Raw genomic sequence first — 144,179 nt, forward strand, 5'->3', positions numbered from 1 at the left:
CCAAAAGAGCTATCGCTAACTGCAGATCATGATCCGATGTCTTACAGAAGTGTTCCGCCCATCAATCACTCCAGATTTTGCCCTCTCACTCTGCATTTTTATGCCTTTCCGACAGCTCGTCTCTTGGTTAATAGCTTTGGGAACTCCTTTCTCCGAGCCCTTTGCTGCTTTGGATTGTGGAGGTCAATGACTATTTCTTAAAACTCTCGATCCCGACAGCTCAACGCTCACCTGCACTTCACAATACAGGCAATGCAGTCAGGTGCTCCCTTTTCCGACTCCTCACTAATTGAAGCATTGTCGGTACAGCTCAGGATGACATTGTTTGAATTGCGCATTTAACATCGGCACTTTGGTGCCAGAGAGAGAGAATCAAAGGGGCAAACTGCCTGTCTGAAGAAGTCACTTTTCACTGGAGTTTAGCAGTCTTGCAGAGGCACATCCATCACAAAAAGAGGCAGACATTTTCATTTCTGCTCTGACAGTAGCCTCAGCAGACCTGACTGCACTGCAGCTGCAAGACATGCTGAGTTTTCTCCCTCCTCCCGACTCAAAACTCTCTTCCTCCTACCAGCGCCGCTCTGCACAGCCTTTCTCTCGAGTTTCTATATATGAAACAGCTGGATGCAACAAGCCGCAGGGGTTTCTTGGGAGTTTTTGAGGTCATTCTGGAAAATGAAACAATCTCGAGTTGACAAGGCAGGGGACAGACCGTACAATGGAAATTCAGTATTTGTTTGTCATATTGCGGAGGAATATTTGCAGTAGAAGGTTTATTAAAGCCCCTCAACTGAACTTTTTTATTGCTTTTCCTTTTGCGTGTTCGTATATGTAGGTTTAATGAGACGCATATATTTGATGCTGCTTTCATCATCATATCAACCTGACTGTGCAGTAACCATACGGAACTTCATTGTCTCTCTGCAGACATTGATGGAGAAATTCACGGCAGATAGCCAAGCACTTTAATGTACTTCCATAAAGACATGCCTATAATTGTTCTATCACATTAGTGGTAACGGCTGCATGGCAGCAACTAAAAAAAAAAAGGCCTGGAATACTTTACTGAGTGCAGAGTAAAGCCATTATTTCCAGTGAAGAGAGGGACTGTCGTCTCTCGGGAATCGGAGTGTGCCATTAGATAATTTGTCCCAAGTCCCTGGAGGTTTTGCTAACAGATTTTTGTCCAAATTGAACTCCGACCTTAGATGTGCTGACCTTCTGCAATACAGGGTGGGTATTTTTTCAGGCAGGTGTGCCTCGCCATATGGTCCGATCTGCTGCTTCGACTTACAGCCACCCACATCCTTGCTGCCACAAAAGTGCTTTCACTGGATCCAAGAAACTTCTTCAACTTTCCACTGTGGCAAAACAAATAGAGCACGATGAACTTCTTCCGGCGGTCAAGATTGCCATTAAGTGCAGCGCTGTTATCTCCATATTCTAAATGATTGTCTGGAATAACCGCAAACATATTTGCCAATCAGTGTCGCTGCCACTGTCTCGCTGTTCTGAGCACAATGCCGGCTTAACTCCGCTGCCGCTCCAATCCCACTTGGACAAAAACAATCTGAAGGAGAGCAGACAATATCAGAGAGGATTAGAATATCAGAATCAGATTTACACTCACTTTATTTGTCATTTCCATGCTACACACGGGTATATACTGGAGAGAGATGATAATTCTCGACAAGTCGGTGGGCTTTGTTCAAAAACACCAATTCAGGTTTCAAATCGAAAAAAATGAATCCAAATTATTCAAACAACAAAAAAGTGCGCAGAACTGCAAAACATATGTCAATTCTTACATTCTTTTTAATTTGAATGTATTTGTAGGTGTGCTTGGAGGTCGGTTCAGTCGTGGCGTACTTGATGCTTGGCGTGGCTCCACTTATGGTCCTTGGGGTCACCGAGGGAGCAGGATGGTGTGCTGGGGTTGGGTGAGGTTTGTTCTTTTCTCTCACCGTGGGGTCTGGCTTCAGTGCTCGGGTGGCGCCCGCTGCTTTCCTTCCGAGCCTTTGAGCTTGCGGCATTCTGTTGACTGAGTCAGCAGCTTTTTGTCCGCTCACTCCCAGGTGGCTGCTTCAGCCTCTTTCCTTTTATGAGCACAATCTCTGATCCTGGTTCGTCTCTCTGCATGTCTTCCCAAAGAATCCCCCCCCCCCCCCCCATGCATTCTTCACACGGTGAAACAGGCACCGTTTACATGACAACAACGTTTCAAGTGGAAACGCTTCGTTTTTACCTTTTCCTTTCAGAAAAGTTTTGCATTTAACAACATTGTCCATTTACACAGAAATGACAGACATGCTAAAAATGATGTTGTTTCATGCCAGGCAATGAGTTGCCACTGTTGGTTCGTTTTTGTAATGAAATCATACGTGCAGAGAACAATATGCTATAAACATGAACAATAGTGAGTACGTGGACATACGGATTGTTATTACGGTGACTTGTCAACAATAAAACGATCAAGTCGCAGTAGAATATGGACTGGGAGTCTTGACAGTCATGACTAAGTTACGTTTCCCCCGTTTCTATGGAGTCAGAACATTTTCGAAAAGTTCCCCCATGGGAGCTGTTTTGAAAAAGTTGAGTTTTCAGTCGCTCCAAGCAACTTTGTCCTTTGAATGGACGTCCAAAACACTCAAAGATGTTGTCATGTAAACGGGGTCATGGTTCCTTTGGTGGCGTTAGATAGGCCTCATTTATCTCGTCAAGCTTTTGGGGATCTGTGATCATTTTACACAGTCTGATTGATTGTACTTTTCATTAATATTGAAACAACTGTTTAGAGAAGTTCCACAAGAACTAATATGATTATTATTCATTCAAATCATTTTAAATGAGATTTTTGAGAGTTACAATCAGAAACTACACCAATTACTAACAGCTGTACTGCATTGGTTCTGAACTGAAGACACTGTAACGAGAAGGGAAATCCGCCATTTTGTTTTCGATGACGACGTCTGATTGGTTGCTTCATTTCAAAAGATGGGTGACACAGGTGACGCAAAAGAATCGGAACGAAGAAACATCATCAATAAACCTTGTCATTGCATCAAGAACGCAACTGCACAGATTTTACACTATTTTCGTAATTTTCCTGGGTAAAAAGATATATTGGCAGGAAGCCCCCCTCTTTTTCCATCAATCAATTAATGAAAGACTTAATTTGTCCCCGGTGGGCAATTAAATGGTAACCTAGAGCAGGTAGTACAAATAAATAAATAAATAAATAAACAGAGGGTAAATACCAGTAATAGCAAGAATCTGCTAATAAAACCGTGAGTCAGATATAAATACAAGGAATGAAGGTCAAAGGTTAAAATATGTATAAACATGGTGCAGGAGGCAGTGATCTGCAGTTTTTTTCATTTTCATGTTGAGACGGTGGGGGGTGGTCGGCAGCTGCTGACAGTAACTAAAAAAGTAACGTGTACTCTAACTTAGTTACTTTTTAAAATAACTAACCCGTGACTAAGTTACTTTTTAAAAGGAGTAACTAGTCATCAGTAATCGGATTACATTTTAACAGTGGGAACACTGGCTATGAATAATTTCACCCTCCAAAGGACTGATTTACTATGTTTTCACTGAAGGATGTCTGGTATTGATTCTACATGAGCAGGCGCCTCCCGGCTCTCCACACAGGGACTGAAGTGCTTCTATATGGACACACGCTGGAGAAAAGACAGACGCTTGAGTTTAACATAGCAAAATGACAAGGCTTTTTAGAAAGTCGGTTAGTAAAAAAAAAAAGACCCGTCTGCCCGAACATCAGACAGCACATTGGAGTTAGCAGAGAAAGTTAAGCGAAGCTGCCTTTGGCTTCCCAGCCTAAACCTTTGAAAAATGAGGGCAAGTCAAAGTTAATAATTATATTAAAAGCCTGCCCCGGTGATGCATTCTCTTTTGACACATCCATTTGTCATTTTGCGTAGTGAAATGTTTCCCTCTGATAAACATTTTCGGGGATCACGCTGGAGCGCTGTGTGACATTATTGTGAGGGACTCATTGATATTTTCCCCACAAGGCAAGAGTCGGCATTTAAGAGCACTATACTAAATAAAAGCATATTGATTCGCCTAAATGAAAGCTTGGCCGATCCTCCGGGATGTCGTGAGTCAGGGATATGTGTCGTGTACATCACTCGGAGATGCTCCAGTAGCTGCTGGGAGGAAAAAAAAGAAGTGTAATTCCTTTGCACACTGTGTCTAAAAAGAGGATGTACTGTACTGTACACGGTGGGATAACAGTGGTCCGGCTCGCCAGCTGAGCCCAGCAAACTTTTTGTTTTATGACTCGCATGCAGCGACGAGCAGGAAGGCTGTCGCTTGGCAGAAAACTCAATAGATTCTCGACCACCATTTTACTTACAAAATTGCTGACTTTGACCCGCACTGGGTGCAGTGTGGGTTTTTATGGGTCTGTGTGGGATCGAGCTTGTAAACAGAAGATGAGACGATAAATTCCGACTCTGTGAAACCGTCAAGTGATTCAGTTGCGGCTGTTGCGATGCTCCTGGATACACAAAACCTGAAATACGACTCGGCGGGGGAAAGGCAAAGAGGACACTGGTCATGCCTCGTGTTTAAAAAAAAAAAACAACAAACAAAAAAAATAAACTTTATCTCTTTAAATCTGCTCGTGGCTTGTATCAACAGCGGCCTTGCAAATCCACAGAGGTCATTCCATCCCGGCTGTCACATCTCCGATCTGAGCTGTCCGGCTTCCGGCTTCCTGTTTTACTACAACGGCCACTTGACAGACAGCAGTGTTTGATACATCGAGGGCCCTGCAGACGGATGCATAATTGATGTTGAGCTGGTGGTGAGATAGTAGCTTTACAGAATAATGTAGTGCAACATCTGCTTCGTTCTGCCCGCTACTTTGTTTTGTCGCACTTGATGAAGGATGCACATGTTCAGCACTGTCAGATGGGACGCCGGGCCTCGTTTGATTTAATACAAGTTCAACAAGCTAAAAAGAAATAAATAAAAAAAGGAAGTTTGTACAATTTGTGGTAACATTTGTTTTTTTTTTCGAAACACTTGTTGACTCAGTGTGTCGTGACCGGCGGTTTCATCTTCAGCTTCTAGAATTCTTTTCTCTGTTAAGCCCTTATGGTTTTTCCTCTTGCTTTACATCACGTGGACATAGAGAATATGGTGTTTTCCCAATGTCTGTGATGTTGACAAATAGCAGAGTCTTCAGTGACTCATCGAATGATAGACTTTGGTTGCTTCTTTCCCTGTTCGAGGGTAGATATCCCTACCCACTACCCGAACTGCAGTTTGAACCCTTCCCCACAATCTGTCTGCCCAATACTTTTCTCCCCTTCTGTCCCCGAACCCCAACCCAAACCGCAGAGAGTCTGGCTCGTTGCATTACCAACAATTGTTGACTGTTCTGTGATAACACAAGGATTACATTTGAGTTGTGGTAGCCTTTGGGTTAGATTACACTTCCTCCCATCAAAATCTTTGATGGCATTATACTTTTGTTTTTTTGTTTTCTATGGGAAAAAAATATATAAATATAGTGAGTGGATATATTTGTGATTAAACTTGTATGTCTGAAGTCAAAACGATGAAAGGTGAAGTTATCTGACCATCCCAGAACAGTTGCCGGCGACGAGTGTTGCCAGCTTAAACCCATCTGCTGACAGCCATTGGTGCACACCGCCGTCACTATCTGTGCAGTCACCCATGGTGCTGCTGTGCATGATCCTCTCTTTTCTCCTGACCGACCGCCTGTCACAAAAGTCATGGTAGCAACACACAAGAGGAGCAAATTAAACTTGAGCCCCAGAGAAATGAGGCGCATCTGCCACATTTGTTTCGGCACTTTTTGGGGGATTGGCGAGGCTGTGTACACTAACTTGCTTCATTATATCTGAAATATGCGTCCGTTGCATGATTAAAAACCATTCATCACTCCGTAGGGATTGTAGATACGTTGCATTTGCACCCTTCCATCATTAGTCACCGTCATTATGGTTCAACCAGACAAGAGCCGTCGTGTTTTCTCACTTCTTCCCTGAGAGGTCGGATGAACCGAGACAGTAGACGAGACAGGAGATGCTGTTGAAATTCTCAGCATGTGCTGTTTAGAATGCATGCCCAATTATCACGATAATTAGGTGATTGTTTTTTTTTTGCAAAACTTGTATTTAATATGATGTATACGATTGTAATATTCAATTTATTATTTTATTTCTTTAAATAGCATGTGACCCAAATGTCTGCTCAGCATGTGGGTAGACGTAATGCTACTGATACAGTCCAAAAATGAAAAATATCTTTTATTATATATATATATATATATATACTGTTTATCAAAGTGCTTTTCCTTAAAACATTAACTGAGTCCAAAAGCACGAAGCTATCACATATGAGGAAGGATTCAAAACGCCAACAGAGCAGATTGAAAACAAGCGCTCTTTTCCATGGAAACACAAGGAATGCAGAAATCACATAATTCCAGAGAGTACGGGGGGAAAAAAAATCACAAAGTGGCAACAAAAGACTGAACTGAAGCCCAACTCATAGTGCAGCCACCAGGTGAAGACAATCACACACTCTGGCAGGTGAAACACATCAGGACGGGCAGCAGCAATCAGACGTGAGGAGGGGAAGTCAAGGCGTCTGAAAGTTTTAAATAAAACAGGAAAAAGACCAAATGTGCTCAGTGACACAAGTGAAACAGAGTGCAAGTTGTGTTTTTCTCTTTGAAATTGTACTCACGGAAAAGTGAAAAAGTATTTTCCTTGAAAACTACGGTCAAAAGTTTAATCCATTCAAGGCATTACTTGTAAATGAGTTCATGTACTGTAGCAAGTTACTACAACGTCGGTCAGTAAGAGGGACAAGACAGGGAATAAATGATGAAGGAACATATCGGATGAAACCGATATAAATGTACATAGAAAGTTCAGTGCTAACATAACATACACTGGAAACTATCGACGGGGCTGTAGGCTTGGCAATAAAACTTTGATAATTCCATTTTGATGTGATGCTTTTTTTACTCTAATAAAACACTTTGAGTCAACAAAATAAAATCATCGAAAATATTTCCTTGAAATGAGAAAAATGTAAATATGTTGATTCATTGGTGCTTTCAACGAATGACAAGGGTTGAGTCCAACATGATTTGTAAAGTCTAATAAAACATATTTACAATGATAAGCTCTAACTTAATTTTATTAGGTCACTTCAACTTGCATGATTAAATCATGTGTTCCTTTATTTATTGTGGTAAATACAAACACAATTTTAACGGTGTTGATGAAACTAATAACATCTTAATAGACTCACGACTTCCACTTCTGGATTGTTATTACGGGGACTGTCAAAATAAAACTACCAAATCCAGGAGAATTTAGACAAGGAGTCGCCACGGAAGAAACATTGATCTGATAGTCCATCTACTGAGCGTGTGCAGAACAACCAAATACTAAGACTAAGACTGTGCGCATGAGAAGTATCAGCATTTTCAAAAACATGTGGTTTTCCTTCTTTACACAGAGTTGGAATATTTACAAAAAGTTGTGTTTTCAGTGGCTTAAGAAAACCGAACGGACGCCAAAAAATCAGCAAAGGTTTTCAGTTTCCACTTGAAAATGATGGAATGTAAAGAGGGGCTTAAACGTGTCCGACCGGCAAACATAAATTTATTTAAAAGACCCAATTTCTCATAATTATGTTGATGATGTGGAGATAAGAAGTTTCATTCTTTACTCCGTGAATTGAATGGTTGGATTCCCAGAAAGCCTTGAGATGATTTGTGTGATGTGTTTCATGTTGAATTGGATCCCTGAACATGGGGGTGGTGGGGTGGGGGTGGGGGGGCTCTTACGTCTCGAGCCGGCCCTCATGTCGACGGTAGTGGGATCCTCTATACGACGCAAAGACAGAAGCCTGTGAACACACTGATCCTGTTATCTACAGCAGGTGTTATGACACATGCAAAATGAATGAGAAGAGTCACAGTGGCGCCTCTGATAATTCAGAAGATCAGAAAAACAGCACAGTTGCCCATTTGCATGCGGCCCATGAAGTGTTGGAAGCGTCTCGGCGCTTTGTGTTACTGTGGCGATGCAGAGGTGTTATGGCTGCTCTCACACCTCCCTGACAGCCATCCTCCACACATACGCTGTCGCATGTTACAGCATGTGTTTCTTTTTTTATTTCTGTCACGGCCAGGCTCTCTCTCTCTCTCTCTCTCTCTCTCTCTCTCTCTCTCTCTCTCTCTCTCTCTCTCTCTCTCTCTCTCTCTCTTTCTCCCTCTCTCTCTCTCTCTCTCTCTCTCTCGCGCTCACACTCCTCCAGTTTTTATAGTCTCTTCTATTTTTCTGAACCAGATATATCTCCCTGGCAGAGCCATTAAAAGATACTGTGCTCTTTTGAAGACTTTTTATGAAGATATGACACATTATCATAGATAGGAGCCTTTTGTTACCGTTTGAATGCGATGGCTCTTGTAGTCACTTTTTGTAGCCACATGGCCGAAGTTCAAAAAGGCGGCAATGTCAGTGCGCCGGTCAGTCAGGCCAGCGCTGGTTGCCAGACCAATTTAGTACCGGGGAAATGTTCGTGTGCTCATTTTCCGCTTCCACTGGTTCGATGCGAAGAACTTTCATATAAGCGTTCATTTTTGGTGGTTTACTCTCCCACCATCATATTTGTGGATCGTTGCATTAAGCAGTGGGGAACAATGTGTGTTGTGGCAGTGGCGGCTCGGAGGTGAGCTTGGAATCGTGAGTTTGCAGGTTCAATAAAAACAGCCACACTCGTGAAATCCTTGCCTGAAGCATTAAATCATTTAGTTTGCTATAAGGTACTGGTTTTATATTTTGGTATGTTGGCTCGTGTAATCATGTGCGTTCCAGTGGTGGAGTTTGTCCTCCGCGGGCAATATCCAATGAATTCAACGCAATGCTGATCAGACATTGCGGCACCGTGACCTAGAGGCAAGACGGAATGAGAGATGAGGCAAAAAACTAATGTATATATGTTTATTGACTTTACAAAACCAAGCATAAAAGTAAATATCATCATGTTGTTCATGTTTATTTTTATTTTTTTTTAAAGTTGAAACCTTAAAAAAACAAAACAAGCTTTACTTGTGTGACATAAACTGAGAGGGCAGTGGTGGCCTGGAGGTGGGGCAAACTGTAGCTAGGTATAGCGTGTTCGATTCCCACCCCTGACAGGTCATCGCTGTTGCTCCTTGAGCAAGACCTTTGACCCCCCAACCAGCTTCCTAGAGCGCCGCAATGTGGCGGCAGCCCACCACATCCTAGAAATAGGAGGAGTCGATGTAAATATAAAAAGGAATTTTCCCAAGGTGATGACCAAAGTTTAAGTAGTTAAGTAGTTAAAGAAAATCACAAAATACCAGCGATTTTATAATATATGGATAATGTTAAATATTGAAGTGAGTTTACAGGATTTCAGGTTGAGTTTTCACCTCACATTGCATTTAAAAAAAATAAAAAGACAATTTATCACTGCATACCCAATAATGAGTGAAAAGTCAACAGTACACAGACAAGAAGAGAAAAACAAAATCGTAGATGCGGAGATGTTGTCGTGATCGAGCCCAGATCATTAAAGGTGAACTGAGGTGAAGCAGAAAAATGACCGATATGCATGAACTCCGCTTTATCTGTTGTCAACGCTGTAAATCAGGCTGAAAGAGAGAAACAGCCTCCAGTTTGTTATCAGCATAGTGCAAATGCATTGTATATCTGATGGTAAGAGGGCGCATTACTGTACAAAAGTATGTGTGAAGGCTCCATTCATCCTTGAGGCAAACATAAGGATTTTACCCCCCCAAAGTTCCCAGATGGGCCTTTTTCATAAAAGTGTCATACAAATGTGATTTCTCAACGTGTCCCATGACGTAGAGATCTGCGTTAGCGTCCCCTTGTGTTCAGTGACGCTCCGAGCGCATAGCTAGAGGCTGTTGGAGGTGGTTCAAGGCAACACATAGCCTACACGTACTGTTTGTCTATATTAGGCTTAACCCCGCCCACTTACCAGGCAAGGTATCGGCTTGTTTTGCAGTGCTTTGTCATCTCAGAATCCCACTAAACTAATATTTTTAAACTCCCTCTGTGCTGTTTCTGTGCCTTCGGAAACTCTTCGGCTCCCGTCAAATGTCCCCAATTTCTAGTTCATTTCCTTCCACGTCGAAAGGACTACCATATAAGGTGAGTATTCCGCGAGTCTCCGTTGATTTGCTTGGCATTACGCTTCCCTTATTGAAAGAAACTGAACTCTCGTCGGCGGAAAAGGCGGCGCGGTAGTCAGAGGGCAGACAATTTGCCAGACAGTCATCTGAGGGCAGCACAGTAACGATGACGATGACAACAAATAGAACGAGAAACCCAGATCCACCAGATTATCTTGCAGATGAGTCAATCAGGGACTGACGAAAGCAGAAACACCGCAGTGTATAGCACGGTAAGAAATAGCAATTTATAAAAGACAGCCAAATCTCTTTCCGACCATACAGCAGTGTGTATGTCGTTTACTGTGAAACTGTGACTAATTCTGGAATTTCGCTTCAAAGAGGTATATTTTATCTGAATTGATGAGAAATAAAAGCAGCAGTTCAACATGAATAGCAGGTGCGTACCTTCCAATCGTGGCCTCTGATGTTGCAGCTCTGTCTCTGTAGAATTCAGTTTCCTCATGAGGAGCCTGTAAATTCTTTCATATCCGACAGTACAGTCAGAATGAGGAGGATCCTGACAGAATTCATTGTCTTTGGATTCGGGTTTATGGGGACAGCTTATCTCCAGCAATGAATGAGTCAGCTCAAATAAATGTCAATATTTTTTTCCAATGTGCACCACGTTGGTAAAAGCCCACCTCTGCCTTCGCGTTTGTGAATCACACTTGTATCAAAGCATGAATACAACAACTGACCTGCTTTGTCATGCACAATATCATGAAGGGGTCACGGCATTTTATGACCAACCACAACCAAACAATATTAAACCAATAATAATAAAACTCTTAGCAAAAATATAGAAATGTCCTGGACCTGGAAATCTCATTGTGAAACACTGTGATTTAATTAAAATAGGATTTTTATGAAATGTGCATCCTGTGGTAGTTTGTAGATTCTGCTGTTGCCCCAGTTTTCATTCACTCTTTAAGCTTGTTTGTTTTTTTTTCCATCACTTTCGGTTCCTTTCTTCCCGATGTGTTGGTCACGTCTCCTCTGCTCCATACAACATGTCTTTTATTTCCCCGAGACTCGACAGTCAATGGATCGCTGTTTTTGCTTTTCAATGACCTGTGGACTTGTTTACATGAGGAAACAGCTGATCGCTCTCAGGCCTGCAGCCATACAACTTTGTAAATAGTTTTTAAGGTCAAGCAATTCTCCATGTAGATATTTATTTCACCATTTGGCTCGTAAACATTAATATTGCCCTGTAATTATCAATCTTATATTCTTAGTTATTTATCATTTTAATATTATATCCTATTAATGGAAAAAAAAAACATTTCTGTGTGGAAAAAAGGGACATTTTTCACAAAGTATTTTCTCTCTTTGAGTAAAGAATGCCGATATTAGATCTGAAACAAAACCCACTAGCTAATGAAAAATTAAATAGTGACTCATCGACTCTGTTATGTTTATATATTTAGAAATCTGACTTTGACAGATTCTGTGCCTCACCAGCCATGAACCTCCTCACTGCAAGTCACAGCTCACGTGGTAACGCTCTCCAATATGTTTGTCATTACTACTACGGCCACTAGGGGCCACCACTAACCATACAGCGTTGGTGTGGTTAGTTGATGTGTGACCCTGTCCCGGCTGAAAACGCAGAGATTCAAAACCCCAGATCTAATAAAACCACAGTCCAACAGCTGAGCCTGCAATGAATATCATTTACAATGAGGCTGTGAGTCTAAAGCACTAAAGCTACTAAGTGGATCATTGTATTAGGTTCTTATCGCCACATAGTGTAACCAAAGGTCAAGAATAAACCCTCATGCTCTGAAGAATGCACTGTCTCGCAGCCATGTCTGTGAACAGGCTCTCTTTACTACAAGATACTGGTATAAATGACGTCCTTGTTCAGCAGTGGTGACGGATGGCGATGGATAGTGTTGTGCTGCCACTGTCACATATAAACATGTCATTATGTCCAGGACAAAGCATGAAAATTCAGGACCAAAAATGTGAAATTAGTCTGTTTCTATTCAAAACGAAGGAAGACATATTAAAATCATGAATTAAAAGTAAAAGAGTGACTTAGGCCAGAGAAGCCCGACTGTTAAAGACATTTCTGAACGTATTCTGTGCACATAGGAAGTGTCTCATCTTAATAAAAGCACAGTCTGAGTCTCAGTTCGCTCCTGTGGCTGGCGGAGCTCAAAGCTGCGCCGCGGCGTTTCAGGCATCCACTGGGTGTACAGGGACGCTTTCTGATTCAGGACTGTTAAAGCTGCTGTACAATGAAAGAGCATTTGGGTGAAAAAAAAAAAAAGTATAACATTTGGCGTCTGCAAAATTAATAGAGTGATTCATTTTCTGAAGAGCGGCTTCAGATTTAAATGCTAATGAAATGTTAGCCTCAAGGCATGGCTCTGTGGTTTCTGGCTTTGAAAAAAAAAAAAAAAAAGTATTTTAATGCAGTGAACTGTTGCAGACAATGGAGAGAGTGTTGAGTGATGGCGTGTACCGCAGATTGCTGTACTTTGTTTGGGTAAACAGAAGTATAACGGCTGGGGATGAACAGATACTTTTTTAAAGAGCGAGTACAAGTACAAACCTTTTGCGACTTTCCGATATCAAGTACTGATAGCAGTTTTTAAATTCCATCAAGCCTAATGTATACTCATTACGCAAATGATACGCAGGGCTATGAGTTGTCGCGCAGCCGCTGCCTCGACGCTACATCTTCTCCGACAGCCTTAGGCCCCGCCCACACAAGCCACGATGATCATTTTTCTCCCCGACGTTCTTAAAAAGTTTCCCGTCCACATGGAAAACATTTGCGTTGATGCAACACCAGGAGAACTACTCAAAATGATGTTGGCCAGGCCCATAGGGGGCACTGTGAAGCTGCCACAGAAATGAACTAAAAATGGAGACGAAAACACAGAGCATGAAAAAAAAATGGAGAAATCGACAAATCTAACATCTGAGCTTATAAAACCAAATAGCGCCGGCAGCTTCTGAAGCTCCACCTGGAGCAGGTTGTCCGCCATTTTTGTTGTTGTTAAATGACGTCACAGAGAGGGTCGAGGGGACAGCAAGCATGCCCATCCACACGTCAAAGTTTTCCAAATTCTCCACTCTGGAACCCATTAAAAACAAAACAAAAAACAAAAACCAGTTTCCAGGCTCCTAAAATGCTGCACTGTGTGGATGATCGGACAAAAATAAAGCAGTTACATGAAACGGCGTTTTCGTGTGGACGGGGCCTATTTACTGGAGTTGTACAAACTGTCTTTCACCTTACGTTGACATGCTATCAGTTTACAGTCCGTCTTACTTTTTTTCATTCTCATTCATTTGAGAGAATCTTCAAGCCGTGGACATCGTTCGTGCTCTCTTGCACAACAACAGGCGACGTTTGCTGACAAATAACGTAATTTGGTACTCGCTGGGTTGTATTCAGGATCTTTTATGAGCATGCCGTGCAGTATAGGCGCAGATCCCAACGAGTGGCTCCATTTTTTAGGTACTAACAAGGATTATTTGCAACTGTATTCTGTACTATCTGTATTTGTTCATTGGGAAAACAGCTTAAAAAATAAAATGTTCATAAAAACAAGTCATTAATAACTGATTTCTGATGCCATTTAATGACATATATATACACCCATGGTAACACAGCTCGAAGCGACTCGGTGTGCTCAACCGAGAATGACTCAGAATCCCGTCTATTGGCGAAGAATATAGAAACGTACAAGCAGTATGAGTCCAAGGACATCTTTCTGAAAGATAACTATAAAAGGCATAGGGCTAAAAGCAAGGCCACCGGAGAAAGGTAATCATACAGAGAATGCAAATGGTGTGACAGCGGGGGTTCCTATATGAATATATATTGAAGCGAACAACATATGAGGCCAAACAGAGGTGGTATAAATATGGTATGTGTCCTGTGATGGATGGTAAATGATGATGATACTCCCATGGGCTCTGATTACTACGTCACCACCACCACCACCACCACCTGCACAAGCTGCGCTCCATTGAAGCCTGGGCTGCGCAGACGTTTGAAGGTGTGCCGTGTCATCCGGCTCCAAGACGCTATCTGCAGATGCTTGAAGTCCTGGAAGTTGTGAGGCGACGCTTCCATGGATCTGATTTGTTTGTCCAAGGATATGCTGCAGACGCTCGATTAGATTGAAATCTTGGGAATTCAGAGCTTTTTAAATGGCTGACCTGTTACGAAACCTATTTTTGCAGTGACAAGGTGCAAATGACATTGAAAATCGCAAAAGAAAAGAAGGTACAAGTCGTCTTTTTTTCAATCAATGTGATACTCGTCTGATCGCGACAGAAGAATCTGAGTGGAAAAGGTATCAAGTTTAGTACTCTGGCTCTGACACCGGAGATTTATGCAGTAGGTCCACACTAAATCACACTGGTGAACTATTGATGGTCAGTATTTACTCTTGGCCGGCTATGACTCTTGTCCAATAGATTCTTTGTCAAGGACCTCTTTTTAAAAAAAAAAAAACAACAACAAAAAACAAACACTGACCACTACAGACCCGTAAACACAATTTTGTTTTTTAATTCCCCGCTGTGTTTTATTTTTTTAATAACATTTTTTTAATGCTCTGATGGATGGCGCGGTTAATCTTGTTACCGTTTTATTGTGTTTTAAGCAGCGGCGCCAGGCTGCAAGCGACTAGCAGGAGGCCTCATTAGGGAGAAAGCCAACATGTCGTTGGAGGGAGGTTTTTATGTCGTTGTTATTGATGGTATGGACCAAATTTCTGCCAACTCCGAGACGCGTCTTTCAAAGAGAACAAAAAAGGCGGTGGGGGTTCCCTTAAGGGGGCCTTCCGACATATTGTCATTGTTAAAATAAAGTAATACCATATCGTCAGCCAATTTCCATACGTTGCCTACCAGATTGAATAAATGTAACATTGATTAAAGTGAATGAAGTATGACAGCAAAGAAAAAAAAAAGAAAAAATCACACCAAAAAATGCAATTATTATGGTGGCAAACCATGTGCAAGTAAGAATGATTGAGAATTACGAAAAAATGGAGAACTACTGAAAACTTTTGTCTTGACCCACCCCTCTAAAAATGATGGTGCTTTCTAATTTGTTACGGTTTGTTTTAAAATGAGAGGTCAGGTGACCTTAGAGGAGTTTTGTTATAGCTTCATCCATCCATGTTTATTATATCTTCGGGTAATTAGGCTTTTTTTTCAGCGTACATTTTTTACGTGTTTCGACCTGATCCTTTTCATCAAAAACACTGTCTGGTGGTGGTTGACGTGTGGGACAGAATGTAGGCTTTACCATTACTGCATCCTTCTATGTGCCACTTGGGTGAGTCGTCAGTGGTTGCGGTTGTTGGCCCATTTGTTCAGAAAAGCAGCAGCAAAACCCCCTAAAAAAGAAGCTTTGTTGTCCATTTCGAGACAGAAAAAGCTCACGTGAGACGCCACAGTGCGTGTGTTCATCGGGTTTTGGAGCCGCGGGTTTGAAAACTACTAGGAGCTGCAGCTTTGCCTCATTGCGCCGTCTCCCCACAGTCTGCGCCACGGGCCCAGGAGAGCCCAGTGTCTGACTGTCAGTGGAAGATGGAGCAGACGGCGATAAGAATCCGAAAGCCGCAGGAGACTGAGCCGAGCGATCGGCATCCTTTACGGGGTAGCCTCGGTCATGTAGTGTCTGTCGTCATCCCCACTGGGACACTTAATGTGCTGTCTGTGTTTAAGTCTGGGAAAGACCCAGCTCATGTTCACTTCACAACAAAAAAATCTTGTCTTTTAAAAAAGGGGCCACGAAATGTCTTAGTATTAATTTCCAATCCCGTTCTTTCCCTCGCCCCTGCTATAGGGCCACACATATAAGCAGAAACAACTGAACCTGAACAGAGCAATGTAATTCTTTTAATTGCACTTCTTAATGTTTATCTCCCTTGATTCCAGCTAGTTAAAAAACAATCTTGATGGAAATGCCTTGATTCAGCAGTTTTTTGTTGCATCCCCAGAAACCCCTAAATTGGCTAATTTGCTCATTAAACCTCACGACTGCGTCTGAAACCTCCCAGATTATCCTAATTTCATATCGGCCAGCCTTTCCACATTTCCACAGCTGGTTCATTTTCAGCTCAGCCGTGCAGTTAGTGTTTGCCTCGTCACGCCAAGCTGGATCAGGGGCATCGAATCCCAATTCTGACGGGCTGCAGTCCTGCATGTTTTACGCATTCATTGCTTCAACACACCTGGTGATAATGATCAGCTCGCTATCAGGCTTTCTGCAAATCACCAGGAGTCGACACCCTTGTTGGAGACTGCATGAGCAACCAGAAAAAGGGAGAGATCCGACATTCTGAGTGAAAAAAAATAGATCCCTCCATCCATTCATCCATCCATCCATCCAATGAAGATTGCTGGCTATAAAAAAAAATGGCTGCGTTTCTGTACATGTCAGTGTGTTCATTTGGATATGAAAAGGCCCCGGCAAGGACTGAAATGCATGAAGCAGAGAGTATATAACAGAAACACAGGTGTAGAATATATTCCGATACTCAAAGATGGCGACGCTATGAGACAGGATACTTTGACGAGACTTTGAAAGCTGTGAGAAAACCGCCGGCAACAAGACACACCGAGCACGCCACTGATATACAGACAGAATGCAGGGGAGTAGAACGGACGCAGGCAGGTTGTAATCAGCAAAGGAAAATGTGACGGGGGAAGTGACACCAGGCCTGAAATGAAAACAGTATAGGTAAGGCACAAGGAGGGAACCGTGTGACTGTAGATCGATGCTGCCAGACAAGCCCGTGACAGACTGAAACCAAGAATAGATCAGGATTTTCAACCCGACTCAGTGGAAATCTAAAAGTACACTCTGATGATATGACCAAACAGGAAGTTGACACGACGAACATCAAACTGATTAAAACAGAGGACACAAATATAATTCTTAAAAAAAACAAAAACTGAACCAGAACAGGACAATTACAGATTTGTCCTGAGGAGGCTCCCCTCATCTTGCGTTTTGCTCTTGTCAGCTGTGAGTGAGGATATTTGGCAGGTTGCCGTGGGCGTACCCAGCATCGGAGACCTTCTTAAACCTCCTGGAAGCCGCATCAATTCTTCAATTTTCGTAGCCCAAACTTGTGATATCCGTGCTGTAATTTGGAAGTTGAATAATAATACGCAGACGAGTGTGTTAGTGACGCCACCCTTCTTGTTTGTTTGCCCCCCCCGATCAGTTTGCTTATCATTTGTCAATAAATGTCAATTTTTTTTCTTAGCTCTATTATGTTAGCGTAACACAGAGCTCTGCCTTCTTTTTGTGTTTTGGTTAATTTTACAGCTGTTTTTCATTATGTACTTTCCTTCAGCTTTGTTTTCTGATGTATACATGATATATTCTTTTTTTATTTTTTGGCAGATTTCGTGTGATTCAATCAGTTGACTTGTCCTAACAACTCCCCCAACCCCTACTTTTCTGTGATCCCAGCTTCTTGCTACGAGTTATTGCCTAATTACATTTAAAATGAGGTGAAAGTCATTCCTGTGTTTTTAAAATGTGCAGGATTCAATTATCTGTGGCATTCTACCACACAATACTGAGTTTTCCTATTTTCACTCAGGCCTTGGGTTTGTGCATATTTTTCTGGGTTTTTGACATGTGAAATATCCCTTTATGGTCAAAGATAAATGGAAACCTCACCTAAGTATGTTAATTATGCATTAATAATTATAACAATTATGAAATTAAATTGAAAGGCCCACCAGCCAGTGAAGCTGGTGCACAAACATTGTAATTTACTAGTGATGATCATCCGGTACATTAAGATTCAGAGCGAGTGCAGCGGAAAGATAAAAATCTTGCAAAAACACTGAAATAATCATTGTTAGTGCTTTCTCCTTATGAACCAAATAAATAAAGGAAATACTGAGACTTTTAACTGTGACAACAGGATGGAAAGAACAGCAATCTTGGCACAGGCACACTGAAAATTTGCATAACAGCTGGATTCCCACCGAAATGAACAAAAAAGTGTATATTAGAAGCCAAAGTGAGCACAGACGAGCAGACGTATCCAAACATAATTCTTTCCTTTCATTTCTGCTGATGGATAATAAAAAGGCCCAGAGCTGGAATATATGGCTGTATACATGGCTCATTTTTTACAACAAGACATGTGAGGTTCAATCAGAGGGGAGCCAATTATAGTATCCACGGAGGCCTTTATCGAAGTACAGATTGCTTTATTTAAGGGTGAAAGCACAGAGGAGATTAGAGCGAGATAAAGCCATGGGAGAGGAAAGTCTCCTGGTTGGAGGTGGCTGTGTGGGTGAGATGGCAAACGGACAAAAATGGTTTCACCAGGGACTCGTGCTATTATGTTACATCGGCGAGGCCATCTCTATCTGAAAGTAAGACATCTGGACTTTTTCTTTTTTTTTTCCCAAAATCAATGAGAGATTTAAAGTGTGTGGGTGGGAATCTGTAAAATACAAAATAAGCTTCTCTGAACCTGCACTTTATACTATTCCCCAGTTCCTCGTGTGTCCCAGAGGCGAGTGTCCGGGGTCTCAATTCTGCTTAATTTTGCACACAACTTTGAGCTAATCGCATTAATCTGGTGTCATTCAGGAGAAAACTAATAATTAAGATAAAGAACTACATGTTAGATCTTTAATAACTATCCAATCTTGGGTTGCTGGGAGCTGGAAGCCGTCCCGGGTAAGATTAGATGAGATCCTGGACAGGTCACCAATCATAATGGATAAAACCACTCTGTTTATCCTTTATTTTGATGCTGTTAGATAAAAAAAAAATTGTATCTATCGCCAAATACGACGCAGTTGATTCAAGACACGTTATACAGAGAAAAACTTTCAATTAAATGCAAGCAAACACAGGAGACAGTGGAAAAGAAAAACTCCCTTTTTAATGTTGAGAAAGCTGCTGAACCAGCCACAAATGGAGACTTTCTACAGAACCAGAGGTGGAGACTACAAAATGGTCCAGGGTGGCCTGAACCAGCTCTAATTATAAGCTCTATTATATAGAAAAGTCTTAAGCCTAACCTTCATTGCAGAGAAACCTTCATTGTAGAGACTGTGTCGGCCTTCATAATCGAAGTGGAAGCTGGTTCCACATGAGAGGAGCCTAAAAGCTGAAAGCTCTGCTTCCCATTCTACTTCGAAAACACTTAGATATAACACTTTCCCTCTTCTAATTCATCATGAATATTATTATTATTATTATTATTATTAATTGTGGTTTACATCAGCAAAACACAGCATGGGTTGTGTTATAATGAGAAGTGTGAAGATATTTAAAGCTGGAAAGTTAATGCAGGCTGCTACAGTCTCTAATAACAGGAAAGGAAGTGCATTTTCATACAGTAGCCGATGCATGAGCATCAAACCGGGCTAAAAATAGCACGTGTGCTATTTGAACATGTTTGCACGCACACTCATGTGCAAACCTGCTTTACATGATGATAGGATGGCATTTAACCTATGTCCTCCGGCACATCAAACTCACGTCGCACGTCTGAGGATGAGCTGACTATAATGGACCCGTGGGTATTCTGTTCTGTAATGGCATCGATTTGTGCCTCCGTGTGCGTGCGAACACGCACACACACGCTCTCACAAATATGCTCTCCCCGTGACTCCATCCATCAGTCTAATTACACATCAATCCTGTTAATTCTTCATTATCATTAACCTTGGCAGTCTCCCTCTAAGAACACAGCCATCTGGTAATTCTTTCAAAACTTGCCATTTCAGTATGCTACGTACACATGTACGCAATCGCACATCGCCGGGTGCATAACGAATCGCACGCACTCTCTGCTGGCATCCCTGCACCACAACGCAAGGACTAATGTGCCTCTCAGTTGAGACTCGAGCGGAGATAAGAGTCGGGGCTGCACACGTCTACCTCAGTTAATGAACCCCTGCTGCTGGATTCCTGTTAATGGATTAGTCCATTATGATTACTCCATGATAGCCGCAGTGCCCCTCCCCAGCCCGACATTTGTCATTTTACATGCGGTGCCAGGCTTTCCTCATTACTTCACATTAATCAATCGATCAAAAGACGCGGCTTAATTGGACGCTGATTGATTGATCAAGTCGGAGACATATTTCTCTTATCGCCTCAATCCAGCAGTTATATGTACTCAAATCATCGACAGGTAAGCAGAGTTGTAAACTTTATGTTTATTACAGATGTATGGCGGGAAAGAGGAGGGAGAACAGATCGTTTTATCAGTCTGCACTGTGGCCAGTGAATTATCCTAATGTACAAATTCCTCAACGTCTGATAGATGTATGACATTCAATAGTTTAAGCTTCTTCATGTGAAGGTAAAGGGTAAAGAGTTTGGTCATGATGAGAATACTAATGAGACTTGATATGTACTCCTGAAATATTACGAGCAAAAAGGGCGGAACTGATGAAGACATCCAGGCACTCATTGGGAAAGCGAGGGAGGCATGAACGCTGAAACCAATATGGCGGTATGGCGGTCTACGGTCACTCACAACCAGGACCAGGACGACAATCTTTGGAGCAAATATGAAATCTCCCGACAGAAAATGGTAAATTTGTTTTGATTCTGATGTAAATAAATGTGTCCTGCAGGCTGTGAGAGCTATGACACTTCATTGGCAGATTATCGACCCACTCTCATTGAAAATGTGGACAAGGACACTATTAATTAGCATCAGACTTTATGACTGATGTACAAGAGCAAACGAAATGACTTTTTTAATAAATTTTTTTTAACTTTGGGAACCAAACATGAACTCCATTTCAGATGGGTTAAAAAAATAAAAAAAAAGACAATAAATACATAGTGGAGGGGGAAAAAAAGAGCCCAGTGTCTTCTTTTGAGGAACACGAGTAACCCTAGAACATGACAGAACAAGCCGTCTTTAGTTTAGACCCCTTTTAAATGACAATGCTCAAGTAAAAATGCATCATTGTTTCAAAAACGGTTACACGTTTACACTGCAACATTCTCAAAATGAGGATGATGATGATGAAACTGTTCATACAAGCAGACGACCACGTTGGATTGTTATTACGGTGGCTATAAACTACAAAACTACCAAGTCCATGGAGAATATGGACTGGGAGTCATGACACTCTGGAGGAGACATTCTTCTGAATGTCCAGCTTTACCATGTGCAGTAGCAGTGCTTCTGCGTCATGTCAGAATGTTTCCAGAAAGGGTAATTTTCCACAACAAAAGAGTCGGAGCATTTTTGAAAAGTTCCACCTTGGGAGCTGCTTTCAAAAATGTGCGTTTTCAGTGGCTCAGTGGTGAAAACAGACCCCCTTAATGCAACAGAAGTATTGTATTTTCACTTGAAATCATGTAGCGTAAACAGGCCCTCAGAAACCATGAGAGAACAACAATAGAGAGTCGGAGAAACCAAAGTACACAGATCATCTCCCAAACATATACATCCCGGTGTTCCAACACTGTGTAAAGTAGCCTTCAAGGAATCATATTATGCAGTTTTTTAACACTTTATCGTGGGTTTCATTGATCCAAAAACATTGTAGTCAAAGTTTATTACCCAAAATCTATCTTTTCCCTGATTTTCCTCCATTTGACAATTGGATCATAGGAGCTGCATTCAGAATCTGCTGTGTCTGTGTGAGCTGGACTGGCTCCGCCCACACATGCCCATCTTGGGAAGAGGAGGAAGTACTTCCTCTCGTGGTGCCATGTGCCAGAGCAGAGCTGCCTAATTGTGCGATGAGTCAAAGGGAGGGACTACCTTGATTGGGATTGGCTAAACCCCTGATGACACTATATATGGATTGATTTCTGATTGGCTGGTTGGAGCAACACACTTTTTAAAAACTGAAACAAGCCAGGGAGAGAGAGGACAGACTGTCTTCACTCCTGGGGCGTCAGTCCCAGGTATGAGGACGATTATTACTGCTGGAAAACCAATAGAAAGTGAATTTTGCATAATATGAGCCCTTTAAATTAGTACGCTGAGGTCCTTATGAGCCTGAAGTCCACCAATTTATGCAGTGGACAGTTTGATTTAAGATTCTGCAAAAACAATGACAATAGTTGATGTATTTCAGCTCCATGTGTCCTGTGAAACTAAAGCATTAGAATCTCCAGTAAATCAATAGACTGCTCGGAAACGATTATATATCCCATGGATCACCACCATTACCGAGCAGCAGCGTCTAATACAGTTGGATTAGATGAAGTTGTCCACATGCTTCTTGTCAAAGTGTGACAAACAGCCGTGTTGCAGCCTATTACTCAGTAACCTCATTAAGAGGCTGACAGCTAGCCTTTATTCATATTTATACACCTTTGTCTTCAGCTTCACCAGTGGAGCTTTGGCCATCTGGCGGCTGGACAGAAATCCCTCATGTTATCTGGCCTAATAATGGACAGAACATTTTTGCACCAATAATAAATATATGCTGTTTTCATATTTGAGCAGTTGTAACGGGCAGTTCAGATTAGTGAATATGTGGCGTCACTGTGGCAAAATTGACCCAAAATAGGGTCAACAGGCCATGAAATTGCCACAGAAACAGTCCGAGTGAGGCAATTTTACAGAAGGCGAGAGTCCTCAAATGAGCTGCAAAATGGGGCTGCTTTGTCTTGAGGATCCTGCCGAGCAGGAGAGTCTAAAAAAGAATGAGGTGAAATATTCATGGCCTTTTGCACCAGGCGTCAGGCATTCAAAGAGAAGGCTGGAAACTCAACAAAGTGTCGGCGCATACACAAAGACTGGTGTTGTCTGCAGCGCGCAGCAGAGCAAACTAATATGTGATGATGTGCTGGTCAGCTGCGGGAGAAACGGTGCGATTTCTGCAACATCTTTGGTCTTGGCTCTAAATCTCTGGTCCTAATGAACGAATGAATGGCGCACACTTTATTACAAATTATTCTTGCGCATTCACGTCGACTCACATCATCGAAGGCTGCGATTCAGCTGGTTTTCATTGTGCAATCTGCACACAGCAAACTTCATGCCATGGCAAGTTATTAGGTTCATGTAGTACGGTGTGGCTGGCTATGAACATATAAGAGAGTGTTAAAATCACAGTTTGTCGCTGGCCTACTACCACTAAAGTGCACCACAAAGCCACAGGCGACAACAACACTCCATAACGCCTCCTTGTGAATAGTGTTTGTTTTATTTTCCTGTTAATTTAATTCTCCTGTGCTTATACCATGTTACACTTTATGAAATCATTTTTTTAACATGCCTTATTTAACTTCAATCTGCCGAGTTGACATTTTAACTTCCGTGCTATTTATTCGATTCAATTCAATTCAACTTTATTTATATTGCACCAAATACAACACAGTCATTTCTAGGTGCTTTTAACAGAGAAAGAGAAAAGCCCAACAAATCCACATGAGCAAGCAGATTTTTTTGCGACTGTGGAAAGGAAAAAGTCCCTCGAACAGGAAGAAACCTTTGCACCTTTTTATTTATTCTGTGTTCTTTTCTGTGTGGAGCGCTGCTAAAAGAATTTTCCCAATAGGTTCTAGGTTCTTTTTTTACCGACCGTGTAGTAACGGATGTCTTTTACCTTGTTTACATGTTTCGACTGCTGCTGTAAAAGAAACAACCACATGATCGACCGGGACAAGGGAAGGGTCGTAACTTGAGAGGTCAACAAACACAAACGGTGGATCGAGGAAGCCATCGAAATCAGAACGCGGACGACCATGAACCGGGACGAGGGGGCCTACACCCTCTCACACACCTGGGACTCCATTCTCTGGGGGCCATCGGACATCGGGGGGTGTGGCCACCGGTCACCTGATAAAGGTAAAACGTTACTGCATTGTCAGTAAAAAAAAAACCCCAAACAAAACAAAACAAGAACGGAATGTTAAAGCGACAAAACTAACATAACTCTGCTAATTTTCCAATTGGATTAATAAATGATTTCTAGCTCTATCTTTTTCAGATTATATCAAAGCAACAACCATCAGATCAGAGTTCATGACTGATCATAACCTCATCCAGTGTCAGAGCATCAACCTTTCCAACACTGTGTGAAAGTCAAAATACTCCATATCAGTAGAGTGTTGATTATATTGTCACTGCGTCCCAGACAAATCTACACAAAGTGTCTAATCTCAGTGATTTCGGGTGCTTCTTCCAGATGCCCACAAGCCGCCTCAATACCTTAGAGTTCTTACATAATTGACTGACATCTCGTGCAAGGATCTGCTGTGCAATTATTCTTTTCAAGGAAAAAGGGGCATCAAGCGCCATTGCCACGGACTGCCATTTGCGTTTTTTGAGTCTTTTCAAAGCACTCGCTTCGCTTGGAAGCGGGCGTCAGGATCATTGACAGGCCTCCATCCATCTGAGGGCTCGTTATCACTGATGACTTCTCCAGTATTCATCACGGAGTGCACTCCTGGCATATTAATGACTTCTAAATGCTCAGATAAATGCATTCACATAACAGCGTCACAGTCATGGAGACATATTAAGAGAGCGCATATGTGCCTGTCATTAGATTGGGAGAATCAGCTTCACAGATTCCTCTACAGAGACCGTCTTTGGATCCACTCAAGGAGTGACACCCGTGCAAAAATACTAATGATCGGTTCCATCGACTGATCCTCGAGCCATGAACTTAAAGTGTAAAGTGTTGCTTTTCATTCACCCTCTTGCTTAGTGTCCTGGCTCTTTTCATTGCCTTGAGAAAAGTAGGAAGAACAGTTTTACGATCAACAAGGTTTTGAAATGTTTGGCTTCATGTAGATACATGATCATGAGGCAATGTCAAATAATCACAGGAAGAACACAGGCTCTATTCTCATTTGATATTTGGGGAACAATATCCGATGTTGACTGATGACGCAAATCTGGAAGGAGAACGAAAACATTTCAAAGAACGATTCCAAAATGCGAGGAAAAGTCATTTTTACACATAATTTCAAAACTGGAATGTCTGTCTGATGGTTGTGTCCCTTTTGAAAGAGCAATTTTGCATTTAAGAATTCATGAGCGTGATAAAAAGGTACTGTTGATAAGCTGCTGTTCCATAACTGAACCGGTTCCTCAGCTTGGACCAGGCTTTTCCTCGTCACGGTAACAGATTCTCTGCTTTTCAGCACTACGATCACTCTTTCTCTAATTAGTAGTTCAAATTTGGCTGTGAAAGTTTTGGCAGTATTTTGCTCGCACTGCGAAGTAAACATGGCAGCGATGGGTTTTACTGTTGGACTGTAGCAGCCCTCCGTTGTCATACAGTGACATCTAGTGGTCCCAGATGGTACATACCGTTATTATTTAACATTTATGTCGCTTCTGGATAAAACTCTCACGAAGTGCCACGACATCATTGAAAAGATTTAAAAGGTAAAAAGAGCTTGAATAAGGTTTCGGTGTCACATTCAAAGCCAAAAGCAGGAATTGGTATTATTATTATTATTATTATTATTATTATTATTATTATTATTATTATTATTATTATTATTATTATTATTATTATTATTATTATTTCAGACAAACACAAGTACACAAAGAGCGAGAGAGCTTGGAAAAAGATCACTTGATAATAGTGACTCCCATCAAGGTAATAAAAAGTCATCATCGCAGTGTGAGTTTGGTGGTTGAGTAATCAGAGCTTTGGACTCTCACATGTCCTTGAGAAAGAGAATTCATTTTTGGAAGCTGCTTCGTACGTTCCGGATGAAGGAAAATATGTTGAGGGGCCTCTTAGCCAACGGTGAGTACCTCGTCTACCATTTGGGAAAGGAAATTGGATTCCTGGAAGTAAGTGGAACATTACCACTATCACAGAAAAACACTATGGTGAGAAAATGTTAACAAAGGAGACACCTGGAAATATCTGGTAGTGAAAAAAAAAAAAAATGCAACCTGGAAGCAGTGATCACAAAGCAAATGAGTCCTCCGGGAGAGATAGTGTCAATTCCAAAGGTCTTTGGGGTTTGAACCAGCACAGTCAAATACTTACAACATCCTCCACTCAGTTTCTGCAACTTCTGCGAGGCACGAAATTAATATAACACAGTCTCCACAGCAGGTGGGAGATTTCTTATTACAACAGGTGCTGCTGGTCAAAACCCATTTGGACAGCAACGATTTCTCGTGCTGCTACTGTGCAATCGCACCATTGTAGTGGTAAAGATTTATTCTGCACATGTGCGAGTACATGGATAATAACAACAATGGCGGCCTTCAGAGTGTCATGACTCCCAGTTCATATTCTCCTGGGACTTGGTGGTTTTATTTTGACAGTTACCAGAATAACAATCGAAATCGCAATGTCCTTGTACTGCCATTGTTAATGTTTATAGAGTGTTGTTCCCTGTGCACATTCATTACCGTTGCCAAGTAAACGGGGAAACTTTTCTGAAACAAAAACGCAAAAACAAACCATTTTCACGTAAACAGGCCCAGAATCAGTAGATCGGCCCAATGGGTAAACCAACCTTTCCCCTTCAATCTCTTCAGAAAAAAAACAACCTGAGTGAACCTGAGTGAACCTGAGTGAGCGCGGTCTCACTGTGTCTGTGCAAGGCTGTGGCGAGGGATATTTCTCAAGCTTTGCATCACATCATACCGTGACGGATCCTAACCCTCCGCACTGCTGACACTTTGAAAACAGCTCAGACCCACTGAAACTCAAGTCAGCTCGGACACCCCCAATTAACAGACTAACAGCGCTTTAATGAAACGATTAGGAAAATGATCTATATACATGTGGAAGATAATAGTAATAATTAGGATAAATGGCCAGAAGCCTTATTATTCCCACCGCAGGGTTTCCAACTAGTGGTATGCATGCTACTAATGGAGGAAAATAAGAGAGGGCCATTCCGGAGTGTTATTTACAGGCTTCATGGGGGAGATTGCCCAAGGTGCTGCAAATATCAGCGTCACCTGCACATGAACCACCCCCCCCCCCACACACACACACCCCCATCCCCCCCGCTGAGACCATTTCCACAGCTAGATAGAGTGCTTTTATTGCTCCGGGCTTTCGACTGTATATTACCATCCAAACGACGCGGGTGGGTTGTGGTCACATATCAAGCGGTAGCTGCTGATTATGAGGAATATCTGATGCAAAGCAGATTTATCATTTCAATCTCTTAAAAGCTAGTGATGAGATAGTCCTACTTGTTTTTTTTTTCGGGTTTTTTTCAAGATAGGTTAGATTCTCCAAAAATCGACAAATCATGACTTGTGTCTTTGCCGGTGACAACCTTTTACCGGGAGGTCTGGACTTCATTCTTCCTCTCATTTATTTTTTCCCACCCCTTCTCCTCAATTGTAAAGCCAAATGGATTCAGTCCACAAATGTTTTGCACATTTCACATTCGAGCAAGCAACAATCAGCAAGTCTGGTGGATGAAATGTATCGCACGCTGCGATTGAATGGCTGGATTTGCTGAATTCACCTTGAATAAAAGCAGCAGCATTAACCTTCCAGTTAAAGGTTAACATGTACCAAATAATAACATATCTAGCTAGAGATTTAACACTTCGATCACATATCTTGGACGAACATGAATAATAAAGCCCTAATATATACATACACTGTACTATACTCACATTTATTTATTGATTTCATGAGGATTAAAACATCTTTTAAATGTATTTTATTGTGATGCAGCTTATTTGATCTGAGATATAATGTAAATACAACAAAGACTGATTCAAATTAGAAGACTGTTCGTTCAAAAACAGTCCAAATCACATAAACCCTCATTTCAAAAGTGTAACGTTGCTCATGGTTTTCTTCTTAGTAAATACAAGCATAACATTTGCAATGAAAATGCGATTTAGCATGCTTTTTTTTTTTGCATCTTAGTAAATCAGGCATTTAAGGTAAAAAAACGTCTAACTGGCTCACTTCCAATAATGCTTTTTATTCCATTTGGAATTTAATAGCTACTGTTTAAAACTGGCCCAGTCTAAAGACATGGTCATTAGGGTCAATCTGCCTCAGTGTGTGTGTGTGTGTGTGTGTGTGTGTGTGTGTGTGTGTGTGTGTGTGTGTGTGTGTGTGTGTGTATGTTTGATTGTCCTGTGATGAACTTTCCCCCATTCAGCCTCCGTAACCAGAAAGGCAGCATGGTGCTGCAGTGGTCAGTTTTATACCCACACAGTGAGAGGGTTTGTTATTGGAACCCAGGTGGAGGTTGGTTTCTTTTCCACAGAGTGTTTGAGGTTCATGCGAAATACAACAGTTATAGGAAACGTTTCTATAGACATTTCACTGCATTTTGCACCAGATGGTTTCATTAAAATTGGTTTTGTGTCGAGATTGTGGTCATTTTCTGGACTAATTGTGTGGTTATGCAAAAATATCAACATTTCCATCCAGTATACGCTGCGCCACAACAAAGAAAAACCTAAACATTAAAATTTAAAGGTTGTTAATGCCATTATTTCACACATCCAACCAACTCAAGATGAAATTAAGCTGCATGTGGGCCCTGACCTGAAGCCAGTTTTACTCCCACAATTTATTCAGATTGTTCTTTTATCTAATATTGACATTCTACTAGAATTTCTTCCTTTTTCTTTACAATGGCAGTCCTATGCCCGGTCCACTCCATATATACACTATTAAGGGTCAGTATGCTGATATAATTATCACATTTTCACAGGATACCACCCTCAATTCAAAGTAAAAATAAAAAAGATAATTTTCCTTTTTGACATAGATGTATGTACATATTTAGAGCATAAATAATTTGAGAAGAATGCTTGATGAATACATTTTCCCTCTATCTGCTCATATTCAAGATGTGTATTCATGAATTTATAGATTTTTTTTTTTTTACAGTTTCCCATCTGTGGACTTCTATTTTCAAGAGCTCCAAGGGTAATTTTACTTTTTCTTCTCTGCTTCCATCCCTGTCAGCGTGAAGATTGCACTGCAGAATAATGAATCTGACTTGAGTTGTGTAAGCCAGGTCTGAAAAGCATTGATTTTCCCATCGATTTTCATACTGCATTAGCTCATTGTGATAGATCGCACAACCCAGGGAACTTTCAAGTGTTTGCTAATTGACTTACGTACTGCGGAGAATTGATGGGGGAACTGATGGCTGCCTGTGAAGTGCAGAAAACATTCAAACCATATAAAATGTGCAGGAATAAGGACTGAATAAAGACATAAAGAGCTTTTCGGTTTTTGAATTTGCAGCCCACCAGTTGCAGGTAAATTGGCCTTCAGCTAAGATCTGCACACACAACGCTACTCCCGCACAGGTGGTGGGACACATTCTGGCTGATTGGACTTCACCCCCGTCAACTCCCAGCATATCAAACCTCCTTACGTTGTAAATCTGCTTCATTTGGCCGTCATAGAAGGGTGCCATTCTAAACGTGGAGACACCTGGCAGCGCAGCCTTCGACTCTGCTCCGAGTGCGCCGTGCCATTGTTGATTGGGAGCGACGCGTCGTCCCGGTCACCTACGGAACCGGAGACCAGATGTGGAGTTTTATGAATCAGATGTGCCATCTATTAGCCAGCAGCTTGGAAAATAAACACATGAACTGAATCAAAGGAGCTGTAAATGGACACGGAAGCTCGTGTTAGTTTTTTTTTTTTTTTTTTTTTAAGGCAGTCCTTCAAGATACGTTCACATTCAACAGATATACAGGCAGACATCAGAAAGCATGTCGTGTGCTCCCACGGTTAATGTTTATAGCATATCATTGTGTGTGTGTGTGTGCGAAGTTTCATTACAAAAACAAACAACAGCATTCACTAGTGGCCTGGCGTGCTCACTAAATCTTTTTCAATGTCTCGGCCATACCCGTGTAAATGGACATCGTTGGTAAAACTTAGGTCGTTTGTCCCGGCGGCCATACACCTGTACAATAAACCATTGTAATGTGCATTTTGTATGACTATTGATAGTAGCTTTTTAAATGTTTTATTTTTTATTTTTTCACTGATGTCTGTATTGTTTTGAGAGTGCTTGGTTAAGGATGGCACACACTGTTTGCTGCTCGACATCCGAATTTCCCCAATTGGGGATGAATGAAGTATTTATCTATCTAAACACTTCCCTGGTAGACACAACTTTTTATCTGAAACGAAAACACACAAACTGTGCGTTTCCACTTGAAAAGTTTTCGTGTAAACAAGGCCTTCAGTAAGTCAACACTCACGGGATGATTACCTCCCTAATAGGATAGTGCTCATTAAACGGCAGAGGCCAAACAAAGAATGACCCCACTCCTCCCCAAGGGTTGAGGTTTGGTGAAAGACTAATAAGTTTCTTTCAGAAAAAGTCAGTATTTTGGGCTATTTTTCTTTTAAACCGTTTTGCACGAGAAATCTGACATGTTGCCGATTCATCCACCACAAAGCAAACAGAAAAATAACAGGCGATCCAATTTCCTTAAAGGGGACATATCATGCTAAATCCACTTTTTTAGCCCTTAAATGCATGTTGTTGTATATTTAGAGTGTTTAGAAGTACAGAAAAGTTCAAAGTAGTCTCTTCAGGTGTTCCATTGATATCTTTATATTCTGTTTTGGTCATATTTTGCGATCCGTTTCGATTTTTCTATTCTCTATTACGTTTTTTGAACTATTACGTCACAGTATTCCCGGCGGAACTGCCAAATTAGGACATCGACACTTCGAGCAATCCGCCATTTTTGTTTCTCGCTGCGATTTTGTAGTCCAACCTAAGGGTGCCGAAGTTACGAGAGGATAAGTCGAAATGTTCGGTTGTTGGATGTAGTAACCCACAAGCTTCGTTACACCGTCTCCCAGCATCAGAACCTTTTCGAAGTGCCTGGTTGAGTTTTATTTTTCACAGAAATGTACCCACACCTGTGGGTAAGGTCATTTTTGTGTGCGCGAATCACTTTAAGGACGACTGCTTCAGCAACCTCCGCCAGTATAAAGAAGGATTTGCCGAAAGACTTGGTCTGATTGAGCGGTCAGTTCCTTCTATCTATGGAGACGACGAACAGAGCACTTCGGTAAGCTGTATATAACGCTAAAAAGTGTGATGATAAGACGTCCCTGTCATTGTTTTGTTAGCATTAGCAGTTGCACCGTCTTCATATGTTAGCGCTGTGTGCTCGTTTTAGATTATAATGTAACTTCTGTGTTAAATAGTCGTTGTAATACAGGCAGTATTGTAGTAGTGGGCATGGATGGAGAAGTTAGTGTAAATATAGTAACACACCATTGCGTTACATCCATATGAAGACGTTGTTCTGTAGGTGCATCATCGTCATTTTCATCTCGCTCCGCCGGGTCCGACTCTGGCTCCAACATGTATGGCTGGATGGACAAATCTTCCGTTGTTGACATTTTGTAAATAATGTGTGAATATAAAGTTTCTGCACCGCTAGATAATTGTATCTGTTCTATCAAACTACAAAGATGGCCGAACAGGGTGGCGTTGAACCGAGTGTCACCTCTGCAACCTGGAGAGGAGGCGGGGTATGAAGAGACCGCCCCAAAACGAGTTGCTCTCAGAAGTACATCAGAAAAGGGGTAGAAAAGGGGCCTGTGGAGCTCTAATAATGAGGAATTCAGACCCAAGCATTGCAGTTCCGCTTTATACAGGCCACAACTGTATGATTTATATGTAAAAAGGAAGGATTTAAAAGCATGATATGTCTCCTTTAAAAGAAAATGTGTTCTTCTCTCAAACCCTTGAAATATTTTTATCCTGAAAAGCACGAGTAAACTTCGCATCATTTCCTGTCTCAGCAGGTGCCGGATGCTGGTCACAGACCGACAGACGGACAGATGATGTTAAGTCGCTTAGAAGCGGGTGAGAATCGTCTGTGCTCGTTCGCCATTACTCCAGGGAGCGATCCAGTGGCGGGCGGACCTTTCCCACTTGGTATAAGGATGGTGGAAAAAGGGAAACTGCTGACAGGAGTGACAGGAGTGTTGTTTACTGAGCCCTGTGATGCTGCAGCGAGCGTGGCCCCTGACAAAGCAGCAGAGAACTACTACAAAAATCTCCCCTGCAGGGAGAGCTGACAGCGGAGCCGCTGCAGCCTGACAATGATGACAGCTGAAAGTCACTTAAAAGCAACTTTCATTCAGCTCCCGCTGATGGATGATGGGTGGAATTCATCGACACTTTTATAATATCAACTGTTTCCTCTTTAGGATAGAGCGACGAATGAATGGAAAAATAATGTCTCGCATAACGGACACTTTTCGCCATCGTTATATGGAAATCGAAAAGAAAAAAAACGAAATTCTAATACGACTTGAACTTTCATTTTCGTCGTGACTCTTCTCTGTCAGTAAGTTACATTTACCAAATTACCAATTGTGTTGTATTTTGTGAAAATCTGTGTCCATTTTTCCAGATGACAAAACAGACCGACTCAGTTATGCATACCGAAAATGGATTAATCTGTAATCACAAGATGAAATGACACACAAACATGATGAGCAATGGCTGTTTTGACTTTAGTGACTTTCTCCTTCTTTTGTCTGTCTGCAGCTAAGACCCTCTGAACCTTAGAAATATCTCGGTGCGACATAATAATATATCCAATTTTGCTGCCAAAACAACCCTGGTCCCTCGAGGCATGTACTCCTCTAGATATCTGAAGAAACGTTGTGGTGTCTGGCACCAAATTTTTTAGAAATTTATTAGGTGGAGCCTTCAGAAATCCAAATTTTGTCCAACTCATCCGAATCCTTTGATTGTAGCGGCGTCAGGGAAATGCAGATGCAAAGTCATTCCTGAACAATCTTTGTTTTGGGGCAGGTTGCATTCCTCTGCTGAAGGAGTTCACCGTTATTAAAGAATACACTTTTGAATAAAGGGTGCGGGGGGTGCCACAACCGTGCTTATGTCGGTAGTACGTGTAAAAGTCACATCCATATTGATGTCATGACCCAAAGTTTCCCAGCAGAGTCATACACAGAGCCTCCACTTCCCCCTAGAAGGTGCACTGGCATCAGGATATCTCAGTTCCTGCTCCTTGGGTGACTTGTTGGGGATTTCCGCGGTGGGAAAGGCTCAGTGATAACACCCCGACATCCCTGAGGCCCAATTCACTTGACAACCTTACAAGTGAAAACACATTCATTTTTGCACTTTTTGTTTCAGAAAACAAACACAGCAGCATTTTGATAAAACCCTGTTTACCTGGAAATGGCAGAAAAACTGAAAACAATGTTGTTTTCATGTTGGGCCACTAGTTGGTGCTGTTGATTGTTTTTGGAATGAAACCACACACACACATACGCAGAGAGAACAACACGATATAAACATTATAGGCCCCTGCATACTCCCTTTTGAACCCAAAAGAACAAGAAGAAAATTCGGCAGTGACGTCAGCCAGCAGCAGAAAAAAAAGCTTATTCGGCAGGACTGTTCATACTCCGATAAGAAGCTGCCGAACTCGCAGGCCACGCCCCCTCGCAGCAGGCACAAGTCTGTGAAGCGCCGTTTAAACTTTTCAACTGCACAGTTTATTTCTGGCCTCCAGTGCTTTCAGAAATACATTTCTCTGAACTTTTTCAGTTATAAAAACGTTTTTGTCCGAGCGCGATGTTAGTCCAGTTTTAACTACAGGAGCTGACAGCTGTTCGTGATGCGTTCAGGTGCATCACGTCAGCCTACACTCCGACATTTTAACGAGCTGCGGCACTCGAACAGTAGCGCTGTTACAAGCTAAATATGATTAAAATATTATCGATAGTCATGAGCGAACTAGAACACGCATGTGCAGCACACGGCAGTGCAGAAGATTCGGCAGTGCAGCTCCTACATAGTTCGGCCAGGGTGGTTGGCACAGCCGAAACAAATTTGTTCGGCCAGAAGGAGCTGGCCGAATGAAATTACGTCATTTTGTTCGACAGGACCCCGCACTGCCGAACTTTCGTCTTGTTCTTATGGAGTATGAAGAGGCCTTAACAACGGAAGACGTGGACATTCTAGTGGACAGACGACCAAGTTGGATTGTTATGACGGTGACTGTCAAAACAAAAGCATCAAGTCCAAGGAGAATATGGACTGGGACTCATGACACCACTGAGGAAATTTTGTTCTGATTGTCTCTACTGAGCATGTGCAGAAGAGCTGTTTACTACGGCCGTGGCGTTAATGCGCAGTAGCAGTGGCATATTTAGTGCAATGAAAGGTTTTCAGTGTTCACTTGAAAATGTTGTGTAAACGGGGCCTCATACAACAAACAGTGATCCACTATGTATTGCCACACCTTCATGTCAGATCCAGCTTTAACTTTTCATCCTAGTTGTATCGCCGTCAATCTCATTGATATCTGCATTTGATTTTCCTTACATCATTTTTCTACTTCCAACATATCTTTGAACATACCGCTCTCATGATTAATATAAATATTCAACAGGTTCCATCACACAAAGAAAATCACTTCACCTCTTAGTGTTCATAATGTTATGGCTGAACCAGCCATTGGGTAGGAACAGGAATAGCCACTTTACCCCAGGTGGTCCAGGTCAGTTAATTTGTGGCATTTTGATTGCAAGCCACTCACCACACAAAGCAATATCCACGATGTGAGCATAGCAAGAAAGGAAATAATACTGCTGAGATTAACTGTGAGGACATCGCAGTCCGGTGGAGAAAGGGCCGGCATCATTTCATTTACATCAGTGGTGAAAATCTTCATATAAATTTGAACGAAATTAAACAACATGCCCTCCAGAAGCCACCACGGAAAATTACATTCATATATTACTGCATTGTTTTCCCAATAACGCTCACTTGACAATGCAATTTCTGGCTGGATTATGTTCACTGCAAACTTTTCTTTGTAAATAACAAAGCACCACGTTCACGGACTGCAGTACCATTGTGTTTGTGAGCCAGTGTAGAAAATGCACACAGTGATGTGTAACGTTTGTGTGTGGAGTATGAACTCGACTTGATCGCATTTAATAAGTCCACATAATGGTACTCGATGTCAGGTAGTGGCTAAAGTTAGTACTCGTCCTTTATAAAAGTGATAAAGTTGCATCTCTAGTATAAATTCATAACAAGACCTTTGTTTCTTGACCTGTGTTGGCTTCTTTGGGTACTCTGGATTTATGACTCGTGCTTGTTAGGTTAACTGGTCACATCACTACCAACATGGATTGGTTGTGGTAACAAATCAAGCAGGTGCTTATAGCAAGGAAGATTTACCATTTCAATCCCGTAAAAGCTTTTGAAGAGACGTTTCAACCATTTTTTTCTTTTTTTTTTCTCACGGTGAGGTTGTGAGATGAGTTAGAGCCTCAGTCACCAAAAACCAACAAATCAGTATTTCTGTTAGCAGTGACGGCGGTGGGGGTGGACGTCTGGAAGAGCCTCGTCTATAACACACTGACCTTGTTTCAACTGTAAATTCAAATGATTTTTAACAGCTCAAATATATATATATATATTTTTTTTTTTACATTTCTGATACAATCAAGCAGCTCAACACAAATGTCACTCTTTATAGGTTATTTTCCTTAACCATTTTCACATCATTAGTAATCACCCAGTTTATTTTAAACTCATCAAAATGCTCTACAGATGACCGGCGAGTGGATAAATTGACAACCAATAATAGGTAACCTACTTTATGATAGCTTTAATTGATGTTGAATTAGATTAAACAAACAAACAAACAAACAGCGAAAAGGTGTTGGAACAAACATTTAAATTCGATGAGCGGGATAAAACGTTTCTGCTGGTGCTGATATTGAAATATATATTGGTATCTTAAAATGAAATAAACAACATAATCCCTGTTATGTCAGTAAAATAAGGCAGCAATCAACAATTCAATAGACAAAGAAAAAAAAAAAAAAACACAAATGTAAGTGGACCAAGGCACCGTCCATGGGGTACACCACAAACAATATCACAGCTCTCACATTGAAAAAAAAAAAAACTTGACCACTGTCAGATAAATGCATTGATGAGATTAAAATGAATTGTTCTTGTTTGCTAGAAGGTGGACTGAAGATGCCAGACACTGCTGCTGGTGGAACAAAGAGCTCATTTTTAACTGGGGAAAAAAAAAGAAGAAAGAAATCCAATGGATGCAATTTCTGGAAACACAATCTCCTGGAGATCACAGAAAATAATGTTGAGACACTAGAAAGCAACCCACACAGAATGAACAAACGACCAAAACAAACAGAAGATGCCCATTATAAACCACAGTCACCAGGTGAAGACAATCTCACACTCAGACACAGGTGAAACTCTTGTGCCTTGCATGAAATTTCCAGAACAGTACCAACACTTTTGACTATTACGCAGTCCCTTCAACTTTCAGGTCGGAAATCTATAGTTAAAATATAGAATAGAAACTCCCTGGTCTCAAGCAAAAATATTATTTTAACCTTTGCAGAGGCATGCCTCAAGTTCACTTGATGAAATAGCCAATGAGTGTGAACACAGGGAATGTCTCTGTCCAGCTGGGTAATCAAACAGCATAGATATGTGTGAAGATACTGCCCTTTTGAGGCAGATGGAAATGTAAAATGATAGAGTTGCGAAAGCCAGGTGGTGCTTTTTCTTGTTGGGACAGGATGAGTAGGCAGAATAAGAGAGAACGCTCTCCTCGAGACATTTTTACATTTTGAAATGTAAGCCGGCAGTGGTTAGCACTCTTACAGCGCGAATTGTCTGGGTGCAAACATCGGCTGGACCGCTTTTCTCTGAGGAGCTTGCATTTTGTTCCTGTGCATGTGGCTTTCCTCCTTGTTCTCCAGTTTACTCAGAAAAACATGGATGGCTGGATGGATGGATGGATGGATGGACGGACGGATGGAATCTCAGTAGTTTGTCTTCCAGCCATAAGTGCAGTGGCGTGATCTCACCCTCTCCTTGACACAGTTACTCCAAATGCTGTGAGAGCATTGGCATGGCAGAAAATGCCACTAAGGAGTGAATGTATGTGTGAATTGGAGTAACTTAATGTGTGATGTAATACGTGTTCAGAGTGCTGAAACTTTAAAAAAAAAGCAAGAAAAAAAAAAAAAGCCATGTTATATTATATCGACTGTTGAAAGTCTCACTATTTGTCTCTGTGGTAGTGAATGGCTGCCTTTTGGGATCTTTGCGGTTCTGCGGCTCTCTCCTTTTAATTTCCTGTAGTTCACTGATTGTGATTTATCAATTTTATCAGATAACGTCCACATGCAGCTCGCGTTGAGGCAAATTATGTATTCTCATCGCGTCGGTGCTTTGAGAAAAAAAGGTAGCGTGTGTGTGCTCTCATATGCAAAGTTCTCCAAACGCATCGCACTGCATCTTTTATAGGATACGCGAGCACAGATCAGGGTCTTCAACCTGTGGCTCTGGAGTCACATTGTGGCTCATGAGCACTCCTGTGGTGGCCCCCTGACATTTTCAGAAAATTATTTGTAAATAAAGATTTTTGCTTAAATTTGTATTTCATTTGCATATATTACTGAGTTTCAAAAATGGTCTAATCTCTTGGCTGAATATAGCAAAACTGTTAAAACGGCCATAATAATAACAACTGTGATTATAATAAAATACAGTAAAAATGGTTGAACTAAAATGATTAAAATTGCAATTTTGGAGTTTAACATAGATAAAGGAAAAAGAAAAAGAATAAAGAAGGGAAGAACTAAAATATACAAAATGCATTAAAAAAGCTGTGTCAAAATCCATGAATAAAATATGAAAAATCCCTAAAAATGGCTTCAGCGGGTAAAAAAAATGGAATATAATATATCAAAATTGTACCTATGACACTGTGAATGCTACTTAAATTTGTGTTTGCGTAGCAATTTCTTAAAGATGTTTTTTTTTTTTGTCTTTTTCTTTTTCTATTTCAGAGAATTTACATGTTTTGCGGTTCCACACAAATTCTATGTTGTGGAAACTTGGGAAAACGGCTCTTTTGGTCATAAAGGTGTCAGACCCCTGCGCTAAACATGACAGCTACCCATTTGTACCGATCTACAATTTTAATACAAATGCTCCTTCAGTGTGCACTGTCACACGCCATGGCCAAATACATCAGGGAAAAGAAACGTATCGTCGAGAAGAAGCCGCGGAGGGAGGGATCCCACTGTAGCGGCGTGTTCAATAAGAGAAAACCAACAACAGCATGCTGTTGATGACAGAGAAGCCACTCAGCGAGATTCCCCGGAGACACAGCACTGTACTTTGCTGCTCCTCTGATTACAGCCTTTGCTCGAAAGATGCCGAGGAGCAGAGGGAGACGATGCACATGGCATCGCCAATCAGCAGCCTCGGTTAATAAGGGAGTGACGTTCGTCATGAAGACATTCTACATGGCGGGGAGACACCTCTGGGGGTAGTGTTTGTTTTCTCCGGTGGGTTTGTGGATGCTGTGGAAGCAGCTTTGTGAGACTCACTGATCAACTCGAGACAAAGAAGAAAGGGAGGGCCTTGCCTTCCTGCACGGCACCGGGAAAGGGTTCAATGTGTTCACCAGTTGTTCAGCTCCGGATTCACTGGAGCGCAGTGGAACTGATCTCAAACATAAGTGAAGGCGGGGCTATTTGATGTTTCTTTCTTGTTGTCTTCTTCTGCATTTGTCCTGACTAAAACTGTCTTTTAAAGTTGCTCCTCTGCAACTTCAAAAAAGGCAGTTGTGCACAAAGCTGATCCAGTCTGTCTCTCTTTTGGGGAAAGACACTGCAGCTGGATACCGAAAATTCCACACGCCTGTACTGCTTAAAAGGTAGCTGAGATGCCAACGATTCTATGTGCAGAAATTTGCATTTCTTGAATAAATTTCAGCTTGATACTGCTTCACAAACACGCTGTATCAGTGCATGACGGAATGTAAGCCAGAGGAGCTGATTCTTGTCTTTCATTGCATCCCACTGGAATAAGCTGCAGAGGTCCTCAACATGAACTCTGCAATGAAAAAGTTTTTTTTTTTTTTTTAATCATATGCCTGCAAATTAACAGAGAGATGTTAAATAAGAAAGTATAAAGCTTCACAATATGTGAAGGAACAGTGATGTACAGTGGAATTTTGCAGCTTTAAAATGTGTTTATGAAACCAAAACATAGCGTTAGACATAGACTGTTCCTGCATTTTATATATTAAAAAAAAAAAAAAAACAGTCATGATTAACACATTTATATCACAGCCATGACTTCTTGGAGTCAAAGACATAAAAACATGAATGACATTCTCTTTCTTTTCTCTGATCCTGAGACCCACTGATTCTATGTAGTCTTACCATTACTAAGCAAATAATATTCAATTTAAGTTTAATTGTACAGCACTGAATACAGCACAAACATTTCAAGGCACTTCTACGCACACAAAAACCCCCCCCAAAAAACAAAAATTCCACATGAGAAAGTAGAGGTAAAGAAAAAACTGCAGTACCAGACGTTCTGCTGTTCTGTTTGGGTTTCATGAGCAGAAAGACAGAAAATAATTGGATGAAGAGAGAGATTATTGGTAGGGATTCAAACCCTGGTTCTGGCGAAGGGTATCAGACATAATGAAAATAGATTCAACGCAGACTAAAAGAAGAAGTGGATGTGCTGAACGTTTGTTCTTTAAGCAGTAGCCTTCAGCATTCTCAGAGATGACTTGACTGTTTATTTCATGGATATAATTACTTCTGCATCCAACACAAACATTGTGAGGTATAATAAACCTTCCCCACCTCTGGGTCAATTAAATATTTAGTGAGTTTTTGAGAAGAATTAAGAAACTAAAGCCATTCCAGACAACAGAGACTAAAGTTGAGCAAGTAATTGGAAAAGTTTGCCCCCCTCATACAAAGTCATTACTTAGCCACTCCTGCGTTGGCAGCTGGAGACAGTCGGACACTCTGTCACCGGCGAACTGCCTTTATTATATCTCGTTGATTTAAGAATTTTCTCCCCACCTCAAGATCTTCAGTTCTGCTAAGAATCTTTAATTATCCACACTAAATGCATTATTTAATGAGGGTTTTGCTTCACTCTTTATATAGCCAATTGAAGTTGGGTAAAACGGAAAACAAAACAATTATGCTTCCTCAGAAACAATTCATCTTTCACACAAATGAATGTTTTAGGCACAAATTAATGTTGTTGTTTTTTTTGCAGAAACATTAACACGGGAAAAACACAAACCCCAAATTCAGCAGAAATACATTTGCCTTTATTAGTACATGCCGATGTATGGCTTCAGGGCTCAACTCCCACATGGAACGGTGGGCTCACACTAATGACATCATCAGGCTCACACTAATGACATCATCACCAGAGGACATCTTTGGGTATTTGTTACTAAGGACTGTCACTCGGTGGCACCAAACGGAACATACAATATTAAATGCAATGAACTCAATGAATTTCACTGATAACCGAACACACTGTTTTGTGTGGGGATTGTAAAATATATTTTTTTTGGCACTTTACATATTCTTTATTCCAAATTATGTCTATCCATGAGTCTCTTGCAGCCTGGTCGCCGTCAATTCCATCCACACTCGAGAAGGTTTAGTTCAGTGGTCAACTAGCACACGCCTCGGACCAGGAAACCGTCCATCCCTCTGTGGAAACAGGACTCTCTCAGCTGTGTGCCGGAGCGCGATCATTTACCAGTTTATTTCTGCAGTTTTCAAAAGAGTTTTCTCCACCACCAGAGTGCTCATGTCTTTGTCAGACATGTGAGTTGGAGGGTTCAGATTAGGACTTGCTGCACTGGAGGCGGCATCGTTCATATGCTCAGGTGCAACAGTCAGTTTGACTCCACAGTGTGACAAAAAAACATCCTGTACATCATCTACATTCATCAGGAAATGACCTAACGAAGCTATTATTGTTCTCTTCGCGTTTATTTATGGGAAAAAGTTCAGGATTGAAATAGATTTACAACAAACATTATCTGATTAATTTTTCGTTTACATTTTACTGAAGAAGTGCTGTTAAAGTGAACGGGCACATATCACATTCACTATTTGGGTGAATTCTTCTTGTGCATGGCCAGAACTATGATCCGCGTGTGCAGTAGCAGCCCTTTCGAAGAGTTCCACCTTGGAACCTCAAAAAGTTGTGTAAATGGACTCTCAAAATTTAAATACCATTTTTAATTTTCAATTGCTCAGATGTAAAACAGTTACCTCTTGTGACGCTTCTGTTGATTCTCACACAGTCCTGAGTGCTGCTGCCAGTCTCGATATGCTATTAATGGACCAAACCATCAGGAGGGAGATGAGGGGTGAGAAAGTAATCTTGGCCACATTTCTATTTTTTCTATTTGCCATGTGGGCTGAATTACATCGCTTCCTTCATTTTCCCTGACCAAGTTGGTTCCATATGCCATGTCTGCTACACACTTTGTTAAAAAGCAACCCTGATGCATCGTCCGCTCCTGTACTTTTATTATTTACACATGTCAAATTGACACACAGGGTTAATTGGTTTGCCTATTTGACAATGGCTCCATCATTAGTCCCTGATGTGTCACTGCAGCCTTGTTAATGACTGCGGTGTGAACAGCGCAGATGTTTGCTGATCTCCGTGTATAATAGCCGGGTGGCCATCCCATCAAGACACATGCAGGCCGCATTACATCCAGCCAATCGTCACATGTCATTTCCTCGCCGCTATTTCACGCTGGCGGCTGAGACGAACCCCCGTAAGCCGCTTTTGTTCTCGGACGGGCCAGCCGAAATGCCGCCCGCCATGGAATACGGAGCAGAGGAGGCTCCCCTCTGCATGGAAGAGATAGCACTAAAGCGCCATGGCCGACCACAATCACCCCCCACCTGTCCACGGCATAATCATCAAGTGCACGGGGGGGTGGGACGGAGGGGGGGGGGGGTATTTATTTACAGGTGTAATCGGCTTGTCAGGAATGAATGGGCTGGCACGCTCGGATGGGCCTAAATGGTTCGGAACAGCTTGAATGACGTTGAGATTAACCCTGCGAGCTGACACGTCTCTATCACTCCGTGTCATCTGGAGGGAGGCGGGTGGAGCTCGGCGCTTCGCCCCGTATCCATCACGCCACGCCGGCGACAATAATCAATCTGACACGCCATCTGCCTGAGCTTCATAACCATCTGCATTCGCAATCACTCCCAACCACGCTCATTTTCTTGTTTCTTCTCCCCTTTCTCTTGCTCTTTTCCGCCCCTCCCCTGTACTACCTCTGAATCGCCCTCCCCTCCTCTCCATCATCTTTTCATCCCTCCAGACTCCCCTCCTTCCCGCCACTCCTCGACGCTGCGTTTCTAATATCAACTGTGGCACTAATTAATGGAATTGTACAGAGAGAATAGAAAGCAGATGGTTTCATTACACAAACAAATACAATCGCTTCCAAAATAGTGGCACATTCTGCCATGATCCCGGCATAATCAGGCAGCCTGCTAAACATAGTATACCATTATAGATACTACTAATAAGGGAGAAAACATGGCTCCCTCATCAGTGTGAAAAACTCCTTCCAGGAAACTGATTTTCAGTCTATTAATCTGATTGAAAAGTACTCCATGCTCTGTTGGTTAAGGGGAGTCTTCAAACAACAAATAACAGAGGAGGGCAGATGTTTTTAACATCTGTTGCCCAATTACAGTATTATTGTTCCACTCCATTGTCGCCACATTCTTTATTTGCATAAAAGTCGCATTCTGAGAGGAAGAGGCCCCCAAAAATTGACTTGCAAAAGAACTCTGCAGTGCAATGTGGGCATGAGTTGCTTCAGTCAAGAGTGCAGGGATTTGATTTTGCTCGCTGAGAAATTTATGTTAATCAAGTTGTGGCACAAACAAGCCCTCAGAAGGAGAGTGCGCAGCATAAGCAGAGAGCACTTCCTCCGTCTCCGGCTGCAGCAGCAGCAGCAGCAGCAGCTCGCGTGATCGGAGCAGGAAGACTTCTTCAGCCAAAGCTGGCAGACGTGTGCCCGAAAGCCTCTTCGTAATTGGAGTGTTCTATGATCTAATCTGAGATCCGGTGATAGAAACGCCCTCACACTCTTATCGTTCGGTGGGTAGGAGATTTTCTTTTTCCCCCTTTATCTTTGAGCAATGAGCACAAACACATAAATATTCAAAGCAGTGACAGGTAATATAGTATTTTTCACATCATATTACTTCACTACATCTTTCTGATATGTGACTCTTGGTTAAACCAGGGAACATCATGGACCTTCAAACATCTAAGATATGCGTTCAATTTCTCATTATCCTTGTACTTCCTTCATGTGTGTCTGCAAGTGTATATACTCTAGTGTTGTAGTCAAGACCAATTAACTTTGAACAGGTCCAGACCAAGACCAGAGTATCCCAAAATCAAGACAAGACCAAGTCTTTAAGGGGCCAAGGCCAAGACTAGACGATTCCAAGACCGAGACTTTAAGGGGCCAAGACCAAGACTAGACGATTGCAAGATCGAAACTTTAAGGGCCCAAGAGTCAGACTAGACGATTCCAAGACCAAGACTTTAAGAAGCCAAGAAAGAGTGAGTAGCATCTATCTTCCCACTGCCCCATGCGACATGTAGACAAGAGACCGATAGACCTAGCTTGCTGCATCACACACTCCAGCTCACTGGTAATGAGCATATCAGTCCTACTTTAATCATGTTTAGCATGTACCCTCACCAATCTGTGAGCCGCGAAACTCTTTAGCATGTAGCACGGCTCGGAATGTTTTCCTCCTGATCCACTGAGCAGTTAAACTAATGAGCGACATCAGGCTAAATCTGCGGGTCCAAATGTCTCTGGTGATGAAGTTGCTGGAGCATGACGTCACGTAATATTCACCGGATTGTATCAGGGATCTTTTACGAGTACTCTGTACAGTGTCAGACCAGATACTGTTATCGGCAAATCCCTCCCTTCTACCATAACATTTTTTTTATTCTCTGGATTATTATTGTCCACATATGCTTTGATTAGATTGGACCAATCAATCAGCCCCTTCCACAAACGTTTTAAGTGTTCAGTGCAGGAGCCTTGATGAACATGTTATGATCTATTTAGGAGGGAATGTGGAACAGAAGCTGAAATGGTTCACGACTGCCTTTCTCAGCCCACTTTGAGTTGTAATATATGGCTGGAACCGTCCATTGGAAAGCCGGCGCGAGGCTTCCTATCAGTCTTTCTGCATCATTACACACACTGCCTGTCTGCTGTCTCTATGCCTCCATTAATGTGTATCTTTTTATCCAGACACACACACACACACACACACACACACACACACACACACACACACACACACACACACACACACGCACACACACACACACACACACACACAAATCTCATCTTCCTACATTGTAATCATGCTTCAGTTTAGTGGCTTGTTAAAGTTATTGTGCAGGTTATAATCTGTTTTATCATGCCAATAGCCGAGTCAACCATTCTGCTTGTGTGTGTGTTTTTTTTAAATTATATATATATATATATATTCTTTTCTTTCCACGATTGCTTTTTGTATTAACATGAAATCTACTATTCAGGTTATATGATACAGCCTACAACCAAGATGTCACAAGGAAAACCTGCCCAATTATATATTGCCCAGCCAAAAAATAAGGATCACTGAAAGGTGAAGTGACTAAATGATATATTAGACAGGAAGTGAACATTTTGTTCCAAACGTTGATGTGTTCCAACCATTTAGATTCCCAGGTAATCCAACAAGCGCCAAACGGGTGATGACTAGATGACTGAGCGTCGTGCGGTTTTCTTCATCTGCTGCAAACATTTCGGTGCCAGACACCACAGCAAACATTCAGAGGTCCATGGATCAGTGAGTCGGTACTGTTCTGGTAGCAAAGGGAGAATCTACACAATATAGGTTATGTTATAGTTGATTGGACTATATTACAATATTCACTATCACTGTCCAGACATTAGAGCTCATAATAAATGTATTGTTCTTTACCATATATTTTGTCAATACTACACTTCAAAAGAAAGTTTATCCTTGACCTACACATTCTCAAGCCTACAAGACTAATTAGATATTGATTTTTATCCAGTCTGATGTGCCTCTTGCATACTTGTGCAATCATGCAAGTGGAATCCTGTGTGAATGTCTGCATGCTGCATCTGAGAACCATGTCTGCACTGTTCTCTGCTCGGTTTATCAGGCAGAGGTCAATTGTTGACTTGACCCGATAGGCGATAAGCTTGAAATTGCCTTTAAGGTGCAAAGAAAGTCTAAACAAAGGAACTAAAGTCTGTGTTTTCCAACCAACTTCCCCGGGATAGGCATCGGATACGCAAGACCAAGATGAACCTGACGGTGCAAGGTGTGTGGAGGTCTCCCCATGAATGTTGCAACTGCAGAGCCATTTGGAAGGTTTGTTGAATAGCCCTGCTGTCCTTCCTATTGAGGAAGTAGCATGGTACCTTATCTGAACTGAACAATTTTGTCTTGTACTTTCATTCATTCCTGATGGATGGATGGATGGATGGACTTCATCAACCTCAATTCTTTTTAAATATTGAAATCTCTGTTCAGGCCAGTCAGTCTGTTTCTGACCCCAGCTGGCTCCTGATGCCATATACTGTATATATATATTTTTTTACAATATCATCCAACGACCCATTTAATCTTATTCAACCAATTATTCTGTGTCCACAGCTGGTATGCATTTTACCTACAATGCGACTTAACTTGCTGAGGCTTCAGTTCGAGTCTTATGTTAGAGTTGCCTCTCTAATTGTTGCTGACTCAACCGAGTTCATTTAAAGACATTTATCAGACTTCACACAGCTCCCTCTGAAGAAACCACCAGGGCTTTATACCACATTAGCACATTTCAAATTGCTAATAGCCCTCAACACCTGAAAACACACTTGTTATTTCAAGTCGGTGCAGTCATTTAATAGTTTGTACTTTTTGACAAAGACTGTCAGGGATAGTTTAACTTTCTTTTCTCGGTAGTTTTAGCTGAACTGGTGATTAAAAAATCAGTGCCCCAACATATTTAACTTCATATACATAATAAAGTCTTTAACTCCTCCGTTCCATGTACTATATGGCTGAGAGATTTCTTCTGAAGATTTAAATATTTATCATCGATGCAACGATACAATATCACTTTTGTAAAGGACAAGTATGAATCTTGAGCTACTTGCTGATACCGAGTACCAATACGAGTAATCATTTAATACTTAAAAGCCCAATTCATACTGCACACGCAAACGGTAGACAAAGGCTATAAGTTGCCATGACCCACCTCCGCACAACCTGTGTCGAGTACAAGTACTCCGGGCAGTTTCGGACCTGATACTGGTATCATTGCATCCCTATTTAAAATGAATCAGCTTCTCCCATCATTAACAACTAGCACCAAAACATGATTCTTATAGCAGTGTCAGCGTGGTCAGACGTTTTGGAGTATGTGTAAATTAGTTTTTTTCCCTTGCCATGTGTGCATTACTTAAGTCGATGTGGAAAGGAGCAGGCTTTGATTGAAAGGTCAGGGTCTCGAATCCCAATGCCGTTCATCGTCATCACCTTAGGAGCTGTTTTCAAGTTTCACGTTTTGAGCACCGTTGTCGTGTAAATGGACAACAGAGGTTTTCCCATTTCACTTGGAGACAATGCCATGTAAATGGGGCAAACATGTTACACAAACAATAGGAAATAGTACATTTGTGTGGACTTCAGTCTATATTTTATCCATTAACGGAATCAAGGATATGTATATCTATTTTTTGTTTCAATATGATTGGGGCTAAAGATAATTAACAGAACTGCATGTAGGATTTGCTGATCCTTATATAGAATACAGTCTGTTCTTTGATGGTCATGTCATTATCATAATAACACACGCTTTTTTTTTTCATTTAGAATCCTCATAATTCCAATTTGCCGGTATATATCATTAAACAGACTGGAGGGATGACATGCTACCCATATCCATCTACTTTGTCAGGAATCAAACCGTGAGCTCACTGCTGAGAGCATCTGCGCCCATGTGGCACGCAAGCTCACCACACAGCTATTGGTACGCTCATCCTGTGCAATCTCCTGACCCACATTGGGGAGCCTTTAGCCCGTGTGAGCTTCCACTTATCTCCACGTGATTGCTTCATTTGTCTAATGACCAGTCGTCACTTCTGAATCAAGGCCAGGAAGCAAATAAACCTGTGTGTGTGTGTGTGTGTGTGTGTGTGTGTGTGTGTGTGTGTGTCTGCATGCATGTGCATGTGCGTGTGCGTGTGTGTTTGGGGATGGGTGCACAATTAAAAGCAGGTCCTCTTGTAATCTGGAACTGCTTCAGTGTTGCTCATACGTTCATGACATTCTGTACTGCTTATTAGCACAAATCAGTGTGATGTTCAAGGCATTCTCCTGCATAATTCATGCTGTGTATAATGCACTCTGTTGGCATATGTGTCTTACATAAATGGGTTAAGTAAACAGAAGAAAAAACAACGTCAGTCAGGCACTATACAGCCTCATGGTGCCGGCTGTTTAATACAACCTTGCTCCTTTGGCTCCACATTCAAGTCCATCACTCTTTTGCCCTTGATTGCAAAAAAACTGCATTTTATGCCTCATTGGGTTTTAGCAATCAGTATTAGTAATAGGTTTTAATCTAGGAATGTAATGACTTTGCAGATGGGTGTCACAGTGCAATGCTGTGCCTCCCTGACCACTTGTCTTCTTGACTGGTCTGTGGAACTGGCACATCGGAGGACTTTACTCTCTTCGGGAACAGAGAATCCTGGGGAAGCCAAGCAGGAGCGTGATGTCCGTTTGTAAAAAGAAAAGATGAGTTTCAAGTCAACCCCAAAAAAATGATTTCACAAAAAATAATCAGATTTAAGTGAAAACGCTTTGTTTGTACTGCAATTTGGAAGATGTCCGTTTCGACGGAAATGACAGAAATGTTGAAAATAATGTAGTTAACACGTTGTTTGTTTTTCTAATGTAACCACACACAGAAACAGCAGAGAACAATACACTGTAAACATTAACAATGGGAGAACACGGACATTCTAGTGGACAGACGACCTAGTTGGATGGTTATTACGGTGACAGTATGTCGCTGGTCTGAATCATATTCAAATGGTGTTTTTATTATTGTGACACCGTACATTTCTGGGATTTGAAAATGTATATCAATTTGACAAACATGGTCTGAATTACTAAGATCCTGCATAAAGCATGTTGAATACTGTTCACACAAATAGATCGCTCTTTTATTTTTCACGAGTTTTGTAGTTGAGTTATTATGAATAACGCCATGAGTGACGTGACATGCAAACGGTATATAATATTCAAATAAGGGATAGATCCTGTTCACTAGAACAATGCTTCTGTGTTGGACTTGAAGGTGTTCATGGAGGAAGTTATCAAACACATCAGAGCATTTACATTTACTACATCTGAAACATGGTGTAAGCATTTCGTCAAAGTGTCATCCTTGTTTTTTCCTCCAACACTTATGAGGAATATTGTTGCACTGGCTTGAACACACACACATTATGCTAAACGTGGCAATATTCAGAGCGCATTCACAGAGCACGTGATAGTAAATGGATTTTTACCTATGCATTGTGCATCTGAGCGCCTCGGTGCTCTCAGCCCACTTCACGCTATCGGTCAAGTTCACCCATTTTCTCACACAATCCCGCACTCCAACTGTAATGGCCTCTGTGCACACACAACCCTGGGAAGGGTTGTGTGTGTGTATCCCGAGGACACTCTGACTGAAGCCTCGTGCACAAGACAATGTTTTCAGGTGGAGAAAGAAAACTTACCTTACATTTTGGATGTCTGTTGGCATGACAACGGTGCTCGTTGTCATTTGCAAACATGTGAACGGTGTCCTGAATTGCTTTTGGCTTTAAATGTGTCGTGATGAGTTATACCAAGATGTCAACCCTGTGGTGTTACATCTATTGTATAGATATATTCTTCCCTTGACAACAGCGAAAGTTCAGTTTTAATAAAATAATTTCACCAACAAAACTTTTCCTCTTTCAGCTACTGAGCGGTAAAGGAGGTTTTGCAGTGAGCGTACGACTCAACTTTTCAGTCCTGTGTGTTGTGTTGCTGAGGATGTACACTCGAGGCAACGTGGTAATTTTAGCTCCGAACAAAGAGCAGTCCCCTGATAAGCCACCATTATTACAAAAGCCCCGAAGACACGAGACTTCGGATTAACCCTCTTTACGGAGCTGTCGGAGCACTAAAATATGTCTGGATGCCTTGGCTCTACTGAGGTTTCTTAGCGTTATCTGAAGAGAGCATCGTTTGTAAGACCCCTTCTGGGAATTCCTCTAACAATCAAGCCTAAAGGGCAGCTCAGGCTTTAGTATGTGAATACATGTTTGCCCTCTGGGCATGGTCGACTTATAGTTTATCTGCTCTCGGCTGTACAGACCTCATATCACCTTGATGAACGAAAAGATCCAGCGTCAGTAGTGGGAATGCACTGATAAGCACAAACCACAGCCCCTGGCGGGATTGTTACAATATACAATATGCTCAATAAATCCCTTCAAAGGTCAAATCAATGTGTGCATCAATATTGTGTTGTACTTTTTTCTTGATCACAGTAAAGCTCTGGAAAAAAAAAAAAAAAAGCTCTGACTTTAGACATTAAATAATAAAAAAAATAAAATAAATTGTCTTTCTTATGACTACATACAAAACAAAAGGAGAAGGGTAAACTGAATTATTGCTCCATTTACAACATTTCAAGTAAAAAATAAATGTTTTTGCATTTTCTTTTCCGAAAAGTTTTGCGCTTACGCGGCAACTTTTCGGATATTTCCAAGGAAATGCTGAAAATGATGTAGTTACCTTATTGGGTCACTAGTGGGCGGGGTTTGTGTCTGCAATGAATCCACACATGTGTGCAGACGACATTACGCTATGAACGTTAACAATGATGAGTACGTGGATATTTGCATGGACAAATGACGGTATTGGACTGCTATTCTGGGTGACTGTCAACTATTAAAAACTAGAACTACGCTCGGTAGAGCGCAGACCTTTGCCAATGCCACATTTGTTTGTGGAACCAAGTTAGCATTGTCAGCATCTTAGCTGTTAGCTCATATCGATGCTAACTAGCCTGTCAAGTAGCAACATCACTGTGTGAAACACTGAGTAGGGAGCGTCTCCATGGCGACAGATGCTGATCTCTTTTGATCTCCTCTATGAGGAGACTCTCATCCGCTTGGTATGGGAGATTTTTTTCGCAGTTTTTTGGGGACTTATTCGGAAACGTTTAGCTGCGAACGTCCCAAAATCTAACCGATTGGTCCTTGGACGATGACAAATCATCCCTGAAGAGTTCCTGCAATTTGCGTTAAAAGTTTTTCTTGAAAAGTTAGTAAAATACATAGATACAATGTCGTGTAAACAGGCCTAAATTGAAAAAATAAATAAATAAATAAATTGCCAAAGGGTAACCAAGCCTTTTTTTATTCAGTAGAAATGTCTCACCTGAGGATTTAAAGCTGAACGCATGGCCGTAAGCATCAGTATATGTGAAATGCAGAAGTCATTTACTTCTTTGAGATCCGAACTTTAGCAATGTGAAGAGGTACGTCAGGCTGTAAACCAACTTTTATTACTCGATGTGGGACAGCATGTGTGGAGAGAGAGTTTAGTTAACATGGAGAATGTATATCAGACGAGAGGATACCTCCTCTCGTCTTCTGGCATTGTGCAAATAACAAACGCATCATTGGCCATTCTCTCAGATACAGCAGTAATATTCCACTTGTAGTTCCAGCAGCAGCATTGTGCAGCGTTTATATTCCTGTACATTTGAAAAAACAACAGATATATCTTTTGACAAAACCTGCAGATTGTTTTCTAGTTCTGTTTCAAACAAATAAACAAACTGAGCCCTGTATTAAAACCATGCTGGCTGCACATTCCATCATCCATCTTAATTTCTCTTGGCACACTCACTAGATATATTTTGACCATTGTGCCAGTGGCTTTTTTTCTTCTTCTTTTTTTTTTTTCTACCCCCACAAAATCTGATTTATGAAAGATACAGAAACTAATTTCGTACCATCGGTGGCCTCAGGAATGTCTCGCTGTTTCTGCTAATGCTGCTCCAGCTGCAGCGGCATCCTGTTACTGTGATGTAACCCAAACTTTTCAAGCAATTCAATCAGGTCAACTGGACTCCTTATCCAAGTGGCTTCATGGGTTCATGTTGTCTGCTCGTCTAGTGTGTCTCTTTAAGGGAAGATTCAATCGTTTTGAAATGCCTCTTACCTGGAGAAAAACAAATTTAAACTTGGAAGACCTTCTTTTTTAAAAGAGGCATTTAACTCTCTTTAAGGACTCTTTAAATTTGTCATTTTTGGTGTTTGTTTTGTTTAATTTTTACTGTTTGCTTGTAGCACTTTGACATTTTGTAATGAAAAGTGCTTTGCAAATAGAATGTATTATTATAGGAACTTCACACGACAGTAACAGTACGAAGGATTATGTTAAACTTTTGATCATTTCCCAAGTAGCCCTATAAAAAGCTCAGTCAGTGAGCATGCAACTTTTCTGAAATACTGCAACTGCCCATACGCACCATGGCCGTAGTAAACACTTCTGCACATGCTCAGTAGAGACAATCAGAACAATGTTTCCTCCACGGTGTCGTGACTCCCAGTCCATATTCTCCTGGGACGTGGTCATTTTATTTTGACAGTCACCATAATAACGATCCAACTTAGTCATCTGTCCATACGAATTTCTGTGTACTCCTATCGTTAATGTTTATAGTATGTTGTTCTCTGGGCACATAAAACATTGTGTAAACGGGGCCTCATCCAAACTAATAACTTGATGCCATCTAATTTTCTTAGTTATTTTTATCCAAATTACTTACTTACTACTTCATGTTATTCAAGGTAATGAGGTATTTAAATATTAAAGTATCAGACTTTGACAACTTGCCCAACCATGAGTATTTAACCAATTTAAAAAAAAAAAAAAATCCTATATACTGTATGTTTCGTACAGTATTTTTGCCAATGAAGTAATTTATTTAAAAAATCTGAGGGTTCACTTGAGAGCCAATACAGCCAGTTCTTTATTGAGCGGGGCCATAAAGAGACCAACATTAGCATTTGTCATGTCATTCTGAAGAGTATCCCTTCAAGTTTTTTATAAAACGTTGCACATGTATGTGATCTCGTTTTGCTTTATAGGATCGTTGTTCTCATGTTTTCAGAAAATCTTAATATACCACTTTGACAACAGTGAATATTCTGAACTCATGTCCTCAGTAGTGGGAAATATGTCGTCCTGCCTGATAATTTGCCAAATCACACCTAATACTCTTTGTCTCTAATTACCCTGCAGACCAAAAAAAAGAAAAAAAGAAAATGTTGTCTTTTGTCCTGCTTGACATTTTGACCCAAGATTACTGTGAACAGCAGGGAGATGAGTACTTAATGGGGGAATTAATAAATGACATGTGGTGTAATACAGCTCTCGGTCATCGACCGCCTGATGTGTACGACGGAGGGCTGAATATCAGTAACTCACAGAAATGCTATCAAACATTAAAATAAGCTGCTCCCGCTTTATCGAGACTCTCAAAAAGATTATGTTGGAAAATGAAACGATGACAAAGATTTTTTTTAAATTAAAGTAGAACCTGAAAAAGATGAACATTTGTAGCTGATGAAAATTACGAGACGCTTCTCTTGTTTTTTTTAAACCGTCTCAATTGAACTGTCTTATTAATTATGTGCTGAGTTGTGCTATTGCAGTAGTGGGAGGAAGACGCTCGTTAATTTGGGTTTTTCGGCTCTTGAAATAAACAGACGTATGAAATATTGAAAATCAGAAGAAGGAGAAACAACTGTTCGAATGGGCAGCTAACCTTTATTAAGTGCAAAACAAAAAGACGCGTTATCACTTGAAATGTCGTCGAAACGATCTTCTTGTGTGTTACAAGTAACACAATACTTTATCACGGGTGGTTCTTCTGTTTACATAAAGCTTATGAAAATAACAATCCACTTCAATCAAAAGGGATTTCAATTTTTGGGGTCTTTTGCAGCATGTTTTCAGATGACTATTTGCAAAACTGTTGTGAGCGTTGTGTAACTTTTCCTCGGAGAATCATTTTGGACTCTCCACAAGCTTTTTCTCTCACACAACCCGTTAATGGGTTATCTGATTTTGCTATTATTGTCTAATTGCCAGATGTGTACTTGTATTGTTTACTTTAATTAGCCATGGTAGTCAGAGGCCATTAGCGAGGATTTTCCAGTCTCGGTTTGTTTTTGTTTTTCCGCGACAAGAATCCGACGAGAAAATAGCCAATATTTGCCATCTGTACTCCGTTAACAGGTGAAAATGAAAAGGCGGAACATCGCGGCTGCTGCTTCACAGTAACAAAACTATGTTCCTTGCTGATTAAAAAGAATATTTGCCAAGACTGTTGTTCTGATCTCGGGAGGACTGCAGAATTTTTATTTTTTTTCTGGAAATTCATCCAACTCTGACGAAGTCTTTTGTTCGGTTTGTGAGATTTTGGACGGTGTGGTTTGGCAAAACACGCGGCGGAGGCTCGGCTGTGAGCGAGCCAGGAGCAGCAGTGAAAAATGGCTTTTAGTCTGCGGTTGGGCCGGCGCAGCGGGCTAAAATAGAGACAAAATCAAAGGGCCTTAAAATACATTGAGGAGAGAGATTTGCTTGATAGAGTCGGAGTAAGATGTATTACCTCTGACTGGGGAAAGGAGAGGTTTGGCCTTCAGGAGATAGATCTTGGAGTCCGAGAACTGAAGTCTGCGGAATAGTAGCGACAAATTTAAGGGCACAGTTTTCTAATCCTCAGAAGGAGATGGAGTTTTGTGGAAATGAGATATCAGCTACGACTATATACAGTATTTAATATGTGAAGCCTGGAGAGATAAGGCTCAAGTGCAAGACGGTGCATTAAAAATGAAGGATGAATATTATTTTGCAGGGTTTTTTTTTGGGTTTTTTTTTACTTTCTCAGAGCAATCAATCCAACTGCTGATGTATTTCTTTAAACCCAGAAACACAAACCTGCTAAGCATTATTGCAAATGCATTCTATTTTTAAAGAAGCTTATAGAAAACCGTAATCGTAAGCTTGATGAGGATTGTAGGCCATAGATGAGTGGCCCAATGTGACATATAAGCACATCATTTCTTTTTCGTTAATGGATGGTGCGTGCTTATGACGTTTTGTTCTTGCAGATTCACATCGACTCGCGTACGTCACAGGCTGCGATTCAGCTGTACGGTGTGGCTAGCTGTGAACTTGTAAGATTAAAATCGCACAATTTGCAGATGGCTTAAAGGGATCATAAATCACCTTTTAATGGTTTTCCAATCATAATAATCGTCTCCATATCTTGACTGACGCCCCAGAAGTGAAGAAAGTCTGTCCTCTCTCTCCCTGGCTTGTTTCAGTTTTTAAAAAGTGTGTTGCTCCAACCAGCCAATCAGAAATCAAACCCTATATAGTGTCATCGGGGGTTTAGCCAATCACAATCAAGTTAGTCCCTCCCTTTGACTCCTCCCACAATTAGGCAGCTCTGCTCTGGCACATGGCACCACCAGAGGAAGTACTTCCTCCTCTTCCCAAGATGGGCATGTGTGGGCGGAGCCAGTCCAGCTCACACAGACACAGCAGATTCTGAATGCAGCTCCTATGATCCAATATTCAAATGGAGGAAAATCAAGGAGACGCTGGATTTGGGGCAATAAACTTTGAATACAACATTTTTGGACCAACGAGACCATGTGAACGTGTTGAAAAGCTGGATGATATGACCCCTTTAACACACTTTAGGTGTTCCTCAATGGGGAGCTTAGCCACATTAGCGTGTAAGATATCATCGTGTGCTCAAGAGCCGATAAAAGCTGCTCAGCGGTAACAGAAGCTCTTTTCTCCACCACCCAGTCACCTTGGATCAGTTTGGAAAGTGGAATGTGTTTGATGTTATTTGCAGCCTACTTTTGAAAACTCACTTGGGTGGAAGAATTGCTCCCCTTTTGGGCCTCCAGCCACAGCCTCAAAACAAGCGTGGATAATTTTTCTCCTTCCAGCATTATCGCGGCTGAAATCGGTCCAATTATTTAGTGTTTTTATCTGCCAAGGCCGATGCATCTGTAAAGACGTAATGGTTTGAATTGGTGTTATTAGATGTATCACAGATCTGTGACATAATTTGGAGCTGTTGGGATGAAGGAGAGTGTTTGGACAAGGAGCGGCTCCACGGATGAATGCAGCGCTTCAAGAGAGCCCCGCAAAGCTGAGGGTGTTGAAACATGTAAACAGACTCAATTTATTATAATTTGACAGATGCAAAAAAAGATTTTTGTCTCATTTCATTCAGATGCAGGACTGAAATTAAGTTAAATCGACGACTATGACTGAGATGACACTTTCCCCCAAAGTCGAGACTATCGTGTTTTTTTTTGTTTTGTTTTATGCCGTATATAACGAGTGGAGAGGAGGAGGTGGAGGAGGAGGGCAAGAGACACAGTGTTTGTTCTCCTCTTGAGACAGTTAATGGAGGGTTTAGAGAGCGAGCGTGTTGTCATTTTCCACTCTCTGGTCTGTGTTCATCATTCACAGACACCCCTCTCTCTCTAACCAGCCTTCCTCCTCCTCCTCCTCCTCCTCCTCTTGCCAGACAGCGTTTATGGTCAACATCATCCTGACTGTAGCGCACACTGGAAAAGACAACAGCTGAGTTGCATTAAAATCTCAAAAATCAATTCTTGTTGCACAACACCTGAACATCGCTTCAACTTCACCAACTTGGTTCATTTCAGCACCCCCCCCCCCCCCCCCCCCCCTCCACACACACACACACACACAAAGGTGGAGTGTGTAAAATTTAGAATTTATGGTCCTAAACAGCATTTAGGGGAACAAAAAGTACCTACTTTTATTACTTCTGAATGAGCAGGAAAAGTCACCATGTGTCTGGACGGTGCCACTTTCCAGCACAATGTCTTCATTTTCTTTCAGAGAAGAAATCAGGATTTAAAAAAAAAAAAAGGCGGAGGTGACCTTTCACAAGTGTAATCGAGACGAATTCAAATGATGAAATGAGCTCTTAAAGCCAAAGACTATGTGGGATTTACCCGCTAAAAACATTTAGGTAGCAGCAGTAGAATGCCCTCTTGTTTTGGACCTTTGACTGTATTTTGCACAAGAAGGTTTGATTAAAGTTTTTTGATTAAAGTTTTCTGAAAGTATAGACATTTCCATCAGGTGTACCCTGCAATTCAAAGAATTCAGTTTATTTGAGTTTATTATAGCGCTATTTTATCAGTCCAGCCCACTCAAGATGAAATTGTTGCTCGCAGCCCCTGAACTAAAATGTGACACATTCAAAAGTCAAAGACACAAAGCCTGTAGAATGTGAGGGATGATGTGGGAAACGGGCTCCAAATCAAACTCTGACTCTACTGACGGTTGATGCATCTTTACACAAAGTTTTCAAAAGAAAACACACCTTTTTGAAAATGATTCCCGAGGTGGAACTTTTAAAAAAAAACGCTACGACTCTGTCTCCATGGAAACGGGATGGATGGACCATAGGAGTATGGACTCACGGTCCATATTTTCTTTGGTCTTGGCAGTTTTATTTTGAGAGTCACCGTAATAACAATCCAAATTAGTTCTCCGATTGTTAATGGTATATAGTCTATTGTTCTCTGCATGTATGTGTCTGTGATTTTCATTACGAAAACAAATTCATGGCCTGGCATGCTAACGACATTGTTTTCAAAGTGTCTGTGGAAACAGACATCATTTGCAAAAACATAATAAAATAATAAAATAATGTGTTGTGTCAATGGGGCCTGAGATGACAGTGTGAAGCTTTTACCACTAGAAGGTGTAAATCTCACACACTGCAATGACGATCATCAACCTGCTTCAGTTTTTTTTTTTTTAAGTGCACAGCGACCTTATATCTCTTAAGTTTTGCCTTGGATGCATCGCAGCCAAATGGCCGCATCAATCAGTGGAAGGACGGTGAATGTTAAGAGGCAGTTTATGCGTTTCATCCATTTCGGGGGACTTTGCGGTTGTTGTGAAACGCGTCGGATCGCCTGGATAAAACACGTGGGAGCAGCCCGTCCTCTGCTCGAAGCTTGAGTTGAATATAGACATAAGCGTCGAAGGTATAAGCTTTGAACTTTGCAATAATTACACGTGGGTCACCAGCAGTGTGGAGAGGATCTATTTGTGACCAAAGTGCCGACTCAGGGTGTGTGCTCGAGCGTGAATCTTATTGGATTTATTGGGAAGTGTGTATTGGCAGCCCTCTGGAGTCTTTTGTGAGCTTAACTACCTGAGCTGGTGTAACAGATTGCCAGGTGCTGTACTGCAGCAAATTGAGCAGACAACACTCCGCTGATTCCAACTTCCCGAGACAGAAGTCCAAGATGAGCTTTTTCTTCTTGTTTTGTTTGGACGATTCGATTCCCGTGAGGTTCGGCGGATCCTGCTACAGATGTAGATGCCAAATGAAGTTTACGCGCCGAAGGGATCGCAAATAATCCCTGTTGTTGGGGCATTTAAGGCGTTGATTCGTTTGTCGGATGTGATTAGCGGCTGATTTCTGTAGGTGTGGCAAAAGGCTCCGGAATCAAAGCCAAAACTAAAACTCGTCTCCTGGTCGTTATCGCCTTCATTTTTTCACAGTTTTCCAATGTGACAGTCAACAGTCAGAAGTTATATTGTAGTTTTAGTTATATGTACATGTATATCCATCCAGCCATCCAGCCATCCATCCATCCATCCATCCATCCATCCATCCATCCATTCATCCATACTTCCAGACCATCTTGAGTGACCTTGAGCTTCTTTGTATCAACATGTAAAACCTCTTATCTGAGCCTTGGGTGATCTCCAAATATTAATTATAATAATTAATAAGAACTCTAAGAAAACTCTAGGATTAAAGCCGAAGTATCCTCGGGCAGGACACTGAACCCCAAACTACTCCCATTGGAGTGACAGCACCTTGCATGGCTGCAGCCTACTATGGCGTGTGGATGTGTGTGTGAATGGGTGAATGTGATGCACTATGTAAAGTGCTTTGGGGCTGCTCATGCAGCTGAAAGGTGCTACATAAGTGAAGTCCACGTATTGTGAATCTGCAACATGGTGTGTCACCTTGTGCTGTATCATAGGAATCAGAGCTATTTTCAGTGATTTCTTCACCCCCTGTTCACATTTGATGGTCTGTAGGAAAAAAGACTTTTCAGTGAGCAATTCATGTTGAATCAACTTGAAAGTTGATTATGATTAAGCACAGAAAACCCGTGACAAAACCCTTTAAACGGCAGATGAGTTTGTTCCGTAACATTGTGATTCTTCTTTGTAATTACTTCTAGTAAATAAACTGTAGTTGTCACAATCGACTTTGTGTTGCATAAATGAAAATGCACCTTTTCTACTTTATATTACCATAATTCAACGTCACATAACGGTCACCTTTTTTTTTTCTTCTTCTTCACTATTTTAAATGATGCATTATGCCACAATGTATGAAATACATAGACTTGACCTCCTGAAATGGTCACAACCTACATTTTCAGGGAAGCAGAGAACGTCTGAAGTCATGCCCCGACTTCAACAGTCAGCTGCGTCAACGGAAAACACACACACACACACACACACACACACACACACACACACACACACACACACACACACGCACACAGACACACACACACACACACACACACACACACACACACACACACACACACACACACACACACACACACACACACACACACACACACACACACATATATTATTCAGATTTGTACTTTGCATTATACTGACAAGTGGAAGTCTTCCTTCCTACTGTAGCTTGAGGTCTGTTTGTAAAACAAGCACACTGAAAGCTTTCATAAAGAATCGCCTGGCGTCTATACCGTGTCGTGAATTGCATTTATTCAGCTTCAAGCTGCTGCGCTGCTACGTTTTAATGCCAGTGGGTGCACTTGACCCTTGTCTTACCCACCTCAGCTTTAACAGCCCAGAATAGAACACAGCCATTATGTACATGCATTACCAAGCGCGCTTTCCCCTTTTACCCCCGCGTTAAAGTGTCCTGATGGAAAAACGTCGCGGCGTGACATTGCGTGGTCGGTTTTCCGCTGTTTATTGTCGACGCAAGTGTGGGGAGAATCTATTGGTATCAATCGAGGCACATCACCCTGAATCCGTTTAATAAGTTATACAACGTCCAAAGTTGCTCCCAGGAGTTCCATCGGGGGGTCAGAGATGAATAAAAATGTTGAAGCATCGATCGTCTTTCAGAGCGACGGCGGGTCAGCAGCAGCATCAACGTCTCAAGTTTTTTGTTTTCGTTTCAGAAAAGTCTCACTTTCACGTGGCAACTTTGTGAAAACGATGTTCGTCGACATGGAAACTCCAGAATCATTGAAAGTCCACTTGATCTACGTTTCATAATAGAAAAGGAGTAGGAAGGAGTGATATGCTCTAAACATCAATCATATCCATATTTTTCATTTCTTACTTTAGGATAGCTTTAATTTGTAAGCGATGAATAAGAAAAGACAGATGGTTTTTAGCTTGATGACATGTTTTATCTGTGTCTGCATCATCTGATATGTGATGATGACGTGTTGTTTTATATATATTAAGTGACCGATGTGACAGATCCATAGGAATCTGGCAGGTCAGCCGCTAAACACTGCATAAACTTTTTTCTTGATCATAGTAAAGCTCCGACTTTAGACAATAAATAATCGAAATTAATGAATAACAAAATATATCATTGAGTTTTCATAGGAAATCAACAATAAATTATCAGCAAAAAGACCCCATTTATATGATACATTTTCAAATGAAAATGCTTTTTTTTTTTTTGCATTTTCAGTTTTAGTTTTGCACTTGCACAGCAATGTTTTGAAAACGATGTAGTTAGCAAGCTCGGCCAGGAGTTGGCGCTGTTTGGTTGTTTCTGTAATGAGGCTACACACATGGAGCAGAGAACAATGGGGGAACACGGACATTCAATTAGATCGTTATCGCAGTGACTGTCAAAACACATTTTCACACCCGAGCCCAGCAAGGGCATTTTTTTTTTTTTAATTCCGCTTTGTGCGCCGTTCTGAAAAAGTTGCACTTTCAGTGATTCCAATCACCGATATTGTGCAAACGGACACCCAAAGTTTTTTTTTTACCCAAAGTTTGCACTCCTGGTTAGTATGGCAACAATGTGATGTCACGCACTCATGATGTGTCGCAGTCTGAAACCAACGTCAGCACCCACCGGATGAGTCGAGAGCTTGGCGAGAGCATTGAGTGGTATTAAGTGTTCGCTCTGCCAAACGCGTTGGCAGGTGAAAAGCGGCCGCAGCTAGTAAACTGCCCCGTTATTTCCGCGGTGAATGAGAAATTAAATGTTTGCCTTGGCATTTCATATTTCAGATAATGACAAAATGAGCACTTACATGATCCAAAAATGATTTAAGGGCCGCAGAATGGAAGCGCGTAATTTGTTGTTAGGGGCTACTTCCAAGTTTGCAGGTGTCCTCGGTAAGCAAGTACAAGTTGTAAACCAAATGTGGACAAGCTGGAGTTGTTGTTTTATGTGAATAATTGTGACTCTTAAAGGACTTCTTGTCGACCGTTGTGCCAAGATGTGACTAAGCTAAAAGCCTGAACGCGACAAGAGAAAGAGAAAATGGGGAGAGGTTATTCACAGCGATCAGCGCCACATCAGAACTGAAACGCTCACTGTGCATCGGCAGCAGCCTGACGGGAGTCTACAGACCTGGAGGTGCAGACTTACTCCAGAAACAGACTGGGTGGTGCAGACGTTCTGCTGTTCTTGGTGTGTTCAGGAGGTAGAAGGAAAGAAAAGGCGTGGCAACACGTAAATATTCATGCCAATTCAGAATGGTTGAGGCACCAGCAAACAGTTTAGTGACACTATAACAGAGGCACTCCTCAATCCAAAGATTGAGGAGTGCCTCTGTTATAGTGTCACACCTCAATCTTTGGATTGTACTGAAACTAAGGCAGCAGCTGTCATCTTCTCAAAAGTGTTTCAATAATGATGCCGTTTTCACACGTTTGGTGACAAACTGTCTAATTAGTTTGCCAGTTGTTGTTTCGATTAATATTCAGGACAATTAAAATCATTGGTGGGTATAACAAGTATTGTAGCAGTCCCTCGGGAAGTGGGCACACTCTTGATTTTTCACTTTATTTAAAAACAGCCCAGACATTCCTTTTTTTTCTTTCCTTTTACAAAATACAACGAGGCAGTGAAAATCCATCCTTAGTATTTGCTTATTGACACTAATGAGATCAGTCAACTCCTGTGAAATTTGCGTCAGGCAGTTGAAAATGTTTTTTTTTCAGACAGGCCTTGGGTTGACCTGAAGCTGCTTAAACTTTACTAATTTAATTCAATTTATTTGTGGTTTTTGTATGTTTTTGCTGCTTTGTATCTTAGCTGATATTCCCGTTTTATCAGTATTATCACATATACTTGTATTCTTACTGAAATTATTTCAGTTTCTATCTTTCTGCTATTAATGGTATACAGCACTTTGTGATCTTTATCTGGGAAAAGTTCTATATATACTGTATATACTGTGAACGGTGCTTTATTGGCTCGCCGGCCATCACGCTGCACGGTAAGCATGAGACATCAACCAATCAAATGAGTACTCTCCAGGCAGAGTAGGGTGGATCATGGCTTCAAGATCCGAGGAAAAAAAAAAAAAGTAATCTGGCTCATATATACTGCTGAATGGTGCATCATGGGGGATTTAGAAGAGGGTCTACGCCACAACGGGACCTCTGGTCATTACATGTCCAGGAAGAATACCTGCTTTCTGCAGATGAATAGATTTCTGTTTTCCATGTGCGTCAGGTCTATTGGCTGTTATATTCTGCAGTCTGACCATGAATCTCAGCTGCCGGCTGTCAACACCGTGTCAGTTTGAATGGGAGAGCATCTCGACGAGACCATTCGGGGCCTCAGCAGTGCGGTTTTCCGTGTGCAGATTGGTACAGAGCAGTCACTTTTTAAAAGTGGAACTGCGGACCGATCGGGTAAACTGCTGGAAACTCTTCTTCTTTCTTTCTCATCCTGCAAGTAAGACTGCGTCGCTCCTTTTGGACACTGTGTGAGGCGACGCGTGTGAATGACACCAAGCAGCTCCATCACCTGCCCTGTATTGATCCGATGGTCAGCTCCTGGAGGGCAGACGGACAAAGAGACAAAAATAGCAGGCAAAGAGAAGAACTGAGCGTTGGCTATGACCACAAGCTAAACGTGGAGCGGTAATGAGATAGGGAGCAGTAATGGAGAGTGTGAACACCGGGTGTCAACTGAAGCACCTCTGCGTGACACCAGGAGGTTTGAAAAACTTTCAGAAATCAATATGCTGGCGATCCAAATAGTACCATAATAACCTTTGGATTTAAAACAATTACTACCGAAAATGACTACAAGCTGAACATAAAGCCAAATTTAATGAATCTTCCTCTTAACGATCGCAATGAAGGAATTATGAATTCAGAATTAAACTATTTAAATTCCAAAGGAAAATGATGCTAACAAAAAAAGCAAAACAATCATAAAACAAAGTACACTTCTGAAGCTCCCAAACATTACAAGACTGTTCCAGAATATCCGCAGTCTTGGGTGAGTCGTTCTCGTCAGTGTATATTCAAAAGAAGCAGTTTTCTCAACTTGTTTATTCTAGGAGCTGTATTAAATCTACTCAACTAAAAGAAATTGGCTTTCAAAATATAACAAACCTGTAATCTGCCTCCCAATAAACATTTAACTGAGGCATGGACCGGTTTTATTTTATTAAAAGAGAACAGCTGATATTTTATTTTCTGTATTGCCTTATTCCAAGCAAGACCTGAACAATAAAGTACTATTTCACAAAAAATAAATAAATAAAATAAAAATCAAAGTAAAAGATAAATGCAGGAGAAATGGTCAAGTGTGTACTTGTGAAGTTACTCTGACAAGCACAACTTGGTGATGGTGATGTCCACAAGTCAAGGCCTTTGGTTTTCTGGGGGTGTTTTGGGTCTGCAAGGGTAAGCAAGCAGGAGAAGTGATCCAGGGAAGGGAAACCGGTGACCCAGCAGCAGGGTCATGGACAGCCAGCACTCATTGTTGATAATGTGGAAAGAAGGCTTGTCTGTGTGGTCGGAGTCTGGAATCAAGCTACTGCAACACAAAGTGTTGGAAAACTTATTGGTCGCTCCAATTGAAAGAAGTTACAACACACTCATGTTAAAGTCTGATGCTTGGATCCCATTTACAAGTGAAAAAGATGTAGTTACCACGTAGGGCCACTTGTGGGTGCTGCTGGTTGTTTTTGCAATAAAACCTCACGCACATGCAGCAGAGCACAATACGCTATAAACATTAAAAATGGGTATACTGGGACTTATACCACTCTGGAAGCTGCCATTCTTGTTATTGTCCTTCTACTGAGCATGTGCAGAAGAACTATTCACTACGTCCGTGCTGCACATGTGCAGTAGCAGCATTTGTGCAGTTTATACAGTTCCTAAAGAGACAGATTATTTTCAAAAAGTTACACCTTGAGAGCTGCTTTCAAAAAGTTGCATCTTAATTGGCTCCGAGTACCGTTGTCGTGTAAACAGACTCTCAGAATACTATGAAAGTTTTGCATTTTCACTTGAAATCCTTTTTGCAGCAGGGGTCAATTCTGTCTACTGGCGAGTAAACCTCAGGTGAATGTTCAAATCCTTGTGCCTTGCCTGCAGGACTTGTGGAAAAGAAGAGACTGTGTTCTGCTTTGGGCTGTGTTCTCCATGGAAACCCGGAGAGCTGGCAGTTATGCAGATGTTACTATTGACATATACCACCTACTAGTTATGCCCCTTCATGCAAATGTATTTCCCTGCAGGCAGCAGCCTCCATCATCAGGATCTTGCAACCTGCCTCACTTGGACTCATTTATAAATAGTTGAAAAGAACAAAAACAAGGTGTTTCAGTCAAACAAGCGTCATTGGGATGAGGCGGACAAACAATTCTATTCTTAAACTATTGAGCCTTACACCACAGCAGAGTTATTTTGGAGGCATGGCCGTAATCTCTTCATACTTTCATCTTCTGTATCCAATTGATCTAAATCAGGTTGGTGATTCAGGGAGCTGATGCCCTTTTCAACTAGAAAGAGTAGTGAAGTTACACCATGCAGAAATTGTACTAATATATTCACACACACAGCTAATTGGAGGCTAGGTTAACACAACGACGTTTCAAGTGGAATCGCATCGCTTTTGCTTTTGATTACACGGCAATATTCTGGAAACGAGGTCTGTCTATGCGGCAACGGCAGAAACATTAAAAACAATGTAGTTTCTTTATTGAGCTACTAGTGGTTGGCTGTTGCTTGATGTTATGATTTTTGCATCGTCTTTTTAATCAGCCAACGTTTCTTCATACCTTTGAAATAAAATATCATCATGATTTGGTTTTCTTCTGAATGTGAACCATCGATAAGTATGTAATTTTCAACTCCTTCATCATTCACACAAACAGGAACACAAGGTTGGCGGGAATGTGCCTCGCACACGAGTCTAACAAAAGACTTAACTGGTCTGACATGAGCAACGGCACTTTTACTGCACTTTTCCACACTTCAAGCCAAGCATACAATGGGAACATTTAAATGGCAATCATTCAGTGCTGAAAAGCTGTGCCCTTTGTGAGGCAAGCCAGCCTGGAACAATGGAGAGGTTGAGTGATAGATGGGCGTCTATGCTTTCCGATTGGCGTTCGTGCCCCACCTTAGATCTGCCATTAAAATTCACCATTATCCTCTTCTCGGTTTTATTATACTTTACTGGAGATGTCACGATACTAAGAGTTGGAACTTGTCAGGGGAAGGTTTTGAACTACACTGCAAAAGTAGGTAAAACTCCTCCCAACACAGCCTGCCTGTGCTCTGGTGCAGTGGAGAGATTCTCAGGCTTTTCTCCACAATATTTCTCGGAGCAATCCACTTTCCTCTCATATTCTAAAACCTGTGCACTTGACAGAAGGGATACACTGATACTGCCTTTTTTTAAAAGGACGAGTGCAGCGATGACTGCCAATGTTTCACCAGTTGCCAATACCGAGTACCCATACACAATTAAGTCTTGATAGCAAAACCGAGCTCACTATTAACGAGTGTATCAGTCATAATTTAATATTTAGCATGTAGCACAGCTCAGCGTTACTGGATCGGCTGAGCAGGTAAACTACAGAGCGACATGGGGGCTCACTCTGCTGGTGTTGTACAAACTATCTTTCTCCCCCTCTTGATATTTTGTCAGAACACAATTTATAGTCTGTCTTACTTCTCTTTTAATTCTCTTTAATATTTAGTAATCTCCAAACCACGGACATCACCCTCCTGCGGGCGATGAAACTGACATCGGTGCGTCAATACTTGACAGGAAATACCAAATTGTTTGTGTGGTTGTGAGAGTGTGTGACTGTTGATCTCCATCCTGATGTCAGAGATCCCCCTCTGACAAACGTTGATGGAAACCCTCTTAGGCTATTTGAATTCATATTCTCAATTCTCCGGGCCACAAAAGCTCAAAGCCCGTCACCATAAAAACCAGATTGATGAGTAAATTTGAAAGCGTCACATGTTCAGACTCTCCTATTTCATTACTGTGATGGTTCAAAACAATGGCTGCACTGCTGCTGACACAGCTCGATCCATGCTCCGGCTTCTGAGCAAGACATCCGAGTTACGTACGTGCGCTCCCTTCACCTGGGGCAGCAGCATCTTGTTGCCAATCTCTCCTGGGTAATCCATCACCGTCCGAGCAAAGTAACATCTCCCTATGCACAAAGGGAACAAATCTCTTCCCAGCTGCCTCACAATCACCCCCCCCATTCATCCCAGTTCATGCTGGAGGTCACTGGAAACCTTGAATAATTCAACAAACTATGGCGATTGATATGTGGCCAAGATGTTGAGGAGGATGGTGATTTTATAAAAAAAAAAATTTCATGTTGGTTGAGGTGAAAAATAAGCCAAATATCCACTAGAAATCAAGAAATATCTCAAGAATAATACAGATAGATGGAAAAGTCAAAGACTAATAGAAAGTCACTGTTCCCATCTAAACAGCCATATTGTTCTCGGATGGGAAACATTAAATCCCAAATACACAATCCACCAGGTTCCAATTGCCTGAGCACACACAGTGATGGATACAAAAAGCGGCTGAAAGAATCATAAAGCTCACAAAGGTGTGAATAATTAATTGAAAGGAAAGGAGAGGCGAAAAGCTCGGTCGGCAAAGTGCCAATAAAACAGCATTAGACCTTTATGGATATCGAGCAGTCGGCTTGGTAAAAGACAGTGGAGCTGTACGTCCCGAGAACACCTCGTGTTCAGAAAACAGCACTCAGCAGAGGACGAGGAGAAGCACTAATCACTCCCGCGGTTGCTAAGCTACTGCTGCCAATGCTTTTTTATCTTATTCATCTATTTATTTATTTTAAAGTTTGAAGTGTCTGTACAAGAGACGTCCTCAGCCTCGGAAGAAACCTTGGTCAATTTTCCAGGCAGCTTTGAAAATAAAGCCGACCAGAAAAAAAAAAAAAGAAGAAAAAAAATGAATTTATTAATAATTCAAAAGTGGGTGTGCAAAGTGTTACACAAGCTTTTAAAGATTTGAACATATACTGCACACTGAGTGACAAGAGAGACAGCCAGAGAGGAGCAGCTTGAACAGAAACGAAAGAAGGGACCCAGAGAAGAAGAAAAAAAGCAGGCTGGTTAATAAGTGACCTTCGGTGGTGGTCTCGGTGTGTAACGATTGATGCCTTTTCTCTGCTTTCTCTCCCATTAGCAGCCGTAATAAGAAAGAGCCCATCACCTGCGACACCTGAGGGCTGACGCCGCCTCTACATCCATCATCCCACGACAAAGGGTGACCCGTGGATCCAGTTAGCCACCTCTCTAATAATGCTGTCTGCTTTTAAGGCCGCCGCTGAGAGTGTGGCAGCTGTTTGCACGCCGCCACCTGCTCAAAGACATGTGAAGCGGTCGTGCGCGAGACGCCACAGGACTTTCAGGTATTGACCGCCTCAACCAATTTCAGGGACTAAAAGGAAAAATTGGTGTCTGTGTAAAAACTTGCTCAGAAAAAAGAACCCGGAGCCCGTGGGTGTTTGTTGAAGGCCAAGAGTGAAAATCGGGCTTTAAAGCCGGGCCCACAAGGTGGAGCTTTGCGAAAATGCTTCGTCTCTGTGCAAAGGCTCCTGTAGACTGTGCGATTTTAACAATTTTTTTAAGTTCACAGCTTGGTGCACCGTGCGACATGAAGTCTGTTTTGTGTTGATTGCAGGATGAAAACGGAAGCTGAGTCACAGCCAGGCGATGACGTGGGGCGACGTGATTGCACAAAAATAACACGTTCTAAACATAAACATGAACAGACGCGGCCATTGCTCAGAAACAGAAGCCAATTTCCCCAATTGAGCTTGAGGTAAGTACTTGTTGGCATTTAGCAGCTGTTATGGTCTTTCATTTTCCAACAAAACACACTACAGGTCGACGGAACAAACCGGTCGTAGCAGAAGTCACGATCAGCCCTGACACTCAGCCAGACACTGTCAGAATTTTATCGCAGGTTATCTTTGGTTGCAAGACCGTGACAACGACCGTCCTTGAACCGGTCTCACAGTGCGACGCCGAACCACAGGTTCGGACGGAAGATTTCTGTCTGCGACAGCTGAAAGTCGCACAATCGTGAGTTTAACCATCTTTAGTAGTCACAGCCGACCACATTGCACGAGACAAATGTAAATAAACAAACACACATACTGACTCGCAGCCAGGGCGGTTGCGTACTACGCGATCGCGGAACAATAACAAGTTCAAAGGAACGGCGCTTCAACGACCACAGATTTTACTAATGGATCTCCTTTCATCCAGTCTTTCATCTCAGAACGCTCGGGCTCTGTCAGCGTGTAACGGGGCAGAAACGCTGCTGTTGCGCATGACGGCCGTAGTAACTATTTCTCAGCGTGGACCGGGCGATACGTGGTGGACATTTTTATTCATGATGTGCAGCATAACGCCTCAATGTTTTCATCTCAGAAGTCAGAACAAGAGGCTTTTTTTTCATCCATTTATATCCAAACACTAATCGCTGTGTATACGTCACACAGACTTTCAGATAGGATTGAATTACATTTCTCAGCAGCCTTCATCACAGGAAAAAAAAAAGGGGCGTGTTGGTGTTGAACTGAAGAGGGATCCAATGGCAATGCATTGCTTGCGCAGCTAAAAACGAACAAACAATATTCAGCTACAAAAACTATGTTTTACATGAGGGGTGCAGCAAATACATAACACTAAGAACACATTGAAAATTGGATCGTTGGTCTCATATACTGTGCAGAAGTAAGTTAAGTGAGTTACTCACAATATTTTGTACAATTAGGACCATGTCACATACGAGTTCATATTTGTCCCTTTTTTCATTTGATTGCAAAGCCAACATCTCAGAAAATCCCTAGTTTTACACAAATTACAGCCTTGATCAAGCTGAACTGCACATATTATGTTTTAATTACAGGTTCGTTGGTGGAGGCGTACAATAAAGAGGCAGTAATTCTTGAATTTTTTCTTTTATACATGGCAGGCTTCACTATTGAATTCATTCCTGCAGGTTTGCTTGAAAGACAAAACAAAGAAATGTCTAATTGTTTAAAAATGATCTTGGCTCTATAGATTCTTTGGTGTTGAATATGGTGAAATTAAGTTCTGTATAAATTATATTATTATGAAAATGTATGTTTTCACAGGGACTGATAAATCCTGTTTGTTCAGGATATGTTTATTTTATTATTTTGTAAAATTTTTTTTATCTCTTTACGGAAACCGAGTCTCGGACTTGCAACAGCTATTTTAATTGTTGCGTCACAGTATTCAAAATGATTCAAGAAATATCGAGCGGCGAAAAATTTGAAAAAGTTAATTCTCCCTCGGCTATAAACACATGACATATTTAACCCTTTCTGTGTATAGTAACAACACGTGTTCAGTAGTCATGTTTCTTTTAGCGCCAATTGACGTGACGCTTTAAGAAAATTCCATTTTTTGAGACGTTTTCCTTTCAGAAAAGATTTGTGTGGAAAGACAATGTTTTGAAAAAGATGTCTGTTTACACGGAAACAGCAGGAACGAGGGAGGGAACATTGTTCTGACTGTCCCATCTACTGAGCGTGTGCAGTAGAATCACTACAGCTGTGGTGCGCATGCGCCTCAGCGGCGTTTCCTCAATTTCCACAGACTCTACGAGTCGGACTGTTTTCAGAACGTTCCACCTTGAAACCCAAAACACAAAAGTTTCTCATTTTCTCTTGCGAACTTCTGGTAAACGTGGCTCAAGACATCCATTTGGGAAAAGCCATGAATGAGAGCGGGTTAAACTTTTCTTCAGTAGTTAGAAAAAAAGATCTATTTGAGGTTAATTGGTGTGCCCAGGTTTTACCCTAGGTAAGCTGCCTTCACCTTGTGATGGTCCGTGTACATCAGTGATGAGTATAATTCAATAAACCACGCTTTTCAACTAGATATCTGACTTCGCATTTGCGCCGACTCTAAAGCCGCTGCCAGGCTTGCTGAGGTTTCCTCCCTGAGTGTGTGCTGCCTCAGCCCTCGGTGCATCGTGCCGCCACAGCAGCTCTGTCAGGTCGGGTAACACACGTGTCCGTCAGTCACACTCAGGAGTGGATTCACCTGAGCAAGCGAGCTGCAACCTGCCATTGCGGCTTGAAAGTGGAAAGTGGTTTTGTTTTTCCCTCTGCGAGGGGTGGGTAGGCCTTTTACAAGAAAGCAATGCCGCAGAAACAAAACAACCGCAGGGTTCACATTTCAGTCACCGCTTCCAAATTGGGAATCTGATTTGGGGAGCACAATAAAATAGGTAGCTATATGGAGTCATCCATTGAAAGCGAGCTGACAGGCTGAATTTAGAAGGAGCTGGAAGTGAAGAACAAAAGGAGGGAGCCTGTCAATGTACATTAAATTTAAATCCAGAAAGCCCAATTTGGTTGCGGAGCAACAGATCGACTCAAATACTGATTTCAGTTTTCCTTTACTTCCTTTGGTTTTACCCAATCATACAAAATCCGGCGGCTGAACAGTGTAATTATTAAACTGTGTGAACCGCTGAGTTGACAATTTTCAAAGGGGAGCATGTCGACATGAAGTATAAATGTGGAATATGTAAGTCGATGCAGGGAGATAATATTTTGGTAAAACTCCCTGTCTGCAAAAATAATAAATATTGCATTTTTAATGTACTTGGGTAGCGATTTTTATGGATGTTTCCGTAACAAACCGTAACTCTCTGTCCGGTACCCCAGAATGAAGATCTATGGGAGCTTTTCACGTTTCAAAATCAATTCAGAAAGCGTCGTATCAAAGCAGACATGAGAACTGCCACTCTGAATATCGCCAACAAGTTCACGGTGAAAACATGTAGACGAGGAACAAAACCGCCCTCGATTCTCCACACTCTCTGATCCCTCCCTATGGCTCCTTTCACCGCTGTGCAGTGATAGAAATGTGTCTGCCAGTACTTGAAACCGCGACGATGTAGCATCCGAATAACTGTCATCTTTGGATAACGTCATCCTTTTTATATTTTCGTCATCTCTCGCCAACCATTCCTCCCCGATGTCCGTCCCCCGAGGACAAAAGTCACACTTGAGGAGTAGTAAGGCAAGAAGGAGAAGGGAGGAAATGCCACAAGCCATCAAAGAAAAAGCCACAAATGGGAAAACAAACATGATTTAAAAAATGTTTTCTTATAATTATGAACACTTTCATACCCCGTGGAGTGTACACAGTGAACACAAATGGAACCAGATGCCCATAAATGTTTAAAAAAAAAGGACAGTAAAAAGCTAAAAAGACAATGTCTGGATTTAGCGGCGCAAATGAATGTCAACTTCCTTCTAAATTACTGCAATTTTCCTGCATCTGCTTTCAGTCTTGAGCCGCAACACAAATACCAGTCTCTTTTCCAGCCAGCAATCTTCTTTAATGCGACATGACTTTATTTAGCAAAACACCTGGAAGAGAAGCTGGGCAACTGTCCTGCCAGCTTTTGTCTTATTCAGGCGACACAGCTGGAAAATTACAGCACGTCTCCACAAAGCCGCCGCGCCAAACAACAGAGATACGGACGTGGGGGAAATTCATTTTGCAGAAAGCGACCTAAAACTAATAAAAAACTGTCACTTACATTGTTTGTTTTACACTTGATTAAACTAAGGATGCACCGATACCGGTATCAGATACCGGGTCCAATACTGCTCAGAGTACTCGCGCTAAGAAAAAGCTTCCCCGATACAACTCGGCGAGCGTTATGTGATGTCATGTGACAGCAACGTCGCCTGCAGGTACACCAGAGAGCACGGTGTCCACAGTTTGAAGGTTCTTGATTACCTTCGCCAGCGAAATTGGCCGGGAAGGTTATGTTTTCGTATGTGTGTATTTATTTATTGGTATGTATGTATGTCTTTATATATGTATTTATGTATTCCACCAACTTTTCGCAAAAACTACTGGCCCGAATTGCATGATTTGCAATCATTGCGATTTTCAGTGACATCATCCAAGGACCAATCGATTACATGTTGGGATGTAAACGGCTAACCATTTCACTACGTACTACGCTAGGTGCACTGTAAGGCTGGTGGAAGTGCGTATAGAGGTGTTTCGCAGAGGTGTTTATCACATAGCCTTCGCAAATCGTTTGCGTAAAGCGTATGAATGAGTCTTTATGGCATTCAAAAAGTACATGAATCGGTACGTGGTATCAACAAGTCGCTAAAGGCTAGCACGTGTACCTGCACTGGTCTTTTAAAGAAGTGTTGTGGGTGCATCCCTCGATTAAACACATTTCTCTTTAAACATCAACACAAGGATTTCTTTGTTTTCCGGTCGGACTCCTGAACTTCTCGCTCTGGCCTCTGGTCTCTCTGAGCCAATGACTCCGGCTGTATCCGCTTTCTAAACTGCCCCCATATTGACATCCAGTCTTTCACCTCTTTTCACATTATTGTTTCAAGGGTTCAGAACAAGGCTGAGGCAAGACGATCTTTTGTTGTCCGTCATCCTTTTATGCTTTTTACTGGTACTTTTGGGCAATTGTTCAAATAGGGAGCCAATGACCTGAAGCTGAGAGGGAGCCCTCTCTGACACTGGACACTACATTTCACGGCAGTGTTCCTGGATAGTTCACGACAAAACAGGTCCAAACAACATCAGAGCCTTTTTTGGCGGGGGGGGGGGCTATTCGAAACTAGGTTTTGTGTTCTTGCTTGCAGTGTTTCTGCTTTGTCTGATATCTCTTTCAAAAAAAAAAAAAGCTCCAATTTTGTCTGATCTTTCAGAATCTTTGTTACTTATCGAGATGCAGGTTGGGCAGGCGCCAGCTTGGCTTTTTGTCATTTTGTTGTTACCCTTTCTTGAGTGCCCCTTCTCTATATTGTCGCCCATGACAGGAGAAGTACGCATGCCAAGTCCTAACAATAACTCCGAGGACATTTATGATATCGGTTGCATTTCAGATTCACAGAAAGCAGACAAAAAGCTCCACTCCGCGTACAAGTCATTAAGGCGAACTTTTGCAGTATAACTGTCCAATCGAAGCCGACATTTAACGATGTGTCATAAAACATATATAAACATGGCATAATGAAACAAATATTAAAGGTTATCTGCAAATAGGATTTGCAAGGTTAATCAATGGAAGACGGATGAAAAACACTGAAGCTTGTGGCTGGAGTTAACATGTTTCACTCCAAGGTTCTTTGTTGCTTTTGTTCCATTGCATGAATATCAGCGAAGCCTTTTCTTTTGGCCGCCGCTCACAATGTTTCACGGGAAACAATTAAGCACAGAGCTAATACGGCTTGTGCAAATATATCCAGCTTTGTCTTGTCTATTTACAAGACGGATTCACTTTTCTTTTTTTTTTTTTCCATCAGACTTTTGTGATTGTTTCTCAAGCTTCATTGAATTTGGTGACCTGCGACTTAGTCTCCTGACTCTTGTTTCTTTTCTGTTTTGTTTTGAGGTTTTGGATAGTCTGGAGATATTTTGTTTTCACGTGGATGAAGCAAACAAAGTGCAAATTATAAAAGAGTGGCTGTCACTTGTGAGACAGTCACAGTTTTGTTTGTTACCTCTGAAGGCCTCAGAGATGTCGCGGCTCATCCTTGTGAATTTTTAGCAGATGCCAGTCTGACTTTTAAACGTTCTGGTCTCAGCCAGTGTTTGGAGATTTGGAAGCCCGTTTTAAAGTCCTTATCGTGGAGGATTTAGAGGCTTCTGACTCTAATTAATACAGGTGCTGGGAGCTATTGTCCCGTCGGAATACAATTGATATATAACAGAATTTCACTTCATAGATCCTTGATGCTGCTGATCTCGACATCAAAACTGTCTCCTTTAGTTTCACCGCAGGTTTTGTGTTTTTCATGTCTTTGAGCTCGGAGCTGATACCACTGGTATGGTCTGTACAACAACAATTTGCCGGGAACATTTCCACTGTACTTTATGCATTTATGCATCAACAGATGGGTTATTTTAGTTGTAACTTGTGTCCTCGTCCTGTAGAATGACTCATGACCTGCGAGTGTGGCAGAGTTTTCTGACTCTCGCTGGTTTGTTTTCTTCCAGAATTCTTTAATCTACCTCAGACTTTGCTTTGCCAGATGAAGCAAAGCAGGTCCAAAAGATGGCGGAACCTCATTCATGTCTCACAGCAGGTTTGGTGTTCTTTTTTGTTTCCCTTTTTTTTTTTTTTTTGAAAAGTTTCTTTTTATTTGCCTTTGAACATGACGCCGAAGTGACTTGCCAGAAAGCTGAAGTTTTGCTTCAGCTGTCCAAAGAACAATCTCCCAAAAGGATTGTGGCTCATCAATATGCTTCTTTTTTTATTTTCCTTTTTTGTGTGAATTCCAGTCTTGCTCTTTTGATGTTTAACTTAAAAAGTAGACTTCTCATGGGTCTCCTCTACCAAAGCCACTGTCACTCAAAAAGTGGAGGCTGGTATGATCAGACATTGATGTACCTTAACCTTGAAGTTCAGTTTGTATTTCTGACGGTTTTCCTTTCTCATTGTGAATCAAATATGCTTCCAAGCAGTGCTTAAGCAGAACAATTATCTAGTACAGAATAAGAGCCCGTTATCTTTTTTATCCAGTTTATTTTGCGCTGACATTGGCATTTTTAAGATTGGAACAAAATATGTTAAATACATACTGGAGAGTGCTTAAGCACAATTAGATGGTATTGTGCAGGGTTAAAGCCTTTTGCACCTGATATGTGATTACTGTTGTTATACATTTTACCCATGCTCACAACATCTCCTAGAAGGTATACAACTCAATGCAAGAACACAGGGTAATGCCAACTAAGATCTACCATACAAATACCTCTGTTACATCCTGGATTAAGTCTACTTGTAGGCTGTGACATGCAGTCAGGGTAGGCTGAATTGTAATGAATGAAATATTCATTTTGATTATTCGTTTTAGTTATACTATAATAATAATAATTTCCGGAAGCTTACACTACCTATAGGTTTGAAAGTGTTCAGCCTTTTGTGCGTTTCATAGCCCAAATGACTCAACACTGCCATCTCCTGGTATGGCAGAGAAGCTGCACACGTCTCTCACTCCTGCGCTGTCTTAAGGCTGTTTTATTCTTGACGCGTCCGCGAGCTCCGTACAGCTCCGCGCGGCCGGATTACGTCATTTCAGCTGCCACGAACCTCCTCGCAGACCTGTTCACGCGGACGCCACCACTCCGTGGGCCTCCAAATTTTTCCGAATACACGGACGGGGATGTGCGGAAAGAAAGGCGGCGCTGAAGAAGAGGAGGACTGAAGACTTGGTTTTAAAGACACAAAACGCGGAAAGCTGCACAGCCACACACAAAACACAAGATTTGATTCATAGATGCCAATTTGCTTCAGTGTTAGACGGAAAATTACATTTTCACACAGTAGTTGCATGCTCCAGTCCGCTCTCCACGTGCAGGATCACCTGCTGGTGTCCAAGAGAAGAAGTCTACTTCTTCCGCTCTAATTTAATACTGCGGTGGAAGCCGCATGTAGTATAAATGGCACACACATTCTCTCATTCTGATTCTACACATCTAAGTTCTGCAAATCAAGCATAAAACAGCCTTTACTGTGAAGGCCACACCCGATCCTGAAGGCCACACCCGATCCTGAAGGCCACACCCTCTCCTGAAGGCCACACCCTCTCCTGAAGTCCACACCCCATCCTGAAGGCATACATCTGGGACCTTTCCTCATGACCTCCTGCCTGGCAGTTTCATCTGCTTCCATAATTGATTTAACAGATCCATTATCTCTTCTCAGCACATCTTCAAACCATCTAAACCCAGCATTCCACTTTATTGCTTCACCTAAGCTGTTTTGTGAATTTTCAGTGTCAATAAGAATATCAATGTCCTACCATTGGAAACCTTTCTCTTTCATCCATCATCTACGAACTTCATCTTTGTTTGATTCCAGGTCCTCATCACTACCTTTACTTCTTCCATGTGCTCTTCTTCCAGCTGCTTCCTTATGCAGACACATGTATTATGTCTCGTCTCCACCAGCTTCCGCAGTGCAGACCTCCACCTCTCCATGTTCATTTGCACTTGAATTTTACATGGACACACTTCCTGTACTATTGCAGAAATGTCACCAGGACTCATTCTAATATTTTAATTTGGTAAAATCCGACAAGGCATGATTTGTTGGCTAGCGCAATGCTTTATTGTAGAGAGTTAAGATTACAAGAAAGTACCCAGAGTCAAGGGTTTTAGTAATAAACTGTTCAGATTCATCTGTTGTCATCTGATGGAAGTCCCGGACTCAGGCGTGTGAAGAACACTAACCTTCTTCAGCCTGAAAAGGTCTTCAGTTGCTTTGTCAGGCTGCAGTCCTTCTGTAAGAAAAGAAAAAAGAATGTGACTCAGTGAGTTCAGATGCTGGACGAGTGCTTCCGCATACCTCAGTCCTTCTCCTGGAACGTCTCCCAAACATCCAAACAGCTAAGAAATACAAGTGTGTCAGTCCCACTGGCAGTCTTACATGTCCAAACAGCTGTCTCATAAACCTTCTCATCGCACTATACGGTCATTTTTAGAAACTCGTTTCACACAAGGAAACACAACTCTGTCGGTATGCTTTCTGTGGTCCTGTGCACTTGTAATAGCAAATTTTTTTTAGCATTTTTAAAAATTACTTGGATATATTTGAAAAAAAGACTGGTGGAGATTATTGAGATTTCAAAATGAATATCCAGATACCACCAGAATGACCTGTCGGCAAGTTGTCCATTCAATTAGGTCTGTTCAGTTAAAAACCACCAAATAAAGAAGGTGGTTCATGACTTGAGCTACAGCAGCATTCAGTCACAAGTAACTGCCGCTAAAACAGTACATTTATTGCCACTTTTACATATCTCAAGCAAGTGATAGTCCATGCGGATCACTGTCTTGAAAGATAAAGCAAATTTAGGCAGCAAAAGAACTAAGACACAAATATTCAGCTGCTTTCAATCTTTATTGTCCAAGAATAATACAATGAACACAACAGAAAGTATGACCAAAGTGAAAGAAATTCCCTTTTTCTATACCTTCAGTATCCTAACTTTCAACTCAATATGAAAACTTTTCTAGCAATGCCCCTGGTCCAACTTCATATTCTCATCTCCACAGACATAAAGGACCTGCTCTCCACATTGTGAATTATTTTCCATTCACACACACACAGACACACACACACGCACATGCACTCCTCCATCTTTCAGCTTGTTTGACACTCTCTAGTCTTCCATTATGTGCCTTTGCTTTTTTTTCTACAGCGAACCCTGTACCGGTGATTTTCTCAAACCAGTTACCTTGGATATATAGATTTCGCTCTCTTTTTTAGGCCTTTTGTGCTCAAGCCACATTATAATTTTTTTCACTTGAATGGGAACCACTTTGTTGCTCATATTGACAGACAGCTCCTCCTCGGAGTACATGGGAACTCTCAGTTCTCCTCCGCAAGCTGAGTCATGTGTGGCATGAACTTAACCTGAACTGTCTCGCAGCCAAGCCCAACCATTCTTTAAGCATGAAAACTCGGCCATAGAATGCTGAAATAAGGTACATCTTTCACACATTTCATTCAATAATCCTAAATGCTACTTCAATTATGCTTTGATTAAACCCCATGTTGTACAATTAATGGATTATACTGTACGTCATAGGACAGGAAACAGAACAAATGCTGTAGTGTACAGTGTACAATGTGCCTTCGAAGGTGAGATAACGTCAGAATGGGGCAAAAAGCAACAATGAACCGAGCTGAACTATTACGAGGAAGTCACGCACAAAATGGAAAACACAGTCGAAACATGTCAAAAAGGTATCCTGGAAAAAAGTCTACTTGCCTCAATAGAAGATAAGAGAATACTGAAACATTTTCAAACTTAAATTTAAAGGTTATTATGGCACTATTTGTCCTGTCCGGTCTACTCAACATGAAATTGGACTGTTTACTGAACTAAAATGTGTTTGACACCTTTGGTCTAGAAGGAGAAAGACTTGACAAGGAATCCGTTGGTCATTGTCCCTGAACCCATCATATCACATCACATTGTATTTATTCTATTCATATACAGAGTTTACCTTTACCCGAGTACTGAGACATCCAAAGATAAAAACGTTCTTTTCAGTGGACTAACAGTGGTCTATTTCACTTCATCAGCTCCTGTTGTCTAATTAATATACACAGGAAAGCCGGTAAGAAAGCCAGCCGTTTGAGGTCTGGTGACTCTCCTCCAGGTTTGACTCTCCCTCCCACTAGTGCACAGCCTGTTTTGGGTGTTGTTTCACATCGCCGGGTCTCGGTGCTAATGAGCTGCTGCTCTGATTGGCAGCTGGACCGCGGGCCCAGCCAAGAGGCCACTGAGCGGAGACACACTGGGTTAGGTTGGAGCCATACGCCTGATTACAGGAAAATCCGGTATGCGCTCCAAAATCTGGGTAAAGTAACAGGAGGATGTTTTTTTTTTTTAACAGTCGTGGGTTCTGAATGCAAAGTGTTGCTTAGTCCCCTGTGTTCCATTTATTTTATCTCCAATTAGCTACATTTTTGTTGTTTTTGTCAGCACTGTGGCTGTGACTGAGCCAAAGCGTATCATGACTTGTACATTTTTTTCTCTAAACACACTGAGAGTTAGGGTTACTGATGGTACTCGAATTGATTTGACCGACTGATTTTTTTCCTTAAGGTCTTGGTATACTACTGTGGCTTTAGTGGCTTTCGAGAGAACGTTTCCAAATTATCAAAATGTTGAGTTTGGGGGTTAACTGGTCAAATCATTGGACTGGAGAATGAGTGGACCAAAACTTCAATCTCTCCTGTTTTTATGAAGTACTCAAACGGCGTCTCGCCGAGAAACACAGTCAACACATTGATGTAATCGGGACAAACACAACCACTAAATGTGCTGAGCCACATTAAAGCTAATAAAGTGGTACTGAGGCTCATATAATACAGTTCACATTGGGTTTACCTTCATTTATCATCTGTTTGTACATCATACTTTTATTCATCTGTCAAGGCCAATTTATACTGACAGACATATAAAAGGAAGAATGAAAGATCATTTTTATGTGTGTGTGTTTGAGAATGAACTTTTGCACTTCGCTACAAAGTCACAGCTGAGACAAAAAGTAAATCTAGCAGGAGTCAGGAGGAGGATCACATGCAGTAAAACTCCACTCAGCCAGAAACTGAACTCTTTACTGACAGACACTGAATCCACCCGAGCCACTCCACTATCATTATTCACTGGCAGAGTCACGAACGATTAAATTATTTGCGTGTGCTTCTGTCACGTCACGCGGCAAACGCAGTCTCCCACACAGAGCCCAGATTCTGTGACAGTCTGCAGTGTTCATTCTTGCTTTCCCTCATGTTCCCCACACACCTCTGTGGTGCGTCGGAATCTATTGACAAAGGTAAACGCCTCGGACAGTTCTTGTGTCAGCTCGCATCGCGAGGTGCTCGGAGTGATTATGCCACCCCTGCAGTCTTCTTCGACGGAGTGTAAATTGAATCTGGCAACAAGAATCAAAGGGAGCCATGGGAATGGACAGATAAACCATCCAGGGAAAAACAATGTCATGCTCACAGATCTTCTAGCATTGAGACGTCTCGATAATGACGCCTCTGAACTTCAAGGTGTTGGATGGAAAAGGGGTTCAGTACTTTTTCGCATTGCATTAATAATTACACCCACACTTAACTCCCTCCTCAGGTTCTTCTTCTCATCTATCTATCTTCGCAGAAACAAATGTAGGCCTCAAGGTGGGACCAACAAGCTGTTGAGTGTTCATCAACCGAACGATCCAACGCTGCAAAGTCCTGATTGAGTGACAGAATCAGAAGCTTTTTCAAACATTTTGTGAAAACTCTACGGGCTTTTTTCTAGAAGAAGTCAATAACATCAAACCGAAGGCTTGTCAGACAACTTTGCAACATCGGGGCTTTGGGCAATGCAATTTTCACTTCACAAGCAGCGATTTCTTCTACCTCTGATGGCAGACGGCTGTATAGCCTAACCTATCGAGAATACAGACATCTTGAATGTGACCTGAAAGATCTACAGCTTATGAACACTGGTGGTGAACATGATTTCTCTTCTCAACTTCTCAATCTGAGTGGGACATGTTGTACCAGACTGAATTTTGAAGCAAACAACTATGTTACGCATAATGAAACAGTTCTGCTGAGTTAACAGAATATTTTTTTTCCTGTGTTTTGTTTTCCAAATTAAAACATAAGAATCGTTACCACAGCAGTCAAAGTCTACCAATTAAAAAATGGTCCAACAGGACAATGGAAGAGACACTATCGATGGTGTCAGCTTCAGGAATGGTGCATCTCCCCGCAGTGGAAGCCACCAGTTCCTGCGAGTTGCTCGAGTCGAGAGGCAGAGCACAGAGCCAGGCAGTCCATCGGCCACCCTGGGCGGTGGAAGCACCTAAGGCCCTACGCTCGTCACACTGACCCACCCACCAGGGGTACTGTGGACCGAAGGGCCTGGAAGAGGAGTAACACGCCAAGTGCTCGAGCCAGTTCCCCCAAGGTGACAGCAAAATTATATTATGTTCCGAGTGTGTCTGGCTCAAAGTAGTCAACAACAGAAGCACGGCAGGGAGTTTGTGGAGTTTGTTGATTCCAAATGACTGAAAAAGGCGTGAATAAAATCAGTAGGCGAGTAGCCAACTGTCAAGAAGGCTTTTATCCAATAGTCAGTCTCCAGAATGAGTTGTACATCCTGCAAGCCATTGTTATCAGTTTGCTTTGTGGCCGTGGTCTGGTGCACAAACACTGGCAGAACCCAAACGCAGACTCACACATGAAGGTAGAATTCAAAAGTTTTACTTGAAACACAGGCAGTGTCCAAACAAACTGAGCAAAGGTGCCCACGGGGGGGTAATCCAGCACACAAATCACAGGAGCTGAAACGGTCAAAACACAAGAGAAACACTGGAAGAAATGCTGGATGACAAGACACGACAGTACAAAGACAATCTGGCATCAGGAACTAGAGGGTCGGGAGTTAATCTCCACTGGGGAGGAAGAGACAGGTGAATCCCATTAGGGAGGAGTCAGGTATCCACACGCTGAGGGAAGGCAGACAGGAACAGGGAGACAAGTGACCTCAAACAGAGGCGAGACACGTCAGTTTCAAAAGATACATCTAACAAAATAATATTCCAACTCTGACTTGTCCGAGCTGTCGCTGTCATTTCTCAACAGCTTGAAAGACTCCGTGAAATTTCTGGTCCACCACTTCTGTTTTAAACAATTCTTCACACCTCAATTTCAAAACTGCACAACAGGACCCTGAAGAACTAAATGTTTCATTTCGCAAAGAGATACTAAAATTAGTAGGTGGAGGTACAAAGGAATAACACATTATGAAATTCACTTCGAGTTCCCCTTCTGTTAAAAATGGTTGCGTATTCAGCGTCTCCATTCGACTCTGTATTTGTTCTTCAAGTGACAAAAGATTTAATCACACTGCCATCCAAGAATATGGAGCCACTGGTGTTTGTGTGGACCTCCTGTGTTTTCTGACAAGCTATCCCACAGAATAATTGGTAAAAATGCTTTTTATTTCAATGATCTTATATTCTATGTTCTTGTTAGAGAATCCCGAGGTTTTCCTTTCCACCCTTTCCTGTGCTTGCGCATGTGGAATTGTTTTGTTTTGGATCCTCCTCTTTTTTTTCCTGTGATGTTCCTTGAAATTACTCAATACTTCATGGGAGTATATATTTTGCAATTTTAAGTGTGGATTTGTAGGCTAGATGAATATATGTCAAGATCCGAATACTTAAAATGCAAATCATTTTTTGGAATGGATTCAAATATTATTACCACTTCATATGTTATCTCAGTCTTGAGCATTAGATCATATTTTTTTATATATATATATATGTATTTTATTTTATTTTTTTTCCTGACTGTTTATAATATCTCATCAAAGGTTCACCAAAAAGCGTGATTCCATTAGAATTTCTTGGCTACAGCTCCAAGAAAAGATGGCAGCCAGCCATCCTGGCTTTGCAACTTGACTGACAAGACTGCCGACGACCTGACCGCCGACTTGCCCTCCTCAGCAGAACAGAGACAAAGACTTTGCCCCCGGAGTCCAATGGTATATCAGATCATGAGCCAGTTTCTGCAATACGACAGAGGAAAATAATATCTCTGTTTGATATTTTGTACTTCTCTAAGAAGTCTACATGACCATGTTCTTTCTTTTTCCCCCCCCTCGTCATGCCTTTCAAAAAGTATTGGCCAGATGGTTGTATCTGTTAATTGGAGCTTCACACTATAGTTTGAAAGTTGAGGGATCAATCGCATTATCATTTAAATCTCAGTGCTCGCCGCCTTTGTAGTACCCAGACTACACTCGCACAAGAGTCTGCGGGTGCCAGTGGACAATGGAAAGCTCATTTACTTCTATGCAGCGTGTAGCTTCCCCTTGCAGAAAATGAATATGTCATTAGCCTGGTTAACCCCAGAAGTAAATTGTTTTAAATCCAAGCTGTGCTATGTGCATTATGTAAAACAGTCCTGGATCTGAGCTGGACCATTACTTCAACGCATGGCGTCGACTCTGCAATTAATTTAAAATGATTGTTCATAGAGAACAGAAGAAAAACCTAATTTATTTTTGATTTACATGTCATATCGATTTCATGCTTGCATGACTAACCTGGCTTGGTATTGGGAAAAAAAAAAAAAGAGAAGAAAGAAAAAAAAAAAACCCCTTAGTTCTTCAAAATTAATTATCCTCTTAGGGATTTGAAATGTTCTACATTGTTCTTTTCATGTCTATGGAAAATCCCAAATATGCTTTTAAGAGCTCTTTTGAGAGCAAATCAAATGGAATAAATGCGTACAGATGGAGATACTGGGAGGAATGGGAAAACGAATGGTCAGGCCAGAGTTTGGAAAGACTGGGTCAATAAAAAGTATTAATATGTTTTAAGTGGTTTTTAAACAATAGTCAATATATGTCATTCTTAGATCATCATAAAGTAAAGACATCTTTGGAGCTAATTACAATTACATTTCTCAGTTTTTAATTTTAATGTTTCTTTCAGGAAATCGTCATTAAACCTTAGTGAGTTAAAATCGATCTATATGTTTTCAGACGATTGTTCATCGGAGACTACAGTCAGTACTTCCGTTTAACTTCATTTGCATCGATAACACACTCTAAAACTAGACTTCTTCACAGCACATACATTTTGACACACTATCACGTGGGTGTGACTGCTGACAGGACTAATTAACTAATTAATCTCACCAGATGGAAGAAGAAATGTTTAGAAGGTCGAGGTCCACCAGCATGACGCGCACAGAAATCCTCTTCATCAGAGCTGTGAAGAACAAGACCATGACACCATTAATTCAATGCATAGATAGACGCTACGCCACTGCTCTGTGTACTGTAGAGCCGTTGGAGGTTTCCAAACTGTCGACGCAGTGTCTTTGTGGAGGCGGTTTGCAGTGACGTATAGCCTTTGAGTTATGGACTATGAATTAGGCTGCATGGCATTTAATAAGTACTCGATATTGGCAAGTAGCTAAAATTTAGTGGTCACGCTTGTACTTGTACTATTGCCGCATCCCTAGTTTTTAACTTTCCAGCAGCAGAACGTGACGTTTGCCATTTATCTCACCACCAAGTGTTCATAGAGTTTTGTTCTGTTTTTTTGCAGAGATCAGCAGTCAGGTCAGCGTAAGACTTGCTTGGTGATAAAGGTTGATTGATAGCTTCCTCACCGATCCCACTGTTCCAATCTGACCAGGGTCACTAAGAGGATCCTCACACTCTGGTGAAGTTGACTTGTCTCACTCTCACCTTGTGATGCAATATTGAAAGATGTGCATTGTCGGTTTTAAAAAACAGTACAACATATGGCTGATCAATGACCAAACTTGTGATCATTAGAACGAAAGAAAAGAGAAGAAAAGATGAAAAAAAATAGCATTTTACCTGTGTCAGACTGCTGAGTAAGCACTTTAATATTTGCACTTTACGGCAGGTCTTTAGGAAGAATTACTTTATCAACTTTGTTTTTGTTTAACCACATTGTTTATATATGTTCTGATTATTTTTATGTCTTTTTTTTTTACTTTGTATGGTTATATGTGGGACGACGGCTGGAAATTAGCATTGTGCTAAATCTGCCACATTTACAGTAACCTGGTGAAGACATGGCTTGTTCATTAATTTGCACTTTCCCGTCCAAATAAACTCATTAATGACACGAAAGCTTTTTAGCAATTAGCTCCTATCGTCCTCCGATCAGCCAGATGTCTGAGATAAGCTCTTATTCTTCCACATTTCCCTCATTGTTTTTTTATATAATCTTTTCATATTACCCAAAAAAATTAAGATGACATATTGTACCTTCACATGAACTGGCGGAATAAAGTGTCTGACTAATGGGGGAAAAAAACAAAAAAAGTCCTTCTAGTGAGCTGTGAAATCTTAAAATATGACACCTCAGTTGGCTCCTACAAATTTAGAAACACGACTAAATATGAAGGAGGGAGACAGAGGAGGCCAGAAATTGGATTAGCCAGTTGGATGTGATGATGAGGTAGTGAGGAGGGCTGGTGCGGCGCCTCCGTGGCCCCTCTGATAACAAAGCTAATCCATCCATCTTAACCTCCTGGCCTCTGCTTTGATTCCCCTCATCAAACATCCCGCCGCCCTATTGTTAGCCATGTTTGCTGCCTGTCCTGCTGCGGAGCTGCGGCCATAACTCTTCACTCAGCAACGTGGTGAGCGGGTCAACTATTAATTTAGGTGAAGTGCCACAGTGTCTGCGCCTGCTGTTCGGCTCAGCAAGGCGAGCGGAGCCACACGGCTGAATGAAAGAGACGTGCCGCTTGTCATCTTTCACCTGCCTGGCACCCACGCTCCTCTGGGCCTTCTTCACACGCACTTGTCTTCCCAAAAGTGCCCGCCGTGACCGGCAAGACGAATTGCGATATTACAGCAAAACTATCAGCGGGACATTTACTGTGGCCAAGAGTTAAACTGGAGTCATAAGTCAATCGTAACAGACAGCCAGTCAGCAAGGATGGGAAGGCAGACGGAGGCGGGGTGGAGGGTGGAGGGGGTGGGGGTGGGGGGGTGACAGGGTGGGAAATGAAGAGATGAGGTGCTGTGTTTGAAGTGCGATAAGGAAGTCTCACTCGGTTCACTGACAGCTGGTTTTTTGGTAAACACGTCCAGCAGACCTTCAACTGGTGGATGTTACCCTCTCGAACTCGGCCCTGTCAGCAAATGAAACACAGTACACACTGTGTTTCATGTAGCCGTGGTGTAAAACAGGTTTAACACATGGTCTGTGTGTTGGGAAAGCTGAAACTGAATCAATGCATGTGGAAAAAGAAATTTTTGGAAAAAACAAATACTTCCCATAAAAGGAATCACTTCTGCACAGAATTGGACAATTGGAATGGCCTGTCAAAAAACAGATCGGATACTGGTCACTTGTGAGCAAGAAATTGGAATTGAGTCGCATTTGCCAGCAGTGTGAACGTAGCTTAAGCTGCTGTTGCCTGCAATTCTTAATTCCGGAGTCGACTCAAGGCACCTCTGGGTTTGTTAAGGCGGGCCTTGATGTCTTCATGGTCACCATTGTCACCACTTATCAGGCTTCGGAGGTATGTCGACTTATAGAGAGTGTGATTTTTAAAGCAAGGTTATAAAAGGATTGCTGAGGAGCTTCTCCAAGCAGGAGTTTACTGAAAGAGCAACCAAATCTACACTGGAAACAAGTGATAATGTGCATACGAGATAAGGCCATGGCTCTTCGTCTTGCTGTCGAACTGGAACCAACAGCGTCATATGACGCAAAAGCTGCGGCTACATGCTAATGCTAACGCTATATAGAGAACTTTTGTGTCGCTTTAAGGATGACTTGAGTTAGTTCAGGTATAATGTAAACAGGAGTGTAATAAAATAGAAACATAAGATCCTCTGTGGTGGATGCAGGGTAATAACAGGCGTTTTACAGTGTGGTATTGACATCGAATTAGCAGCGGATAATTTGAAGTCTGCTCATCGATTACACTGACCCCCATGTTATAATGTACAGAGTCATTTAGTGACATTCACCAAAAAGGCCTTGAAGTCCAATTGATTCGAGTGCTGGCCCACTTCCCCGGGCTGATATTACACTTTTGGAGGGCTAAGTTTGAGCAATGCGGCGTAAATAAAGCTGTCAACCGGGGAGTGTCTCTTTCATTAAAGTAAATTTAGTCTGATTAGACAAATTGATGTGATCAGCATTGCACTGCCAGCCTGCATCCCCTCGACTTTCTTAATCAGCCAGCAGAGCTGTGGCCTTTTTATGGTCATTAGATGCCTGTAATCATCCAGCTGCACGTGTCTCTGTAGGACGCTCCGCGCTGCATTTCAGCCCTCGCCTCCAATCGAACGTCCAACCAGTCCCGCCACGGCTCCGTTAATCCTAACTGGAAGAGTCGCCAGTTGGTTCGGTGGGACCGAGCTGAAGCGAGGAGCACCGAGTAACGCCTAATGAAGTGACACTTTCATCAATCCGAGCGCCGCCGCCGTCCGTGAGCCTTCCTCTTTGAAATACCCCCCCAGGTAGCTGCTCCAGACAGCTGCTCCCTTGTTTGAACATCAATTTCATTTCCGGCACTCCTTTGCCCCCGCCTCGCCAAATCCCTCAACAATTACGACACAGATAAAGTGTTGTGAGGGGGAATGCTGCTAATGAAATGTGGCCTTTAGGGCCACTCGTGTACAGTCGCGTGTCAGTGCGGTGGAATTGCCTCGGGTTAATACTGCATCGCCATCTTACGCTCCTGTCAACACTGACAGGACTTTGTATTAACCTTCAGGAAGGGGGGGGGGGAGTGTTTATCCCATTTTTTTTTTGTTTTGATGTGGAGAAGATTTTTCATGTCTCAAAGGAGAAAGGTTCTTTTCAACCATAAAAGCTGTTAAGATGTGTTCTTTTATGCTTCTCAAGGACATACATGCAAGTGTGGCAACACAGGGGAACAACCCTTTTCTCTGTGTGTTCTCGCACTAATTCAATAAATATCAGGCATCAAGGTGCACCGATGATCCTCCGAGTTAAGAGGCGTTCATTATATTGACGGCACATATGCTCACCAGCCTCAACAAATAAGCACGCCTTACCTTTTTTTTTTTTTTTGCTGCATCTGCCTTCATTCTTTATATGAAAGATCAGAGGAGTTGATGAAAACATTATTGATATGACTACATATTGACACGACAATGTCGCTGCAGATTTGTCAACAGCACATTCATGACCTACGTGAATTTCCTTTTCCACCACATCCCAGAGGCGTCAGTCTTCGCTGTGTCTCTCCAGACTCCCTGCATGTGTGTCTAAGAATGCTGCACTGCTACACAATTCTTTTAATGCAAAAGTAAAAGCATTGAGCACGTCTTAAACAAACGCATTTCACTTTGGCAGTGTCAGAGCAAACAAAGGTTTGCACCTCTCAGGTATTATCCCCAGAGAGCAGTGGCCCTGATCAGCGGCTACAGACACTTTGGCTGTCCGTTTACACGACAACGATTGGAGCCACTGAAAAGGAAACTTTTTGTAAATGCTTCAACTCAGTCTCTGAGGAAATGGGTGGGGGGGGGGGGGGGCTTTTTTCTGAAATGCTGCCACTCCGCACCACAGCCACAGTAACCGGTGGTTGTGCACATGCTCAGTCGGTGGAATATAAGAACAATGTCTTCCTCCAGAGTGTCATGACCGCCAGCCCTTATTCTCCTGGGACTTAGTTGTTTTATTTTGACAGTCACCGTTATAACAATTCGATTTTGTCCTCTGTCAAATGCCATATAAAGGCCCGTGTTCTCCTATTGCTCATGTTTATAGTGTTTTTGTACTCGGCTGCATGTGTGTGTGTGGTTTTATTACAAAGACAAACAACAGCGCCAACTCCTGGCCCAACATGCTAACTACATATGTTTAGGTGTTTCTATTGTGTAAATGCCAAACTTTTCTGAAATGAAAGTGTAAAAACGATGCATTTTCACTGGAAACGTGTCAACGGGGACTGAGTCTGACTTCCCTTCGCTTTACCACGTCTGTGTGTTGTTCCTCCCTCTCCTTCTTTTGTGTGCGTTTGTGGCCTTGTGCTCCTTTGTAATTCTGATATTCGTCACTCCTGATTGTTCAGTCTGTGCGTTACTTTTCTCTGCTCTTGTATACCTGTGACCTTGTCTGATTATCGCTGCATCTGTTATCTGACCAGCTAATCGACCACAGACTCTCGCTCCTGGATATGTGTTCTGTTATTTATTTATTTTTATTTCTGGATCAATGCTAAAAACTCTGATTGAGCAAAGTCTTTAAAGGTGTTCCAAATCTATAGAATACAGAATAGATATATCCACAAGAAAAATTACAATTACTCATTCACCTATAAACACAAAGGCAGTTCTGTTTTCTTGCTTGGATGGATGGAAAATTGCAGTGATGGGAGTTCGCTATGAGGTTATTGTTTCACATCTCATGACTGTCCAATCACGTGGATATAGGACTAAACAATAAAGTCAACACGGAAAAAAACCTTCCATCGTAAAAGAGATTTATTGTATTTAAGTTCTGTTTGCTTCAGTTGGATCCTAAAAGTAATGACTTTTTTTTTTTTTTTATTGAAAGCTTTCAGTGTGTTTACATTGTAAACTCTACATTTATCAATTTTGCAGTTTGACGGGCACTCGGAAGCAGCGTCGTCCCATTTATTTGGACTACTTTGTTATTATTTCTGAACAAAATAAGTCACCAATGGCCTTCAGGCAAAGCATGAAATATGGATTGAATTTTACTACAATTTTGCAGTGACTAATAACAGATTTCCAGGAAGTGATGAGCAGGTGATGCTTATAAACCACCAAAAGTCCAATTGAGGAAAAGTTTTTTTGGTTTTTTTTTTCAGGATATTGGGAGAAAAAAAACCAACATAAAGTTTTGCAGCAGTGTCGGCTGGACTGACAGTTGTCTGACCTCAAGAATAACTCCCCTCCACGTAGTCCGCTCTCCCGCTGCTTTGACAAACCTGTACTTTAACAACTGAGCCGAAATCGCGGCGCTGCAGCACTCGGCCTCATGGAGACTGAGAAAATGATGTTATATCTGCTCCTTACACTTCTCCAACTACCTTTAAAAGTAGAAAAATATGAGTTTACTCAGCGCTGAGGTACTTAAAAAAAAAAAGAAAGGAAAAAAAAAAAAAAGATTACATCCTTACTACATTCACTGGTTCCAACTATTCATTAGACTAATTGTTCAAACTCGTCTTGCTGTGATTATGAATTTCAGTGATTGGTCCCTCCTGCCTGAACCAAAGCTAAATGTCGTTAAAGCATCAGTGTGTTATTTACTTGAAATTATGTGTTTGTCTTCACAAAATCAGACTTTTTAATCAGCGGCCCATTTTGCTCAGTTTAGGTTGTGATGTGAAAACCTTATTACGCGTAAATGTCTTCGCGGAGACGTCGTGCTGACAGAGCATGAAAAAAAAACAAAAAACGGCCCGGCGCATTGAATGACGAACTGATTAAGATTCATTTAATCACAACCCAGAGCTGCAAAACAATTCATATAGGGAGATGTTTAACGGCGTCTCACGCTTAGTTCAAGTGATAAATGGTACACCAATGAAGATGTGAGCATTTGCAGACATTATGTTGTATTTATGGTATTTTAAAGCCCACAGGCCTTTCCTGTGTGTTTTACTTAAGAGTAATAAATGCACAAGAGGGAGAATAATGTACTCTCTTCACTCATTGCATGTTTGCATGTAGAGTGGCATCATAAACTATATCCACCCTTTGAAATTACCCAGTTACTGCATGAGTCTGGTTCCGCGGGTTTCTTCCTCTTAAAAGGGAGATTTTCCTTCCCACCGTCTCCTCTGCTCGTTTTTGTGGACTTGGTCTTGGACAATGTTGGGAAAAATATCTAAAAGCACAAGAAATAGGGGGGGATAGCATGCAAAAACAGCTTAAAAAGAAACCTTAAATGATTAGAATTTTAAAAAAACATTGAAAGAATTGAGAAAAAAAATACATACAAACCTGCGAGAGCGAAAATGGTTAATGCTGCCACAATGTCAAAGTTGCCTAAAAAAGGCTGAAAAAGAAAACCAAAACTTACTAAAATCAGGTTTAAAAAAAAAAAACAGCTGCAAATGGAATAAAATGTTTAGTTCCTGACCTGCTAATTGAAGGATACATATAGAAGGATGCTACACGTGCAGGATCGACCTCTGAAAGCTGCGTGACTTTAGTCTAGTTTTGAGGAAATCTAACGTGCCCTGTGGGTACATTAAAAAAAAAATATTGGAGTTTCTATTAGCAGAACATACAAGATTTTGATGTTGCAGGTTGATGCATGTTTTTAAAAAAAGAAGAGCCAAGAGTCCAAAAAAACAACATTGTTCTTTATCACACAAGGCTGCCTGTGTAGATCCCACTCTCATTTACTTATTGGTCTCAGGACTGTTTAAGTTCATGTATTTCAAAGTTGGTTTAACTCTTCTTTTAAATTCAATATTCCTCTTGATTGGGTTTGTCTTCGATCCATGAACCTCTTCTCTGTGCCGATTGCAGAAACCCTAACCCATTCCATCTGTCTACATCCCCTTGCACATATTACACCCTTGTGTGATTCATGTACAAAATGAAAGAAATGATTGATGGCAAGTTGACAAAGACCAGGTCTTGACCCATCCAGAAGGAATTTGACTGCTCGTCATGGTGTTTTCATGGTCATGTAGTCGGGGCACAGCATGCCAAACCGGTACAAGGTCATGCCCATTCACCTACTCTGTCTTGCTGGTCCCTTGAGCAGTCAGATGGAAAAGAGCTTTTGGGAAGGGGGTGGTTAAAGATACAGGAGCTAAAAGCTTATTTCAGGCCACATGTACCTGGGTATCTAAAAAAACTAATATTTCTCTGTGTTTGAGCCGCACATTTATATATAAACCAGCGACTCACCACAAGCGATGATTCCTGAAAACTCGGGCCACAGTGGAGATCTGGATAAAATCTGTGTCGGGTAGGATATTTACGTCACAATATTTGACACCCTATAGTTTTTTCAGGATTCTGATTGGCTATTATGGCTTCATGCTTCTTGCTACACTGCCCCCTACAGGTTTGGCATGCTCATAGCAGCTCTGAACCAGCTGTTTATGTGGGTCAGTGTAAATTAAGATATTTTTTTTAACGTAGAGAGGGAAGTATCTGGTTGTTGTTTTTTTTTAAACTGGGTACGTGTAAACGTGGCCTCAGACAGAGCATGTGCAGAGCATAATGAAGGTCCTCTTAACCTTTAAGATCTGAGCTATTGAACCACTAATTGAATGATTCACGGCACAATGTGTCAGTGAGTGTAACGTTTCCCATTCGCTGGCCACACAGCCTGTTGTGTCTTGGCAGAAGTACACAGGCGCGCGGCGAAGATATTTTAAGTACCGATATCAAAGGAACACAGTGGTTTGTCTGGGTTCCTATTGATGGAGATTAATGCTGACACGTGTACAGGCAGGTATCTTTGATGAGCATTCAAGAGCATGTCAGCTACTAATAGCATCAATAGGAGATGAAATTATAAGCCTGACGGAATCCTAAGCTCCAGCGATGCACGGCACATGAGGTTTATTTGTAATTGTATTGGATAGTTTAAAAGAAAAAAAACATATAGAAAAAATCTATACTTAAAGATATAAAAAAAATCTGTACATGGAGTGACATGCAACTTATTACGTAAATAAATTATTTACAAGGTGCTCAAAAATGGCATGAACATTGAATGAGAACACACGGGAGCCCGTGTAAGTGCTGCATGAAGTGTCATCTAATGGAAGTGATTCCCAGTGGGTAATGGTTATGTACATCCAGAATACCCCCCACAGCTGGGGTCCAGAGAGATGCAATCCGAAGGGAGCAGGTGTCTCGTCGGATCCTCGGGGTGAAAATGCACAGATGGAGATCGAAATGCTCTCCTCGTTTAAACCTGATTGAATAAAACATGGAGGCAGTATTACTTGCAAATGAAGTCCATGTGGCGAGGTTGCTGGTCTGATATTTTCTTCAAAGTGTTGACATTTGTAGGGTATATTTGGAATAGTTCACTAGGGCAGTGTGAGATGTTTACAGATATGATATTTACAAAACTGATTTTCTGGCTTTGGCCTATGTCTACTTTTGCGAAGTGGCACCGAATACAAGCTCCATTTCAGACTGAAAACAAATGGTGAAGGAACACTAATAGTATCTAGAGTAATTGTCCTAATTCAGAGCAATGGATGAATCTGAGGGCCGGTTTACACATTGCAAAAACAGTGATGTTTCAATGTTTTTTTACCTTTCGTTTATACGCACACAAAGCTAAAAGTCTCCAAAATGATTCCCAGAACTCTGCCACCTATAGGTTTGTCACGCTCCTAGTAGCTCCTAACCAGGTTTTTATACAGGTTGGAGTAAATAAAACTTGGGAAATGAGTAGATTATCATGTAGTAGGGAGCTCCAAACACAATGTTTTCTATCAACATGTGTGTTACCACAGATATTTATGAGTTCATCTGATCATTTGAGGGCACATGTGAGGTTTTCGTAACTATTTCAGAAAGTCATTTCTGCTGTCTTTACTTCTGTCAGAGATTCAAGAACACCTTGACAGGATTTGTTGTCAAGCTTCTTCAATGGGTATACAGCAATCATAGACGAGGTTTAGTGAATAGCTACGATAAGATTGAATAAAACATCACAGTAAAAGAAGGAATAACCAGACTCCTTTCCTGTCATGCCCTGTTATTGAAACGACAAAACTCTATTTGGCTGTGTTGACAAAGTGACTTCTCAACAGGAAACTGGAGCTATTGGATGGAGAAAACATGTGGCAAATACTGATATTATCTGGAAATGCCATCCATTACCTAACAAGTTCTTCAACTTTGAGGGTAAAATAGTAGAAGGCCATTCATCATTCATCCAACATTCATACTTGAGAAATTGTCATCTACAGTCTACAAACTTGATGGTGAACCCACCTGGAAGCTGATCGACTAACAGAGTGCTCAAAATAATTGGTTCACAAACCTTTTCTTGCGTTTGGGTCGGGGGATCAGGCCTCGTTGTTAATGGTGAAATTTGTTTTTATTGCCAGAAAAAAGAAGGCGAAAGCAAAAAGGGAGTGGAAATCCAAAGAAAACACTGAAACAGGAAGACTGAAGCTGCGGAACAACAGCCACATAGAGACAGATACATGCAGACAAAGTGGCAAAACAGAAGCAGACAAGAGCAGCCTAATTTATACCAAAGGCACCAGGTGCAGACAGTCACACACTCAGGTGCAGGTGAAACACATCAGGGCGGGGAGCAGCAATCAGACACGAGCAGGGAATGCCAACAACAGACATGGTGGAATCGCATAAAAAATACCGAAAAGAACATGGAACATGACATTTGCTGAGGCAAAAGTTTCAGTCCATGTATCTGTTTATCAATTCAACAAGTATCAATTCATTTATGAGGCTGCTTTGTTTGAATCTTTTACGAAACTAGTTTCTTTGTCTAATCAAGTCATTTGCACATGTATGTGTCAGTGTTTATTTATGTCACGTTACGGCAACGCAATGCAAACATCTGGAAACAGCATCATGACTTGACCTCGTCAGCAGAAGTACTCTGAATCCAACATGGCCGTTGTGGCGAGGAGTAAACATTATGTAGTACGCGACTGTCAAGATGTATCGAATCAATGTCATGATCACGACCTGCCTCCAGCGCCATCGACTGTCGATTTTCTTGAGCAAATATTCATGTACATTTCTGCAAGACTCCAAACCACACGCATATGTCTTGAAATATGAATTAGTATATGACTGTTTTTTTCACCATTTGGTATTTATAGTAATGATTTAGGAAAAACACATTGAGTTGAAAAAACAAACAAAGTGTGGTGTAAAGAAAAAAACATATTTTGGTGTGAGAACCATTTTCTTCACAGGACCAGTTTTCCAGTATAGACTGTGCACTTGATTTTTTAGATTTTTTTTCGGATTGACCAGGTGGGATCTTCCAAGCTTCTTGGACAGAGCCATCTGATTGTCTGCCCTTCCTTCATTTATTCCCACACTGTGAAGATCAGAGCTCAGCAGGGGGCCATGCCATCTGTTGCAAAGGGCCGGTGGTAGCTCTTTGTGGCTGCGCCTGTATGATGCTGTATAATGGATAAGAATACGAAATACGATGTTTTATAAGTTACCGAGACATGGTGCCATATTCAGGTCAAGGCCTCGTCGCTGTAAGGAGGGTCAATGCTTCCTTCACATTCACCAGCCTGATTTTTGCATGACCTTGGCCCTGCAGCTAAATATTGGCTTCTCAATCTTTTCTTTATTTTCTAATTCGGAGGTGTCAAACGCATTTTAGTTCAGGGGCCACATGGTGCCCAATTTCTTCCTGAGTGGCTTGGATGGGTAAAATAGTGCGATCCATAATAACCTATAAATTAAAAAATCAAAGTGTTTCTTAGTTGTGGTACAGAGTGATGAAAATGTCGGTATTTTCAGAAAACCAAACAATTACACTAAAATCTCAGCCTAAAGCCAATTTTAATGAAACCGGGTGCAAAATACATTCAAATGCAAAAAATAAACTGTTGCATTCTGAATATTCGGATGACTTTACCCTGACAGCGTGACTTTGAAACTGGGTACTAACTCATTTTTTTCAATTTATTTGTTCAATTTGAACATCCTAACAGAAAAGGAGAGAAGGGAAAATAAACATTAAGATAAATAAAACATACAAAAGGAACAACACAATCGGATTGGAGCCTCCATTTATAAAGTCTAAAGATCTGTGTCGACATTTTGCCAAAACTTTATTGGCTTTAGCTGTGGGACGATGTCACCAGTAGATTTTCTGAATCACTTAGGCTTGCTTGGTTATTGCGGTCTGTACTTTCTTTGCGCTTGGGGCAGAGGCTGATATGGGTTTTCTAATTATTGATCAGCACAATGATTTATGGTTTGTTCTTCAGCTTGACGTTTTCTTTGGGATTCACTACATATTGTTTTTGTCTTTCTTTCTTTGTTTTTTTTTTTGCCTTCATACGTCTACTTTCCTCACTGTTTGAGCCAGTTGCTGCTGCGGGGCAGAAAAAAAAGCAGGTTGCACTGAAAAGTCTAAAAAGCTTTGAATAAAAGTATGTCCGGTGAGTATGAGAGCTCATTGCTGCCTTTTTTTTGCAGTTCGCCTTACAGTCCCAAAGGGGAAAAACAACATTAGAGTGTTTCAAGATTTCAGATTACAGATACACTGATTGCTTCTCCTTTGTTCGTGACGTTGCTTCTCTTAACAAGTCACGAACAGGTACTTTTAACTAAATGCCATTAAAAGCAAGACTGAAGTACTTGATTATACTTGTAAAGTTCACCTGACTAAGTTTCACATGAATGGATAATGAAACTGATTGGTGGTGTGAGAAATAGAAACGAGATTCTAACATCAGAAGGGAAATAATTGAGTCATTGTCTTTAAAGTGAAAATGCCTCAAAGAAATCATCAAACTCATTTTAAGAGGCGTCGCCTGGAAGGATCAGAAGATGTGTGATGTGTGCAGTCACTTTAACTCGACAGATAGAGCAACAAGAATGTTATATGAAGGACATTTCAGAGTCCAAACAGCAGGTATTACTTGTACTCTCACCAAAAGCGACCCCCAAGAATGTCACTGTGTCTTTGAGTGATAACAAAGCAAATGTCAACCTGTGTCTGTGTCGATAAGGTTGCAAACTCTTTGTGAGAAGAATGGCGAGAAGAGGGAGAGAGAGAGCGAGAGAGAGGGAAAAGTGGATCGTAAGCAGGGACATTTGTACAGGAGAGATTGTCTTCTGCGAGACTGTACGAGGCTTCCCAGAACGGCGGTTGCTTAATCTGACAGTCTGCTAAGTCAAAGAATACAACAGTAATGAACCGATAATACTTTTTTTTTTTTTTGTAAAGGACGAGTCAGAGTACTAACCTTTAGCTACTTGCCGAAACTGAGTACCAAAACGAGTTCCTTGCTGGAAAGGGATTAACAGGAACATTATTGTGGACGTCTTTCTTGAGTGTGTTTGCAAAATTAAACACGACTAATATAGATTAAAAAAAATTAAAAAGCATATTTAATTGTGATTAATTGAAATAGATTGACAGCACTCGTATTTGTGTCTCTCATGCTTCATTTCGGTGACTTTGTTCCACGGGAACACTCTGCCTTCAAACCGAAATGGCTTTTTATGACTTCAAAAATGTCAAAAAAAAAACAAACAAGAGAGACAGAGAACAGGAAGCAGATGACTTGTTTGTCTTGTAGTTGAGTGTGACATTGTGTACACGCCGAAGCCGAGGGCACGTCCCCGATAAAGGAGCGACATCCTGTCGGGAGGCTAAAATATCAGGGCCTTGACTTTGGAGATGATGTGACGGATCCATTTGCATACAGACACTTGTGACAGAATCGATGAGGCCGCGCTCTCGCTCCCCGCCTCGCCCCATCAAACGCAGGTGAAATTTTCATGAAGGAGGAACCGCTCGTCTTCCACATGAGAGGGAAGTGCCACTCGCGCCGGAGTGATCCCACGTATGTGCAATGATTGCAGGTGCCGCTCTGACATCAGTGCTGGCTGCGTGATCAAACCGGCTCCAAACTCTTCTCTTTGATGAATAAAATAGCACGCGGCAGACACTTCTGTAATTAATGAATCTTTTTAATATCACTTTTGACCTTGATCTCATATTTTTACACGTCTCCAGCTCCTAATGAGATTGGAGACTTTCTTTTTTTTTTTTTTTTTTTTTTTTTTATAAAGCTTTAATGCACTTTTCCAGTCAGAATTGCCTCCGCCAGCCGCCTGATGCAATCATTGTCGGACTGAAATGATTCGATCGTCAGCCTCCACACAGAAAACCGAATGTTACTCCAACATGTTGGTTTGTCTTTGTAATTATCTTGAGGCTCAGAGAGTTATTGTGTTTAAGGATTTTTTATTTTTTATTTTTTTTTGTTATTAATGATTGCTTCATGTTTCTGTCGTTGTTTTGTGGTTCATGGACATTTTTCCTTTTGTGTTTTTTGTTTATTTATCTTGGTCTTGGTCTCTCAATCCGAAGCTTTCAGGCTCGATTCACCGTCTGTCCACATGCCGAAGTGTCCTTGAGCAAGACCCTGAACCCTAAAGATCTCCTAATTGGAGCCTTGCATGGCAGTCGCCTCCATTGGCGTGTGAATAGCAGTGTTTTCTTTGAAATGTTAACAGTTTGCTTGGTTGGGCCGAATTGGAGCCACAGACCTGATGTCTGACAGCCCTTGCTTAACGAATGGCACAGATTACAACATGTTACATGTGTAGGACTTCTTTTCTTCAGTGTTTGGCTTATCTGACGGGTCTGTTTTTGTCTCCATCCCTTTCTGCATTTGAAAAGAATAAATGAATAATACGGTGCGCAAACTGTCATATTAGTGCCCCACGTATGAAACATTGCTTGAGAAAATGATAATCAGCACGGAGGCCGGTCACAATTTATGCTCCGTTTTTTAAGGAGGATATATTTTATCAGTCCTCATCGCCGCCTCCGTATGCCTCATTGTGATGAGACCATTAAAACCGACAGCCGGGGCATGTATATTTGTGCAGTGTTTATGTTCCACTCCTGATGGAGATGATAGTTCACTCAAAGGAGAGGGAGAGTGTGTGTGTGTGTGTGTGTGGGGGGGGGGGGCACACACACATATACTGTATATGCTAAAGAAAAGATAACCCTCCACAACCTGGCTCCCATCAGCTGAAAGCGTTACAACATACACGCCTCACATGGAAAAGTCAGAGTGTGTTACCCTGACACGGAGATAAACGCTGATGCTGAACCCGCAAGGAAGGTTTACACAGAGTAACCTGCTAGAGAAGCAAGCATTTTTATAAATATATATGCTTCAGTGTGAAAGGTACTGGTATTCTGCCAGTTAAAGCATCGTTCTCTTTAGATCGTGTTTATCTCATGTTTCATCTCACAGTCAACGTCAGTTCATGCAAATCAGTATAATTCAATTATATATTATTGAATTTTATATATATATATATATATATATATATATATATATATATATATATATATATATATATATAGTACCAGTATATATAGTACCAGTATATATATACGACCGTTCAAAGTTCAGGGTCACTTAGAAATTTCTTTATTTTTGAAAGAAAAGCACTGTTTTTTTCAATGAAGATAACTTTAAACTAATCAGAAATACACTCTATACATTGTTAATGGGGTAAATGAATAGAGGCCCATTTCCAGCAACTTTCTAATGGCCCAATGTGTTTGCTCATTGTGTCAGAAGGCTAATAGATGATTAGAAAACCCTTGTGCAATCATGTTGGCACAGCTGAAAACAGTTTAGCTGGTTAGAGAAGCCATAAAACTGACCTTCCTTTGAGCAGCTTGACTATCTGGAGCATCACATTTGTGGGGTTGATTCAACGCTCAAAATGGCCAGAAAAAGAGAACTTTCATGTGAAACTCGACAGTCTATTCTCGTTCTTGGAAATGAAGGCTATTCCATGAGAGAAATTGCCAAGAAACTGAAGATTTCCTACAACGGTGTGTACTACTCCCTTCAGAGAACAGCACAAACAGGCTCTAACCAGAGTAGAAAGAGAAGTGGGAGGCCCGGCTGCACAACTGAGCAAGAAGATAAGCACATTAGAGTCTCTAGTTTGAGAAATAGACGCCTCACAGGTCCTCAACTGGCAGCTTCATTAAATAGTACCCACAAAACGCCAGTGTCAACATCTCCAGTGAAGAGGTGAATCCAGGATGCTGGCCTTCAGGACAGAGTGGCAAAGAAAAAGCCATACGAGACTGGCCAATAAACTAAAAAGATTAATATGGGCAAAAGAACACCGACATTGGACAGAGGAAGATTGGGGAAAAAAGTGTTATGGACGGACGAATCGATGTTTGGATCACACAGAAGAACATTTGTGAGACGCAGAACAACTGAAAAGATGCTGGAAGAGTGTCTGACGCCGTCTGTCAAGCAAGGTGGGGTTAACGTGATGGTCTGGGGTTGCTTTGGTGCTGGTAAGGTGGGACATTTGTTCAGGGGAAAAGGGATTTTGAATAAGGAAGGCTATCACTCCATTTTACAACGCCATGACATACCCTGTGGACAGCACTTGATTGGAGCCAGTTTCATCCTCCAACCGGACAATGACCCAAAGCACACCTCCAAATTGTGAAGAAGTATTTAGAGAAGAAGCAGGCGGCTGGTATTCTATCTGTAATGGAGTGGCCAGCGCAGTCACCACATCTAAACCCCATTGAGCTGTTGTGGGAGCAGCTTGACCGTATGGTACACAAGTGCCCATCCAGCCAATCCAACTTGTGGGAGGAGCTTCTAGACGTGCGGGGTGAGATTTCTCCAGATTACGTCAACAAATTGACAGCTGGAATGCCAAAGGTCTGCAATGCTGGAATTGCTGCAAATGGAGGATTCTTTGACGAAAGCAAAGTTTGAAGGAAAAAATTATTTCAAATAAATATCATTATTTCTTATGTTGTCAATGTCCTGACTATATTTTCTATTAATTTTACAACTCGTGTGGCAAATAAAAGTGTGACTTTTCATGGAAAACACAAAATTGTCTGGGTGACCCCAAACTTTTGAACGGTAGTGTGTGTATATATATATATATATATATATATATAAAACCAAATACAAGTAGTCTTTTCAAGGCACTTTTACAGAGGAAAAAAACAACCCTTCCACACGAGTAAACAGAGAAGAGGGTGGGAGGCAAAAACTCCCTTTAAACAAGAAGAAACTATCAGAACCAGACTCAGAAGAGAAGGGGACTTGCTCCATCTCCCTTTTCCACATCAACTGAGTCAAACCATTGTCAAAATGTTCCATCATGGGAGGAGTTTTCAAAATGTTGTATTTTTTTCCAGTGGTTCAGAGCATCATTATCGTCTAAACAGACAGACAAAAGTCTACTTGAAAATGTTGAGGAAATGGGGGATCAGACTTTAAAAAAGGAAAAGAGACAAACAAGATCGTAGTCACAAACTTCAACCGAGAAAATATAAGTCACGCTAATTTCTATGATCACTATAGGGGGAAATTCTTGGCAAAAACGTTCAAATAAAGCAAAAGTGACAAAGAAAATGGTAACCATCGCGGGAGGCTGCATACATCTTACACACACGCACTGTCACAATTTTATACATATGCGGTCACATCATTTATTATGTTTTGTATCATTAAAAAAATATAATTGTTAATTTCACAATAAAGTAAGATTGTGGTCATTTAGACATATACAGTCGGTATAATATATATAGGCAACAACGCTGCTGGTCTGGAGATTTTCTTGCCCCAGTTTGAAGCCTGCACATGAGCGGAACCAACTGGAAACTTTCCAGCTGAATGAAATGTTTCCGGTGTTGCCTTCGCCGTGATTGGTTGACGGGTTAAAAGGTGCATGAGAAACGATTCGGGCATTCCGGCGCGGTTTGGACATGATGCAATGCTGACTCGGCGAAGTTTGCTTCCTTAAGTCGTGAGCTGCCGCTCAAAACCTGTGCTGACGTAAGCTGCATGAAGTGGAGCTGTAGCAGCAAATCAATGAATCATCAAAGTTCTCTGGATACTGCAACAGGATGCCAAGTCAGTAATGAATCATTTCACAAGACCTTTGGGATTTGTGCCCTCCGACCAGCAGCCACCGACATTCAGTGAAACCACCAGCTCGATGGTATTATTAGTACTGTGTGATTATTTAACTTGGGCAAGGCTATCGGCACTGAGGGCACCGACGTACACAATATTTGATGCAGCAACTGAAACAAGGAGCAAAAGAAACAAATCAGTCAATCCTTCAGCACAACAAGATTGAACTGTCAACTTGGGAATAGTAGAATATAAATGCCAAATGTGAAGTTTGTGCAACCGATGTTCTACATTCACCCCCCAAAAAAAACCCCAAAAAACCCCTGACTTTTATGTTTCTCTTTATTCAAACTAAATTTTGTGTTGCTCTAGACCAGGGGTGTCAAACCTAAGGACCATTTGACAAAACCGACCTGCACGAAAATGGTAAAAATTTCGAAAAAGGTAGTAAACAACAACTAACAGTTGAGATACTGTATCATTGATGCTGCCACGACCTTGTTTCTATCGAACGCGTCTCAAAGCCATGCTGTCAGGGTGAATTTGTAAAAACATCCAAGATGCCACAGCTATAGGAGAAGTTTTTTGGACATTTCACTGTATTTTGCACCAGATGGTTGCTGATATCGGCATTTTTGGACTCACCAATCCACCAATAATTATGTCTGCTTCTCACCGTCCATAAAACGGACATGCCAACTCCCCATAGATATGTCTTTGTTGTTGTTGTTGTTGTTGTTGTTGTTGCTGTCTTTCATAAGCCAACAGGGTCAAAACAGGACAGCCCAATGTTACTCAAACACATCTGACCTTCCCATTGTTTAAACAGTAGCAATATAAAGGGGCAAATCATGTAAATATAGTTTTGTCACACATCTAGTTGGGGAATCTCTAAACTAACACTGACTAAATGGATTGCCAAATTTTTAAATCTTAGCAGAGTCACTTGGACTAGCGTGGCAGATTTCGGAGATTATCGCTCAACTACTTCACGCCTCAAAACAGAAGAGATTCTGCAGATTGTAAGAATTCAAGGGTTTTTACACAGAATCCCAAAGAGACTGACTCGGTTCCAAAAGGTAAAACCCTCACTGGTTATGCGAAACAGAAAGTGCTTGAATGTAAATTGTGGTGAAATGATTTGTGCGACACTTGGCTTGACATACTTTATTTTCATCCCGGTGCCGTTGTTAATCAAGTGGAGCAGCCACACTGGTTGCTCGAGACGTGCAGGTTTGACGCAACTCATCTTGGATTTCCATGTCAAGTCGTTTATTTCATGCTTTCCTCGTGGTCTACGCAGCGAAAAATACACAGAATGTCATGTCTGTCATGACTGATGGGAACCAAATGCGTGTGCGGCAGCTTCGCGAAGACGATCTGTAATTACGCCTCGCAGGAAAAGTCAGGCTCACCGTAGGAGCATAGATAAAACTCAAGGCTAAATCATGCAGTTATGCAAAATTCTAAAACCTAAATGCGAGGAGGAAAATCGAGAAACAAGAATAACAACATGAAGGAATAACATAAAGAGCAGATTCATAAAGGATAAAAAAAAAATATATATTTTCTTTGGCACAGATCGACCATATTTGGCTATTGACTGGACTCCATTGCCATCAAAAGGTGGAATTAAATAATGCTTTAATTAATAACTATTGATACCAGACATCTCGTGGCTAAGCACATCGGCAGTAGCTTTGAGGCTAAAAGTGAAGCGAGCAGTAAGCAGGACGAAAAGCCCTGGAAGTCTACAACTGTTGTGGAAGAGTAAGTATTTCTGCTTTCTTCTCTTCAGGCGGGCAAGTTTCTACAACGAACCACGACATGTTGCGACGGTGTTCTATTGTCTTTTTTGAAAACGTCACGCGGTGGTGGAGGATGTGTCCTCTTACCAGCTGGTGCTACTGCTCAAGAAGAGTTTCAGTGTTTGTATCTATCTGTTATCAGAGAATTACCTCGCAGCAATACTACAGTCCTGCCTGGATTAAAGCAACGTGATAATTCTGTGGACTGGAAGGATAGTCATATTAAACGGCTTTCCAGGTATGTGGACGATCGTTACGGTTGGAAAACCATTCGAAAGTGAATTTTGCATAATATGACCCCTTTAATGATGCCTGATGCACGCGAGAAAGTGCATCTGCCCATCACTGTCTGGATAACCGAGGTAGGACTGTACTGAAAGCATTTTAATTGCTGCTTATATAATTGACACCATATTAAATGTTGACAAACATTACTGGCATAAATTGTTGTGTTTAAACCGATTTTTTTTTTCTGTTTACTGACTCAAAAGCAAACTTTGCTGCCGGCGACGTGCTTCACAAGCGTCGTCTACTGACTCACGGTCACTGGTCGTATCAGCTCATGATGCATGTTGAATCCATATGCCAAGGCTAATGATGTCAACGCGTACATGAAGAACGAGTCTTAATTAGACGTATCAAGGAGAAATCTTTTCTTCCACCAGCTACTGATGTGGATTTACTCGCCATAAAAGATCCCGCCACTGTTCCTCACAGTCAATCCACCTCCTCTGATGTCTGAGGGTAGAAATTCGTTCTGCATGCAGAAGGCGTTTACTCTTGCCAGCAATATCTCACAAAACCGTGACACTCGCCGCAGTCTTCATGACAAACTTTTGGCTTTTGGGCTGCGGAGGCCCGGTTCCCGCTCTGTTTGGAAGAGAGGGGGATTTTTCAGAAAAAGAAGTCGGGGAAAGAAAATAAAAAAAAAAAGAAGATGAAAAGCCCACTCCACAGCTTATCCCGGCTACAAAAAAAAAAGAAGACTTATCTTTTCAGTAAGATTCCAATTTATGAAAGGCAGAACCTCGCTGGCAGATGTGCTTTGCTTTCATCAAGCTGACTCCTATTTGCTCGGGTTTATCTGCCAGCAGATATCCACGATGTGACAGAAATACATTCTACAGCTGTAACGACAAGCAGACCAAATCCTTACAGAGTAACATTCAGCAGGCCTTTGTAGATGGCGTGCACACTGCAAACTTGCATATTAGTCAGGGCCAGATAACACTGAACCCCACTTTATTATAAACCCAAAACAAACACCCCGCTGTGCTTAATGCTTCCCCCCAAAAAATCCTTGAATTTTGGAGATCGCACTCTCTCCCAGCAGCTGACCTGTCAAACTCTGTATATATATATATATATATATATATATACGTATATATATATATATATATATATATATATACACACCTTCCCTTTGATGAGTGTTCAAGATAAGGATGTGGTTTGTTTTGCATCACGGACCAGATGACACACAAACTGTAACTAATGCCTCTAAGCTCACTGTGCCAGAAACTCACTCTGCTCGCCAAACCGTAAAAAATCAATGTCTGAGCAATCAGAAAAGCATGGATTCACACAGATATACAATATTCTAATGCGCGTTGTACTGCTACATGCTAATAGGGAAGAACCTCACAACTTACGAATCCCTCGTGTCAGTCGCAGCCGTGACAAGGCAATCACTCACACAGCGAAATAGCAAAGTAGATCCTCTAGCCTACGTCTTGCTTATTTTATGTTTATTTAGATATTTTTTTTGTTGTTTAGCATGTGTATAAGTTGATTATAGGAATTACAATTCCTACAAATGTATGCGTGATTGATAGTCTCTATTCCCAACGCTGCTTTTTGCTTGTGTCACCCCGTACCTGAACCAGGGTCTGGAAGCCTCCCAACTACCCATCTGTCTGTCCTGTCTTTTTATCCCGTAGCCCCGACCAGAACAGCAAAAAGTCTCCAACTGTGAGTCCAGTTCTACAGGTTTGGTTGTTTTTGTAATGAAACCACTCACATATGCACACAGAGAACAATACGGTATAAACGTTAAGAATGGGAGAACACGGACATTCTCGTGGACGGACGAACAAGTTGGATCGTTATCAAGGTGACTGTCAACAATAAAACCACCAAGTCCCAGGAGAATATGGACTGGGAGTCATGACACTCTGGAGGCCGCCATCGTTGTTATCGTCCATCTACTTGCACGTGGGCAGAAGAACTATTTACGGCTGCCCCGGTGCGCAAGCGCAGCAGCAGCAACATTTCAGAAAAGTTGCGTTTTCAGTGTCATGTAAACAGACATTCAAGATACAATCAACTGGCCGGACTTTGATCCGAGAATACACAGATCAATCAGTTATCTGTCCTCACTTCTCTGCTTCAAATCTGTCCACAGATTGTTGTTTGTTGAAATCTGTTGTTGTAAAAAAAAATGGGGCTCATTAGAATTTTTTATGGGAATTTTGCTAAAAGTGCTTTGAACGGCTTCTAGAATTAAAAAAAAAAAGAGTTGTGGACTACTTTCTTAGGTACAGAGTTGTCATTTGGTCATGTTTTAATGTATAGTTTCATTCTCTTTAGCCTACAATAAGCATTGGGAAATACGAAAGCGCAAAGACCAAACAAACCAAATTGTCATTCATGTGGTCACTGAACTGTTTCGACAGAGAAACAATGGAGGCTGTCCGCAACGGCCCTTCTATCGCCCTTGGCCACACCCACAGGGGCGGCCTGGCAGCTTGAAGACCCACTTCGCCTGGCACTCTCAGAGTCATGGAGACGACCGCAAAGAAATGAGGGAAGCATTAGCAGAGCTATCACAACATCATACACATCATTACAAAACAGTAATTGTCCATTTTCACAAAGTGGATGTTGACATTTAGAGCGCTGCAATTTCATGTTGATTTCAGTTTACGGCACAGAGGACGGCGCTACCTGAAAGCAAAGAACAGAGCAGAGAATCGCAGGAGTTCATAAAACTGGCTCGTTCTTTACCCAGCCTTCATTCAAATTACAGGTTGCATTTACGGAAGGTCAAAGAAACCTTATTTGTAACCGTTTGTCAGATGCCAGTATTTGAGATTCTACTAGCAATTTTATTTTTTTTTTAAGTTTTTAAGGACAATCTCAGTCGCACATTGACACTAACTTGACTTGTCTAGTTTGAGAAATTTAAGGAAAAGCCCCCTAATTTCACCAACTGGGCTCATTTGATATATATATATATATATATATATATATATATATATATATATATATATACTATACACTGTATAGAATCCCCTTCTGCCCCGGTATGGTATTATCTGTGTCAATCTCAAGTTCTAACAGAGTACTGTGGGAGTTTAAGGTCCTCTTCCAGAGTCACAGGAGTTTAAGGTCCTCTCCCAGAGAGGTTAGATGTCCTCTACCAGAGAAGTTTCACATCTTCTACTAAAGTCCTGGGAGTTTAAGGTCCTCTACCAGGGAAGTTTGAGGTCCTCTACCAGAGTCACAGGAGTTTAAGGTCCTCTACCAGAGAAGTTTGAGGTCCTCTACCAGAGTCCTGGGAGTTTAAGGTCCTCTACCAGAGAAATTTGAGGTCCTCTACCAGAGTCACATGAGTTTAAGGTCCTCTACCAGAGAGGTTTGAGGTCCTCTACCAGAGTCCTAGGAGTTTAAGGTCCTCTACCAGAGAAGTTTGAGGTCCTCTACCAGAGTCCTAGGAGTTTAAGGTCCTCTACCAGGGAAGTTTGAGGTCCTCTACCAGAGTCACAGGAGTTTAAGGTCCTCTCCCAGAGAGGTTTGAGGTCCTCTACCAGAGTCCTGGGAGTTTAAGGTCCTCTACCAGAGAAGATTGAGGTCATCTACCAGAGTCCTGGGAGTTTAAGGTCCTCTACCAGGGAAGTTTGAGGTCCTCTCCCTGAGCCACAGGAGTTTAAGGTCTTCTAAAGGTCAGCTTTAACCCTCCACATCTGTTCCAGCTATTGCTTCAACCTTTTTTGATTCTCTCCATTTTCCTGTTACCTTTCATTCTTTCTGATGTTGCGTTCAGCTGGTACTGACACATCTATCACTGTTGCTCTCTTTTTGGTGAGCACACCCCTCCCTCATCCATCCATCCATTCAATGTAATGTGTAATTACGGAAAAGATGTGTTTCTGATTCCCCTGCAATTTTTAAATTTTTTTTGGTGACATTTTGTAGAAAGTTGCATAAATGTCATTTTAAATGACATGAAGTACATGAAAGCAACATGAGAACAACAGAAGTGCATAAGCGCGATGCATGCTTTTAAAAGAAGTTAATCTTGCCAAAGCCTATTCGTCACTGACCCATAAATATCTCATCGTCTTAATGTCAAGTAAAAGCGAGATCGGTAGGAAAACTGGCCATTTTAAGCCCCGGTAGCGGGTGCGTTTGTTTTCGCTCTTTTCACTCAGAGTCCATTGTGCCTCTCCTCCTCATCCATGACAGATGAAGGCTGCAGAGCACAAGCAAATCCACGGGCACACGTTGAAGCACAGACAATAGAACAGTGTCTCCAGGCGCTTTAGGTGTTAAGAGAATATCAGAGGGTCGGAACGGCGCACTTCGCTTCTTCTCTTTCTTGATCTTCTCCTCAGACCTCGCGTCTCTTGATGGTTCCACAAGTCCTCTCATGCCTGTCTGCTCTCCCTGTGACCTTTTCAAAGTTATACATACAAAATGAGATTCTTTCCCCTCCAGGAACGTACCGTTTGAGAGCGATCCCATGACTTAGAAGACACTTTTTCCAGCACTGTACAGATTTTCAAACGCCCATCGAGACGCACTGTGAATGATTTCTTTCTTTTTTTCCCCCCTCGTACTCCTTCTCCCCCGTCTCAACATTCTCCTGCCTTGCTCTTTTTTTCATAGTCATTCCACACTTCAGCTCTCACTCTACATCTAATATTGGGCCAAGATTTCAATTTGTTGTTTGACCTTTTCTCAGCTACATTCTGCCGGATCGTGCAAATAGCATTGTGCTCCCAGGACTTTAATTCTGGTGCGCCGCCCAGCTTTTGCCTACTGAAAAGTCCATCTCAATTCTTCAGACTAATACATCCTATCGATGCTTTCATATTCTCTGAAGCCTTGGAAATATGGCCATTATTTACAGGTGTTTGATGCTCGGGTTTTTCGAGAAATGTAATACATTTCCGCCTTAACCTCTCGAGACCCCTGAAAGTGGTACCAGAACTTTTGTTTTGTTTTGGGGTTTTTCCTAACGTGACCAATGGCGCCTTCATTGTGTAAATGCGACTCATATCATAAATAAGCTTGTTAATTTTTGCCCCGCTGTTTGTGATGACAAATCACCCGCCGTGTAAACATTGTCAACAGATGGCAAAATTACTCAGGCGTGGGTGTGCCTGATACTTTGGGGAGGTGTAATGGCGGAGCCGTGTCTGGCGACGGGACGCTAAGCGATGCGGGCGCTCCATTCTTCTTCGCTCAGTCTGGGCGATCGGCACCATACATCACGTCGGCGGGCCCCCTCCTTGGACAGATGTGCAGCGGGTGAAAAGACGAACATGTGCTACTATTACCGCAGACGGATCACAACAAAACAGACGCATGCGATGGATACGCCAAGGTCCCCGAGCTCGACAGGCCCCGCCAATATGGGATGGTTCTCTTCAAGAGAACAAAATGTGCGAGTAGAAAGATGTTTGATGACATTCCCTTCTTCGTGTGTGACTGTTTGACATGTTACATAAAAACATCCTCTGCAATTACGCATTTTGTGATGAAGCCAAACAGTTGCCCAACACAATCTGCATTGTCAATAGTGTCAAGCAGCATTTTCGTCTCATCCACCTCCCTCTCTCTTTCCTCACCCACCTCTTTTGATGGATGGAAACAAAACTGGATGATGGATGACCAATGCTCGTACTGTTCGAATATGGTTTTCTGTGTGAATGGAAAACCTGTGTCTGCCAAGATGAACCCCCCCCCCCCCCCCCCCCCCCCCCAAATGATGTCTTAGGAAGGGGGTCTAGCTGTAATTTGGAAGATACAGTCGGGCGTGTATGATTTTCTGATAAGATTTATTGCTGTATTCTCTTGAAGAACGTTGGTGAATGGTTTGCAGAAGAGCTGGAGAACTGGAACATGTTGGGTTATGGAAACACAGACAGAGAGTCACACACACACTCACATTGACACTTAGGGGAAATTTACCGGTAAACGTTTAACCTTAAATACATGTCTTGTACCATGGGTGGAAACCAGAGTATCTAGAGCAAACTTCTCCTCCCCCTACATACACAAACACACGCACACACACACACATACACACACACACATGCACACACACAGCGAGTATATGCAAACTCCACAAAGAAAAGCCCGACCACTTTTTGAACCCATGACCCTCTCGCTGTGAGGCGAGAGCTCGAACCACTCGTTCACCATGTGATCCAATTTACCGTAATTTCTGGACTATAAGCCGCTACTTTTCTCTCACGCTTTGAACCCTGCGGCTTATACAATGACTCAGCTGATTCATGAATTTTTACGAGGTAACGGGCTTTATGCCACCAGATTCTACTTCCGCATGTAGATACATGCTGTTTTGAGCACCTCTTGCTTCTCCAAAACGTGCCCTAAAACTGATATTTCTGTTCTTCGTGACCTCGTCTTGTGCTGCTTTCCGTGGTCTGGAACTCCAGCAGCTCGTGGCCATGAGTGATGCGTTCAGGTGCATCACGTAAAGCCGCCCTGCTGGACTCCATGGCTGAGAAATCTTCCTCCTCCGAATCACAATCAGCAAATAACCGACAAAATACTTTATCAACCCTTGGTGATTGTGTATCTCTCTCTGTCGCTCTCTCTCTCTCTCTCTCTCTCTCTCTCTCTCTCTCTCTCTCTCTCTCTCTCTCTCTCTCTCTCTCTCTCTCTCTCTCTCTCTCTCTCTCTCTCGGTGCATGCTGGGAGTGCGGAAGGGCTGGGAGCGTGTGTGAGCAGGGAGCGTTTGTCACGTTTTCTTCTGTATTTTTCATTGTTAATGTCCACAATCAATATAGTTTAATAATCACAGAGCACTTTTTGGTTTTTTCTCGGGGTTTTTCGGTGGGTTTGCGTGGTCCGTGTTTGCCGGCGACTGGCTGAGGCCATGTCGTCCGAGCTGAGAAGGCTCACCCGCAAACACGGGATCCGCATCTCGACACCTTTCCCCTGCAGCGTGGAGCAGATTGCTCTGGCTGTGGGGGAGAAGGTCGGGTACAGCAGCGTGAAGGCGGCGGCCCGGATGAACGGCGCCGTGGTGATCTTTATGGACCGGGTGGAGAAGGCCAACTCCGTTGTGGAGACAGGAATCACCGTGCTGGACAGGTTCGTCCAGGTACAGCCGCTGTCCCAGCCTGCTGTCCGGGTGATCCTGTCCAACGTCCCTCCTTATGCTCCAGATGAGCTCTTAACTAAGGAGCTTTCCAGATTTGGAAAAGTCGTGTCTGGCTATAAGGAAATCCTGTCTGGAATTAAGTCTCCGCTGCTGAAACACGCGATCTGTTTCAGAAGACAAGTATTTATGATACTCAATAACCGGAATGAGGAGCTCAACCTCAGGTTCCGTGTGAGAGTAAATGATTATGACTACGTTGTCTTCGCGAGCTCAGCTGGCATGAAATGCTTCGGCTGTGGTGAGGAGGGACACACGGTGAAGTCCTGTCCGCGGCGGGCTGAGTCGGCTCAGCCCGGTTCCGCGGAGTCCCGTGGCGCTGCTGCCACGGCCGCCGCTGCCCCGATGCCGGGGCCGCGGGCCTCCGTCTGGGGGGTCCCCCCCCCGCTGGTGGCTCCGCAATCCGGGCTCCCGGGAGACGCGGTGGCTGGGGCTCAGTCCGAGCGGCCGATCGCCGCTCCTCGGGTTTTACCGAGGAGACGCGCTGCTGTGACCGACCAGGAGAGCATCAAACACGGGGTGAGTAATGTAAATACACCGGGTGAAGTTGTGAATGTGAGCGTGAATGAGGAGAGTATGTCGGGTGGAGCTGGAGAGGAAGGAGGAGTGAATGACACTGAATGCAGCGTGAATGAAAGAAATGTAAATATCACTGGTGAGGTGGAGGGAGAAAAAAGAAAAAAAGAAAAAAAAGTGGTTGAAAAAAAGAGTGAGCCAGATATGGAGCAGGAAAGAGAGGAAGAAGGAGAAGGAAGGAGCAACATAGCTGATCAAGTGGAGGAGGCAGGAGGGAGCAGCAAGGCAGAACAGGTGGAGGAAGCAGAAAGGAGTACAGCATGGGCAGAACAGGTGGAGGAGGAAGAGATGGAGGAAGAAAAAATTGGAAAAAATAAACCTGCAAAAAGGAGGAGGAAGAGAAAAAACAGTGAAACAAAGAAAATGTGTGGGGAGAATCGGGTGTCAGAAGACAGTGGAAACGAATATGCGTCAGATAACAGTGACATTTCTTTTAACAGTTCTCAAAAAACCAAAGTACCGTACAGTGCAGAAAAATTTAAGATGTTTTTACAGCAGACGAAAAACCAACACGGGGTAAAAGTAGAGGACCACTTCCCAGACCTCAGTCTTTTTATTTTTTCGGCCAGACTCCATCTGAGCAGCAGACAGGAGTCTGGCCTCACAGAACAGGAGGGTTTTAGATTAAGGAAACTTGTGCTGAAAGCCAAAAAACTTTTAGACGATGATGCTGACAGCCAAGTTTGTTTTAATTAATGTATTTGTTTTTATCCTAGTTTTAAACATCGCTTTTATCATGGATGTTTTTAAACTGGGTATTTTAAATGTGAACGGAGCCAGAGATCTGAGAAAAAGACAAGCAATCTATGAGACAGCCACACTTAAAAAGATAGACGTCCTGTTCCTTCAGGAAACCCACAGTGATTTTAGTAATGAAGCTGAGTGGAGGAGGGAATGGAAAGGGGAGGCCATTTTAAGCCACCACACTCCTCTCAGTGGAGGAGTGGGCCTCCTCTTCTCCAGGGCTTTTAACCCCAACTCACTGGAGGTCCAGCACTGTGTACAGGGGAGGTTGCTTTTAATCAAAGCTCAGTTCCACCATTTTAAATGTGTTTTTATTAACTGTTACGCCCCAACAGCCGGTGCAGAGAGGAAGCAGTTTTTCCTCAAGTTAAGTGAGGTGGTAAGTGGGTGTGGGTCGGAGGACTATTTGTTTCTGGGTGGAGATTTTAATTGTACAGAAGACGCGGCATTAGACCGCAACCATGCAGAGCCTCATCCAGCCTCTCAGCACGCTTTAAGGCAGCTGGTCCACTCTCAGGGCATAGTGGACGTCTGGAGAAGGATGCATCCTGACTGCCGACAGTATACCTGGTCCCACTTTAGAGAGAGCAGGGTCTCCTCAGCCAGGTTAGATCGTATTTATTGTTTTAAACATCATTTTAATGTCTTTAAGAAGTCTGATATTTTACCTATTGGTTTTACTGATCATTGTTTACTTTTAAATAGTATTTTTATCAGAAATGTTTTACCTAAAAGCGCCTACTGGCATTTTAATTCAGTTTTAACCTTTGATAGAAGTTTTAAAGAGGCTTTAATGTTTTTTTGGGAGGTTTTTAGAGAGAGGAAGGGTGATTTTAGCAGTCTTAGGCAGTGGTGGGACCACGGTAAGACTCAGATCAAACTCCTGTGTCAGCAGCACACCCTAAATGTCACAGGTGACATCACCAGGTCTATGAAGCATCTAGAGACTGAGATAGTGGAACTGGAACATCTAAATGAGTCCACAGGAGATCGAGGTTATTTTGAAAGCCTCAAAAGCAAAAAAAGGGCTTTAGCCGACCTGCTAAACGTTAAAGTGCAGGGCGCATTGGTCCGGTCCCGGTACCAAACCATCTCTGGGATGGATGCTCCCTCTAGCTTCTTCTTCAGCCTGGAAAAAAAGAACGGTCAGAGGAAAGTGGTCCACGCACTGCTCTCAGACACGGGGCAGGAGATCTCAGAACCAAGCCAGATGCGAAGGAGAGCGGTGAGCTTCTACGCGTCCCTGTACCGGAGTGAGTACAAGGAGGAGCAAGGTCTCCTCGAGGGGTTCCTGCGGGGACTGCCTCAAGTCTCCGAGGAGACCAACAAACAGCTGGAGGCCTGCCTGGAAATGCAGGAGCTGCGGGCGGCACTGCAGGCGATGGCAACGGGCAGGTCTCCTGGGATTGACGGGCTCACCGCTGAGTTTTATAAAGCGTTCTGGGACATCCTAGGTAAGGATGTCCTAGACGTATTTAATGAGTGTCTGGCCTCTGGTTCCATGCCAGTGTCCTGCAGGAGGGCAGTCCTCACTTTGCTCCCTAAAAAAGGGAACCTGCAGGACATCAAAAACTGGCGCCCTGTGTCGTTGCTCTGTGTGGACTACAAACTCCTGTCCAAAGTACTGGCCTCCAGGCTGGGGAGGGTTATGGAGCAGGTCATCCACCGGGACCAGACCTACTGTGTCCCTGGCAGGTCCATGGTGGACAACGTCCACCTGATTCGTGATATTTTGGAAGTCTCTAGTTCTTTGGACATAGATGCTGGTCTAATTTCAGTAGACCAAGAAAAGGCTTTTGACCGCGTTGAACACGACTTCCTTTGGAGGGTCATGGAAAGCTTCGGTTTCAGTGCTGGTTTCATAGCTAAGATCAAGGTGCTGTACAGAGACATTGAGAGTGTGCTGAAGTTTAACGGCAGTCTGTGTGCTCCTTTTAGAGTGTGTAGAGGTGTCAGGCAGGGCTGCGCCCTGTCTGGGATGCTCTATGCACTCTCCCTGGAACCCCTCCTCAATAAGATACGTTCTAGTTTAGGGGGTCTGTTTTTACCGGGTTTTAGTGAAGGTGCAATTTTATCTGCTTATGCAGATGATCTTATTGTTTTTATCAGGAGCCAAGAAGAAATAGACCTTTTAAGTAAGATAATAAGGGATTTTAATGTGACATCAGCAGCGAGGGTCAACTGGGGAAAAAGTGAAGCCCTCGCTGTTGGCAAGTGGCATGGCGGTCTCCCAGTTCTTCCCCAGAATTTAACATGGAAAAAAGATGGTTTTAAATATTTAGGGATACATGTGGGTAAAGAACATTTTGTTCAGAAGAACTGGGAGACCGTCATGGAAAAGATTGAGGGTAAGCTCTCCAAGTGGAGGTGGCTCCTCCCCAAGATGTCACTCCGAGGTAGGGTTTTAGTTTTAAACAACCTGGTAGCATCCCAGCTGTGGCATCGGCTCACCAGTGTAGACCCTCCTCCAGGCCTCCTGGCTCAAATTCAAAAAAAAATGATAGATTTCTTCTGGGATGGTCTGCACTGGGTGCCACAGGGGGTGCTGTTTTTAGACAGAGAGGAGGGGGGTCAGGGCCTTGTCCACTTGGCCAGCCGGACTGCCACTTTTAGACTCCAGTTCCTGCAGAGGTACCTCACAGGCCCGGCAGATCTGGTGTGGAGAGGTGTGGCCAGCTGCATCCTGAGGCGTGTCAGTAAGTTGGGGTTGGATAATGTTCTGTTTTTAACTGATTCTAAATTCCTAAATCTCAAGGGGCTTCCTCCTTTTTATCAAAGTATTTTTAAATGCTGGGCTTTATTCACACATAGAAGGAGCCTGAAAGCCGACTCTCTGCACTGGCTGTTGAAAGAACCCCTGATCCACGGAGCCAGACTGGACATCAGCGGAACAACAACTCCTGGGCTGACGGGAAGGCTGATCCAGTCTGGGACCCTCACCGTGGGTCAGCTTGTGGATGCTGTGGGGCTGGACCTGAGCGACGTCCAGGCCCTGGGCTCTCGACTGAAGCTGCAGTCTGTCCGGGTGTCCCAGAGGCTCCTGGAGACCTGGAGGACGACACTCACGGCCAGAGACAGGAGCCTCCTGAGGAGATACAGCGAAGGAGAACTCTCCCCGGACGCTGCAGACCCCTTCCCTGAGGTCCTGCTGAGCCCGGGGCTGGGGGGATTGTCCGGCCCCCTCCTAGAAATCATACAGCCCGAGAGACTGTCGTTGCACAAGGCAGACAAACGGATTTTTTATCGGAACTGTGTGAAGAGCATCCACAAGGGTGGACTGAGCAACAGACCCCCCACTGTGTGGTCGCAAAGACTGGGTCAGGGCGGACCCGGTCCCCAGTGGAGGATCTTATATAAACCCCCCCTAAAGAAACGAACTGGAGACCTTCAGTGGAGGATTTTACACGGTGCGATCGCTTCCAATGCTTTTATCTCTGTTATTAATCCTGCTGTTTTAAACACTTGCCCATTTTGCACAAAAAAAGAAAGTATTTATCATGTTTTTACAGAGTGCAAGAGACTTTCAGATTTCTTCACCCTTTTAACAATGGTTTTTACTCTTTTTAGTGTTGTTTTTACTGAGAGGATTTTTATCATGGGAGCAGGCTATAAAAAGAGTACAAAAGCAAAATGGCAGCTCCTGAACTTCCTCTCAGGTGAGGCAAAGATGGCCATATATGTCAGCAGGAGGAACAAGGTGGAAAACAGAGAAGGGCAGGATGTCATAGAAGTGTGGCGAGTCAACATCAAATCCAGACTCTGGCTTGAATACCGTTTTTTTAAACAAAACAATGATTTGAATGCTTTTAAAGAGGTCTGGTGTTTTAAAAACATTCTGTGCTGTACGGAAAACAATGAACTGCAATTTGCACATTTTTTAACATAAATGATTTTATAAAGCTCTGATGCACAATGTCACTGTTTTCTGACAAGATGGTGTAAATAAAAGTGTTTTTAAAAATCAAAAAAAAAAATCTCTCTCTCTCTCTCTCTCTCTCTCTCTCACACACACAGCGATGTGTGCAGGCATTTCCAGCACTATGAAAGACAGATTTGCAATCTCATTGAAACCACACACACATGCAGCAGAGAACAATCCGCTATAAACATTAACATTGGGAGTAAACGGACATTCTATTGGACAGACGACCAAGTTGGATTGTTATTATGGTGACTGACAACTATTACTACAATTATTATAAGTCCAGGAGAATATAGAGTCTTGACACTCTGGATGGAATATTGTTGTCATTGTCCAGCTACCTACACATGTAAGAACTATTCACAGCAGCATTTCAGAAATGTTGCATTTTGGCCTCTTTACAATAAGACGGTGTTTCAAAACATTCATTTCTAGTGACTCTATGCACTCTATCCTGTAAACCAACACCCAAACCACACGGAAAGTTTTTCATTTGCACATGAAACTGTTGTACAAATGAAGTCCTAGAGTGAAAATATCTTGCTTTTTTTGTTTCGTTTTTCACTTTTGTGTATCTTGTGCTGATATGTTGTTTTAGGTGAATAGGGCATATCCTAACAGCTGCCGGCAGAAGCAAAAAAAAAAAGATATTTTAGCCAACCTGGGTAATCTGAAATTGAATATTTTCATTCTGCATTAATATGTGACACAAACAATCTTCATTTGCCACTGTAATGTATCACTCGCCGGTGTTTTTATTTCCTCTTGGCCCCAAGGGTGGGAAAACAACAATACGCGTGCCAATTTTGGCAGGCAAAGCGGGAAGCAGAAATTTGATGGCTGACTGCCTGTTGTTGCCCCTCTGCAGTTCGATTGGCTGTTTGCTAAGTCTTTCTGTCTTCTTCTGCGTGCAGCTGGCAAAAGTTAACATTTCTCTTTAAGAAGGAAACAGCTGTAGTCACCATGAGCAAAATGGACTATGTTAGCGGATTAATATTTAAGCAATTTGAAGATGGATTTCAATTGAAGCCGGGCTGTTGAGACTTTGGCCTTTGAAAATGACATTATTGACCAGGCCGTATGGTTTTCTGAGACTTGTGGAATTCGAAGCATCTTCTGAAAGAGGTTTAGCAAACATGAAAGGTGTCGGAGTCACTGAGGCAGCACTGGAAAATTGGGCTTGTTTGGCAAAGCAAACATGGTCACACAAACAGACAGCTGACAATGCATACAAACAGGACAATGTGGGAATAGAGGCGGCCCACAGAGGTGGGAGAGACCGCGGGAAAATCCAATACAGATTACCCAATTCATTAAATATTTGCGTACGTAAGAACTGGTGCAAAGTTCATCTTGCACATACGCATGTCGGAGTTGATCTGCCATGAAGCCTGTGTGTGTGACGTTCATGAATGGCAATTGTTTCTTCACTTTGATGTTCTGGTTTCCAACATGGATCGGTTGTGTTTGCATCTTCCCAGAATCTGATTGATTATATCCGAGCAATTTCTCTTTTATGTTTTCCTTCAAATCAATGTTTATTTGAACAGAACTGACCTTGGGGGGGATAAATAACATTGTCAGATCTGAATCTAATACATGTTTCTTAGCAAAGAAATAATGTCCAGTTCCACGACTAAGCACTGAAATGCAGAAACACCAGCAACCTGGCACAGGAAGTTCAAAGACACGCCACTAAAAATACAGTACATGAAAAGCACATGTAATCAAATGAGTATAAGCAGAGGCCAGCAAACGAAAAGTCTTTATTCATCTGTGGTTTCCTTTTATTTTTACTGAATGTTGTTTTGACAAATACAAAAAAAAGGAAATTGATGTATTTGTGATTCATCCTCTGAGACTGCAGCCTGGAAAACATTCATATCAGCCAGTCGATCCCTTAAGTAGCTTGGCTGTGAAGAAAGCAAATAAAACTAAGTTCCAATCCCACACTTGTTATGAAATACCAATCTTAATTGTCCATTTTTTGGACATATACATTCATATACATAGCGTCATTGCAGTTGCAGCACATAAGAGTAGGATAAAATACCAAACGTTGTGCCTGTCGCGCAAAATAACATCCATCCAACCATCAAACTTCGATATTACTTTACTATATTGTCTCTCGTTTTTCCTTTTCACAATCTCCTTTGCTTGCTCGTGTACAATTGTTGGTTGTTCTCAGTAAAAGTGCCTGTTTTGGATTTGGAACTATGGAAATAAAATTGCGTTGATTTGAATTGAACCCCTTCTGACTATGGATAAATGCAGGTACATCCTAGATCAGTTACTCATGGTAACCAATTCATCTTAAACGGAATGAAATTTGTAATACGTGTTTAAGAAACGATCAGATTTTTTTTATTTTGTGACAGAACTAAGCAGGACTGGAAATGACACAAAAAAGGTCAAAATATAACTAAATAAAAGCTGGGGTGTCAAATATACTGCGTTTGAGTTCCTAAAAAGATGCCAATAGATACTCAAGGTTTACTGGATACCTCATATTTTTAATATATTAGAGTATTCCTCCTCTGCATGTGAATAACATATTGCTTATATATAAAAAACAACAAGTGATGACAGTTATTGTGATGGAATTCAGAGAGGCTTCCCGGAGGTTACTCAACATGCTTTGTTATGCAGACTGTAATAACTCTTTCAGAGTCAAAGGTCCAAAAATAACTTTGGAGTCTCCGGAATGAAGTAATGATAGAGTCTAGTGATTAGTGCGATCCATGGATATGTCGGTGGTTCACTGTGTGGAATTCAAACACGCGATCTGCTACATGTACAGCCTCCTGTGTTCTTCCAGGTCGAATGAAGATCTATTTGCAAACATTTATTTTTTTATTTTTTTATTAATGAAATGGGGTTTTTTTTTGTGTCCATGGGAGGATGACTGCTTTGTGAAGCAGCATTGAGCAGATCAGCAGCGATGATATTCTGATGTCTGTGTGTGTAATCGAGCAGCAAACAATGCAGCCTCTTGGGGATAACGTTATATGCGACAATCACTGTCAAGTGACAGTTCAAGTACATGCTTAATAGGCACTTGAAAAAAAACAATAAAAAAAAACAGACAGTTTCATAAAATTGTTCCAGACAGGAAGATTAAAGCATTTTGTCACAGTAAAAAACATGTCCTGCAAGGCAAGATTGACAGTTGTTACGCTTAACTCCTGATTTACTAACAGTAAAAGTCAGAACAGCAAATATTATGTCCAAACTAGAATGTCAATAATAATAATAGAATAATAATAATAATCTTTTGTTTCGTTTTGGGAGTCTGTTGACATGACAACGGTGCTCGGAGTCAAAAACGCAACTTTTTAAAAAGCGGCACCCAAGGTGGAGCTTTTTGAAAACGCTCCAACTCGGTCTTCATGGGAAACACAACTTTTCTGAAACATTGCTACAGCGCTTGTAGTAAATAGTTGTTCTGCACACGCACGACGAGATGGGCAATAACAAACATGGTGGCCTCCGTTGTGTCAGGACTAGGGATGGGAATTGATACGATTTTTCCGATTCCGTTTTCGATTCTGTTTAACGATTCAATTCTTTACCGATTCTCTTATCAATTTTTATTATATATTTTTTTATAATTATTTTTAAAAAGGAGAATTAACAGGTAGATTACAAGAGGGGAGAATTGATAAGATTTTATAAATTCTCATAACGATTTCTGAGTTTTTTTTTGAGGGGGGAAAAAATTGTTTTACATAGTCTACTCCACCAAAAAGAACAATCAAATTTTTTCCAAACATGAAACTTGAATTATATGTTTTCCCTTAAAAAAAGAAGAGTCAAATGTGTATTAGCCTTCATTGCCCCCTGGAATTTACACTTTTTCAAATTTTGTGCTGTTGACTAGTGAACCCTCTCTGGGAGGTCGGAGACTGGAGAGGAATGTGGAAGTGACGTAGGAGGAGGAACTCGTTCTCTCGGTCTGCAGGGAATCCTGTGTTTTCATATTGTGTTGGTGCTTTTTTTGAGGGGATATTCAACATAGAATTATCTAATACATAGACATACAGTAGTTATCCTCTACTAGATTGTGTATGTCTACACAGTAGGCTCTGGGGAGGTGATGGAGGCCGAGGATGTAGCTCAGGTGGTGGTGATGGAGGCCGAGCGTGTAGCTCAGGGAGCCACGGTGGAGGTTGTTTTGACTATCAGAGTAAATTTTGTCGTTTATCGTCTCCCACTTTAGACCTTCTTCCTCTCCATGTTTTCTCCTGGTTGAAGGAGGTCTGCGTCGCAGAGTGTGTGACGTCACGCAACGTACCGCAACGCGACTTGACGCCGTGCTGGGAAATGAATCGTTAAGAAGAATCGAACACATATAAGGTGTACGATTCCGATGGAATTGATCAATTGGAACCGGTTCTCAGTCAGAACCGGTTTTAGATTCCCGTCCCTAGTCAGGACTCCCAGTCCATATGTCCATAAGTCCAAATGCAATTTTTGGGAGTATTTCTGCCGAACACCAACCTTTTCTGAAATGAGAAACGTGAAAATGATAATGACAAACAAGATGACTCAAGAGAAAGAATGGAAAACAATGTGCTCCCTCTCGTAGAGGGATTACAGATGGCAGACCACAGTGACTTTATTTCACAGGCTCAGCAGAGGAATCTCAAGATGTTGGAGAACATAAACATAAAGCCAATCACGTTCATGTATTCTGGGAGTTACTCTGTATTATATCTTGGTATGACGTTAAGAAAAGTGGGGAGAAGATTTTGAAAGCAAAACTCCCATTCACATTTGAGGATATGTACCGTGGAAAAGTGACCCAGGGAATAAGAAGTTCAGGTGATAAATATATATTTCGAATAATGTTGGTGGCAGGGGGAAAAAAAAAAGAAAAAAAAAAGCCACTACCGGGAAGTGGCTAAAAAAGGATGCACCTGAATAGGATTGGGTAGAAGTAATGCAAACCATTTACAAGATGGAGAAGCTGACTTTTTCAAATGTGACTAGAATCAGAAAAAAATTAAGAACTGTGGAAAAACTGAATTTTGCCCGATAAGGATAATGGCCTATTTATTTATTTAACTTTTTTATGACTCGAAAACGATGCATTTGAACTTGAAATGTTGTCGTTTAAACGAGGCCCTTTGTCTCAGACAGAAGCTGATGGTGTTAGTCGCGTGTTTATTTGCTCTCTTTCTATTGCTTTGGGCCCATTGAAATGGAACTGGACTTTATGTCGCCTGAGCTAACGCAAGCTCGACTCGTCTCTCGTGATGTAACGAAAAAGGCTCGGCGCAGATGTCAGGAAGCGCGTCGTGCACGGTGCTCGACATGAAATCTTGCACCATCAAACTTTTCAACTCACATTAACCTATGCAAATTCATGTGTGGGGTATATTAGTTCAGATCGATATCTACTCTGCACACTTTGTACCCACTTGCAGTTTTGAAGTACTCAGGGTTTTTTTTTTTTTTTGCTTTAGCGCACAGCTTCTCACCATATAATCCCTTTTGGTAATGAAGGTCCTAAAGTCTCAGGGAGCAAACCTGTCTAGGATTTGGTGGAGCTCCTTCAGATCAATAAGCTGATAAGCACCAGACAGATAGAGTTGCTTTCAGGATTGTGTGTGTGTGTGTGTGTGTGTGTGTGTGTGTGATTTTAATGTCTCAGCATAAATGCAAAGAAAAGCTTTGATTTTTTTTTTTTTAGACAAAGTGAAAGCAGGAGGCGGCGTACCGACACACACAGCCAGTGACTGAGCATTATATTAACACTCTATGCTAATCCTTTCAGCAACGCAGCTGGAGTCCAAGTTAGAGGGAGAGATTCAGCTTAGTTCTCAGGTTCAGGTTATTTTAAGACATAAGAGACCTGGTTTTCAAAGGGAACTTGTGAAATCAGACGGGAAGGGGTCGGGTCTTGAATATGAGGATAATTAGGTATTCTCCGCAACAGTAATTATCCTTGTTGTGTTTTCTTGACAGGGGTGGAAGTCGGGGCTTGTCTCGCCTTGCCACTTGCAGATGTTTTATCTCAACCCGTCTTGTTCATGCGATCATTCGATTTCCTGCCCCCCCCCCCCCCCCCAGTTCAGCGTCTCATCTCATCATCCCACGGATGTGGTAAACACCCCTGCGTGAATGACGATCAAATATCAGGCGAGGGGCTCAGTCATCCGCACGGAGCGCCGGGTTATTAGGAGTCGTGCACTCAGGGAGAAAACAGTTAAAAACCCAAAGGGTAAATAAATCCCCTTGAACACTTTCAGACAGCAGATATACTAAAGATCAGTATCAATCACGAAAATTGCTTCTATCATTCAGCCCATTCGTCTCTCTCTGATTCGTCTTCACAGGTACTGATAAAAGGTCTAGATGAAGGATGTCATAAACAGAAAGCAATTTTGAAAGCAGCCCTCCGGAGAACTTCGGAATTCTAGTCTGAGCCTGCCAGAGACACCGATCACGTCCGCGAGGGGAGAGACTGCGAATGTACGCCGCGGAGCGAGTGTCGAGCGGTCCCAGTTTATATCTGTTGCCGTAAATATGGATCGAGATGACTGATGGATTATTAGCCGAGGAAACCACTTCTCGCTCAAAGGAAAACAGAACATTGTGCATAAAGTGTGATCTGCTCCGCGTGTTGACGACACACACACACACACACACACACACACACACACACACGACAACTCCACCAACGGTGAAGAGATTTAGTGAGGGAAGTTTTTCTCCATTTCAAAATGGATGGTAAAATGGCTTAAGTGTTACACATTAACTTTATCGTATATGAAAAGGGATTTGGAACAGCTGTCTTTCTCTGTCCTGTTCTCTAAGTCGCTTTGGATTCAAGGCTTTCTTATGCTCAACATTAATTCCAAATGAAGTCTTCCTTCCATATTTTGATTTCGTTTCAACCTTACAGGTCAGTCCCATGGAAGCTGACACATTGCAGTACTATGGTTGGCCACGGGGGCAGTGTTGCGATTGCAAGGGAATAATAAATGGCCAAAGCCCTTAAAGAACAGCTATGTAACACCTCACCTTCACAGACCCTCACCGCCTGCAAACCTGTCCTTTTCTCAATATCATGACCTGTCCTCGTCATCTTCGTGAGCGATGACTTTCTTCTCCATCTTTTGAAAACACAACTCTTGTTCCTGGTTTATATTTAGCCAGTGTGACTCGTTAGGTTTGTATCCACCGGTGTACTCAACAGGCATTCCAATCCAACGAACCAATGGACGTATGAACTGGAGTTTTGGGTGTCGGTATATGCAACAATGGTGCTCTTCGTCACTGAAAACGCAACTTTTCGAAAACACTCAGGCAATGGACAATAACAACAACGTTTCCTCCAACGTCAACCTGCTTCTCGAGTGCCTCAAAACCTTCAAAATGTTAACGTCTAAAAGCCATCTGCTCCCGTCTGCACGTTGGAAGTTTCTCTGAGCTGTTGCGCCATTGCTCCATCTCGTTGTCATTCGTTCATCTGGAACAGGTGTTGGGCCGAGGTCGGCGTGCGTTCAGTCAAAAATAACAAGACTTTAAAAAAAAAAAAACGACCGATCAACTCAAACAAGCACATTAACGTTTGTGCGAAATCACTTGACTTCCAACTGAGTGATGTGACTTCAGATGAGATTAACGAGTGAATCAGTCACCTTCCCACACGGAGCTGAGAGCTCAGCACTATGTGACGCCACTATGGGAGCACTGATAAGACATCCTCTGAAGATAAACACATGAAGGTTATTGGTAAAAATAGGTATAGTAACGCCACTTGGTTTCAGGAATTATAGGAATGATAATTCCATCAGCATCCCTTGTACTTGGCACTTGAAGCTAAATAAACGTATGATAATGGAATTATAATAGTGACCGGAATATACAATTAATTTTTATCTTCACCAGCTAAAGTTTGGGTGGAAGGTTATGTTTTTGTCTGCAGGTATTTATACGTACGTATGTATGTATTTTCCCAACTTTTCACAAAAACTACTCCCCCGAGTTGCATGAAATCTTCATGGATGATTTGTCATCATCTCAGGACCAATTCATTAGATGTTGGGACTTTAACGGCTAACAGTTTTCTTATAGATCTCAAAAAACTGCAAAAACACGTCCCATACAAAGCGGATGGGAGAGGCCCCTCATTGAGATCAAAGGAGATCAACATGTGTTGCCGTGGAGACGCTCCGTGCTCATTGTTTCACACAGTGATTTAGCTACCTGACAGGCTCGTCAACATCGATGTGAGCTAACGGCTAACATGCTAGCGATGCTAACTCAATTCCGCAAACAAATGGGGTGGTGGCGAGGGTCAGAGCTCTACCGACTGTAGCTCTAGTTTTTCAAGCCGTGGTTTGAAGAAGTCCTGTCCCGCAGCTTTACATGGTTTCAAAGGTATTTTTTTTAAGACTTCACCTGCCTTGGGTAAGTTCTACCTCACAGACTTTACTTCATATGTGTATTTATAATAAATTCTTCAATGTTCTCCAAAAGTCAATACAACCAATGTCTTCACTGCAGATCTGCAGCTTATGTTGTAGTTTTGTTTACAGTTGATATATTATTATCAATGACAGTTTGTTTGATATTCAGCTTCATGTTATTACCTGCAATAGTTTTCCGACAGGTGTATTTCTCTGCGGTCCAACTCGTATATGGTTTCGGTCAGGAAATCCTAGTGGCCGGTTGAAGCCAATTTGCATGTGATGAAATGGGATCATGACTACTCAGTCAACATTCTTAGTAACTAGATTGGTGTGTAACCAGCCACTGCGGTAAGAGAGGTAAAACAGCCACCAATCAAATTGACTGGCACTCATCAGGAGACCCTGGACTGTAGCATAAGTCAACGTTTTCACTCTGGATTTTAAAGTTAACTTTAAAACTGTTTAAAATTCTGTATTGAGAATAATGTTGTACAGTAGGTTTTTAGTTTTTTTGCCCACGAGCTGTTAAGACACTTTTTCTCAGATCGTTTCATTGATAAGTATTGAGGGACTCTGTTTTACATTTGTTCTTGTTTTTTTGGATGACCATTTAACTTCACATAAAATGTGCAGTTGTACCTTTTCTTCCCCCTACTTCACATGCAAACAAGCCACTTGAACCCAGATTTCAATACATTGTCAAAACAAAAGGCCGTGAATAGATTTCAAGCTGCAGTAGACCACGATGAATTGAATTCTAATTAGTTTCTTGTGTTTAAATGAGAAAAATGAACCATTGCAATGAGAGAAAAAAGGGGCCCATTTCTGCAAATGTGTTTGCTGCGTATAATAAATGTTTGGTTTTTTTTTTTTGGGGGGGGGGGGGGGGGTGTTCCACATGGGGCTACACACTGTAGGAGTGACTGGAATTCACAAGGTTGGTTGCCACTTGATTGCCACATACATTATCCCGCAACCCAAATGCATTGGAATTGAAGGGTTTTTTGTATGTGTGTGTGTGTGTGTGTGTGTGTGTGTGTGTGTGTGTGTGTGTGGTGGGGGGGGGGGGGGGGGGGGGGGGGGGGGGGGTAAACACAATGACTGCAAATGAAGAGCAGCATGAGTGCTGCTGCGGCTTTTAGCCAACCTTTTTCCTTTCTGCCTGGAGGACACTGTGTTTGTTGTGCTCTGAATACCTCTTACATGTGTGAAGAGGTTTCTTTTCCTTTCTTTTCCTTTTTTTTTTTTAATGGACTTGAACATTTTCATTTCTTTGGCTCTCATAACTGGAGCGAAGAACGAGACACTTGGCTGCGACCTTTACTCCTGGATCACTGGAGTTCTTACCGTGGTCTGAAGTCTGCTTCAGATCACAATCAAAAAAAAAATCCCCCCCAAAAAATCACTCACACAACTGTGGTGACTTTTCACAAGACCCCCCCAAAAAAACAATCTGAGTTAAAATTTGTAGTTTGTTGCCATCAACAAAGAAATAGCAGCCAATAATGACCTATAATAGCAAAATATTTTTAAAATCATAAAAGTGAAACTGTTGTCCCATCTGTCGAAATGAATATGACCACTAATCCATTCACTATACCTCAGTTAATTGAGGTCATTATTGTAAAGTTGGGTTATTGGTAGACGATACCTAATTAGCTTGGTTGCTACATGGTGGAAACTCCTTTTTAAAAATGTCTCTTGATTAATCAAGATATTTGTTTTAAGTAAATGACTTTTCTTAAAATTTTCTTTGTCAACTAAAGAAGCAAAGATTTTTTTAATTCTAACGGTTTCCGAGAGATTAATGACTTTGTCTGTGTGTGTTTGTGTGTGTGTGTGTGTCTCTCTCTCACACACACACACACACACAAAAGAAACAGTGGATTCAAACTGAGCCATCCATCACTGTGCTTTCTTTAAATCAAGCTATCAAGAGAACGCACGCAGAGTTCGTAATTCTTTTATTTTTTCAAGTGACAATATGGCAAAAAGTCCTTGACAAAAATCTGGAAGTGGTTGAAATTAAAAATTAAACCAAACTCTTGGTTTTTCAATTCTTTCCAAAAACACCGGTGGTGTCATTACTCCCAGTCCATATTCTCCTGGGACTTGGTGGTTTTATTTTGACAGTCACCATCACAACAATCCAACTTGTCTGTGTACTCCGATTCCACTGTACTGTTCTCTGATGTACGTGGTTCCATTATTAAAAACAAACCGACAGCACCAACTAGTGGCCCAACATGAAAACGACATTGTTTTCCAAATGCTGTCATGTCACGCGAACAGCACAGAGTACACGTCCCAACACGTATCACCTTTCCCTTTCTACCAAATCCTACTCGCGTATTCTGGTTCGCTGCATATCGGGTTCAACAATTCACAACAGAGAAGGATTGGGGGCGAAGAAATAAGTGTTAGATTGATGTGATTGTTTACTACAGTGCCATGCAAGAAGCTCGAGCATCCCTCGTGAAACTTTCTGCCTCTATGAATAGCTCAGTGAGAAAAGGATGACCTGATTTCCAACAAGCGTGAAGATAAGATGGCATCTCTGTAATGTTTTAAGCTGATTTTTTATTTATTTAAATATTTTACAGTTTTAAAATAATACAAGAAAAGCTTTGGGACGCTGTATGTACAGTACATGTGTCCTGGATCCTTTTAGAGTCATTCAAGGTTTGTTTTGAAGATTTTTTTTTTTTGCTTCTTTCTCGACCAAACTATAACAAGGTTCAGACGTTCTCCTTGTTCCAGATTTGCATTTCAATTTATATATCAAATAACGTTTTGATCTTTAGACTGCAAATGCATTTGTTCTTTGAGGTGTGTACCCTGTTTTAAAAAAGACACCTGGATGTGTCTCAGTCCACTTTGTTTTTTTTTTTAAAACTGCAGATAAAAAACACTTTATAGCACAGTGCGTGCACGAAATAGGTAGTTCTTAGCCTCTTAAAATACAAGGCATGCTTTGGGCGTAATGTCAAACAAACCAGGGAGCCATCTGGTGTTCCCTTGAAGAGCCAGGTGCACACTGGCACATTTGGGAAGGGAATATTCACCAAGCAGAAGTAAAGAAGTCTCTGCTATTAAGGAAATACGTAGTTCCTGTCCAGCAGAGAGTATCCTGCTAAAACTGTGTATGGATCTCACTGTTGTCGGACGATACAGTCGGGAGAAACAAAAATAACCTTTGAGGCTCACAATGATTTAAAGAACCTTGATGATGGAACCAAAAAAATGGATGGTAACGCAAAACCAATGCTACTGACGACACCTTATTGTAACAACAAACTATTCATATTTGCAACTGATGTGGATTCAGCACATTTGAAATTTTATTTTTAAGAATGCTGGATGGGGAAGTAGTGCATCCATCCATCCATCCGTCCGTCCATAGATCTATACATAGATCCATACATCTCTGTGCCCCACATCTTCCTCCAGCTCTTCTGGCCTCTATGATCAGGACTAGATGGAGAGTTATAATCTCTTAGATCAGGGGTCTTAATACTAAACCCTGTGGCACTCCATAGCTAACTTCCGTCTTTTGTCCTGGGGCAATCCTGTCTCGGAGGTCAATTCCTTTTAGATCATGCTTGCTTTGTGCTGTGATGGACACTATCAACTATGGAAGCTCATATGGACAAACATGTGTCTTTCCGAATCACGTTCAATCAACTGACCTTGAAGTTAGAATTTAAAATGTATCAGTAGAATGAGGATGCACCTGAGCTTCACCTGCACTTCTGTACATATGATTTCTTAGTTCATTATTTCTATATCTTACAGACAATTCTCTATAAAGACAACAAGAAAAATGGTTTTGTGAAATTTATTTAAGACAGAGAGAAGACAGACGTTCTAGTGGACAGACCACCAAGCTGGATTGTTATTACGGTGACTATCAAAATAAAAGTACCACGTCCAGGAGAATATAGACTGGGCGTTATGACACTCTGCTCTGATTGGCTCTACTGAGTATGTGCAGAAGTACGAGTTATTACAACCGTGGGGCGCGCAAGCAGCATTTCATAAACATTGTGTCCCCCCCCCCCGTTTTACATGGAGACAGAGTCGGAGTGTTTTAAAAAAAAAAAAGTTTTTCACCCCCCCACTAACTCCTACCTCAGCTGTCCCATGGTTGGAATTTAATGATGATCGTGACTGATTGTTTTTAAAATTTTCTCAAAGTAAAGAGAAAAAAAAAAAAGTGAGTTTCAAAAGTTGCATGCAGTTCCAAAAAAGCAGGTGGCTGAAGGTTGAACATTTAATGAAATTTATTCAAGACGGTATTACCTTCTAACCTCATTGTAGATAAATTCAATAGAGGTGTTTTTTTCTTCCACAGAAACAAAACTCTTTTCACACATCTTGATAAGCAGTTTTTTACAAATGTTGATAACAAAAGGTCAGTTCTCGAGTAGTTCCCTTTATAAAAAGTCCTGAGGAGTGTTTTTGTCAATAAACACCTTTTTTTTTTTTCCATTAAAGGGCATTAAAGGTCCTTCCCACTGCTCGCTGAAGTGTAACGGGAGCTTTGTTTAAGTCATGCCACACAAGATTTGGTTAAGCTCATTATTTTCTACGAATTTTGACGCTATGACTTGGGAACTATTTTATTTATTTCAATTTCATGCATAAAAAAAACAAAAAACAATGTGCGGCTACAAAATCGTGGAGGATGCATTAAAATTCATCTTGACTCTCAAACTTTTAATAACAGACTTGAGTGCACAACTTTTGGCATCTGAAGATCCCGACCAAGACGATGAAGATCCTTTGCGAAAAGCAATGTTTTCTTCACAAAAAAAACTCATATTATGCTTATTAAAAGACGTGAAACTATCTGTCGCGTTCTTCTTGCCGGGATTCACTGAAGTTCTTCCCTGCTTGACTTTGATTTTCCCAGAAAAACACAACGTGATCCTATCGGCTGTCACGTCTTTGAGTCAACCCCGTGGTGCCGGAGAGAGAGAAATACTGTATTACTGCTCAAGGTCAAAGCAAAGCGGAGCTCAGTGACCCTTCAGTGTGGAACAAATACCGGCTTGCTCTCAGCCTCTCAAATCCCCAATCTCGCTGCGCTGAAGTATATTGTGAATCATAAAACTTTTCAGAACATCCATAGATTTACATCGTTTCAAGCAGGGTCTAGAAAACATTATTAATCCCCCCACACATCATACGTTTACTGTCTCCCAAAACATGTTAATTAATATTTATTTTATTTTCCATTTATTAAGAAGTGTAAGAAATGAGCCTGAAGCATGTTCGGCCAACATTTGTAAGGTTTCAAATGAAAAGTTATCATTTTTGTATTTTTCTTTTTAGGATGGATGAATGGATTTATTTGGATTTTCTGCATGTGCATACAAAATAAAACGGAACAAATATATATTAATCATTTCGATGACATATAAAAAACCAGAGGATGAGACAAAAAAGTCATAGATAAGACTTATTTCTGTTGTGGTCCTCATAAAAATGTTTTTAAATAAAATAAATAATAACAAGAAACACATAAAAAATACGAAATAGTGAAACAGTTAAAAACACAAAATTGTACCAAAGTACGTATGAATTTAGAATGAATAGATAAATACGAGTTCTACCTATACAAATCTATCACATAAAATAATTTATCACAAATTTACATATAGATCCCAACATAAGTTATCACAGACTGGTTAATCATAAAAAAAAGACTAGAACAAAATGATATACTTGACGCAACGTTTTGAGATGTTTGTACGGAAGTGGAAACCACGCTGAAAACAATGTTGGAACATTGTGCCACATGTGGGCATTGTTTGTTTTTCTCACAACTTGCACCGATTGCATGCAAGTTATGACCAACACGGCATTTTAGTTTTATTTAAAAAAAAAAAAAAAAAGTCAGGTGAGAACTTGAATAGGCGTCAAGTAAATATCTAAAGATTTCCTGCGACATACACCGAGTACCAAATCAGTGTGATTAAGCGTGACGATTTCACAAATTTTCGGTTTTTCAGTTCAATCAGTGTTTCAGTTGTTGCAAGCCAGAGACTGGTGGCGACAACAGGAGACGAGGAATTGACATTATAGAGGACGGAAGGATTTTGTGTAAAGTTTCCATTATAACCTCGGATATATCCATAACGTAGAAACTCCAAAAACCTCAAAACAAGATTATAATGATCTTAGTTTCATAAGATAATCAGGATTAATACGATTATGTACACCACATATGTATACACTCAAAACAAACCCACATTCGACCTGGCCTAACAGAACATGTTGTCCACGGAAATCCAAGATTGTTGGTTTGCTGAACTTTGACCCGTCCATTTCATTGAACCTTGCTTCGCATCTCTCTAAGCATTAGTGTGGGTGTCCATTAATCTGTTGATGGAGTAGTAAAAGCATGCTGCATGAGAGGAGTCCATTAACCTTGCATGCACCAACAGGATCGGTTGGAACTCTTGGATCCACAACTCCTGGCCTGGCACTAAAGTGAGGCCCCCCCAGGCTATGCAGAATTAATTTTCAGCATGAACAAACAGTTATCAGCAAATACTTGAATGAATTTCTTGTGTAAAAACTGTTGACTCTGGTGGAAATTATTGGACGGACAAAATCTCAGTATAAAGACTCCCATGCGTTTTTGCCATTATGACCTTGCTGAAAATCGGGGGGAGACATATTCCTTGTATCTAAAGTCACAGCAAATACATATCTTCAAGCAATGTAGTCCTCATTTAGCTGCCCACCTACAGCCTGGAAATATAACAGTTTTATAATTATGTCCAAAAATGGCTTTTTCTCTGTTCTGAGAAATGGGAAGCTTTGCACAAAATCACCAAAGAGGATATAATTCATATTCCAGTTTAATTACCAATGTGCAGTGTGCCGCATTGAGCTTATGCACTCCCTCAACTTGTTATCCGAGGTTCTGGCCGTATTTTTAGTGTTTGTTCTGCGCTATCTACCGCTGCTGTGAACCTGCTCTCTGCCGTGCAGCCCGGGCGGCTCCGAGTGACCGCCGCTTGAACCAAAGCCAAGATCAGGAATTATTCATCCTCCAGCCGTCCTCCCAGCTCCCTCAGACCATCACTGTGCTGCCCGAGCCACTGGTGCGACGCATGAGGAGCCGTCTTTTCTTTTTTTTCCCTCGACTCGAGTGTCCAGACTGACCTGAATAAACAGCGACGGCGATTCGGAGGCGATAATGGCTCCGACCGCGGCAGTGACATTTCTACGAGATTTTATATCCACAGATATGACATTTCACATCTGTAGTGATGATGTGTTCACACGTAGCCGTTCTGTTTTCCACCCGCAGATGACATTTCGGCTCATCTCCTGTTTTTAAGTTTCCTTGTGTTTGGACACCGGCGGCTCATTTTCCACATCCTGCTCGATTCATTTCCAGGCAGTCGGGTCAGTTAAGCTATTTAAAGCCCAATGTCCTCTGAACAGCTATATTATTCTGTTTGCTCCATTATCTTTTACTCCGCAATATAAAATGTTTTGGTCTACTAATTTCCAAGGACAAATGCTGAGCAAGTCTTCGCCATTTTCCTCATTCGGAATGTGGCGGACGTCAAGCACCGTCCAGTATTGTTTAAACAACTATGTAGTGTCAGGTGGAGTTCATTAGCTTAAAAAAAAAAAAAAAGAAATAATGAAAACTGTAATCATAGATGCCAGAAAAAAAAAAGAGCAGATGATTCAATGAGGCAGTGCTTCCGCTCAGAAATGCGTAAAAATGCAGATTTATTGTCAACAATAGAAACACGCGATAATATTATATTTTAATTGCATATTTTTACAAGCCTTTGAAAGACCAATTACATATTTTTCTTTCAATTTATTTTATTTATTTTTTTAAATCTTGCGCCATTACTCATCTTCATTCCAACAGTATTTTAAACTTCTAAAGTTCACTTGTTAGCGAAAGGTTAGAAATCTGGCCACATCGAATCTTCAAACGTTCATCCATTCATCTTGTATGGCGGTTAATCAACAAGTCATGGTGGGGATTGATCCCATACTTTGTATTTTGTACTTTGTTACTGTACTATCTGAAGTTTTTACCTTTTGTACAAAAGAGTCACGCTTGAGGTGGAAAAAGTGGAAACGTCACGAAAATGTCTATAATTTCACAAAACCAAACAATTCCTCCTGAAAATTACTACAATCTCAAAGTAAAGCCAATTTTAATGAAAACTTTTGGCGAAAATACAGTGAAACGTCCCAAAAAAACTTGCTGTTGCATTGTGGGTGTTTTTACAATCACACCCTGACAGTATGGCTTCGAGGCTAATGCTAGTTAGCTTAGCTTCATGGCAGCATAATTGATATCTCAGCTTCTGTCTCAGTGTTGTGTGTCGCGAGTTTTAAGAAATTTGTTTAAAAAGAAAATGTATGAAACTTTTTGGAGCCTCTGCGGTCTGGTTTTGGCCCGCGGGCCTTATGTTTGACACCCCTGGTCTGGACGTTGTTCTAATTTCTCCTGCACACATGGTGTTCCTGTACGACTTTTGTCTGCAGAGATTCCCAAAAGATAAACAAAACCCTGACTGGACATAAAGGTCAAATCCTGAAGTACAACAAGATTCTGCAGCCTTGGGTTCGTGCGCGGCCGGACATGTGTTTCCTTCCGTGAACTAAAGGTGACAAATAGTGCTCATGACTTATGGTCACCTTTGACACGCCCGTATGCAAAGCTTGAACAGCTGCGATGCGAGTATCAGTGTTCACATCGCCGACTCCGGCTGCGCGACCTCTGGTTCAGCCAATATTCGTTATATTCTCACTCGATCCGTGGAGTAGAAGTGGTACTTGGCCAGAAGAGAATCTCATTTCCCAACTTTGTGGATAGCTCGTTCGGCCGCTACCAACGCGAGCGTCTCATTAAGTTACTTGTGGCGCCTTAGGCATGAAATTATGCCCATCGTCTTCCCTACATCTGTTTTTTTTTTTTTTTTGCCCGAGCAGAATCTCGTCGAGCTGCACCTTGACTGGCACCGCGGGCCAGTCGCTGCTGGTTCCATGAAGCGGGCAGAATTACGAAGGGACGCGGGGGGAAAAGCCCTGGAGTTTGTTAGTTAATAGACTGTTAAGTTTCAAGAAGTGATGTAATGAGAGGTAGTGGGAGTAATGAAGTTAAAATGTCCATTTACACTTCCATTTTGCTGATTGAATCCTCCCTGGAGGGGAGGTTGATGGTACAGCTCAAGCAGTGTTTAAGATCAAGTTTTGAATAGGCAGTATCAGGTGGATCAGCTTAGATTTTTTTTTGGGGGGGGGGGGGGGGGGGGGCTGAGAATATGTCTTCACTAATACATTTTAACAATTTTAAAAACTGTGCAATTTTGTTTTCGAGAAGCCAAGCCCTTGCATTAGATGCTTACTGTGATTTAAGTGTATCAGAGAGGAATTCCTGCTGCTGTGTTGATTCTATTATACATTATATTGACTTCTTATTCCTCTTTGTTACATTCATTGTCGTGGAACTGTGTGAAAGAGGACATGTCGGACGTTGGAACGTCATTTTAAATCATGTCTTGTCTTTTGATTCTACCTTAAATCTCTCGAACACAGTTGGCTGCTGAATGAGCTCATTTACTGAATTAAAAAAAAAAAAAAGTGCCATTATATTCATTTTGACTTTTTCTCAATATATCTGTACTTCTGAATTTAGTGTCTTTATGTAAAAACTGGTAGCATTTTTTTTTTTCTCCCCCCCGAATTCTGAAGAGTCTTTGTTAACTGAAGCATCAGTCAAAAGATCCTGAAAGCTTTTTCTGTTGTGCCGCCTTTGTTTCTTCGGGGCACATTTGTTTTGAGCTAAAGAAGAGGAAACAATGCGTCTGCATCAAGGACCTGGTTGCACTTGTTTATTCTAGTTTTAACCTCTAAAGCTTGTTACGGTTTCAAACAATCTTAGCGCTTAAGAGAATTTAGTTATATTGTCATTATTGGACTGAGATGGCGACATGTGCTAAGTCTATGGAGGAAGTTGGAATGTGTATATTTGGCCATCAATCATCCACCTGCAAAGAGTTTTTTTAGTTTTTTTTTATTGGGGGTGGCGGGATGGCCCACTCGCCATCAACCAATCCACATTGAAGTATGAGAGTACAGACATTTTTAAGAGCACTTTGTTTTCATGCCAATTACAAATCCTGGGGGGGCATAGAATTACTCCAGGAGCAAGGCTTTGTATATGAAATTGCACCAAGCCACTTGTTGGTTGAATTGATTTCTGGCTGTGCACAGGCGAGTTTTGAAGTCGTTTCATTCAGCTCTGACCCAGACCAGCAAAGATAACGCAACTCATTCAGATCATTTGTATTTTGAAATCAAAAGCACCACATGTCAAGGCACTTTTTAAAGAGAAAACCCAACAATTCCACAGGAGCAAGGAGAGGCGATTGTGGAGGGAAAAATTGCAGAGCTCCCTAAACAACTGGACGAAGAGGTGCAGACTTTCTGCCGAACCCGGCGCAGAGGAGGAGATTCCTGCTGTTCCGGTTGGCGTTAAGGAAATAGAGAGAGTGAAAATGGCAGGACAGATCGTGGGGAGGGATTCAAACCCTGGTTCGGGTAGAGGGCAGGGATTCTCTCTCTCTACTCCATCATACCGATCATAACCTCCAAAGATGTGCTTCCACTTCCCTTTGTTCAAGGTTTAAAGCGTAATACACTTTACAGGGACACCAAATGTCATGCTCCAGAGTACTGCACAGAGCAAAGTACCTTGTCAGCTCCTAGTTGACTTGTCAAACCCTCTAAATTAAAATTTGGTTCAGTCGGGAGAGAAATGAGCCCAAGAAGAAGCCCTCCCCAAAGGGCTTACAACCGAACCCAAATGAAGCCCGCGTGCAAACAAGCATCGCTTGTGATTTTGCTTTCACTCCACAGTACTTCGAATATATATTTAAGATGACACTGACAGTTCAGAAGGTAACAAAGTCTAATAGTTGTCGCCAGCAGGTCTATCTTCTGAAATATGGCCAGTCCAAGGGGGCTCATGGTATTTTCTCTCTCTGTGGCTGAGAGCTGGAGTCCAACCGCAAGAAGTTCTTGTAAAACGCAACTCAGGCGGAAATAAGTCAGTCGGCATGGAGGTTAAAGTGTAAGCCCGACTTAACTGTTAACACATTGCAAACAAAGTGTCTCACACACACTACAGGATGTGTGAAAGGACGTTGTATCTATTGAAAGGTAACAATAAAGACAGCAAGCAATGAAGAAGACACTGATCAATAATATATTGATTGAAGCAGTTTCAGTAGAACAGAACGTCATCTATCAGTAGAAGCTTATTGGTTTGTTTTGTATTGTTTCTGATGGCATTTCTCTGTGAGCAGGGTCAGGGTTTCATTTTAAACGCTCAATAATAAGTTGAACCATTTAATAGTTCTAATAATATTCTGTTTTCACATTTCTGATTGGATTTTATATTTCAGCGATCCTCAGGGGGTTTTGTGCTTTCTGAAATTGATTGTTTTTTTTCATGTAAATAAAAAGTCGTTTTTCCGACACAACCCTGATTCGAAGTACAAGTTTGCAGAATCTTTAAATCCAAGTAGGATGTGACTATTTAAAACTCTCTCTGAGCCACGTTTCACTCCCGATGATTAACCCAGTCATTGTGTCCCTGCATGAACAACACAGGCCTCAGTTCGTCTTCATGGACCACTGTGCTCCGGTTCAAGGCGGTGCCATCATCAGGCTGCTGGAGACGGGGGGGGGGGGGGGACTTCAGATAAAGAGGCCTGCACTTTCTCCAGACTTGGATCCAATAGAAAACTTCTGGGATCAGCTGGCGACTCCGTACTTTTATGAACTGATGGCCATTCCTCAAGAAGAGCTGGACGCCATGCCTCAGCAGATAAGTCCACGCTGTTGTCATGCAGTGTCGAGCTCTGCCGTCCACTGTTGTTGGCTTTTGTGTCACCATTGAATGCTTCTATCTAAACGCCCTTCTTTGATGATATAATATCACTATAGCATGAACCCTTTTCCATACATTTCACCCGGAAACCAAGTATATCTCCCTGCCGTTTGAGTAGCGTATGTTATGATATGTCAAAAATGTAATAAAAACAATCAAAAATTTTATAAAAACAAACAAAAATGTATTTTTTTTTTTTGTTCTTTTTTTTTTATCCCATAGCTACCACATGTATCCACGGTCATTTCTCTGCTGTGATTACATTGGAATGGAACAAAGTGACCCAATCGGACCTCCAAGCCGAAGAAGTGGCAATAGGTGAATGCTCACACATGTAAAGGATGGACCTTGAACTCCATTTCTGTGGCCGTGCTTTTCCTCCCGCTGTGCAGAAACACACAGGGTCACGGCATGATGGAAACCGCCAGCGGGCGTAAACATGGACATGATTGATGGTCTGCCCCAAATGACAGGCTCGGCGACCCGGTCCAGGTCGGGCGCGGGATGAGCAGGTGTACGTGGGCGGATTATCCGTCTGCGAGGACATGATGAATGATTGATGGCACATTAATAATTGAGTCATTAGGGGAGCCTGTCGGTCGCAGCCAAAACAAATGCCCATGTTGTGAACTCGCCTACATGGACGTCTTGGTCATCTACTGCAGTGGCGTATGGGTTCATGTACAACCTGTTTTCCTCTGATTTTGGCTAAACTGTGCATTTTTTTTTTTTTCTTTTTACACTAGAGCTAATGTTAAGGATTTACAGATTAAACACCAGAATTCAAGCATGGATGCAAATTTCTCCACATGTGAGATAAATAAAGGGATATCTTATCTTATCTTATCTTATCTTATCTTATCTTATCTTATCTTAAGGAGCTTGTATTGTCCCTTCCAAATGCCTTTCTTCGAGAATTTCATCGCGTCACAATCTGTCGGCTTTAAAATGTTTATTGTCAAACCCAATTTTTTTATCTATTTTTTCTCTCTCTTTGCTTGCTTCGGGGGAACAAAAATAGCAATCACGAGTCAAGTTTTGTCAGGCCTGTCACCCTTCCGGCCGGCTGTCGTCTTTCTTCAATCAAGCACTCATTTGGGGAAAGAAACTGCTTGAAAGAGCATATTCTATTGCGCAACACACTCATATAGAGGGTCTGTTAAATGGACATAACGCAATTCTCCCTGGACGTTAACAATGTACTGCTGCAGACCGGTTAAAACATTTATACGCCAAGGGGGAGTTTAATCCCGGAGAACCTCTCCGTTCTTCCGCCAGATGACATTTTCCCAGGTAGCGTGTCGCAGAGCAGCCGCAGCGAGGCGAACGCCGGAATGTAATGAGCCTGTTCCAGACGTGGCTCCGAGGATGGCCCCGAGTTAGCAATATTTTGTATTAATTAAAATGTTAATTAGAGTATTCCTGTAGCCAGACTACGAGTCACGGCGCTCCTTTCTTTTTTCTTTTTTTTCCTTTCCCGGCAGGGCTCTCGGTCTGACCTCCCTTGGACATCACAAATGTCATGAAACAGCAGGGAGGAGGCTTTGAAGTCTTCTCATATTTGTCTGACAGAACGACGCAGTGAAGCAGGAACAACAAGTTTTCTTGGTGGGGTTGAGAGTGGTAATTTAATTGATTTGAAAAGAACATTGCAATCCAATTTTTTTTAATAAAAAAACTATGATAATTGCGAGGGAGTGGGTGCACCATCCGGTCTGATGAATGGCCTGTCATTTATCATATTTGCACCAGGAGCAGCTCTGCAGTATACTGGCTGTGTCATTTACAAATGTGCAACGTTCTAATCTTGTTTCCCTTGAAATTATGTTTACTCAGAGTAATTTACTGTGAGCGTCACTGGGGGAAGTAGTTGGACCTTTGTTATGTTACAGAAATGTCTGTCTGCAGGAGTGTACGGACCCCGATTCTGTTTGAGGCAAGACGGCGACGATCCAGTCAATGACCTGATCTCGCTGGTCGCCACTGTGGGTCCCTGAGCAAGACCCTTAATCTTCATCACCTCCCTGATGTGACCGCTCACTGCTTCCTAGAAATAGGATAGGTACAATGCAGAAAAAGGAATTTCCCCAAGATTAACAGTTAAAAAACCACTATCATACTACAAAATACTGCTCGCAGTTATTATAAGTCACCCAAGCTTTAAATTCCAGCGATATTTCTGTGTGTTATACTTCTGAACGTTGTATTGTTGAGGATCAAGAAGTAATTGTAAGGGACTACTATCAATTTGAAATTAAGAATAGCCTCTAATATCGAGTCTAAATCTACATTCACACTGCCGGCCTTGATGCTCAATTCTGATTTCTTACCGAGATCCGATTTCTTTGCGTGATCGTTCACACTACACTGTGAACGCGACCATTTTCCGACGCCAAAGTGACCCGCACGCGCAGAAGAAGGCGCGACGTCACGCCGAGAACGCTGTTCACGGATGTAAATATGGAAGCGACGCCGCTCAGCGCCACGGTTGCCAGATCTGACTCACTCTTTCCAGCTCAGACACAACTTAAAACCAACCCACCTCATTAAAAAAAAAAAAAAAAAACAGCCCAAATCTCAACCTCTATAGAAATCATGTTAAAACTATGAAACTGTTATAGGTTGGGTTGCGTTATTCAACGTATTTCATAATTTGCATGCAATACACATTCATGCTGCCAGCATAGATATAAAATAGAAGTTGCATCTTTGTGCCAAAACGTACAATATAAAATAAAACCTGACCTTGATAGTCGTGTAAATACACTCTTTCTCCAAGTCAGGATTGGAAACAGTGTCTTTTTTTTCCATTTTTTTTTATTGGCTTGTCATGTGACTAAGATGCAAAATCAACCAGAATGGGAACACTCGATGTGACTGACAACAGAATACTGCTACAGTACCAACAAAATCCTCCATTAGTACTGTATTTGACTGACAGCACAATCAGAATTCTGCTCAAAACGAAAAACACTACACAAGCAAATGTTTAAACATCACTGGGGGGGGGGGGGGGGGGGGGGAGAAAAGAAAAAAAGCATAGGATAAGAGAAACGGAGCAACGGAAAGAGTTCAAAGTGTCAGAGAAACTTGTGAAGGACTGCTGAAAAGCTGAGAAACAAAGAATTCTAATCTGGTGCTTGCTTGTGTGTGTGTGTGTACCGTGCAATGGTTGGCATTCGCAGCAAAGCTGCAGGACTTTCACTGCACAGGGAAAACACGTTACCAACTGTTTACATGACAACAGTGGCGACACTGCCAGGGCGGAGAGAAACAATATGACAGATGGGTTTTGAACAGCGAGGCTGAGGCTTATCCGGTGCCGTTACAGATGGGAGTGGAAAAATGGAAGTTTTTTTATTTAATTTTTTTGACCAATGTGACTCACATGCAGGTGTGATGGACGATCTGTAAAATATGGTATCAAGTATGTTCTTCCTTTTAGGAAGAAGCTGAAGGAATATCTGGAGGAAATGTACAGGAAGAACCTGCAATCAAGATGGATGAAGAAATGAGGTACAAATTAGGAAAAAGAAAAAAGAAATGAATGGCATCTATTCTATTGGTCGACGTGGAGTACAGGCAAACTCAACCAATACACACATGCCTATATAGACATACTATACATACCCAAAAGAAATGCAGATACAACGCATATGTAATTCTAGCAGGCTTCAAATGAGAGTATAAGTAAATACATAAATTAGTTAATAAATAAATTGTTTAGTGAAAACAAAAACTTCTTTGTACTTTTCATATTTGCCTTCTAATTTCCTAAATTATTCAAATTCCTGATGTGTTTCGCAAAACAGTCAATTACAATCCAACACACAGCAATTCATACAAATGATTCCATTATGTAATCAGAAGCTTGATTAGCTTCGACTAGTTTTGGAGGTCAGAATTTGTTTGTAGGGTTGTGTTATTCCTGAGGTTGGTTGTGGTGAATTACATAAAGAAAAAAAAAAAAAAAACTTAAAGCAAGCTGAGACGTCTTTGCTCTGTGATATTCAGATGGAGCCATCACACCATTATAATGATAGTATCCGTCAAGAGTTTCTGCAACAATCCAGCGCAGCGCTTGTTTTTAAATGGCTGCACAATACTCACTCTACCTGCGGCAGCCTCATTTACAGGGACAGAAATATATAACTGGACCTTTTCAGTCGGAGCTATTCGGGCTGTCCTCCATCCTCTCCTGATGCCATCCATTACAACGTCAGACAATGAGAGTCACAAAACGCTGGGTGAAAGGTTCTCCCAATGTCAGCTCCCCCGTCTCGGAAATGAAGCCACTGATTAAAAGGAATAAAGACGGGGAGCAGGAGGCCACACTCCAGGCGACAGACGGGAGGTCTGTAAACGAGAGGGACGGCCTCTCGGAAGGCGTTTGCAGCGACGGCACAAAATAGCTGCACCCGTTCACATGTTGAATGCTTGCGTCAGCCGAAGTCACTAAAGCAAGGCAGCAGGAAATAATTAGCAAAAGTCATGATGCTCTTCATGTAAAGTTTGTGATTTGGATCTTCTGTGTACTGACGATCCCCCAAATACTAGTAGGGCCACTGCCACACACCATTCATAAAGGATCGCTATTGTTCTTCATATTTGGATAAATGTCACTTCTATGACTCTGAGTACTACAGACCATAGATATATATTGGTCTGTAGTACTCAGTCCTCTATTTTAGCCACGTCGAAGGAGAACTGAGCTTTAACATTTATGTCTGCCTCAGCGGTCTTGCTGTGGGTTTCGAACCAACACATTTTAGATCCTAAGCCCAGTTCTCTAACCTTTAAAGCTTCATTTTATTGTAATATAATAAAAAATATAGTTTCATACATTCAAACGGTGGGATAAAAACATGTTTGGAGATTTATCCTGCTGTGTTTTGTTTTTGTTTTTGTTTTTTTAACAGAAGATCACTTGGACTATTAGAGCTGATTTGGCAGTAAATCCAGCATCTTCAGTCTGTTGTATTTACCAGAAGTGAAAATCGAGTGTGTAAAGAGAATTTTTTTTTTTTTTTTTTTTTAGATTTAATGATTTGGGGTTGAAGTCACTTTGAGCTCAAGAACGTAAATTTTTTTGTGGATGCAATACGTTGGCACGACCCTCGGGGATAGTCTCTCTTAACTGTCACAAACTGTGAGAATTCCATGATGAATCACAACACTGTGGTGAAAAGTGAAGCTCATATCCAGCAATATCTCAGAAAAGCCCCAAAAACACAGAATCTTCCCACTGTCCTCGTTACGTGTATGAGTGGAGCACCGAAACAAAAAGCTGATTCACCAGTTTGTCCACTTAGATATGCGTCGTGTTACAACGTTTGTCTTCTGACCAGTGCTTCCAGTCGGATAAATCACAATAAGTTCCACTGGTGAGATTCAGCAAATTTAGGTAGATACTAATTTAGTTCACTGGCATCAATCCGAGTTTACCGTAAACTGAATGTTGGGTCTACATGTATTCATCGCTCATAAGAGGAAAAGAAATCATTGAAATGTATACAACATTTCAAATACACATACGTAATTTCATACATTCCTATCTTCAGTATATCTATAACACGCATTTATAGATTATATGACCCACCAACCCCCATCAAGTATACAAGTAAAGAAAAAAAAACCTGATCTTTACTCTAAAACAGTTTGTTTCGTAATACCCCCGCAGTATTGCCCCTTTTAATAAATCAGAATGTAAAATAAAAAAAAACATTCATCACAACTGGTTAAAATTAAAGTTTTCTTAAACACAATAAATATAGAGATGACAGACGTCTTTCTTGGATTATTCCTGCATGTTTACTTGAATTGGAAAAAAAAAAAACTTCCACAGGACTCCGATGTAAAAATAAGAAAAAGAAAATAACAAAGTCTTTAATCCGCAGCTTGTTAAATCGATTTTACAGGATGGTTCGAAGTTAAGTTCCCCTGATCAATAAACTATACTACGGTAAGAAAACCACGTGGCTCGCTCCTTCATTATTCCACACCTGACTGAACTCACTGACAAGCCATATCCCAGCATGCAGTCCTTTCTCTTTGTTAAAGGGACAGAAACCTTGTCCACAGTCAGAGCTATCAAATACCAAAATACTGTATTTTACATGTAAAAACTTTCGACATAAACACAAATGTCATCAAATGAATCTCAGCTGACATTTAACCAAATTTCTACAACTAAACGACTTTCTATGAACTTATTTATTCAAATAAACGTGAACTTTCAAACTAAATACACACTGCTTATATTAACTTAAACTTGCATAAACTTAACCTGGCTCCCACATTCAGTGTTTCATTTCATGACTAAATTAATATCAAGTAAAATGCGCTCTCAAACAAACGGCACTCGCGTTCTCTTTCTCGGTTGCATTGGTTGAGTCGGTCTAAACCTTTTGTGGCAAAAAAAAGAAAATAAAAGAACATGTAGAAACGACAAAAGTTCCAAAAATGCCTCTAACGGCTGAATATTTGTCCGAGGTCTGACGAAATACAGAAAAAGTGTATTTAAACATGTCTTAGCTGTGTTAGAAATTGTTAGAGAGTGTGAAAAAAGATGTGGTTGCCATGGTTGTAGACAATGGGCGGCTTGTTAATATGACGTGTAAACGGAGGGACACACGCGTTGGTTTTGATTTATATTGGCTCCATCTATATAGATTGTAGATAGAGAAATAATACAGTATGTCCCAGCTCTCGGGCTGGCGTTCCAAATACGTACATTCATATCACTGAGCTCTCTGTCATCATCATCTTCCTTCCGGCTCGTGTAATTTCCATCAACGCTATAGAATTCTCTGACAGTCACAAATTGCTCGACTTTCATCCTGACGAATACATAATCAGCCTGTATTAACATGTCCTCACATATTAGCTGCAAGGTCTTTCCTTATATGCATACGCAGTGAGAATAGAGGGCGTCAAAGCTGAGCTGGGGTGGGGGTGGGGTGGGGTGGGGTGGGGGGTGGGGGTGGCAGAGTGATAAATGGTACACATGGGAACGGCTCAGTCTTTGGGTCAGTCCTGAAGCATAAATTGTCAGAGTAACTCCTTCACAAATTAACTTGCTGTAGGAAAAGACAGTCGAAGACACTGTTGGGTGCTTTCAAACGCACCCGTGTACACGTGTGTCAGTGCTCAATGTTTCTTCTGACAACCAGCGCATCGTTCTGAATGGGAAGTTTCATGACCTGTTCGTACCTGCTTGATCAGTGACATGATTTATTTCTGCAAGTCATAGAGGAAATAAGTTAGGAAAGGCAAATGAGCTTTCTCCAATCACACCCATCGACGTGTATTGCGTGACAAATTAGCACAAATCACATCAGTTAAGGCCTCAGTATAGTACAGCATCTTTAGAAACTATACGATACAACCCTACTCAGTCCCTTCAACCTGAATTTTGCAATACTTACTTGTGTATTAATCCCAAAAGTAGTCTTAACACCGTCTCACTAGTGTCATCCTCACTTGCTCTGTTCGCAGCATCTAGCTCCTAACAAAAGCAAACTTTTATTGTGAAGTATGGCGAAAACTGTTGCAGGCAACATAAATGGTTGCATTTCCAGGAGCTGGAGGTGTTCTGTGTTCCTGCTCAGCAGGGCTGAGTAGGGAGAATTTTTTTTTTTTTTTTTTTTTTTTTTTACTAAACTCTGGTAACCTGTGGCTTTAAATGGAGGCTTAATTTACAATTTGCTGTAACCTCCCAGAACACCAAAACCTTAATTTCTTGGACATTTAAGTTTACAGCTCTGGTTTCTATCCAGAGGCCAATTCTATCAGCTTTGATGACAACGACCAGCCCCCAGTGAGTGTCCTCACTTTCAAGTGGTGGGTAAAGGTACCCAGCGGAGCAGAGTTTTATTTGTGATTTTTTTCCCCATTACTCATGAAAATGTTTCGCACCGACCCTTGAAGCTTTTCACCCCCCCCCCCCCCCCCCCCCCCCCCCTAAAAAATTTTTTATTTCCACGCATTTACTTCTCATATAGCAACTTGCTCTGAAACGCTTCATTTGAGCTTCGCTCAAGATTCTCATTACGTTTACTACCTTGCAAAGGTTAAAAAAAAAAAAAAAAAAAAAGAGCATATAAACACCAGGATGGTTAGAATTGGGCTTTTACATTCTTTTTGTACCAGTTCATGACAGTGAAATGTTTCAAATTTGAGAGGGAGAAAAAGACCACCTTTAAAAAAATAGATTGCTATTTAACGCTTTAGAAGAAGTTATATGACGAGGAACTGAAAGCACTGCCCAGCGTGATAAAACCTACAATTTAAAGAAACAGAGACTCTCCACCACAAAGAAGGGCTCCTCCACAAAGTACACCGTGAAACGTTTTTCTAGTTTGAAATGTAACTGATTTCAGTATAAGAAACTCGGAACCATTATCCATCATGATTTAGCTTTTTGTGTAAATTGACCGATAATAAAAGTAGGTTGGATGTTCGAGCCATGTACCTCCTATTATAGAATTGTATGGGGAAGGTGCTACAAACACATGAAGGAAGTTTTAATTAAAATTTTTCAAAGTTACCTTGTGTGTATGTGTTATAATTAAAAAGTCATTCAGATGGTCGTTGTTGAAATTCATGGCAGGTTTTTTTTTTTTTTAAACTTTCAATTAGCACTTTGTGATACCACTAATATTTTGATTGGATACTGAGTGAAGCAGAAGATGATAATACTGCTGGAT

This window comes from Lipophrys pholis, assembly GCF_963383615.2.
Source record: "Lipophrys pholis genome assembly, chromosome: 20".
NCBI lineage: Eukaryota > Metazoa > Chordata > Actinopteri > Blenniiformes > Blenniidae > Lipophrys > Lipophrys pholis.